General features: G+C 45.9%; 6 protein-coding genes across 10 annotated transcripts; 3 read left to right on the top strand and 3 right to left on the bottom strand.

The window, feature by feature from the left end:
* Nucleotides 1–28,091: 28,091 nt before the first annotated feature.
* On the top strand, nt 28,092–29,848 carry Slimp (Seryl-tRNA synthetase-like insect mitochondrial protein). Its single transcript, XM_084604321.1, has one exon. The coding sequence runs from the start codon at nt 28,280–28,282 to the stop codon at nt 29,705–29,707; it is 1,428 nt and encodes a 475-aa protein (XP_084460447.1). The 5' UTR covers nt 28,092–28,279; the 3' UTR covers nt 29,708–29,848.
* Rcd1 (Reduction in Cnn dots 1) lies at nt 29,789–69,284 on the bottom strand. 3 transcript variants are annotated; one of them, XM_084604319.1, is made up of 13 exons: nt 69,218–69,284; nt 63,745–63,987; nt 62,444–62,602; nt 60,422–60,596; nt 59,681–59,782; nt 59,042–59,173; nt 56,534–56,767; nt 53,131–53,202; nt 52,043–52,114; nt 50,231–50,452; nt 47,190–47,390; nt 33,381–33,504; nt 29,789–30,939 (listed from the first exon to the last, which is right to left on the bottom strand). In XM_084604319.1, exons 2-13 carry the CDS (start codon nt 63,966–63,968, stop codon nt 29,834–29,836), a joined length of 2,823 nt encoding a protein of 940 aa, XP_084460445.1. In that variant the 5' UTR covers nt 63,969–63,987; nt 69,218–69,284; the 3' UTR covers nt 29,789–29,833. The 3 variants fall into 3 exon arrangements, with proteins under 3 accessions (XP_084460445.1, XP_084460444.1, XP_084460446.1); XM_084604318.1 differs by having other exon boundaries at nt 68,944–69,269; XM_084604320.1 differs by lacking the exon at nt 33,381–33,504 and having other exon boundaries at nt 30,607–30,939; nt 68,944–69,269.
* Nucleotides 69,285–72,503: 3,219 nt separating this feature from the next.
* oxt (Xylosyltransferase oxt) lies at nt 72,504–99,355 on the bottom strand. 2 transcript variants are annotated; one of them, XM_084604315.1, is made up of 11 exons: nt 99,161–99,355; nt 96,912–97,236; nt 94,786–95,082; nt 91,470–91,651; nt 90,074–90,273; nt 89,539–89,619; nt 86,919–87,141; nt 84,717–84,893; nt 82,860–83,189; nt 81,576–81,848; nt 72,504–79,316 (listed from the first exon to the last, which is right to left on the bottom strand). In XM_084604315.1, the coding sequence occupies exons 1-11, from the start codon at nt 99,353–99,355 to the stop codon at nt 78,804–78,806; spliced, it is 2,796 nt and encodes a 931-aa protein (XP_084460441.1). In that variant the 3' UTR covers nt 72,504–78,803. The 2 variants fall into 2 exon arrangements, with proteins under 2 accessions (XP_084460441.1, XP_084460442.1); XM_084604316.1 differs by lacking the exon at nt 94,786–95,082.
* Nucleotides 99,356–101,506: 2,151 nt separating this feature from the next.
* LOC146189538 (small ribosomal subunit protein uS8) lies at nt 101,507–110,125 on the top strand. Its single transcript, XM_084604317.1, has 4 exons — nt 101,507–101,641; nt 101,928–102,065; nt 102,648–102,813; nt 110,003–110,125. Exons 2-4 carry the CDS (start codon nt 101,933–101,935, stop codon nt 110,094–110,096), a joined length of 393 nt encoding a protein of 130 aa, XP_084460443.1. The 5' UTR covers nt 101,507–101,641; nt 101,928–101,932; the 3' UTR covers nt 110,097–110,125.
* Nucleotides 110,126–114,837: 4,712 nt separating this feature from the next.
* Nucleotides 114,838–116,612, bottom strand: LOC146189537 (ATP synthase mitochondrial F1 complex assembly factor 1). Its single transcript, XM_084604314.1, has one exon. It carries the CDS (start codon nt 116,448–116,450, stop codon nt 115,500–115,502), a length of 951 nt encoding a protein of 316 aa, XP_084460440.1. The 5' UTR covers nt 116,451–116,612; the 3' UTR covers nt 114,838–115,499.
* A 212-nt stretch (nt 116,613–116,824) lies between these two features.
* Nucleotides 116,825–132,709, top strand: LOC146189536 (uncharacterized). Of its 2 annotated transcripts, XM_084604312.1 has the most exons (4): nt 116,825–117,023; nt 118,836–119,508; nt 123,731–123,872; nt 124,911–125,230. In XM_084604312.1, the coding sequence occupies exons 1-4, from the start codon at nt 116,999–117,001 to the stop codon at nt 125,211–125,213; spliced, it is 1,143 nt and encodes a 380-aa protein (XP_084460438.1). In that variant the 5' UTR covers nt 116,825–116,998; the 3' UTR covers nt 125,214–125,230. The 2 variants fall into 2 exon arrangements, with proteins under 2 accessions (XP_084460438.1, XP_084460439.1); XM_084604313.1 differs by lacking the exons at nt 123,731–123,872; nt 124,911–125,230 and adding an exon at nt 126,449–132,709.
* Nucleotides 132,710–143,490: the final 10,781 nt, after the last annotated feature.

Raw genomic sequence — 143,490 nt, 5'->3', positions numbered from 1 at the left:
CAGAATGCGTGAGCAATAAGCAAAGATATTTAAGAAAATACTCGTCTTACGCTGAGAATCCCTGAGAACTCTGAGAACTCCTACCGCTCCGATCACCAGCTGAACGCGCTGCTAACCCCCTACGCCACGCCGAGCACGTGAGAAACGCATATTAATTCTCCTTGTAGAGCCTTCTTGCCGTTAGAAATTATAATGCAGTTATAAATGATGATAATGATGATAGTAGTGATGATAATAACGCTGCATTTAGTGATGGTAACAATGACGGTATAGCGACGCAATGACGGTGCATTTAGTTGATAATGATGAGAGTAGCGGCAGCGATTATGGTGATGATGGTGCCGATGATGATAATGATGAGAGTATAAGATGAAAATGAAGATGCAGTTAGTGAAAACAGTTCTGTAAAGTGACTTTCGCCATTTCCGCTGTTAAGTAGAATTAAGCGCACTCTCAGAATTTTTTCTCGGTCTTAGAGTATTCAGTCCTTCTTTATGTGTGCCCTCGACGTGCGACGATTTGGGGTCCCTAAATACCGGCATAAGCACGTTAAGCGGTCTCTTAGGCTATGTACACAGTATTCATGTCAGTACGGAACATCCCCATCAACTGAACCCTATTCTGCACCGATGACAGTAGTACCAACGACTAGTCAAGCGGCCCCTGTAGTCGCGCCTACAGATCAGGGTTTTGCGAGCAACAGAGACTGCGCGAAGAACAAGCGACGCGATGCGCCTTTGGGTGGCCAGCTAGAGGACATCGACCGGGCATCCCTCACGGTCGTGCCCTACAAAAAAAAAAAAAAAAAAAAAGAGCTGCTTGTGTTTCCGTAGCCTTCAGGTTCACTGAGATAGGAGGAAATCCATTGAAAACCAACACCAACGTCGTGGGTTTGTAGCGTCGGCTCAAGGGAACGTTCTCAATCATCGCCTTAACCAGAACGGGAGATTGATGGTTACAGTATCAACACTACTTGCTGCACCTGTATTTCACAAACGAATGAGTAATCCACGGCTATCGCGGAATCGAGCAGACGCATATCTCCGGGTCATGACGAAGTGTCCTATGACGCCATCACAAAACTACCCACAACTTCTGACTTCGACTCCTCAATTATTCCAATTCTTCCTGGATGTCTGATTAGGTCCTCGCTGAATGGAATTTGGTGAAAATTGTGCTCATTTTAAAACCTTGTAAACTGCCAACAAGCTATCTATTATTCCGGCCATCACCCTATATTGAGCTGCCTAGGTAAGCTTAAAGAGCGAATGATCTGCAAATGTTACGCCAGAATTGGTCTGCGACTCATAATATTATCGCTCTTGTCTCGTCGCTTGAAATGCACCTACATGCTGGGTGGATTCGGTTATTCTTGACACCAAGGACCCTTTTGACTCTTTTTCATGATGTGATTCTCGCAGCCTTGACTAGTCTTGGTCCTCGGAGGAAGGCTGTACAAGTGGATTAGATAACTTACAAAGCGGCAAATTGTATTGTGCCCTCCAAGAAGGTCAACTCTCACTCAGTGGAGCGGGGCGTACATTCAGAAGCTGTTCTCAGCACTCCCCTATTAAATATGGATCTTATACACATAACAAGAAAGCTTCTCTGAGAAGTATGCATAACAATTTATGCAGAATGATCATATCTGCGTATGGAGCCCGTTACGTTCGTGCTATATTACCCGACAACGTATTCAGAAAGCGTTACTTCACATGTAGTTGTACCTGGCTCCCTGAGGTCTTCGCTTCTCACCGGAAAAGTGTTGTCATTGCTCTCACAAGAAAAACAATGACTCTATATCCGCTACTCCTAAGTGGGCGGTCACTACCTTATGTATGATGTCAACGATTCCTGGGTGTTTTGACAGTGATCTCTCTTGGTCACCTCTGATAAACTCCACGAGAGGATCACTGGAACACTGCAAGTTCTCGGATTCACGTCTGGAACACGGTAGGCAGCAACTGCCGATGAATGGCTCTGATTCCTTGCGCTACTATTACTGGTGCTTCAAAAATTACCTTTAACAAGCAAGAAGATTACTGAGGCCACGCGAACTGCCTGTAGAGTAGCCTTGGACTCCTAAAGGGCTCATCTGCATGAGGAACACTATCAGAAGTAGGCTGTTTTTCGTTAGATGTGATTGCCGCCCAGGAAACTGTGTGCACCCATCTTCGACTTGTCTTCCAAGGGAAGAGGCACTTCCTGCACCGTGTCCACCTCACTCAACGTAACGCTAACTTTGGTGAACCGTGAAGCTCCTGCCCCTCCCTACTATCAACCATTATCTGACATTTTCCCCCGGAACGCTCTCGCCTCTAAAGGAGAGGGAGTTTGATACAGGTGTAAATGCAGAGAGCCGCATGTAACAACCAACCCTTCTGCATGTTACTCTCTACTGCTTAACCGAGTAATATAGCACACCCACAAATTCACCGACGGTTAAACTATTTGGAAACTTCTTCGTGTAGTCTTTGTGTGTCATCAGCGAATCATATCCTCCCTTACCGATTGCAGCGGAAGACATTCTCTGCGACGGCCGAGCTTCACTGCATTAAAGAAGCTGTGTCCTATATCCTGAGCCGAACCTTTAGCCATTGGCTTATCTTTACCGACTACAAAGCATCCCTGCAAACCTCTCCAAACTGCTGAAGAAAACTAATTATTATCCCGTTTCTCTTAATATCGTGTATCTACATCACTTAGCTTTTACCCAGGTCACCGCATAACTTTAGTGGATACCAGATGACTGTGGAATTCTGGTCAATCACATGATTCTATGAAGCGGCCTGTAAAAGCCATCAACTTATATAAGAGATGCATTAGGACTTCGTTCACAAAATCTGATGCGTAACACCTGGTTGAAATATTTTCTTCCGTAGATAGTTATTTACTCTGGAGCTCTCTTATATACCACTACCAATTTCGTTACTCAGTCGTCCTACATCTAAGCGCAAGACCTCCTCCCAGAATTCCTCGCCACCTGGAAACTCTTTAACGCCGACTTCGCCTGAACTCTGTGTTCACAAAGGACTTACGACACCGTTTCGGACGCAGTCTGACAACTGCGACTCGATGGAAACAGTGGGACATCCTGCTTGAGTGCCCTGCATATGCTGACGAGCGTGCGTCCTGTGAACATTGCATGTAGAAGCTCTCCCCAGGGACTTTAAAAATTAATGGACATTATTTAAGCCCCTTAGCCTCCCTTAAGCAACAGAGACATGCAATGAACTTTCTAATTGCTTATTTAAAAGGCATATATCTCGGCAAGCTCTAATTTCACATTGGATGTTATCCTCGGGTATTTTTCACGCCGTGAACTTTGAAAGCATTCGTTGGACTATGCATTTCATCATTTCATGTTATGACATCACTCGACAATTCCCTTCAGTATGCATTTAAAGGCCACATTCTATCTCCCCCTTCTTTATTTATATTATTTCCCACGCCACTCTAATCCCGTGTTTCTCTACCCAACTCCCTCTCCTGCGCAGAGTAGCATGCCAGTGAATTCTAAGCTCCGGCTAAATTCTCTACTTTTCATTAAGGGTTCCTCTCTCTCCTGTATAGCATAGTATGCTCCCTGCACACCGATGCATTTTATCCTTTAATTGGATCTGTAACGTACACAGTTTCGTTTTATCCAAGGTATAATCATGACTAAACTTTCATTGTCGCACGATCAGGCCGATGCCCCAGTGCACCTCGAATTGTGTCATTTGTATTGCTCTGATTGAATTGCTCTTGAATTGGCTCTGATGCATCCATTCGGCGGGTGAACCGCGTCGTCGTTGTTGCCGGTGTAATCGAGACAAAGAATTTCTCAGAATACAAATAAAAGTCATGTGTTCTGCTCTACTAGCTCCTGGCTCTAATCCGCCGTTTTCACAAGGCCGCTCTGCGCATGCGCGCCTCTCCCCTGGTTGAAAACAAAGCACCAACCCAAGCTGTACATACGCAGTTCTTGGCCTCTGCAATCGGTGCAGCCGGAGCCGATCTCGGAGGCCATGTTAAGTTGATATTCGTGACAGGCGTATACGATAGATGGCGGTACCTGTCAAGAACTCACACCGTCATTTCACTGGCGGCTGCATCTCCCAAGGACGTTTTCAGCCAGTAGCAGACGAAATTTCAACCACTCCCAGAGGGCGCCACAGTTTGTGAAAAAAGGCGGATTCCCCTTCTGCGAAGCTCTCTTTGGTTCGTGAGAAAAATATAAGAACGCTTTGTAACTGCACGCATATTTAAGCATCTCTCAATTTTTTTGGCCTGAATATCTCTCAAATCGTCCTAAATTATTTTCTTTGCATTATTCGCCAACGTAATACTTCCGCTTCAGTATGGTAATATCAAGACAATAGTCAGCATCACCAGCAACATCCAGTTATTCAGCTTTATGGGCCCTGAACGCGATGCCAGCGAATTTGCATTTCTCGTAACACGTACACTCAACGAACTTCAATTTTTTTTTCTTCTTACCTCGGTATCTACTCTGTCAAGCTAAAATACAGCCGGGCTGGTCAGTTCTGCGCACAAAATGTTCTCCCCGTAGTTTCCTTTTCTTTCTCGCAACTGAAAGTCGTGCAGTGCGCATTATATTTTTATTTTGCTCTAAATGGGACGCTGGGAACACCTAATGTTGAGTGTCAGTAAAAATTTATTCCTCGGTTCTTTTTGGCTATGGTGGTGCTCGTACAAGATCGCAAGCCACACTTATTGCTGAGGAAATTTGATTGAAATATGTTTCTTCCTTTGTATTCAAACTTATTACGCCAAGACCGAAAATGACTTCGTGGTCGCCGCAAGGGAAGTTAACGGCAGCGTAGCTTAGCCTCAAGGGTCTCTGCCACACATACACACACAAAAGAATAAAGCATTTCGCCGCACCACCGTCGTTTGCCTGCGAAAATGGACGGCTATACCCGCATTTATTACTTCCTCCATTTCTAGCTTGCAAACGCTCCGCTTTCAGTATTAGCGTTTTTGTTAACAGCCCATTTTCAATCATTTATTAAATGCCAGCTTCAATTTCCCCACATGCGCTCCTTTATTCTTATACATATGGCTTTTAGTCGCATATTGTTCATGTTGATGCAATTGTGTGCGCGCGTCTGCCTGAGACGCGCACGTGTGGGAACTTTTTTTAGATCTACCTCAGTCTACCTCAAATCTACCTCATTTATTTCTGCACAAGCGTTTTTATGTTTACCTCAACCACCGGCGGAACATGTTACTTTGTTTTCCTCCTGCCGCATTTAAAGTTCGTTTCGCAGTTTTCTTGACAACTTGACAAAGACCAGTGAAATGATGCACAGCTGCCATCTGATCGAGGCTGCTGGTCTGTTGCGTGACCTGCGCGCTGAGCACGCGAACAACTGCATCAGCATCCAACCTTGGAAGCAGAGGGTGTCCCAGCTAAAAAATACGGTTAGCCCAAGCACAGTGAAACAAACTCAGAGATGTTCAGAGTCGCTTATGCTAACCCCTAGTATTCTTTCGTTCACTATAGCTGGTTAATTAGTAAAGACTAATTAGCTATTTTTTTATTTATTGGCGTGAAAGAAACATTGTCGAGGCAAAAGTTGTAGGAGGAGGAGGAAAAAAACTATTTCAGGAGCGAGTTTGGACCCTTCAAGGGCCCAGGGCCACCGCACGGCCCTCACATTACGCGCATGTGTCCAGGTCACGTAGGGCCATGGCACTGGCACCCCGGTCCACACAGCGAAGTTGTATGTCCAGGTCCTGCGACGTAAGGAGTTCCTCCCATTCTTCCCATGATCCGATGGCGGGCTGTCCCTGCGGGGGAGGATCGGCAGGGCAGCCGAAAAGAATGTGGTCCAAGGTGGCGTGACTCTCCACAGAGAGTGCACTCAGGGGAAACGGGTCGGTAGTAGGATAGGCGTTGAGGGGTGAGAAGCGTTCGGGTTTGAAGACGCCTCCAGATGATTTGTTGGGAGTGAGACAGCTGGGGGTGGGGAGGGGGGTAGAGTCGACGGGCAAGGCGTGCTTGCTGTGTGAGCTCAGAAAATGTATGTGCCCGCTCCCTCGAGAAATCCCGGCATGGGTCGCCATTTGCCCGGCTAATAAGTCCTCGGGCTATGTTATCGGCGGCCTCATTTCCGGGATTGCCAGAGTGAGCCGGCACCCATATAAGCTCAATACGCCTGTCACAATTCAGGGTGCACATTCTCAATATTTGCCACGCGGGAGGATGGACGCGTCCGCGGGCAAAGTTAAGTATGGCTGTTTTGGAGTCGCTAAGTATGTAAGCCGCATCTGTTTGGGCGATTGCTAAGGCTATAGCCACTTCCTCTGCTTCTTCCTAGTTACAGGGAGGGTCTATGAAGTGAGTGAGTGGGGGGGGCTGCTGGATTGTAGGCCACAGCTACCGAACGGTCTGAACCACATGCGGCGTCCACCCAGCGGACATCCTCTGCAGTCCCGTAGTGTTTATGGAGAGCTTTGGCTCCGGCGACGCGGCGGGATTGATGGTGTTGTTAGGAGAATAAAATGAGGCTTGCGCTCATGCACGAGAGGTGGCGGCACCAGCGACGCACACAGTAGCAGACGACTCCTCCATGCAGACGACGAGGATGCCGTAGTAGCTGGCGCTGCTGTACGCAGCCTCCGGTGGTGGGAAATGTCATCGTCTGCTATATTAAGGTGGCGGTCCCACTCCAGCGGTGAAGAGACGACATTTTTGGCGATATTCATACGCCTACTGCGCCTGACTAGTTTAGCTTATAAATGTGACTTTAATATATTTGTAAAGTTTATTTCCTCTCCTTTCTAATGGTGCATTTGGTTTATAAATAGCTGCAACGATGTTTAAGCTGTAAAGGAAAACACAAAGGTAAGAAACGGCTTTTCAGCTCTACTTGTCTCGGGAAAAGCAAAGTTGTGCAAAATCTTTAGCACCTAAGAAAACACCGTTCGAGATGTTTTGAGATTAGATGTTAATGAACAAAGTTAAGCATTGTTATTACTGTGTATCGCATAGTTTATTAGCCACGTGCCTGTGAAAAGTGTATAAAACAGGTAATTATACATACAATAACTTTCAAGATACGCATTCTGCTGCGGAGATTTTTTGCGCAGTTGGAGGTCGTACATAGTTCGCTTTTTCCTGAAAATATCATCTGTCTGCTTCATTTAGTGTAAAAGTTATTTGTGATCAAACTTTGCGTTTTTTGCAAAATGGCTAAAAGTAAATGCTAAACTGTTCAAGTAATAAGCTTTTATCTGTGCTGAAATTTCGCGTGGAAAATCTTTACACCTCGCTGTCAGAGGATAAGCATCGGTTTTGTTCTACGACTCTCGAGGAATGTGCACTGTCAGGATGATTTCAGCTAATTTTTTCGTGGTTCACTTGAAGCGCGCGAGCTCTTCATGAAATATTTTAAGCATGATTGAAATGCTCCATGGCTTGTTTGTTTCTGGCGAATATAACTTAAAGGTTCGGGCTTTCGTTCCTTTATTCAACCGGTAACAATTATCAACTACAAAGTGTACAAAAATCAAATAATAGTGGAATAACAGAGCCACGTGTGATAAACGTAATAGGTAGCGCCATCTATGAAATTTGATGTGCACTAAAATGTCGCAGTTCAGAAAAATTACGAGGATGGCGCCACAAACACCTTGAATCGAGGGGTATTTACGAGAGGGTATTGTGCTTCTACAACGTTTTCCCTCTGCCCTTTCCTTTCCATCGGGCGAGAGAGGTAAACACTGGCGAGTCGGGTCGAGTGGTCGGGTCGAACTGAGGTGCAGGTGCTTCGCGCACTCAGGTGCTTCGCGCATGCGCAGTAGCGCTACTTGAAAATGGTCCCTTGACAAATGTACACTTGCTTGCTTTGAGATTTATTTATCGCCTCGAATTAAGTGTGTCATACTGTTTGTGTGCCGAAATGTTGCCAGCTAAGGCTCTCGCGCTACTTACTCACTCAGCAAGATATAATCGTGGCGGAGACATTGAAATTTTTTTTTTTCTGGTTTTGTTTTGTAGTCTTGTAGCGCCCCCCGCGCCGCGCTTTTATCACAACCAACGGCACGGCGCTGGACAAAGAAGAATTTGGCACTAAGCGTCTCAGTGCAAGCAGCAAAAAAAAAAAAAACAGTTCGAACCCGAACGCTGTCGGAGCTGGTTATTCCTCGTCTTAGCTCCGCCACAAAGCTATCTTCAGATGTTCGCGGTGTTAGCATATATTGTGAGGGTGTGTAATTTAGACTTTTTTTTTTTTTCAGTGGCAAGAAGAAAAAATATCTTCCCCTTTCTACGATAAAATGAATAGTAGGGCACGGAACTATAACACTGCATAAATTAATATAATATGCTTTCAAAGAGCGTCTCCCTAGGAGAAATTGCACGAATACTTGTACCCTCTGCCACTTTACTGGTACAGATAAAATGTTTCGACAGCCTGCCAAGTACAACTTGAAAACCTGAACATGCACAAGCATGCCTCTTCAACCTTCCCACTGAAGTTCCAATATAACGCAAGCAGTGCAGGCTCCAAAGAAAAGGAGAAAAAAAAATTATATAATGGGCAGCCGAAGATAATCACCAGCGTTTCAGTCATGCTTTTTTTTTTTTTTCCGAATGTTGCGTTCCGGTGATGACAGTAAAGGTGCCACAGTAGCTGCCGGGGATGTTTTCGGTGAATGGGCAAGTAGGAAACAGCCATGTGAAGCTTCTCCAATACAAAAATGTGATGTTGAATCTTTTTTTTTTTTTTTTGCCACTGCATTTCCGTCATTCCCCTCACTAAAAATTAAAAAAAAAAATGATGAGGCTCAACGCTGCTGAACCGAATGTCGAGCTTAGCGCAAATGAGAGAAACCACTGTAATCACGAGTTCAACGAAATGCAGTCTGATCAGGTGGTGGCATAAAAAAATATACAGGCTCACTGACCAAGTCAAAGTTTCATGTAAACGTACTATCGTTTCGACAGCGCTACAGCTTCGTTGTTCACAATGAAGAAACCAGACAAAAAGCCTTCGTTTATGTCTTCTTCAAATACTTTGACTTGAACAGTGGCCCTATATATATATATATATATATATATATATATATATATATATATATATATGAAGGGGAAATGAGGGTGCTCGTTATAATACATGAAGGAAAGAAGCCAACCGACTGTTGGCTTCTTTCCTTCATTTATATATATATATATATTGTCCGAAGCATTACAGCGTCTAGGGTAAACCGTTGATGCATTCGGCAGGGAAGCTGGTTCGGCGTTCATTTTGCTATAATGCTATGTGGAGCGTTCGGTCTAGTTTGCCCGGCCCCAGTGAAGACGGCGATGTTGCTATGGTGATGGCACTGTTTACGATTCTCAGAAAAACGCGCCACTCGCGCAAGTGAGCAACAGAGCTAACGCTCTAAAAGCCCGTCGGCAGGCAGAGCGTTTCCAAAAGAATGGGGCCCTTATCTCGAGTAAGGTAGATACCGTGTCACCCAGGCGTCCACTCACCCGCCGTCTCAACGCCCAATTTGTTGACTTTATATTTGAACCTTGTTTTGAAGCAACTCGACTTCCTGTGCTCTGAAAGGTATCCGATCATGTTAGCAAAAGTGACATAGAAGCGTGTGAGAATTTCGAAGCATACAAAGAACGTGCTTCCGTTTGACCAGATGAAGCAAAACCACTGTACTGCATTGGTATGGAAAAATTCACAAATTATAGCCCATGCCAAATCTAACAGAACGCGATCTGATCGATGCGTCTAATCGTTTGACATTTGCAGGAAAACATTTGGTAAGCATGGGCGCTCTTGCATGGAGTAAACATTGGGCTCTGATTATTATGTTGCAAATGTGTGAATGTACAAGTGCCACATCACGAAATTATTTACTACCCACACATGAAGCCGAAAGGCAGGCTCAAGACTAAAGTATACTTGTTGCATACGTGTGTGTGCCCTGTGAAATGAGTACAATGAAGTAGGCTACAAGTTACAGTAGTCCACCCAATATATTGGTTCAGAAAGCGCATGCATCATCACGGGAAGCTGCAGCACGACAGGTCAGCGTCTTCTATAGCATGCTACTTTTCACATCAGATTTTAGTGTCGAGTGAAATTCTGCAGGAGAAAAATGTTTCTAGGAGACAGATTGTTAAAATTTTATTCTAATTGCCTGAAAATACTGTGTTCCTTTAATTGCACACACACACACGCACGCACACACGCACGCACACACGCACGCGCGAATAAATAAAATGAAGACTGTGGAGCATCCAACTGGGAGTGGGGAAGTGGCCGCCATAAGCGCCTACAAAACTGTCCCCGTTAGGTCCTTCCTTCTGGCAACCTTCCTTTACAACCCCTTCTCCCCTTCCCCCATTTCCCACATAGTTTAGTGTGAATGCGCCTCCTTAGTGCCGAAGAGAACATGAATACATGCCGGCCCCCTGCGCGATACATAGCCTCTTGGTGGATTTCACATCTATTTCGGCATATCGATTCATCTCAAAAGGAAACAATTGGCAATCATTCACTTATTTGCACATTGTAACTTACCAGCTCTAGTTTCCAAAATTGGACAAGCACGAGCAAAAAATAAACAAGGGCGACTGTTGACGGAAGTTCAGCTAATTATAGCTACATTATCATATTTGTAATCACGTTTGATAAAGCAAATTTCTGGTGACCGCAAGAGCTATCACCTTCCACTGCAGTCAAGGAGTGTTCCGGTCCCTACTATATCTATGGCATCAACAATAGGGAGGTTTAGAATATGGTACAGGGCAATAGCGCGGGTGACAGTACGATCACAATTCTCTATTATAGTGCGCACGCTCCGCTATTACTCTATCCCACTTACGGATAGGGTCGCCGTATTCTAAAGCTCGCTAATGATCACTCGATTGCACAGCCCAAAAGACGAGGATCAAAAGAACACAAGACAGGCGCCGACTTCAACTAAGGTTCATTGACGAAGTGTGCAGAAATAATGCCATTCGCTTTTCCTTTTCACACGTACTAAGATTGCACTGTGCAATCATGTTGACAACCTGTTTTATTTGTGTTCAGTCAAGCTAGCCTACTGCAGTCCAGTCCAACCCCCTCACGCTCGGCGGGTAGGAGCAATGTTCGTGGCTCTACAGCGGAAACTATATATCGTCTCACAAGATATCTGCAGCACTGCGAAAGGCAGAGGAGCCCTTTCAATTGTGCTCCTAAGTGCCTCTCGCCTGTGCACACTATAATAGAGAATTGTGCTCCTACTGTCCCCCCCGCCACTTTGGGGGGGGGGGGGGGGGGGCGAGAGGCGCTTAGAAGCACAATTGCCTATTGTGTGCGTGATCCTGGTTGGACCGGCTGGGGTGCCTCTGCCTTTCGCTGTGCTGCAAACATCTTTAGAGACGAAGTATAGGCAAGAGAGGGAAGGCTCTTGTCCAATTGTCAGGGCGCGTATTGTTCGAAGTAGTGGTGCGGTGGGGTGTAGAGGGGAGTTCAATGGGGCAGCCCATGCTGCGCAGGACAGGGACAAAATCCCTCCCCTTCTCTGCCTAGTCCACGCAGCAACACAAGAAAAGCGTTCAGGCAGCTCAAGTCGAGAGGGCTGGGTTGCTGGGTGCTCAATTCCTCAGTCATGGATTACTGGCGTAGCCTGGTGACAGAATCTGAACTACTTCCAAGATGGCGACCGTAGAACCGCCACCTTAACTACATCTCCCCCTTCCTCTTATCCCTGGGGACAATGCCTCCAGGGTCGGCGAAGCCCCCTTAAAAAGAGGACCAATCGTCCCGTCCAGGCAGAGCTGAGCAGCTTTCTCTCAGGAAGAAGTCGAGGCACGACCCGCCAGACTATCCGAACGAGAGCCGGCCCCGCCCAGCTAGTCGTAGTCGTACGCGTCGCCGCCGCCACCGCATGCTATGAGCGCGTAGTCGATATCCATGACTTTGACGATTTTGACTTTGTGACTTCTCTGTCGGACGAACCGCGGGAGACTTGTCGAGGCACGACCCGCCAGGCACTGCTCCCCGGTCCGAAAGACCGAGTCAAACACAACACGGACGAACGCGAAATCTAAGTCGTAACAGTGTTCTGGGTGGACGTTCTTAGAAAGAGGTATGAGGATAAGCGCTGAATGCACGGCCTGAGGGAGAGGGTTTAACTCTTCAGCATGTGCGGTTATGCGAATGCCGAGTGTATCCAGTATATGTCGTCCTGTTTGCGTGCCAGCCAACCGAAGGTACTGTGTGTACCGATGTGCCTCTATAAGTTCTTGTATATTGTTGTGCATTCCTAGTTTTAAGAGCCTGTCCGTGCTAGTGGTCTTCGGTAGGTTGAGCGCTGCTTTGGTAGCCGTGCGGATTAAGGCGTTGATTTTATCTTTGTCTGTACAGGAGAGGTTCAGGTAAGGAGAGGTGTAAAGAATGCGACTGAGCACAAAGGCATGTAGTACCTTTAAATTGTCAGCTTCATCTAGGCCGGCTCGTGAGTGTGAAACCCTTCTCAAAAGATAGATGACGGAATAATGTTTTAGTGCCTTCAGGGTAACGTCGTTTTTCCCCGTGTCCTGTAAGTTCAGACCAAGAATGCGGAGGTTGGGGGTTTGTGGTATGGGAGTATCGTGCAGATAAATTATGTGTGCGGTAGGAACACGCCGCGGCCGGAGTAGAAAGAGTGCTGACTGTCGGGGAGCATTCAAGGCCAATTTTTTCCGTGTGGGTAGATATAGCTGTGGCCGCTTCTTGAAGTGTAGATTCTATGTCTCCATCCGAGCCGTATGTGGTCCAAACCGTGATATCATCCGCGTAAATGGTGTGTCCCAAGTGTGGGATACTGCTTAAAGCCTTTGCCAGCGGGATCATGGTAATATTAAAAAGGAATGGCGACAACACTGCGCCTTGCGGGGTGCCAATGTTACTGTGAAAGAGGGGGTCTGTATATCATCTATATGCAGGGAGGCGGTGCGTCCGTTCAGGAAGGCCCTGATATAGGCCTTAGGCCCTAGCTGCAGCTCTTGAATGCCTTGCAGGATAGCACTGTGCGTGACCTTATCAAATGCTTTGGTGAGGTCTACTGCCAGTATTGCTCTGGTGTGGTGTGGCATATTATTGAGGATAGCATTTGAAATCTGTAGTAGGGCGTCCTGCGCCGATAAATGAGCTCGAAAACCTAGCATGCTATGGGGATACAGTCCATGGGATTGCATGTGTTGCGTAAGACGGGTGAGGATGACATGCTCAAAGAGTTTCCCCAGACATGATGTCAGGGAGATGGGACGGAGATTTTGGGCATTTATGGGCTTGTTTGGTTTAGGAATGAATATTATTTTACCGTGCTTCCATTCATCCGGCAGCTGCCCCGCTTCCCAGCACTCGTTAAAGTATTCAGTGAGCAGGGAAATAGAACGGTCATCTAGGTTTCTGAACATGACATTGGTGATTTTGTCCTCTTCAGGGGTTGAGTTGCGTAGCTTATGGAGGGCTGATCTAACTTCGATCTCCGGTTCTCGTAAAGGACACTTTTTCGCGTAAAGCAAGATGGCAAAGCACATAATTCTTCTTGCCCAAGTGCAGCTTCCTGTGGCATTTGTCAATGGTGCACACACTGATCCTTTGCGGGATACTGTGAGATACTCTTATGGACATGTTCATAAGAATAACCTAAACTTAAACCCGGCAGGAAAAAATTGATTTTAAATTTTTTTTTCCTGCACTTTAAAGAGCAGTTAAAACTCTATAAAAAAAAGTATAAAGGCTGCATGTTTGAAAATTTTTAGGCGATTGTTGACGATTGTAAGATACTTTCATGATCACGTTGATATTCGCCTTAAGCTTCCATGCTGTTTGCGCTGAAAACGAGAAATTCAGCCTGCCATAGAAATGAAATGCGGTGTGTTGAAAAACCAGAAACCTGCCGAGAAAAAAATTAACTGTTTATATACTGAACGCTACGGCGCAATTATACAAAACATGAAAAACTACTTTAAAAACCAATTTCCCGAACGTTTTTGACATTTTTCTGTGTTGTGCCGTACTTATGAATGTTGCGGGCATCTAAGTATTTAAGTATGTGTTAAGACGCCCGACTACTGTGCCGGAGTACCCGGGTCGAACCCGACCTCGGCGGCTGCGTTTCGATGGGGGCGAAACGAAGAGGCATCCGTGTGCTGTGCGATGTCAGTGCACGTTAAAGATCCCCAGGCATTCGAAATTACTCCGTAGCCCTCCACTACGGCTCCTCTTTCTCTCTTTCTACTTTCACTCCCACCTTCCTACCTTCCCTTAAGGCACGGTTGAGATGTCCACAGAAAACAAGTGAGACAGTTACCGCGCCTTTCCCTTCCTACAAATCAATCTTGTCTCCGTCGAAATTACTCCGCAGCCCTCCATTGCGGCATCTCCTCCTCTCCACTTTTCGCTCCTCTCTTAGGATGCGGTTCAGGTGTCCACGAAAAAGCGTGACAGATACCGCGCCTTTCACCTTCCTGCAAACCAACACGTCTCAAGTGACTTCGACTTTATGAATGCAATACCTTTCTCCTGTCCGGATGAGGCAGCGGAGGTGCCTGCGGATCTTTAAAATGCGCTGACATCGCACAGCATACGGACGCCTCTTCGTTTCAGCGGAGGTGGCTCAGCCGAAACGAAGAGGCGTCCGTGTGCTGTGCGATGTCAGCGCACGTTAAATATTCCCAGGTGGTCGAAATTACTCCGTAGCCCTCCACTACGGCTCCTCTTTCTTTCCACTTTCATTCCCACCTCCTCCCTTCCCTTACAGCGCAGTTGAGGCGTCCACAAAAAACAAGTGAGACAGTTACCGCGTCTTTCCCTTCCTATAAATCAATCAATCAGGTGGCTCAGCTACAGAGACAGTAGCAGGCCCGTGCATTTTCGTTTCCTTCTTCCTACAGCCACAACAACAACAAATGCCTTCTACTAATACCTAGCAGCTAAACTGCCCGATGTTCGCAAAAGGCAAAGGTAGTCCATTAGTCCGGCACTCAATGCAAAAAAAAAAAAAAAAAAAAAAAGTGCCGGTATGGGAGGTGGCCAGCTGGCGCGTCCGAGGCCATAAAGATCCCGGGGAACACAGGATCAGTCCACGGCTGTATATGGATTTTCGGATGGTCACTGACCTTTAACATTATTCTACGTATCAAAACATATCACAGCTTCAGTTAGCGATACTCCGTTCTACACCTGCCTCAAAGTAGTGCAGTATCCACAAATGATGACCTTCATTCACCGTTTGGTTTATGGTACCTAATTATTTCACACGCATGAAATTGCCCCTTTATTCTCAGATCTGCACAGTGAATGTAATTTGGTGACAATCCACACCTGCATAAAAAATATCCAAGCTTGAACAAAAGTAATACTGCTCCCTCTCACAGCTGTGCACATGGTTTACACGGTTGCCTTGTCCGTGAAGGGAACAGGACATAGGTCGCAGTTTTATGGCTTCTGGCCCATGTGGACGCGAAGGTGCTTTTTGAGATTGTCCTTCCTTTTGAAGCTCTTGTGGCAGTGGTTGCATACAAAGGGGCGCTCGCCAGTGTGTGTTCTCTGGTGGCTTCTAAAGTTGGTCTCAATACATGTGACATAGTCACACTCTCCGCATAGGAAGGTCCGATATCCAGCTCGGGATCTTCGTTGAGGCACTGATGAGCCAGGCTTGTCTTGGCCAATAATTGAGCCTGCACAATAGAATAAAGAATGTTTACTTAATTAAAGGATATACATTAACTCATAGACGAGAGAGTTAGAACACCGCTCAAAAAGACAGCAAATGTATATGTTCGTACTCTGCCCTTTGTACACCACTAGCCCCCGTCGTTCCGAATTCAACACACACAAAATTATAAGACAAATTCGGCTTTAAAATGAGGAAAGGTTAGAATTTTGTTTGACAGCTTGCTTTTAACTCAGAATGTCTTACTACAAGTAACAGACAACTTATACTTGCCTATATAAAACCAATTCTTAAAATCCAAACTAAATGTAGATTGCAGTTTTTTTTTTAATTAGAGGGAGTTCAAATTACATGCTTAATACTGACCAGGCAAGAGGTTCCTTCGAATAAAGCAAATGTTTGATCCAACATGGCATGGATAAAAATCCGGCTAAGTGTCAAAGCAAAAAGTATTTTAATTACTCCCAAGTTTTGGTCAATATTGCCTGTAAAAAGATAGGCGCAGGGTCGGCTACTCTTAGTGCAAACACGCGATCAGGTAGTCGCTCTCTTCAAAACACCGCTGCATCCGACTCCACCCCGCACTGAAGCGAATTGGTGGGCCATGAGAGTCCAGGTCCACCTATGCGTGCGCAACTTTGCTTCAATGTGCGGCCGGATCGGATACAATGGCGTTGTGAAGATGGCGACCACCTGCTCGACTGCACCAAGAGTAGACCACTCTCTATATAGACATAATCCACACTGCCTGTCTCACATTCGCCTTATCGCCAACATCGTTTGAAGGCAAAATAGTGAAAATCACTAAAACCGTTTAAAACAAATATACATACTCGTTAAAGATGCTTTAAACAATTTTGCAGCTCTTCTACATTTTTTAAAGCGCCCACTTTATTGTTCTCATTTTTCATACCGCTAGCGCGCATTAAATCATTGCTCACCGAATGAATGAGGGCTTCAACGGTACCATAAAAGTTTACGGCAATACGCTTGTAACAAGGTAACAGTATTTTTTTCTGCCTCAGATGCAGAAATAAAAAACCAAGTGGGGGTAACGATATTGTGACTATTAAGCACAGAGTATTGCCACTGAGATTTGAGCGTTATAACACACGTAACTATCTAAACAACCCCAGAATGGGGTCCAACAGAACCTGGTGGCGAAGTGCACAGTAAAAACATGAGCTCAGTGGAGGTACACAATGAAATGGTCTGCACAAGACAGAAATAAAAATTTGCGTTATGGACTTCAGTGTGTCACCACATGTTAGAGGTCAGTCATCGCAAACGTTGATGTCATTTTTGCAAACATTGAAAAATTAGTAAAGTGCCATGGCAAATGCTAATCAATGCAGAGAGGGTTTTATCACAACAGTCCATGAATTTGCAGTGCATGCAATGAGGAACGTGGAGGCACTGTTCAAAAGGCTGACGGCAAGTACGAATGGCCTGGACAGCAGTAATCCACAGAGTACACGGGTGACTTGCGTTTGTTCAAAAATCTCCAGTCTGAAAAACGAACAAGAAAAAGATATCTCTTATTAACACTTCACAAATAAACTGTGAAAGAATGTGAAAAGATATCATCCATGCCGAAGAATTAAAGAGCGCGAAAAACAAAAAAAAGATGGCACCCATGGTTTAACTGCAGCGTCTGCACCAGAGTTTAGGCACTAACGATAAATTCAAGTACTAAGACAAATGCGCAATTCTAGTGTTTAATGAAAGGTGCAGATACATGTGCTGTGGAGGCCACAGCAGCTTTTCGGGTCTGCATTTGATCTCTCTCCAAGCAAAATAAATTTTGCTCGCTCACTGCATCGTGCAAGTTGTACACGAAAGACTATTCCCCGACTCTGCAAATCAACGCACGTCACCAAAAAGAAAGGAATGCAGTAACCAGCTGTCCCACGAAGGTGCAAAGCATGTTGGTTGTTACAAAGCATTTGCTTCATTTGTCTCACTCGCCCTCCTTATTTGAAGATACATCATACTAGGCACCGACATTACAACGCAAGAAAGCAACAGTGCCGAAAGAAATGAAGCAAGCGGCTAAGAGCAGCAGCGTATAAGAGCGAGAAGTAAGTGTGTACGCAGAAGTAACCTCCAAGCTGCATTCTTCACAACTTGCACTGAAACAAAAACACAGGTTAACAGGTTATAAGATCAACAGCAATAGATACTCTACAAGGCAGGGTTCATGCCCCCAGAGGTACCGTATCCGCATGTTCGCAGGCCAACCTGTTTTTTAATTTAAAAAAAGAAAACTGAAATAGGAGGAGGCGTTTAGGGTTGGTTAAAATCGAAATCAAAGCATGGAACTTCCAAAAAAGTCGAGGTCACTACAGCGCTGTTACGATTTTACGCTTGCTCTACCGCTTAACCCTTAGCATGCAATCGTTGCACTACAACCGTGTAAATATAGTAGTTTACTTTCCTTCATGCCAGCGTATTAATAAGCATCAAAATTAAAGTCACGAATACAGTTCCAGATAAAAATGTCAGAAATATCACACGCAAAAATATTTTGGCGGGGGTAAAGCAGGGGTAATCATTTGGCAAGGTAGAAAATTCCAAAAATACAGCCATACAATAAAATTCCATAGTAAGAAAGCACCACCAAAAAAAAAAAAAGAATAACAAGGCTCGCAAAATACGATATGCTGCGACTTTCAAGTTTCAGCCCATCGATCTAGATGAGGTTACCCAAATCACGGTCACACAGAAATACTCTCAAATACCAATGTGTCAGTCCACATTCTTTAAGGAACTGCTGGCCGTTACCATAAAAACATATTTCCATATACGAATCACGAGGAAGTCCAACAGCACGGATAATAAAAGCATAAAGAGTTGATGCATATTGCACGACACGAAGCATCCCCACTGCAGTCATTTCCTGCGTGTCTCTTGAACCATCGTCACAGAAACTGCGACGTAAAACATACGGTTTCTGCAAAATTGGCCCGCACAGAAAACTGATGTCTGTGCTCCCTCATGTGTATGAGCACTTCACATTGATAAGATAGGGCTCCATTCTCTCTATTGATAAAGTTTTCACAGTTAATGCGAACGTATTTCTTGGTTCGTGGGTGGCATGAACAGAACTTATGGACACGATGTGGAACCTGTACAGGAGATAACGACAAGAATAAAAACTAATGATAACAATGTAATTAACAGTAGATTATTAATAATAATGAGGAGTCAAAACAATTGCTTACAAATTACTAGATATTCATAATTATAATGAGAGAGATAGACAAGATTGATAAAATATCATTGGAAATTTAGGTCAACGTTAACGATAATCATATGACGGAATCAGATCGATAATTACTGATAAGGTTACTGATAACATAGTGATGATATGATGAAATAAAATCGATAAAACTGACAAAGTAACTCAAAGGAATTTATGTCAAATTTAACAGTAATTGTGCGAAGTCAACAAATTAGACAGTCGTGTTTAATGACAGTCATCACATAATCAACTGGTCATCTGATACGAACGTGCCTAGACAATAAATCACAACTAGTTGATGATATCACAGCTAAATGCGGTAAACATGTCCTGACAAGCACTTGTAGACGTAGGAACAGCATCGGGCGTCATGAAACGCAGAACGAGATCATAACGGAACTCAGTACGCAACTTGCAATGCTTTGTTGTTGTTGTGGCTGTAGGAAGAAGGAAAAGAAAATGTACGGGCCTGCCACTGGCTATGTAGCGGAGCCACCTCCGCTGCTCGTGCGGACAGAAGAGAAAATAGAGAAGAAAGAAAAGAGGGAAAGAAAGACGCGCGCCGCAACAACGGCCGTCGTCCACCACCGAAGTGATGGCGGGTGCAATGACGGCCTACAAAAGATAACAGTTTGGTGGCAGGCTAGCCCCCGCCGCAAGCGGCGGTGATCTACCTGTCCCAGCCCCATCAGGGGAGTTCATCATGCAATGCTTTCGCGTTCCTGCACCTAAGGAGGCTTAAGTGCGCCCTGTAATTCCTTGCTATTCTCGGGGGAAAATAATCCAGAAAGCAGTATAATTAAATAAATATAAAATAATAAATCATTGGTTCACAGGAAGGGAAAGGCTCGGTGTCTTGCTCTGTGGACACCTGAACCGCGCCGTAAAAAGGCAGAAAGGTGGGAGAGAAAGTTGAGAGAAAAGGGAGTCTTAGTGTACGGAGTAATTTCGACCACCTGGGGATCTTTAACGTGCGCTGACATCGCACAGCACACGGACACCACTTCGTTTCGTCTCCATAGAAACGCAGCCGCCGCGGTCAGGATCGAACCCGGGAACTCCGGCACAGTAGTCGGGTGTCTTACCACTGCACCGCCGCGGCGGGGCGCAGTCAAATTAAGTTAATAAAAAACACCGATCACATGCTGGGCTTTCATGCAGCTTCTAAATTTTACACTGAAACTCTGCACGGGATTTAATTTGCCAAAGAATTCTCATTGGAGTAAAATTTGTTCAGCACTCAAAACCTCTTCAAAAACCTTAATTAATTAAAGGTGCACTAAAGGGTTTTATCAATATAATATATATATGGCCCTGAGGGTAAAGACAAATAAATAAATAAATTTAGTTCTCACTTTTATTGTGTTTTGCGGGTTTCCGTGAATAAATAGTCCCAGAAAACGCACACACAGTAGAAATTAAGACCACAACAATAATAAAAATTACAAGGGTTCAACACTGCTGAACTAAATATTGAGCGAAAGCATTAGCTGAGGGTGACCGAGCGTTCAGTCTTTTTTTCTTCTTCCTCAGCCCACATATAAATCCCCGCTTTAACCGTATGAACATGCCTTAGTGGCTTATAGGGGTAACGTGAATGCCAGGGTCCTAGCAGGCTGATTCTAACATAACCATCTCATGTGTAACGAGAGACCCATGGTACACAGCTCCTGCCGACCGCTTGAGTTAGTAGCCCAGCCCAGCTCTCACCCTAGGGTCACGTGGGGTGTGACGTCACAGCGTCACGTGGGTAAGACGTGGCTACTGGCCACGCTACGCTCAAGGCTCGACACCTAGAGTAGTATTGCTTTCGCAATAAAAATACGGCCGTACTGTTGACCACTCTGCGGTGACCAATGAAAATCGTCTATTTTGTGAAGAAACCCAAAGTATACTCTTTATGTGCGTTTTTGGATACGATACAAATATTTCGATAAGGCCGCTAGAGATTTGTGCCTCAGAGAGCATATCATCGAAACAAGTCCGACGCAAGCGCACTATGTCCACAACATTGCGTATTACTCCGCCGACAACAGAGCAGCAAGCCGCTACGCGATTTCCTGAGTACGCTTCCATTGAGCAGCCGTGCCTGAAACGACCTCCGCGCGTTGGGTGAATCCTCCTATTTCCTACTGTGAGTTAAAAAAAAGAGCGAGAGCCGCGACGTTTTATCCTATTTTAACAGCGGTATCCGACGCACAGGGCAATCATTCGAAGTTTATAAGGATGGTCGGAGCCTGTAGATCAAGTTCCCACAATTATACGACACCTTAAAAATTCTCCTCAGTGCACCTCTAAAGACTTGGAGATTTTAATGACAAGTTGCTCACGCATCTGCTATTATTCTTCATAAAATGTTCACTCTGAAAATTTTGTTCACAAAAATTGAACTCTTGTGGGCTGGAAGCACCACCAAGGCGGATATCTACAAGGTATATCTACCTTGGCACCACTGCACGATATGTGCCGTTAAGTATACATATGGGTTAAGAACACATACATGCCCATGGGCCGGCGACGCGTTGGAGTTGGAACACGAAACAGCAACGGACACAGATACAGTCACAGTAGCAAAAAAGGATACAGAAAAAACAGACGGCTGCGAAGCGTCTTTGAAATCTCAGTTCGACGTGCTCTACGTCCCCGTGACGAGTCGCTGGCTTGGCGAAGGCTCGGCGAAGGGTTGGCGAAGGCTCGGCCGAGTTTATCTGGTCTTGCGCACCATCGGGGGACATCGGAGGGATGACGCAGGTCGTCCCTGCGTGTAGACCTGGTAGACCCTAGACCCAGCACAGTAACTTGACACTAACCAATCGGTTGACTCCTCTTGCGGCGGTGCTGGGGTAGTGGCGGCTTCGACTAGAAAGTCCCAGAAGAGCGCCGCATTCCTGCATCTGCAAGTGGGGTAGCTCGGCCCAGCAGAAACCGTGCATCCTCGCAAGTTTCCAGTCCCTGGCTCGCCTTACTGGCAGTCTCTTGCAGCCGAAGCTCGATTCAGCATTCGTTGTGGTTGTTGTAGTTGACCAAATAACGTATGGCACATACCCATAGAGGGGGATCGGCCAAGAATTGGGTAGCAAAGAAAGAAAAAGTATCAACCACGAGCGTTCCTTTTTCTTTTTCCGTGGTAAATAGCGCATACCCATGAGGAGGGATCTAGATGCTTTTTTCTTCCTTCTTTCCAGCTCCCGAGAGGCCGGGACGCTCCCGAGAGGCCGGGACGCTCCCAAGAACAGGTCCATGACGGTGCATGCCGCCACAAAACATCGTGACTCGTCATGACATATACACCTGCGGGTTCCAATCACGTGGGGTTTTTCAAAATACACTCGCATGCATGTTTCATAATGCATATCACACAAAACAAGACCTCGTTCACAGTTCGCCTCCGTCGAGACGCGTTCGAAGCGGCCAGGGTTCCATCCTGCGACTTGGGCTCAGCAGCTTAACGCCACGACTGTCGGGATAGTTTTGAACAGGTGCAGCCCAGCTTCGGAGCCACAGGCAGAGCTTGACACAGGCCGCATCCCTGCATACGCATGTGCATTATCATATTACAGGAGCCCAACGACGAGCGTACAAGAAACGCGCAAGCAACCGAAGCGCGGATACAGGGACCAAGAGAGAGAGGTAGTCTACATACGGAGCTTGTTGATGACGGTATCGGTGAATCCCACGCTTGGATGCACGGCGGGAGAGAACTGCAGTGTCCAAGATGCCCGATGACCGAGCGGCGCAGAGAAGGATCGATGGGAGCGATCCCATGAAGCTCCTAGCGGCAGCCATACCCAGCGTCTTCTGCAAGCTATTGAGAGCTGGCTTATCAAGGCCAGTCAAGAACAAGGATAGCGCCGACACTGAGATCCACTTTTGCATTTAGTAGAGCTATCTGTACATACGTCTGCCTTCGAGTCATGTCCGTTTGCTTCATTTTCTCAAGCTCAAGCCGGACGAGTTCTCTAAGCGGAATTGGAACTCTGCGTGGCATACGGCACCGCGTTTGATTCAAGCCCAATCCAGTACTCTCCTGGTATAGCGCCGAGATTCTTGCAAGCCTAGGGGTCCAATACTTTACAAGTATCGGATCCAAGTGAGTCGACAAACTGCACGTGTGTAATAATGCCTCCAGAGTAGGAAAACAGGAACTTGGTGCAGCAGTGTGACCATTTCATGCTTGGTTCAAAACGCCGAGGCGTGAACCACTCCAACGTCAAAACCTTACCGGCTTTGTGAAGCTCGTTAAGAGAACGGAACAATATTATGGGATTACAATAACTACAGCCCCAGTATCAACTTTTGCAAACACCAGAAAAGAGTAACACAGACGTATCTACCGCGCCTTTGCAGCTGGCGCTCCCGCTTTACACTGAAGAAACTCGCACCTGGCGTTGGTTGCCTGTAGACATCTTGATGCGTGCTTTAGTAAATTGCCCCTTACCGTAGCAGTTAGTACTTAACTGCTTTCGCTGGGCAAAAAGTTCAGAAGATGTTGGGAGCCACCGCAGCAGTTGCAGCGTTCGTTGAGGCCCGACGCGAAGCGATAGTGATTGAAATGTTGATTTCATGCCGGCCGCTCCGATGTGTTCTCGAAGTCCACCGGTGGGCGCTGTTGTCGAAGGAACGGTCTGGGAAGATTTTGACTCCGGCAGGCCACGACAAGGGACGCATCCATGAGCAGCGTAGACCGCGCGCGAGCACGGAGTAAAGACTCGGTTTATTGCAAACCAATATATACGAGTATGATGACGTCACTACTGCCACGTTGCTTGCATACAATGTGTCGAACATGACACACGAAACAGCATTCATCACGCCAAAGGTGAAGGGTGGCAGTTCCTGGCTCTACAGGGCTGGGACGGTAGGTCAACGCCCCTTGCGGCGGGGGCTAGCCATCCATCGAATTTTTATCTGTTGTAGGCCGCCATTGCACTCGCCATCGCTTTGGTGGTGGACGACGGCTATTGTTGCGGCGCGCGTCTTTCTCTCCCTCTTCTTTTTCTTTCTTCTCTATTTGCTCTTCTGTCCACACGAGCTGTGCGATGTCAGCGCACGTTAAAGATCCCCAGGTGGTCGAAATTACTCCGTAGCCCTCCACTACGGCTCCTCTTTCTCTCTTTCCACTTTCTCTCCCACCATCCTCCTTTCCCTTGTTCCCTTCCTACAAATCAATCAATCAATCAGGCACCGGAGGTGGCTCATCTACAGAGCCAGTAGCAGGCCCGTGCATTTTCTTTTCCTTCTTCCTATAGGCACAACAGATTCACCGCAACGAAGGGCGAAACGAGGACGAGAAAGTGCGGTATGCGCAGTAGCGTCCTACGAGGAAGCCGAGCGCACGCCGATGCTCAAACGCGCAAAGCGCGCGGCGACGCGAAGGTTGGCCAGTGTAGTCGGCGCTCGGTGGCGGCTGCTCCGACCACCTGCGCCTCTCCTAGTGACGTCACTCGGCATGTTCGCGCATGCGTAGCTGTGGCTAAAAGTGATCACACGCACGCCAGACCCGGTGTTGACTAGCCTAGTGAAGCTTTTCGCTTCAATAATAATTACGAGGGACTTTAGCGACTAAAGTAGAGAAAGGCGAAAGCCTGAGGTCTCATCTTGTCTAGCGTTCTTGCCATCTGCAATACCACATTTTAACGCGCGCCAAAAAACGCCACGCGACAGGAGCGATGGCGTACCATCCAAACGCACACGTCAGAGAAAATGTGACAGATGCTACGCCTTTCCTCCAGAAGTCTCATCTTGTCTAGCGTTCCTGCCATCTGCAATCCCACAGTTGAACGCGCGCCAAGGAGCGCCACGTGACAGCCGCCGCAAAAGTGGGACACGTTTTGTCCATGACAGTATGAGCCATTAAAGGGTTTCGGCTTAATAATTGGTTCACGGGAAAGAAAAGGTGCAGTATCTGTCAACTTGTTCCGTGGACACCTGACCGCGTCGCAAGGGAAGGAAGGGGGATTGAAAGCAGATAGAGAGAAAGCCGTATCTGTCGCACTTGTTTCTGTGGACATCTGCACCGCGCCGTAAGAAAAGAAAGAAGATGGGAGTGAAAGTGGAAAGATAGAAAGAGGAGCGCCGGAGTGGAGGGCTACGCAGTAATTTCGACCATCTGAGATCTTTAACGCGCACTGACATCGCACAGCACATGAACGCCGCTTCGTTTCACCTCCATCGAAACGCTGCCGCCAAGGTCGGGTTCGAACCTGGGTACTCCGACACATGTAGTCAGGCGTCTTACCACTGCACCACCGCGGCTGGGCATCCAAGGAAGGCCACAAAGGCTTATCGTGTGAATCCTCGGAGCACTGTAGCTCTGGTTTGACGCATTGCGCTCTTTTTGGTTCTAGGGATTTAGGTCATTGTATCGGACATGTATTCATGATTTCCGCACAAATGAATAATAATAATAATAATAATAATAATAATAATAATAATAATAATAATAATAATAATAATAATAATAATAATAATAATAATAATACTTGGTTCACAGGAAGGGAAAGGCGCAGTATCTGTCGCACTTGTTTCCACGGAGTGAGATACCTGAACCGCGCCCGTAAGGGAAGGGAGGAAGGTGGGTGTGCAAGTGGGTAGAGAGATGAGCCGTAGTGGAGGGGAGTAATTTAGACCACAAGGGGATCTTTAACGTCGCTGACATAACACAGCACACGGACGCCTCTTCGCTTCGCCTCCATCGAAACGCAGCCGCCGCGGTCGGGATCGAGCCCGGGTACTTCGGTACAACAGTCGGGCGTCTCACCACTGCACCACCCCCGCGGGGCACAAATGTATCGTTAGTTTTCTTTTCGTGTATGCAGTTTGTTGAAATAAATACAAGCAGAAGACGCATCTGTGCACCATTTAATACAAGATGTAGTACGGCAATACGGGCACAGAACGATGGCCAATGAATGCAAATATTGCCGACAGTTCTGAGAAATCCGAACAATTCAGCAACACACTGCAGGCTAAAAGTAGAACGAGATAACCGGAGCAAATTTAACATTCTAAGATCTATAGACGCAAACTCATGTAAAAGAAAACTTTATAAAATAAAAGGTAGGACCGGTACAGGGTGAACGTATACGGTAAGCGGTTTCGGGAAACGAGTTTTATGCAAGTGGAAACCTCCCACCCATGCATGCATGCATGCAATATATACTATAACGATACAAAAGGTTCTTCAGTTCTGTTTGTCGGAAATAATTCTTTTAAGGCAATAACTTGAGAGCGCTGCCAACGAAAAGCCAGGAGTGAAATAAAAGGCTCTAACCGTTAGTTTCACATAGCCATCTGTACGTGCGCCTTCACACACCGCAGAGAACACTAAGCAAACCAAACTAACATTCATCTTTTGCACAACAGCCCTGCGAATTTTTTTTAGAGCGCAGCTCTTTGGCGCCAGTCCCTGGGTTTCGCGTCGTCGTCGGCGTTGTCCCTCGTAACCAGCTCCACTTTCACTCCCACCTTCCTTCCTTCCCTTACGGCGCGATTCAGGTGTCCACAGAAACAAATGTGACAGATACTACGTCCTTCTATTCCTGTGAACCAGTTATGAAATACACGTTTCAGAGCTCAAGTGGAAGACGTGACCACACATGGCACACACTGCAAGAAGAATAATTCATGAATAACGCGGGTGCCCACATCGAACTGCAGGGAAACATGTGCAGTAACCGAGAATTCGCGCACTCACAGAGAAAAGCATCCCATTTTGATGTAGTTTGGTTTGGTTTTGTTTGGGGGTGGGGTTTAACGTCCCAAAGCGACTCAGGCTATGAGAGACGCCGTAGTGGAGAACTCCGGAAATTTCGACCACCTGGGGTTCTTTACCGTGCACTGACTAGTTCACCGCGGTAAAAAAAAAAAAAAGAAAAAAGTTAGATTTTCAATAAATGTCTCGAATGGCATGGTTCCAGCATTAAGCTCTTTGGCGTCCGTTCCTGGCTTTCGCTTAGTCGTCGCTGTTGTCCCTCGTAACCAGTTCCCCCTTTCAGAAGCGATCAATTTGAAATATGTCTACCCTTTAATTCGCATCACGTACATACATCACGTCACTTTACCCTGCATGTATTGACTAAACATAGAACGTCTGCCGCTTTTTTTTTAACTGCCGCTGTTGAATTATCCGGGTTACCCCGTGCATATGCGAGTATATAGGGCTACAAAGGCACGAAAAGCCCAAGCACGTACACTCGGCGCAGTGTCGTGCAGGACTTGCCAAGCAAACATAATCCAATTAAGCAACGCAAATTTATATAATCGTTATCGCATCGGTACCTCGGCGAACACGTTTGGCACGTTAACAAACAGCAACGCCACCACAAGTTGTTGTTTAGAAAGGAAAGGGCACTTCTAATTATAAGGAAGGACGGTGTTTACTACAGCAGCGTTCTTCCAACCAACACCGCGCTTTCGATATTTTTCATTACTTTAAAAGTTTGCACTGGCCAACTTTCAAATATGAAGCGGATCTAGGATCTCAACTCTAGCTGGTAGTTTCCACGTTTCCAATCAGTGAATTCCATAGACGTTTCGCTTCCAGACGTTACAGCAACCGCATTAGTATTTCACATTAATCAACGCCGGAAAAAAAAAAAACATCCACGGTGTCAATTTTTATTGACTCCCTTCGTATGTATATCAAGGCCCTCATTTCCCTGCATATGTTTGCTGATTAGCCGCTCTGAGATTTATGATGTTATTGTACAGCTGTTGAAATTTGCATCGTCTTCCGAGTATCACTCACTTCTCGAATAAACTGCACCGAATGTTTTGACATTGTTGCCGTTTGCTTACACTTTCTAACCCATTCTGTTCTGTAGCGTAGTTTTGCAGCGTATTTGTATACAAACTTTGCAACCTCCCATCTTCTTTTCATAAAAGAATTATTATACCACGAAGACAGAGGATCGAGATAAACATAAGAGCTCGACAGCATTTCGACTTCGAAACCGAAAGTCATACTTTGCGTGAGCTTGAATGACACAGAAATGCAAAATTATTTTGAAAAACTATATAACAGTTTATTACGTAAAAATATAGAAACTTATTTATGCATCAACTGCGTTGTAGTAGTGGTTTGAATATCCTTTTTTGCAATTTTTGGCTAGGTTTGGACGGTTTGAATCATGGATATAGCTGGTTGTCTACCTTGGGTTGTCCGCACGCATGCGCAGAAAGCTGCAGCAGCCGAATCAGCGTGGTTGCGTCGTTGTGTTGGTTGTGGTTGAAGCGTGTTTGTGACGTGCGTGTAATTACCCGGGTGTTTAATCCTTGAAACGGCGTGTAGGTTGTGCCGTTTTTGTGAAGTGCCTCTTTAGTTTGTGGTGAATCTTAAGATGTCTATGTTTTGAAAGGGAGAACATGCCGACGGTGCTCGTCACGAATTACCGGTGCCGTGTCCGGCAGCTGACGCGGCTGGTTGCTAGGTGTAGCTCCTTACAACAGTACTATTCCTGCCCGCACGTTCAACCTAGCAGGACATTAACAGACATGCGGACATCGGCATTGTACATTCGCGGTAAGGAAGCGAGGAACAGGCGAGCGCTACTGCTACCGTACATAGAACTGGACAAAATCGTTAACGAATTGCCAGCCCTGCAAAAGACTTTGCAGATGAGGGAAATAGATTTGGACATTACGTCGTTGAGCGAGAAGCTCCCTTCGTTAAGAATAGTCAAGAATGAACTCAAGAGGGTCCAAATGGAGATCATGCAGCTGACACAAACGTTGTCCAACTACTGGAAACCGGCGAACGAGAGTCTGGGACTGCAGAGCGAATCTGAACTCAAGAAGGACCTCCAAGCCCACTACGTGACCGAGCGGGAGGTGAAGCAGTCCATGTATGCCAAGGAAGAAGAAGTCATTCCGATAATCCTGGGACTGCCAAATTTCGTTCGACCGCCAAGTGACGCGATCAAGTCGGCGTGCGTCGAGTATGGCAACCGTACAAGGCATTCATTCCCTGCTGCGTCGCACGTAGATGTAGGTGGCGCAAACATTATACTACGGAATGAACCGCGTCTGTGCTACCTAAAAGGTGAACCTGCGTTGCTACACCTGCTACTGTGCAGGTTTTTCAACGAGCGGCTCGAGACCGCAGGCAGCACGCCACTTAACGGGCCCGACTGGGTGGTGGACGCCGTGGTGGAGGGCTGTGGAACCAACCCTAATGACCTAGACAGTACCATGGCCATTGAAAGCAAAGAGCACAGCGGAGGCCACCACATGCACTTAGTGGGTTCCGCTGCGCTGGAGTCGTTCGCGGCCTACTTTACCCGGCGCCAGCCCAAGGACATTCCCGCGAAATTCCACACGGTCGGCTGTCGCTACATTGCGACGTGCGACGCACTCCTTCCAGGTCTTTTTTCACTCGCGCAGTCAACCAAGGCGGCATCATTCATGGCGTGCCGCCGCGAAGAGCTACTTCCCACTTTTGAGAAGCTGTTGATGGCCGTGAAGTGCTGGTACCAAGAACTGGAACTGCCCTTCCGCATGGTTCTGGCTGATCCGCCAGATCTCGGCTTCATAGAGAGTCTGCGCGTGTCCATTGAGGTCTGGTCACCCGCGCAGAATAAGTACATACCGTGCGGTTTCCTCAGCTTACACGATGACTTCGTAAGCAGGCGACTCATCATGGTGTCTGGAGCCAAGGCAACAGATGCAGAGTTTCTGCACACTGGTTATGCATGCGTCGCAAACATTCATGCTTTGGTAGCATGCATTATGGAAAACACCCAACGAGAGCAACAAGGATTTACCTTCCCAGCAGCTGTTACTAAAGCAAATTAATTTGATTCTTCAGGGTGAGCTGCTGGGTAGTCTACGCACAATGTAAAGGAACCAAAATAAAATGTACAGTACCTTTAAACCTCTGTTTAATGTTTTAATATATACACTTTTGGCTTACAGCACCGATCAGATATCGTAAAAGCGTGGGATTCGAACTTTTCTCGTTCTCGTTCCTGCTGCCATTGATGGTAATGAGGTTCTGTGCCAACTCGTTGTACCCCTTCCAGCAGCCTGGGACAAGCCTGAGTGCTCTCCACTTGTGGCCTGTAACACATTGATACCCAGCATCTGACCATCATGGGCACCCGCAGTTTCTTGGTGAGTGGAAGATGCTTCTGCAAGCATCTCCAGTGCAGTGGAGGACTCCCTGTTTGGAGACTCTGGCATTTCTTCGTCGTCACCGAAACCAATGGTGCTCCCAGTGCGAAGACCAGAGTGACCAGCAGGTTGCTCTGTCAGTGCCGGTGCCACAACCATCGAGAGGGCGCTGCTGGCTGGCAACACCATCTGGTAGACTGGGTTACTGGCTGTCTCCGACTCCCCTTCCAACCATGCTGCTTGTGGCTCGCTCGACTGCAATGCTGCTGGTCGGAGGCTCTTTTGCAGTAAGCTCATCCTGATGCCACTTTCTGCCAGGCTGACAAACCGGCCCTCTTCCTGAGGTGGCAGAGGTGCCATGTTGCCTGCCGCCAGTCCAGCACCTAGTGTAGAGTGCTCAGGCTCCCGCAGCACCAGATCTTCATCGTTCTCGCCAATGGTGTCGCCACGCAGCATGGGCGATGACATAGACGAATGATCACCACTCCCACAGGACGTCTTTTGCTGGAACCCGTGCAAGGGTGACGACATGGGCGAAGAGCTGAAGGAGGAGGCCGGGTCTGCTATGAGGGACTGCGACCACAGCGAAGATGTCGGCATCAGGTCGGCACCGTCAGTCCCACTCAGCTGGCTGGCCGGCTCGGTCGCCGACGTGGTGTCTTCATTGAGTACTGGCACACTGGGCAACGGAGACAGAAGCCCTGGCTCGCTCTGCAGAGGTGAGGTCACCGACTGGCCAGGGCTGGTGGCCGGCCACGTGGCGGTGGAGGGAAGTATGGGAGGGCGTTTCCGCTGCTGCCCTGCCAGCGAGCGGGGCACCTTGCGGGTGGCAAAGCTGCCGAAGGCGCGCTTCTCGGCAACTTGCTTCGGTGGTCGCCCGACACGCCGCCCAGAGCCCCGCTTGGTGGTGTGCACTGCAATGACAATAAAAGGGCACAGTTGTACTGCAAGTGCATGACAGCTGCTTGTAGGGCTATCGCTACCCGCACTGAGAAGACTGGAAACTAGAGGACTACAGAGGTCTCTGGAAAATGTTGTTGCGTGCTTAGCTTTGCTTACTGCCGCCACATCTATGACAGCTTAGTTGTGACCACGGGCACAACCCTATTGTACTCTGCTGTACACTGCTCGTTTTAACAAGTTCTTAACAAGTTTAAATGCTAAAACGACCGGAACAGTAAAAGTCTTGTGTGGCACAAGCTAGTCTGTTAAGTACACTGCCACGGTGGCTGGATTTCAATATGGCTAAATAAAGAAAACAATGCTTGTGTATTGAATGCTTAGTTAAAGACAGTAAAGAATAATAAGCGCTTGAGCTATTCTATGCATTCACTGGCAGCAAAAGCCAAAGTCAATGATTAAAGTGGAAGCAAGAACATGCTACCAAATATGGGAAAAGGAAAGCTCTAAATGTAGAACTGGTTGAACAGCATCACGGAAACACAGGCAACGTGTGGCAGGCAAGAGAAGCAATTGTACTGACTGATAAGAAAACAAAAAATGACTGCCCTATTTTACACTAGGCCGCACTTATGCAAGTGCCCCGAGAACATGCAGCCACCTAAGGTCTCTCTCAACTCGGAACAAAAAACGCCTAGCAGGACGCTAGCTCTGAAGAATGTGAATGAACACGCAATCAACACATCCGCTTACTCTCTGCTTCTAGTAAAAGTAAACAGTATGGGGCTTGGCGCAGCACTCCATTTCAAGCTGCAGACAGTGCCCGCAAGCTGTTAGACATGGTTCAGCATGTGCTAGTATGAGGTCTCTTGACTTTGATCACAGCAGTACACTGAATGCACTGTTGGCCATTAATGCAGGAGGCTGCCACAAGATGGCACTGCAAGTACCATCCGTCAGGTGCTCCACGTTCCTACTAATGCCTTCAAGGTCAGTACCTCGGAGAGAGATATGCAAGAACAAGAGTGGCTGCTGTTGAACCCCGGCTCGTCCAGCCAAAGTCTCGTTGCACTGCCCGATGGCCATGTCGAACCTTCCAAAGTAAAAAAGCCATCTTGGCTTGGGGCTCTGAAGAGAGCCTTTGCTTTTCACGCAAAAAGAAAGTCATCTCCAGGCTCATCACCATCAAAATAACTCTGCTGTAATCAACAGCAGGCCTCGGAGCTTCTCTACCTCTCCTCCTGAAGCAATCCTCTCTCCCTATCCTGCTGTCAATGCAAATTCCAGATACAGGCACAAAAAGCGCATCCTTCGTCCTTTACGTTATTCTAGCAAGTAAAAATTCAGTTCTTGTAGAGTCCTTAAAGAATTCTCATCAACCAATATCTAAGAAAGAATGCAAGTCGAGGCCCCTAAAACTGGGCCCAGCGATTTCTGACGTGCACATACAGCAGGAGTAATAGTGGACAGGGACAGTAGACCAGGCTCTCCCAATCTGAAAATGTAGAGCGAATCCAAACGGCTCTGTATCGAGCGTGGGCCCAGACTGTGTCCATGCCGAAGGTCTGTTGCTAAGTCGACAAAACCACGAGCTTTCGACGTTTCAAGCATTAAGTCAGCCAAGCTTCAAGCATGCCGGAAGCTTTTAAAAAAGCTGTTGCTGTCTTTGCCAAAGACCTACCGTTTGCAAGTGTGTGCTTGGGAGGCAGAAATGGGGTGCAAGGTTCATTGGGCGCCTTCACTGAACAAGCAAATGATGGTTTGGTTTGGTTTGTGGGGTTTAACGTCCCAAGCAGCTTAAGCTATGAGAGATGCCGTAGTGGAAGACTCCGGAAATTTCGACCACCAGGGGTTCTTTAATGTGCACTGATATCGCACAGCACACGGGCGCCTTGCTTTTCGCCTCCAGTGAAAAGTGGCCGCTGAAGCCGGGATTCGATCCCGCATCTTTGGGCACAGTAGCTGAGCACACTAACCACTGCGCCACCCCGGCGGGGCAACAAGCAAAAGAGTCTTGCCACATGGGACAGGGCAAGAGAACACAAAATACTGATGTAAACTTCTTAACTGACGCTTAAATCAAGCCATGTGCTTTTTGTACAGCATATAGGTACAGACGACCGGGCTTGCTTCATGGTTATGCGCCGTGGTCACTATGGGCTTCTCAAAGGGAAGAGGAGCTCTTGCTCTTGCTTGCTTTAAATCCCCGTTCCCTCTTTCACCCATCTTATCTGGGTCTTGCCACACTGCATTTATCACAGATTGTTTTGAAAGCCAGTCAACTAAATTTGCAACTTCTTTTTTTCGAGAGGCTGGGCTTGTTCTTTTTTGCATGCACGTCAGACAGAGACATGCAAGGATTGTAGTTTCGAAATCACTGCGATGGATAGTAAGATTTGTGGACCCCATGCTCACACGGACACACACAGAGAGGAGCGTAAGAAGCTGTCATTACCACCGGCGGCCGCCGCCACCGCTGCAAAGTTGGCTGCTGCCACTGGGCTTGAGCCAGGGGTGGTGTCCACGCCGGAGCTCCCACCAGAACCGGCCGGCGGTTGTTGGTAGAAATAAGGCCGACACTGGCAGAGCACACAGAAAGCAGAGACAGTGCAGTGTCAGGGCCCCGGGACAGAACACAGAAAGGATAAGATGTGGGGGGTGCTACAGAAAAGAGCTACAGAAGAAGCTAGCTGAGCCACCCTGCACGAGGGACAACTCCAATTCCAGAAGGAAAGTTTGTCTATAAGTTAGGTGATGCGTGTGACTAGCAGTGCTGCATTTACTTGCATGACAATGCACTTTTACAGTGACAGCTGTTGACTGCATGAAAATCCAGACTCGGGATGATGGTGTAGATGTGTGCACACAGTGAGGAAGTAAGAGGGGCACAACGAGAAAATGCAGCACTACACTGGTGGAGTGTGGAAAGACGGGAGGGACATGTAATATCCATTCTCCCATTGTGTGGCAAAGCATGAAAGTTTGGCTTATTCCGGAGACATGTTAATAAAGGGGTGAAATTTTCTAGTTTTAAAAACTTCTATAACGGGTGCATTTATTTTTTTTTAAACATCCATTATGCAAGCAAATACAGTAGCAGGAATAGTAACAGCAGCTGGCAGTTAGTATGGTGGTCAATAAGGCTATGAATGCATGAGACAGAAAGTGGTAGGAGTTGGCTACGGTTAATATAACGTTAGGGCCCAAGAGTTTGCAAATAGGCTGAAATCAACCACTCCTCAAAATCCAAAGTAAACGAAAGATGCTGATACCTTAAAGAAAGCTAGAAGTTTGTTTTACTATATAACAAGTAGGTCATCAAATGAAAATATTGCGCGAGAACGGTGCTCTTGGGTAAACCTCGCATTGTTTCAGCTCACAAGATGGGCACGAAATTTGGACTGGCAAGACTAAAAGCAGTTTTCCACACGGTCTGGAATCACGTAGACTCATATCAATGAAATAAGGTGCAAGGCAATATGTAACATATTGCTATTCTATTCAATTTTAAAGGGTCACAAACGTTAACTATATTGACTGCCACGTTTTAATCACAACGAGGCTTCTCTGATCACACGTGGAGCTTTCGTAAACTGGAAAAAGATGGAAGGCATCGCCGCCACCACCAATTTCCACCAGCAAACTGTGATGGTGCAAAAGGTGTCTGTGTTGCACGACTTCAGTGCTGTTAAATGTCTGCAAAAGGTCAAAATTCATTCACAGCTTTCCACTATGGCACCTCATTCTCTCTTTCTTCTTTGACTCCCACCTCCCTCCCTTCCACTACTGTGCAATTCACGTGCCCACCAAGAAATGTGACAGATACTGCACCTTTCCTTTCCTAAAAAACTGGGAAAATAAAAAAAAGAACTTCTGTTTTCAGATCTGCAAGGCCAGACTGCATCACCAGCAATCCTGGAGTCCATAATTCTCTTGGTACCAACACCGCAGTGGCAGGAAACTATATTGCATTTTAAGCTTCCACCTCTCGGTAACAAGTTCCATCTTTTGCAGCTGATTGAATGCCAAAAAAGTAGCAACAAACCAAACCATGAATACCAAACTGTAATTAGAGCAATGCGAGAATGAAAGTTTCAGCATGTGAACTGCGTACACTTGTTCTCTTTTAGGTGCCTATATGGGACACACTCTGCATACATCCGCACCACATTCTTAGCTCCACACAAGGATACACTATTCTGCCAAGCCTCACATCACTCAACAACAAACAGGCAAATGCAGTTAGAAGTGCCATTGAGCTTTCTTCACTGGGTAATCTTCACTAGGCCAGCCGTTCGTAGTATCTGAAGACGATAACACTAGCGTCACAGCACGTTCTCTCATAATGTGCTATGCTGTCATCTTCAAAAGCAAGGGTACGAAGGTACAACCTTCTTTTAGCAACTGTGTGTGTGTGTCTGCAGGCGCACAAATGCATTAAGCATCATTGAAAGACTGAAGCAAACACTGAAGCTCAAGCCGCTTCCATCGGATTGTCCTGGCCCAACACGCCACTTAGCCGGCCATTATGCAAAGAGCAATCTCTCTTGCCCAAAGTGCAGTTCAGAAACACTATGGACGACCTGCACATGGTTACAATCAAAGAAGGCTTCGCGACTGGTGATGTCACCCTATTGTCACAACAATGGTTCTGCAGATACACTGGTGAAGAAAGTTCTAGCAACATTCGCTGATTCATCGATAGTGTCCAACTACAGGTGCCCAAGAATAAAGGAAAAACAGAACAAAAAAAAAGAAAAAGGCCTTTATTACTCAGCGGGCTGCATACGGTGTGATCACGTGTTTGAGGGTTTCAACTGCACTTCACGGAAGGCACTGCGAAAATGAAATAAATGCCACTCGGCCCGACGCCAGATGGAATGTGAATAGCCAGTTTCCTTCCAACATCCCCATCCCTCGAAAAAGATGATACATTTGGAGCGGGCATCTCAAAGGTACAAGTTCAATGATTTCATCTCGACCATGGCAACCCCATTTTGATGGAGGTAGAAACGCACAAATGACCACGTGGTTTTGCAGTTTCATTGCACGCTGAAGGGACAGAGCACTGACCGAAACGTCGACATTTTGACGGAAATGAGAAGATCTCACCTCAGTAAAGACCCAGCACTACAATATCCAAGAAACAGCAAGGGCTCATTGTTTTAGTATGGCAGCGAAAATTTCATACAACAAACTGCACTGTCATTATTCGACTATAGTACCCAATGTGACTACACCTCCCTAAAATACCACCAATTCCTTTGTGTGCACAAAGTTCTTTTTTCTTCCACGAGTGATCATCATGATTTATTATATCTTGAGCTTTCTTCAGTGCCCCATTCAGTAAAAAAAAAAAGAAAAGAAAAAAAGGGGGAGCGTGCCATTTGTATAGTCAACTATGTTTTCAGCTTTTGCCAAGAGATGGCGCCACACTGTTTAAACTTTTTTGAACGAAGTAGTAATATTCTGCTAAAACTCTTGGCGACGCCATTTACATCAATGCACTGTAACAGCCTTGAATGTTCAAGCTGAAATGAATGTTACTCTACACTAAATGTGTCTGATAGCTGCCTCGTAGGTGAGGTTTGTACGTTAGTTTTCGGTACAATATTTTTTCCAATGCGTAATCGGCATTGCACTCGATCATATTTTTCAGCATCAGATTACCCACCTCGAACTGGGCACGTGCACTAATTGAATAACTGCCGGTAAAAACTTTCCACACCACTGATAGCAAAACCGATGTGGAACCGTTCACTTCCCACAGCAAGCTTTCCATTGTGCCGACAAAAATAAACACTTATCCCTTCAGATAACTTCACATGGCTACAACTAACGTCAATCCCTACACTACATAGCGCTCCTCGCAGCTGATAATGTTGATCTGACACAAAGACCGCTAACCACAGTCATCATCAATGGTTGCTTGATTAGAACAAGAAGGAAGCTTCACAGAGCAGTTGGTGCAATGATTAAAAGACGTTTCCAACGTATTTCGCCGGCCACCTCACTTTTGGACCTATTTCGTAACAGAATTCGGATTTGCCTACACGAAAGGTGTTTTGTTTCTGAATTTTATTCTTTCCAAGGTTCAGTGGGTAAACCTTTGCATCTAGCATGCGTTGAATTCAAATTTGGGCGGGAATTGGTTTATTCAAAGAAAAGGAAGAAATAAAGATTCTGCAATTTTCTCCCGAGCCATTCTTCTCTAGTAACAATTATGGACTATTCGTGCTAAATTTCTTGCAGGATAAGCACCGGTGTAGTGGGCTGCCGTAAAGGAAGGTATGGTGTCTGCCCATCAGTATGCGCGGCCAGCCATCTTACCAGCAAGAAAGCAGTGAGAATACTCTCCTTTCCAGTGCTCAACACAATGGCTAGAAGAGCAGCCGGTACAAGAGAAATATCGTTGGCAACTCGTTCTGCACAATTACCTGCATAATAAGCGGTTCAGCCGGTATGAGTGCATTGTCTGTCTGTGACATTGGCAGCTGCGAAAAGTGCCCCCCCCCCCCTACCCAAGCATCACAGTCCATGGCACACCCATTTCAGTGGCATGCATTGAGTTGAGGGGGCAGAAGGAGGTCATTATTTTGGCAGCATGAATCTGCATCTTTTAACGCTACCTCTACTGTTATATTTGTGGCACCACTTGAAGACCTGCCGCATGATGCGCACGGAATAGCCGGGACGCGATTACAGCATTGCCGCAATAGAAAAAAGGGCAAGTAGCATCATCCCCTCACTGGAATTGCGGTACCTCGCACCGTAGCCAAAAAATGTGCCACAAAAGTGTACCAGTGCTTGGTGCGTACAGCTAGAGAGTGTCAACATCAACTTATCGCTTTAAAGCAAAACAGTGTGTGCGGCTCTCTTCGGCTCACACCGATTAATGCGCTAAGCCACCGAGTACAGCTGAGAGTGAAACTAGCTTAAATTATTTTGCATTGCGGAAAGGATTGATAGAGTACCGATCGTTAGCACGCATTTCTTAGTAAATGCCGTTTCACAGCCCTTTTAAGATGCTTTATTAGACCTCCTTTGTGCACTGCACAAACATGCAAGTCACAGCTATCATTCTGCAACTGCTTTTTGTAGCTGTGAACAGCAATGCACAAAACTATGCCGACACAACGTCCAGTCAGCGCTATTACCTGGCCTCTCACAAGCATCTGCTGTACTCGTCATATTTTTCATATTTTTGCAGCGAGATATTACTCTACAGCCGATTTATGAATGTGCACTCCAGCAGGCCCTTTACGCAGAATGACAGATCAGGCTAGTATTTAAACGCAGCTGAAAGTAGAAGGGTTAAATGCTTTCTTCTCTCCGCAGCCACTGTTTGCATTTCACTTCAAGCTAAGCGTACACCGACCTGAAGGCACATTTCCCAATTAAAATCGGCTTTAACCCTATTGCAAGAGCACAGCTGCGACTGCAACGATCCAGTTGTGCTGCCGCGGCCTGCGGTGTTGACCAGTAGCATCCCTCGAAGGCCAACATGGCCGTGGCGTACTCGCAAGTGACCATCGGCTCGCAATAAGTGACAGCCACAGCCTAAATGCTTATCGACACCGTAAAGATAAATCGTGCGCTGCAGGATAAGCGTTACACTGAACACGAATACAATGTGTTGAAGGATGACACTTAGAATAAGATTGACGCTGTCCTTGATATTAGCGGTAAGTATGCCCCTTTTGTTTACTATGCCTGCAAATAGCATGTTGAAGCTCACGTTACCACAGTACCCGGGTCAGATGTGCCATGATTTAGTGAAAAATTAAATAGTAATGCATTTTCCCTTCGGCACTTAGCATAGCTGTATGGTTTTGGTCGAGTATGGAGCTCCAGCCGAGCAGTCAGGTTAGGGTTAACAGGAGCTCACAGTCAAAGCGGCGATGGCAGCGATGCATTAGCTCAGAAGTATGGATGAAAGAGCGTCTCGGTGACAGCGAATTTCACTCGCTCGCGCCGCCAAATGCTCAAGTGTGAATGTACTGTTAGAGCCTCTGAAGGATGCCCCCCCTTCCCCCCCCCTACCGCTATGGAGCGCTGCTCTTCAGGACAATTTGCACAAGAGCCTAGCAAAATGAAAAAACCACCCGATAAAACATATGCAACAAAAATGAACAAGTCACCACAACCTGCACTTTAACGTGCACTAAAGCATGTTTCAAAAACTTACATTTTCGCTTCTCTTTTGTTTCTTGAATTTCCGTTTACAAGTAGTCTAAGTCGCAGGCAACAGCAAAAAATTAAGCATATGGAAATACTAAAACAGGTCTGTACCATCTTGCTTTTGCCAGGACAAACCTAAATTCCCTTGTGAACACACGTAAACTAATCTTTATTGGTGTTTTTGGACATGACGTAACTAACATTTTGACAGAACTGCTACATTAGAGGTTCAGAGAATATTATCACCGAAACAATAAACACGATGCAAGCAGACTAGCTATGTTCACAAGATTACTCCACATATTACTCCGCCGATGGCAGAGCGGTAAGCCGCAGAGACACTACTTTCAAAAAATAAAAATAAAAAAGGTGAGTGCCAGGAACTTTTTTTTTATTTCAGTAGCGAAGTCCACCACACAGTACATGTAGACTGAGTTCCCGCAATTAAAAGATTACCTCAAAATTCTCTTTGGGGCACCTTTAAGGCAGCGGCAATGCAGCACCCCTTCCATTTTGGCAAGTATTTTACGCTGCAGCTTGAGCAGAAATGCTCGGCAAATGTCAGCAAAAGCAGGTCTCTCGTCAACAAATATGCTGAATGAATATTTCCTCCATCTTCCCAATACGCAAATGAGCAGTTGCTACACTTTGCAGCAGCTTTCCTTGACAATGAAGGAAAAGCTACAGGGGAAGGACATCCCCTTTCACCTCACTGTGGTTGCAGCTAGCGCCATCTATGGACACTTCTTGTACTATAACTAGACATGCCTAGTAGGTCCACTGTAATCCAGTAAAGTTTTCTGTTTATCTTTCTAATGTCAGCCATCACATTGAAAATATGCCTTAAATATTGAACATTGACAACATACTAACATATTGAAGGAAAACTACCTTCTTAGGAAGAGAGGGTGTGTTTTGGCTCAACGGTGCATCCACACCGCTGCCAGAAAATGTGGCCGCAGAGCGGGCACTGCCAATATGGCATGCATCCAATGCAGGATCGAACACTTACCTCCTAGCAATGCAACATGCACTAATCTCGAGGAACCTGTTTTAAGCTTCGGTGAGACTTCCAAACAAGTACAGTAGAATCTCGATAAACGGAAATCGGTTAAACGGAACTACCGCTTAAACGGAACAAACGCCTCGCGATTGGTTGGTTTTGTATTAAGCCAATGTAAAAAAACTCTCGTTAATCGGAACTCAAATTTTGCGACCACCGCGTTAACGGAACCGAAAAACTCGAAACCTCAACTAGTTGGACAAGCGCAGTGCCATCGCGGTATGCATCAATGCTCCCCTCTTTCTCCTCCCCGCGTCACCACTCCGGTTTCCGCCTCCGGCGGTTTCCAGTTTGCTCGTACACTGCCCTCCGCATCGCTCGCTCACGTTCACGGCGGTTGTGTTCAGTTAGGCCTAAGCCCTAGAGCTTTTGTTCGGTCCGATGGCAGCGCAAAAACGACCGCACAATGCACTTGCGTTGGAAAGGAAGATGGAGATCATCAACGACTTCGAGAGTGGTGGCTTCACGAAAACGGCGCTAGCGACGAAGTACGCCGTCCCCAAAAGCAGCCTAACAAGAATTCTTCAGGACAAGGACAAGCTGCGGGAGGCGTTCGAGACGTCACGCTTTGGTCCAAATGCTGAAGAGTTTCTTCCAACGAGAAGAAGGTTCGGAAGTGTTTCTGCACAGCCTGTCAAGTATGGGTGATGCCATTAACAAAAAACAGCTGCGAGAGCTCAAACAAGCAAATATAAAATCCTTTTTCACTAGCCAATAAGTGGTAATTCCCACTCTTTTGACATTTTTTTTTTAAATTTCAGTACTAGTACTACTGGAACAAAAATTCACTGCTTATTTTTTTCTAATAAAGTTTGTTCTCATAGTGTACCGTTCTCCTTATTACCTAGATTTCGCAAATTGAGATCCGCTGAGACTGCCAACTGCGCGCGCGCGCGCCAGCCACGTAGGGTTCACGCGGAAGCGGATTGCGCAATGCTGAACCTATTCTCTCTTTAAATGAAACTCCTGATAAACGGAACATATTTTCCCGGTCCCTTGAGGTTCCGTTTATCGAGATTCTACTGTACCTCAGTGCTTTCCAATTTATCCAACAATCACACAATGCTACAACAGGCAATATGCAGAAATATGCAGGGGGTTGTTTCTAGGGCACAAGTGGTCTTTAACCAATCCGCTCCACTCGACAACACTAAAGAAGGAAAAAAAACTGTCGACAACTCCACCAGCCCTAATGCGACATGTTTGTACGACCAGTTTTGCAAGGCAATGTATTGTATGCTTTGCGAAACGGTTAGCATTTGACTCAACTAGTTTCGCTAAGTATTCGACTGAGCAACTTCGGTCTCATTTCCCGTAACCACGAGGCGAGAAGCCGCCAGTCAAGCTCCCATCTCGCAACACTGCCACAGCCCTCTTTCTCGCTATTCCTGAGCAAAACTTGCCTCACCTGTTTAGTATTTCCAGTTCTACAGCACTGTCAAAGGAGAAAACAGGTGCAGAGGGGTCCGAACGATGCATCCAGTGTTACAAACATAGCTCACCAAACCTCGAGTTACACAGATGTGGTAACTGGTGCTGCCTTTCCTTGCTACCTCAGAGTGACCTTCAATGAAGCCTGAACAGATGAAGTGTACTCTCATGTCAGTCTAATAAAGGCTAAACACATGGTCTCCCTGGTATCCAGCTATCCCTGGTATGCAAAGTCTTCCTGGATGAAATTCACAAAGTTTACTCAGAATCAGTGGCATCGCCAGGGTGACCTGCACTCAGTGCGGAGGTGCGGCGCTGACCCCCCCCCTCTCCTCGCTTTGAGCTTGTTGCAGCCAATAGCACACACAAATAAAAGATAAATAAAAGATGAGAGGCAGAAGAGGATGGGGAAAGAACATGGAGGAAGAAAAACAGACGGCGCGGCTCGAGGTATCGAATAACTGGTGACGATGCGGCACTCTCTCCAAAAAGACCGACAAGATGCACCGCAGAGTGAAAGCGGGCGGCCGGCGTTGTTTCCCCACGCCTCGTGGCTGGATATCACGTATTCGCGCTAGCACCACGCGTACTTGTTGTCATCCAGAGAGGGTCTCTATCATTTTCTACATAGCTTGTAATACACCATCACCTTTGTGCTCAGTCGCAGATTGAAAAAGAACCCATTTGCTCCTGCTCAGGTGTCGTTTGGGGCCCGCAAGCGATCGTTAGATCAACTCTTGCAAATAAGGATCTTACTGCCAGGTGCCACTGCAACAATCTTTTGATTGGTGCTGCGGTCGTTCCAAGCACGTTCCAAAAATGAAGGCGATCGGAAGTCTTCATCATGCTGCAGCTAACTGTTTTGGGATGTTCGGCTGCTTTGGTTAGTACCAAGAGGGTGGTGGCTGTCAGCGAGGTCGCATAATGGGAGTTCGCACGAAAAACACTTCCAGCTCACTCTGTAACCGAACCCGATCCCCAAAACTTTCAATGCCACGCATTGTAATTAGATCACAAGCAGAGCCTTTCACGTGCTACATGCATAGGTGAAAGCCTTTTACTAAGCACTCTCTACATTTAACTTTTCTCCTCTGCTTTCCTCTGAAAGATACAAGTTGACTTGCGCATCAGACTGCAAAGTTACCAACGCACATTGATGCCGTACCAACAGAAAATATTAAGCCCGAAGCGGCCTTTGGAGCTGGGAGACAGTGGGCATCTCCAAGTTCATTTTTTTTTATTCCACGCTTTCAAGTTTCCTTTCTCACTTTAACGTCACTTTAACGATGTCCTTGTCTTTTTCAGAGAAAAAAGGTAAGAACCCGATGTTCTTGCCTTTTTCAGAGAAAAAAGGTAAGAACAGCATAAGCACCTTAGATATTTACTCGCAATTCCCCTCTTAAAGCACCTGGCCTTGCTAAAGGTGCCCTCCTCCTATTCTTTTTTTCTAGTCAGCGCGTAGTGATCAGACTTACTATTCCACAGAGCAACAGGCATTGCGTGCCTTCAGTATTTTGAAAGTGTGAGGAGGATGTGTGACTGGTCCAAGCCGGCGCGTCGTCTGCTCCGGCTGCCTACTGAGCTGGCGTTTTTTGTGCGCTCGTTGAATCACTTCACGTTTCACCATTTTTGAGATCGCAGTCATCACCGCTTGTTACGGATTATGGTAGCGTATTTTGAACGGTTTTGTGCAACTTGTGAATCGTCACACCGACAGTGCGACGATCCACGGAGACGCTTCCAGCAGTGCTGCCTCTGCTACCAAACTACTAGACCAAATGCGCTACCACTTCCGTGTATCTTTCGCGTCAAAGTAAGGCGACAGCGTTTGAAGCGTGCCTGCTGTAGCGACCATATCAACCTCAGCGATCTCAGCCTCCCGTATCGCGTCTGTCATCGCAAGCGATAACGCGACGTCAGCGTCGTCCACTGTATACATAAAAATGCTTTTTCCGAGCAGATCAAGGAGGTGGAGGCACAACGTGCTGCTGTGAAAAACAAACTTTACACTTGAAAATGTTGCTTTAAACTTCAAGGGCATTTTCTCAGAATGAATTTTTTTTTCCTGGTATGGTTGCTTATTACACCAGTATCTCTGGAACCGCTAATCAGACTCCCACCTGGTTTTTTTTTATTGTGTGCCTGAATAAATTTCTGAGGGCAAGACAAGCTCATTTTTTCAAAATATTGAGTCTGGAATTTATAATAAAGAATCAAAATAGGGCTAATGCAAGTCCAATTAGTGGCACTACCCTCAATGCTGAGATAAAATTTTTCAGCAAGGAAATTCAAAAAAAGGGCTCTCTCGTGTCTTGCCCTGTGGTACCTATTCAGGAACCTTCATAATGAATTTCATATAGCCAACACATTTTGCAAGTTCTCCAGGCATGGTACAAGGAACCCATGTGAACCATTCTGATATACTTCTGTAACTCGAGTACCAATGTGTGCAGCTCCATGAACTTTGCAATTATTCAAATGGCTGTGCCATGAGTCTAACCTGAAAATTTCATTCGATTACAGTCGAACCCAGATATATCGAACTCGAAGGGGATCGCGAAATAGTTCGATATATCGATAATTCAATATACAGAAATCGGCTTGTGACGGCACTTACGATGCAAAAAAATAATACCGTATTTGTCGCGTAATCAACCTACTCCCATAATGAACCTACCCTCCACTTTTGCACCCGAGAATTTTGAAAAAAAAAAAAAAAAGAAGCGTTAAGGCCGGCTCACTCACATGCAAGCAATTCAGCGATTTCAGCGATGAGCAGCAGCGATAGAGCGAAAAATTTCCAACTTGTTGGAACTGCGTCCCTCTCGCCGCTCGAGCCACCACGGCAACTCAAAACAAGGTTTCTGTGTCGCCGCGGCAAGAATCGCGAGCGTTTTCGCTTGCATGTCGATGATGCGCGCCACTCCATTTCGGTCGTTTCATCCACAGCTCGGCAGCGTGCCAAGATGATGCACAGCGATAACGTCATGGCGTCTTTATCTTCTAAAAGCTCTCCTGCGGTGGCGGGGAGCGAACTTGGCAGAGTGCCTGTGATGGCTTGATTGCACAAGCCTGGTTCGATTTATCATGCCGTGCTTGGGGCGGGCGTAGTCCACTGCCACAAAATTTTTGGAAAGCGTGATAGCTGTAAATGCGATCTGAAGCAAAAAATGCTAAAAGCCGATGTCATGATCACAGCTGACCGCGTGCTTTTGTTTATTCATATATGCAAGGAAAAATGACTCCCGCAAAAAAAAAAAAAAAACATTGCCGCTTCTTAATGTCCGTAGCCGTCATATCTTACGGTACGCCGCATGCACAGCACAAGGATAAGAATGGACGACTCTCGCAAAAAAAAAAGAAAAAAAAAGAGATACAGTGAAATCTCGTTACTACGAACACCACATTAACGAACTTTTCAAATTAACAAATTTTTTAAGAATGTTTTCAATGTAAAACTATTTCAGAATTACGAATTTCAAAATAGCGATATTTCAGAATAACGAACGTATTTTATTTCTTGTTCTATAATTTTGGAACATCAGTATTACGAATTTGGCTAAAATTAACAGCACCGCAGCTCGCAACTCTCGCGTGAAACGAAATAGAAACCGCCGTTTGTGTGTATGGTCCGTAGGCTGTAGCTATCATCATCAGGACATCTAGGACCAGCTCCTAGCGCCACCATGACGCTATGGTTTATTACGCAGTAGCCAGCAGGCCTAGCTGCCTGCGTTTTTTTTCTTCCTGTGTTGTGTGCCATACGCGACTCGGTCGTTCGTGCGTTCGCGCGTGCGGGACGGTTTTTTTTTTTTTTTTGCCGCTGATTATCTTATTGCGAAGTTTGTGCGAGATTGACGATGATATTAGCCAGCGAAGTGCCAAGAAGATATGAACGCAGCTGCTTTCACTGCAAGAAATCGACGCAGGGAAAAAAACGATTCGGCCTCTACAGACAGCTAGCATTGCCCCATCGACTGCCGCGATCATTATGAAAGACTGAGACAAGATTTTCAAAGCTCAGGGAGCATTGAAGATGGGGTCATAAAAAACTCCGGGTTTTTTTTTTTTGCACATGGACAAAGCCCGTACATTCATCGCTCGGTGCAATCATGCACGCAATGAGGTGTTCCGGAAAGCGGAAGGTGTATGTGCTGTAGTGGTGTAATGTAGTGCGCGGTCGTGTTTGCTGCACGCGGCAGAAGAAAATAATGGATTTCTTCAAATAAATCCTAGTTAGTGCAACCTTTTCACTTGAGGTTTTGCTAGTCTACACACGTGCCTACTGCCAAGGTACGTCATTTTCATACCTAGGTTTGACCACTGGCTTATAATCGCAGATTTTTCATTACAACGATATTTCAAAATAACGAATGATTTTTCGCGGTCCCGCGGGATTCATTATATTGAAATTTGACTGTATCTGCCGCTTCCGCAGGCGCCATAGCCACGTCAGCCGCCACGCACAGAGGGTTCACAACACATGTGGAGAAAGCGTCCGACGTTCTGTCTGAAAACGGGTTGAGCTGGCTTGGTGCATGCGTAGCACGTGTTACAGCGAACGAAGGCCGGGAGTGAGGAAGAAGAGAGATAGCTCGGCAATAGAATGGGCATACCCTTGCGCTTCGCTCTATCACGTTTTTTCCCTCTCGTTCCCACCGGTTCTGTCTGGTTCATTCACACACATGGCTTGCAAATGTCACGTGCTGGCGGGCGGGAAACGATAACCGCAGTTGCGCGGCTTTAAGGAATGGGTGCGGTGCTGCCCTAGACCAGGTGTCACGGAACTGTCCTCTCTCATTCCTTCCGCACGTGACTTGAAAACGTCACGCGGCAAACGGCCGAGGGTGATGCGATCGTCTTTGGGGAAGGCACACTTTCGAGTGCGTGGTGCGGAGTTCGATATGTCGAACGACTAGTGAAATTGAGTTCGATATATGACGCGGCTTTCCTATACTTTTACATGGGATTTTCAAGGGGATGTTCTGCGAGTTCAATATAACCAAAATTCGATATCTGGGTTCGATATATCTTGGTTCGACTGTATCTCAAGAAACAAATAAGTTGGTATTCAAAGGTAGCCTCCCCCCTTAAGTCACCTTATGTGCAGCAAGGTGAAAGCCTTTAGGCTGCCCCGCTGTAATCCTTGGAACGCCTCTAATTCCTCTGAAGAGAGAGGGGGAACCTCTCTATCTCACTGGAACTCGAGAGCTCTCTTTCAAAAAGAGAGACAGAGAAAGAAAGCGCTCTCCCTTTCATAACTATCATTTTCTATTACTAAGTATGAGTCACTATATGCCAGAACCCCACCTATATCCCGCAGCATCCCATGGAATCTTGTGAACAGACCTCGTCCACACAATTTTCACCAGGAGTCAAGTAAGGCTTCTGCCTAATAATTCAACGTGGCCATGTTTTTTTTTTCAGGGGTCGTGCATCTGTATTTGCACGCTTGTCCGGCAGGAAGTGTCAGACGCCAAAGCATGACATGAGGGACTCCTCAGCACCTCTTTAGAGCCACCTGGGTTTCTGAAGGCTAAAAGCAAATGCCCATACAAAGCCCCGCAGGGAGGAAAGGGCAAGCCCTACCTGTCGGCCTCTCCGGCGACCGAGGCCAACCTGATGCGAGCTTTCGGGTAGCTGTGGCTGCGCACGTCGCCGCGCAGCAGAGGCAGCAGCCGCGGCAGCAGCTGCCGCTGCCGCGGCTCCAGCAGCTTTGGAAGCAGCGCCACCACCCGGTCCCATGTGGGGGGCGCTGAGCACCCATTGCAGAAAAGAGCCCACCTCGTCCTGCAAAGGGGAGAGACAAGGGGCACTTGTCACAACTACAGTACCTAAACACAGGAGCTCAAGCAATGAAAGCTTTTATGTGAGCACTTTCTTGATCACAGCCTCCGATACAGAACTTCGAGGCATGACAGTTTTGCTGGTTCTGAGCAATATGACGTGCAACAAAAGAGGTTCTAAAATCCAGACAGACAGAAAAATGCAACACAAGAAACAAGGCATCTGTCAGTAAACAAACAAACAAAAAAAAAGAAAAAATTAAAGAAATAAATTGAGTTGGCTTTTATGGTGAAGAAGCGGCTAAAGCTGTCATGCACCAAATGTAGTTTTCATTCAGTTGCAAGTCAAAACCTCTCCTTGTAGGAGCCTCTAGGTACATTAAGGACCTTAACCTGTCAGTAAAGAAGAGTGAAATAAAATCTGTTGGGCACAAAACTGCATGAAATATTTTTTTCTTCTTAACATGTCAGAGATTTCATTACGATTTCAAACAGCACACTGATTGCTGCTCAAAGTTCATTCAGAAAACGCTTGGCACCGAAAGTAATTAATAACACCACCAGTGTCATTCAACGGGGCACGCACGGAGCTCCCAATCAGAGTAAGAGCAGGAATCCACTTTTGCTAAAATGTGTACACGGGTCACCTACTAGAGGCCGGGGCAACATCAATGCACAGGTGCCACCAAGATACCTTCAACCCAATCAGTGGGAGGTTCTTTTTGCAAGTGGCACACTACACGTGTGTGTTTTTTTTTTTTTTTTTCATTAGCCAAGTGAACAAATTTCGAGGTTTGTTTATGGTTATGCACATGACAGAAGATAACACAGGTAATGGCAAGTGCACATTTTAGCATTCCCCACGTGTTACCAATAGTCCTCCCTCTGCGGTAGGCCGTGGCAGGTGGCGCTCTGATCTGCTGCTACCTGCCACATTTGGCAGATGGTCATTCTACTACTACGCCAATAACGCAGAATCCAGAAAAAAAAAATGCTTAAAATAAGCGCTCTAAAAAAAACCTCCTACAATGTTACAACAAATGGCGGAACTACACTCACAAATGATTGACTGCAAAACTTTAGGGTTTGTTTAGGGTTGTTTGCACTCTCTACAGCTTTCGAAAGCTGTGTGCACGGAGCTAGCGGCGAGCGAGGACGCACCCTGATATGCCTGCAGCCATCAACTGACAACAAAGTGCAAGATAACACAAGCTTCGAGAAAGACAACAGATGCCAGCTTTTCACCTTAAATGTTCCATTAAATGTTTCAAGCAATTTTCAGACGCTTGTTCACGGCATCGTTTTCTTGTGCGCAGTAGAATCAGTGGGGTGTGTTAGAATCGTGCAAATATGGTAGTTGTGCGATTTCAAGCCTACCTCATGTTTCTATTCCACCTATGCCTCCTTAAACTACAAGAAAGCAGCAGAATACAACTCCACCCAACTTTATTACCAAAAATTTATTTCCCTGGCTCTTTCAAGTCATTTTGGCACTACAGTCTGGCGGAAAAAGGCACATTCATTGCCAAGAAATTTGGATTCAAAGAATAAGTTTTCCCCCAACAGCTCAATTCAAAATGAAGAGGTTGATGAAAGAGGTTGTGATTGGTGCAAGTAAGTAAGAGTTGGTGTGGCATAGCCTCAGAGACCTGCAAATGAACTGCATCAACCTCATCAGCATTTAGCATGCAAAAAAAAAGAAAGGAAACATAGAGACCAGCAGTGGCAATACATATGCTTCTTTTTCTTATAAAAGCATATAAAAGCAGCACTTTAAAAAACAATACCTGTGGTTTAGCTTTTGGTTAAACGTGGAGTTACGCGAGAGCTATCTGCATGGCTACGCTTAGGTTCGGCTTGAAAATGAAGACATGGCTTTTATTTATGCCATAGCTTCATTTATGCCATAGGGGGCACTTTTCATTTCATTTCATTTCATTTCATTTATTAATACTGTCAGCCACCATAAGGGGCTGTAACAGGAGTGGAAAATACAAAACGAAAAATGAGCAATATAGAACATGATGAAAATCAATAGTCAATCAAGAATTGTCTCTGAATACACACACAAACAAAACAAAAATGAATTACACAGAAATCGGAACAGCCATCCTACACAACAGCAATAGAACCTCACCACCCTGTGGTAGTGCCATAGATGAAATTTTCTAAATGGCGTACAAATTCAGATAATGATGATGATCGAACAGCAGAATCTGGAAGAGAGTTCCAGTCCTTACAAGTTCGCGGGAAATAACTAAACTTGAAGCAATTATTTTTTATAGCCGGCAATGGAATGAACCTACTATGACGATGCCTTGATGTCGCATTAGTTTTGATCTCAAAGTAGTCTCAAAGACAACTTAAGTGCGATGAGGCGAAAGCCTCTATCGCGCGGTGGTCTGAAGCCCTCCACTACGGCACCTCTTTCTGTTTTCACTCTCTCCTTTGCGATGACGCGATAGCGTAAGCTACCAGCCAACATATAAAGCCCCGCTTTAACCGAGCCGTATGAACGTGCCTGCGCGGCCTAGGGATAATGTGAATGCAAGGGTCCTGGCAGGCTGATTCTGATATCACCCTACCATATGAAAGGAGAGGCCCAAGTTGGTCCCACGACTTCTTTTTCTTTCTTCGCTCTTCGGACAGGCACCAGATAGGCACAGCGACATGGCGAGACTGTGACCAATGTAGCTCATGCTACAAAAAGTACCCCGCATTATTATATTGCGGTCACCTATCAATAGTGGTCAACTTCAATCTGTCCTCCCCCTCAAAGAGACGCAAGATATTCTGTCCAACCCAGCCAGGAGACAAGGCAGCAACCAGCAATCCCTTCCTCACCAGGACGCAGCGGTCCACCATGGACTGGGTGACACCCTCGAGGCGCTTCTTGAGCGCGCACATGTGGAGCGAGTCGTCTGCCCCGCCCACCACCACCAAGCCCGACTCAGCCTTCATGTGCTCCCGAAAGTTCTCCAGCTCATCCATGCCACAGGACAGAGCATTTTGGCCCACCACGAAAAGGGTGGGCGTGTGGCTGTCCAGCAGCGGGTCATCCACATCCTGATCAAAAGACACGGTGGAATGCAAAATCAAGAACATGCAAAAGCAAGATGAACAGATGGTACAGGAGAGCAGTGACAAACTGAACTTGTGACTTACGGAGATGGATCCGCCACTCAACACTGACCAACAGATCTATCACTAGCATCATCTAGTGTGAACTCTTGGCACCTTGCAGGTGCTGGAAGTTCACACTAGATGGCATTGCAAGTTCAACAGAGCTAAAGCCCCTCAATAAACTAAAAGTAGCGCCATCTCCTCTCTCCTCCTCCGGCGGCGCCGCTCCTCCTCTCGCATTTCGACCGTGGCTCCACCTACGCGGGGCGCGACCAGCGCGCGCGCTCTCCGAAGCATTCGATGAAACCTTCATCGATGAAGCCTCCGGCCTATTCGATGAAGCCAGACCTTCCTCCCAGCAGCATTGCGATTCCCGGATGGTATTCTAAATAACCTCTTGCCATCCCGCTCAGTTGTGCTGCACCCGAATGCGCAGCAAGTCGGCATTTGAAACAAAAGACTTCAAAGGCCAGCGAAAAAGAGGTGCGAACCGCAGCAAAATACAGCAAAACACACGGCGATATGTGCCGCGCGCGCGCCGCCCGCCCCGCTGGAAAGGAGGAAGCCGCACGCCCAGCAAAAAAAAAAAGCGCGCGCGAGCACGTGACGGCGCTTGGCCAATGAGAGGGTCAAACGACGAAGGAGAGCGCCGGAGAGGAGGCGGGCGGCAAACTTCACATGTTGGCGCTACTTTTAGTCTATTGAGGGGCTTTAAACAGAGCAGGATGACAGGGCAGGCCTGACAAGTTGCTGCCCTGGCAACCTGTGAGGCCTGTCTCTGGACGCACTCGTTAAGTCCTTGCTCCTCCAATGTGAGCATTCTTTCTTTCTTTACTCTTGATAATGCAACAGCCAGACTTCCTTTTTAGCGCTCACTAAAATATAGAAGATAGTGAGAGACCGGAAAGCGTGGCGTGACATGGTCCATAGGGTCACGAAGAGTCGGACACGACTGAACGCCTGAACTGAACTGAAAAATATACTTGGTGTGGTGAGGTCGTTATACCTGGCACTGCTTCTTCGATCTCAACCCGCAGTGTGCACCAGGTACGCTTTATCCTGGCATGGGCATTCGCTTCAGCTACCCAGGGGACCAAATGCATACTGCATGTGCTCAGTACCTCGTTTATTATACACAACTGTCGGGCTTAGCCACAGCTTCATTCTTGACAAAAAAATCGCGTAAAAAAACTCCGAAACCTAAGAATGTTGATATAAAATCAGCATTTAGCATCGCTTTTGCACACGGTTTTTTTTTCTCCTTCAAATCCTCCTTTTGAGAACGGGTTTCATGTCACATTCAAACTTCGTTAATTTAAAAAAATATCCCGCCTCCTTTGAGATCAAATTATCGAGATTCCTTTGAACTTCACCCTGGATCTTTTGTCTCTATGAATCTATGACCCCCTTCTTCCAAGAAGGGAATTACAGCAAGTATTTCTCATTACAAAATACTTGGTGAAAAAGAATGAGACAAGCGAACGAAAAAAAAAAAAAAAATGGCTCGATATAGATACTGGTCGAAGTACTCACCCGCGATCCATTCAGTCCGACTAAGGGAAAGCCGAGACAGACGACAGCCGCCACTGACTCCAATAGAGAGACCTAGAAACAGCGAAAAGAAGGCAACCACAATGAAATCTCGTTACTACGAACACCACATTAAAGAATCTTTTTAATTAACGAATTTTTAAGAATCATATTGTCTTTTTGATCCCGCGCTTGCATCATCTTTCGCAGTGGATCAGCGTGGTTACTTCTGTTGTTATTGCCTTTCACACAATGGCAACGCGCTGTGCACAGTACAACACTCGCTTCAAAAAGGCTATTGTAATAGAAGAAGGAATTGAAATTTCTGAGGCAGCTTGACGGCTAGATGTTACTAATCTACCTTACGTGGGTGGCAGATGTAGCGAGAGGTGATTTTTAAATGTGGGCCTGGCAGTTAAGGCTTCCGAATCGTCTGGGAGGACGAGTGAAAAGGAAGACTGGGTTTCCGAGAACTTGGCCTCTGATGACGACGACGAACAAGCGTTTTTGATTAGACTGCAATGGCCATAATGTCTATTAGAGGTACTTTTTCATGCGCTTATCTCGTGTTACATTCGTTTTTATTTTTTCCCACTGGGCAGTATGGAAAGTTGCCCCTCACGTTACATTAGAGTAAATATAGTAATGGGCGGTCATGTGTGCTGCACACACGAGAAGAAAACAACAGATTCCTTCGAATAAATCAGCTTTGAAGTTAGTGCAACATTTTAATTTGAGATTTTGCTTGTCTACGCACATGGCTACTGCCAAGGTACGTCATTTTCATACCTAGGTTTGACCACTGGCTTATAACCAAAGATGTTTCATTGCAACAATATTTCAAAATAAGCTGGTCTACGCACATGGCTACTGCCAAGGTACGTCATTTTCATACCTAGGTTTGACCACTGGCTTATAACCAAAGATGTTTCATTACAACAATATTTCAAAATAACGAACGATTTCTTACTGTCCCGCGTGATTCATTATATCGAGATTTGACTGTAATTGAAAAGAACCGCTCCCACGTGTTATCAGAAAGTAAAGCATAGTATGGTGCTCCCAGTGCTCGACCAAAACTGTGCACATACCTGACAAGCGACGAGCCCGCCAATCATCCAGCCAATCAAGATGATGGGCCTCGAGGAAAAATGACTCTTCAGCTGTCAACACAAGAACAAAAAAAATCAGAAATGGGCCTCCATTCCACCAATACAGCAAAAAACAGTACTGTGTTAAGTAGCTCACGAGAGCTCTGCGCGCTTTCTGTGCCTAAATAGTCATAAAAGCCGGCAGGGTACTGTACTTTGAAACACACTGTTTTAATTTCTCTTCTTTCCTTTGGGTTTTCTATAGTGTCACGGCTTCCCAGTAGTGTAGACTGCAGAGAGTAATGAATGCTTGTAGTACCAGTATCAAATTAGCTAAATATCGACTGCAGTCTGAAAGTTGCCAAAGTAAACGCTTCGCTGCCCACTCGCTAAGCCTAACTGTGGTGCTATGTTCTCACGTGCACTTTTTTAAGACGTGCGACTGATAACAATAGGCCTGTGTGAATAGTGGTTTCGTGACTCAAAACAAATTTGAAGTGAAGAGTAATTTTCTACAAATAATTTCAAATATTTAAAATACTTCTCGTGCACAAAAGCTCCAGTCAGCCTAAAAGGTATCTTCAAAGCCACGTATACTTCCCTAACACACAAGGCCGTTACACACATAAAAAAAAAAGAAAGTATATTGAAGCTTTGTCACACTGACCGAAGTTGTTTTATAGATTTTGAAAACCAAATACAGTTGAATCCCGCCACAACGAATACCGCCACAACGAAATTTCCGCGACAACGAATAATTTTTTATTCCCCGCGAGTATCCTATAAGAATTAATGGCCTAAATTTCTCTGCACAACGAACCATTTTTGCAGAGCGTTTCCGCTTCAACGAAATTTTCGCGTTCAAAATCGAAACCGAAACTAGTTTTATTGGCGAGAAGTCCAAGTCAAATCCAAAGCCACATTAAGCATGAAATCACGTGATTGCAGTTCCGCCATTTTGGCTTTGTGTCGTGGTCGCGTTGTTCACTCGCTGCCTTTCTCTTCGACAACGACGAGTTTTCATCCGCAGGACACGATGGCAACGCAAGTGAAAAAACGCAAAACTCTTTCCCTTGAGCAAAAAGCTCAAATAATCGCCCAAGCAGAAAGCGGAAGGAAGAAAGCGGCAATTGCTGAAGACTTCGGAATTCCTGCAAGTTCGCTGTCAACGATTCTAGGCAATAAGGACAGCGTGAGAATGGCACTTGCTTCAGGCACATCCTCGAAGCACAAAAAGGTGATGCGGCCCCTCCATGAAGAGTTGGACAAAGCAGTGCATGCGTGGTTTGTGGAAGCACGAGCCAGCAACGTCCCCCTGTCCGGAAGCATCGTCCAGCAGAAAGCCTTGAACTATGCATGCCTACTTGGCATTGATGATTTTAAAGCCAGCATTGGCTGGCTAAACCGTTTCAAGGCCCGCCATAACATCGTTGGAAAAGTGTTGTGCGGCGAGTCAATGTCAGCAGACGTGGACGGAGCAGCTGCTTGGAAGGCGAGTAACATGGCCGGAATTTTAAGCAACTTCGCGCCTGCAGACATTTACAACGCCGACGAGACCGGGCTATTCTACGAGATGTTGCCGGCTAGGACGCTCGACTTCAAGGGGCAGCGCTGTCACGGCGGCAAACACAGCAAAAAACGCATCACAGTGCTGCTTTGCACAAACATGGATGGCTCGGACAAGCGTCCGCCGTTAGTCATAGGCAAAAGTGCCAAGCCGCGCTGTTTTAAGGGAACTCGTAGCCTACCTGTGCAGTACAAGGCGAACAACAAGTCATGGATGACCCGCGCTATTTTCACCGAGTGGATGATGGCATTCGACCGCGACATGAAGCGGCAGGGCCGTAAAGTTTGCTTGCTTTTGGACAATTGTTCAGCGCATCACTCCGACGAAGTCAAGCTCACTAACACGGAGCTGAGGTTTTTCCCTCCCGATTGCACGTCTGTCTTACAGCCTCTCGATCAGGGCGTGATTCTTAGCCTGAAGCGCGCTTACCGCGGGAGGTTAATTCAGCGGCTGCTTTTTAACACTGAAACCGGCCGAGACACGAAGGTGGACTTGTACGTGGCACTGCAGATTATGTCTGCTGCCTGGAGCACACTGGGGCGCTCAGTAATTGTGAACTGTTTCAGGCACGCCGGATTTGCCGAAGGTCGACCCGTACACTCTGCTGGCCTAACACCAGGCGTTACAGACGACGACGAAGAGGCGTCACCGGCTCCGGGGATCGCGGCCGCCTGGAAAACGCTGGGAGAAATAGGAACCGTGCCGCCTAATCTCAAGCTCGACGAATAGTCGGCCCTGACGCTTGTGTTGTTGTTCACGAAGATGTGAGTGATGAGCAGATCATAAAAGCTGCCCGGAATGATAAGGACTCTTCCAATGAAGAAGACGACGACGTACAGGAAGCGCCGGCTGCGGCAACCGCCGTACAGGTGATGGACGCTTTTGATGTCATCAGGAATTTCGTTGCTGTCCGAGACGACGATGTTGCAATGGGTTTGCTGACCGAGTGCGAAAATCGCGTGACGGCGTTGCTCGCCGTGAAGCGTAAGCAAACCAAGCTTACAGATTTTTGGCATTAAACGCCTTTGCTGCTGCTTGGGCAATTCTTTCTGCGTTTCACGTCAAATTTTTGCGATAACGAAGTTCCGCGAGAACGAATTTTTTTTCGTGCACAGTGAATTTCGTTATAGCGGGATTCAACTGTATTCGAATCGATATGACTAACTGCTCGACTGAACATTTGAAATTATCGAACATGTGCAGAGGCCTAAGATAATACCTTCCTGATAATAAGCATCACTCAGCTCCGTTCAGTTTCTGGAAGAAATTCGCATCGGGTCGCAAGTTTTTTTGTTTTTTTTTTTTTTTGGCAAACTAGATTCAGGGATTCATAGTTTCTCTCATGTCACTGGACAAAACGGGAACAGCAATATTGTGAGCTCTCAACGATACAAACATCATGGGGTCGTGAAAAACATTCACACAATCCAAACCACACAAAATCCGCGAGAATCATGAGAAATGCGTTCACAGAGCTCAGTTTATGGCTCATGCGATTTATTTATGACTGCGCGCTAATGCTCACTGCTCACGACGCATAGCGTGCAACAGGTATTATCGTGACATTGACGATATGTGGCACTGATTTCGTATTATTCCAAAACCTAATCAACCACAACTGTATTAACCAAGACTCCACTGAAGCTCTACTACACTCTACCAAGCAGTGGCCATTTTGAAGGCCCACAGTTGGGGCACATAACCCAAAGGTCCCCTCCTCTCCCGATCCAACGCGAGTGGCTCGGGAGTGGCTCTTTACGTGCAAGCCCCTTTCAGCGAAATCCTGCAGCACATTGGGCCTGGTCTTTCCCAATGCAGTTTCTACAAAGAACACACCTCAAGTACTTTGGCCCGCGTAGCAGCCACCATGGCTTCCAGCACCTGGTTGAGGCTGGCACTGGGCGGAGTGGGCGGTGCAGGGTTCACAGCCACCAGCTTACCAAGAACAGACAGCTGGGAGGTCCAGAACTTGGCGCGTGGCAGGCTGCCACCTGCACCAGTGCCACCACCTGCCTGTGGACGGGGGCCACCCGGACATACCACCAGCAGAGGGGAGCAGGGCAGCCGCTTCTGCACGGATGCGCAAGAATGAACGTAATAATGTCCGTCAAGAACTCGCCATCACCACTGGCCTAAATACACCCACTGTAGAGTGAAGGCCCTTCACATATATCTTCACTTAGCACCATCCCGTGCCAGCTGTGACCACCTTAACCCTACCAACTTCACCTTATCCCATCTGCACTTACCCGACTATTGGGAGCCCCTCCCTATGCTTGCCGTCCCTTGAAATCCATTACTCTTGCCAACCAGCAATCGTATTAAGTGCCTGTCCAAGTCAATCTCTTCTTTATGACATAACTTCCCTTTGTCCCCTGACCCACCCTGCTTCGCTTCCCGTATATTTGTGTTGCACCCATCATCTTCCTTCTACTTCACATGACCTCGGTCCCATGATCCGCCATCACCAGTCACAAGACTAACAAAATTCCTTACAGATCATTAAAGGAGAGATCCACGAAAGACAGCCTCCCGCTAAACGAGGCTTGATGGCAGCTCATATACACGCACCCTAAGCGTCGTCGTCGTCAGGAAGACAGACACACTTCATTCTCCTTGGGCTTACAACCAGCACATAACGCTAGATAATAATGTTGCCTCAGCACAATGCCAATCTTAGTTGACATGCATGACCGCCTTACATAACACAACCCCTAAACTTCTTTTTCTCTTATCCGCACAGTCAATTTTTGCACACCGATGTCTCAAAGCACTGGCTATGCCAGTCGCCTAAATGACTACAGCCGTAAGACCGGCTGATAAATGAAACCTGATGATTTGGCATGATCTCCACTGATCTCTGTTGATTGAATATTGACCTTCTGTGCAACAAGCTGCGAAATTTCATGCTTGCGGGCTCAACACAGAAAGCAAAGAAAGAGGTCTGAGACAACAATTCACAAAGTGCAACGGCGAAACAAACATTTTAAGCTTCAAAGCACATTTTCCGACAAGAAACTTTCATTATCATCATCATCACCACCACCACCATCATCATCCGGACTATACCCACTGCAGGGCAAAGGCCTTTCCCATACTCCCACAATTAACCCGCTCCTGTGCTAGCTGCATCCACTTTATCCCTGCGAATTTCTTAACCTCATCCGGCCATCTAGCTTTGTGCTGCCCCTTGCTACTCTTTCCTTCCCTTGGAATCCAGGTTTTTACCTTAAGCGACCATCGGTTATCCTCTCTACACACTACATGCCCTGCCCATACCCATTTCTTCCCCTTGATTTCCACTAGAATGTCAGTGAGTTGAGTTATTTCTCTGACTGACTCTGCACGCTTCCTATCTCTTAATGTTACCCCTACCATTTTTCGTTCCATAGCCCTCTGGGATGTCCTCAACTTAAGTAGAACCCTCTTCATTAGCCTCCACGTTTCAACCCCATAAGTGAGTACAGGTAAGATGCAACTGTTGTATACTTTCCTCTTGAGCGATACTGATAAGCTGCTAGTCATAACCTGCGAGTGCTTGCCAAATACACTCCATCCCAATCTTTTTCTCCTAGTTATTTCCCTTTCATAGTCCGAATCTGCGGTTATACACCTGTCCTAAGTAGACATATTCGCCTACTACTTCCAGTGCTCCGCTACCTAACGTAAACTGCTGTTCCATCCTGAGGCTGTTGAACATTACCTTAGTCTTCTGCATATTGATTTTCAATCCTACCTTTCTGCTTTTCCTGCCTATGTCATCAACCATTCTTTGCAGTTCATCCCCTGAGTTACTTAGCAAGGCAATGTTATCAGCAAATCGCAGATTACTGAGGTATTCTGCATCTATCCTTATCCTTAACTGGTCCCATTCCAAATCTCTGAATACTTCCCCTAAGCAAGCTGTGAATAGCTCTGGGGAGATCGTGTCTCCTTGCTTAGCACCTTTCTTTGTGGGAATTTGGTTACTTTCTTTATGCAGAACTATGGTTGCAGTGCAGCCACTATATATATCTTCCATATTCAACTATGTGAGCCTTAGTCACACCTACTGTACCAGCCTGCTTTTTCTTAGAGCAGCCAGAGAAAAAAAAAGTGTGGAAGGTCTCAGTTTCGTGCCAACATTTTGATAAGGCTACAGAAATCAAACAAAGAGGATTATAAATTAACTGCACGCAGCACACTGAGCTATGTAAAGGAAACTGACTGGCCTAATTAATGTATTATTAATTAGTCAAAATCAAGCTTATGACCTTAAGATTCAGACTGATATCTTCAGGCAAAACTTTGCAAACGCTCTATGCCAAGCTCTGCAACACATGAATGCAGTTTGTGGTGGCTCACCGGCTTGTGCTGGCTCAAGAACGGCGCCACGGGGTCCCAAGGCCGCCGCAGAAGCATGCCCAGAGCGTCAGGTCCAGCGGCGCGCCCGGGCACCGTTGACCGCGCCACCAACTTGTCAATCAACTGCGGAATCTGCAGCGGTAAGACCACAACTTGAAACCTCCTTCAACAGCCACCCTTTGCTGCCTCGTTGCTCACCAGTGTATCATCTCACAACTGACTCACTGCGATTGGGTGCACAACACAGTGTGTTACACATATGCTTTGTGAATTCTTTAATTTCACTAAAAATAACTAGATATGCCCCAGTACTTCTTCAGCCCGTGGTGAAAGAGCGATTACAATGGCTATGCAAGTCGGTTCGTTCCCAGTTTTAAATAAGCAAACCGCAAAATTTCAAGCACTCAAAAGTTCATCCGGTTTACTTACAACGTAAAAAATGCATGCTTCCATGCGCGCCCCTAAGTTTACACGAAGATGATGAAGACAAGCTTCCTTTCAGGTGCAAATAGTGCATCAATTTATAAAGACAAGAATGATAGGAAAAATTAAAAAGAATAAGACAAAGAGGCAGAGTTAATGGCTCCTTTGAAAGTGGCACAACCCAGGCTGGACAGTGTCAAGGCGAGACGAGCGTACCTGGGCCCTCAGCGCTTGTAAGGCATCCAGGTAGGCCGCAAAGTAGGACGCAGAAGCTTTCTCCATCAACAGCTGGTGCAGCCACTGAAGCAGCTTCATGTCCTGCAAGGCAATTGCGTTGAAGACCACAATCCCCCCCAAGAAAACCAAACGCATCCTATGACATAGTAACAGATTCAGGAAATTCACAGGTTGCCACAGATATTGTTCTATCAAGCCCCCGCTATACGAGGGAAGGATTACATACAAGGCATTTGTACAACCCCGTCATGTGGAAGACGATAAATGTAGCCTCAATGCATTGGCACATTCATAAAAAAAAAGAAAGACCAATATTATGCTGCTAGATGCGTCGAAGACTGGAAGATTGCTGTACCGCACTTGAATCGTGGTATGCAGCGCATGTGTTTATTCTCTGCCGTCAGTTTTACTGTCGTCAGTGTTTCAGTCAATTAATTCAATTTAGTTGTTCCAATGCTGAGAGGATGTTACATGGCATATCAAAAAAGGATTTTACACGGTGTATTGTGTGTTCTTTTTTTGCTTCTTTCCCCCCCCCCCCCCAGAAGTATAGTATAATAGGCTCCCCTTGTTTCATTAAAGATAAAGGCATAAAGGATGCCTGAATAGAGCTTGCCCAAAGCTTTACTAAATGTGCACATCACGGATGGTGAAACACAAAGACCATGCTGGGTAAAAGAAAGTGTCCCTTGACACCATGAATCGCATTGTTTGCCTCACCCAGCCAAATGACCCCATAATGCGTCTCAGACGACGTGCTGTCCGGTCCACAGCCAGTCGTCGTAGCACCGGCTCATTGGCGTTTGCCTTGTAGGCCAGACGCGCCAGCCGGTCAGCATGCAGCAGCCGCGTGACCTGGTTGAACACCCGGTGCTGGGGAGTGGTCCAGCCCTGCCTGCATGGTGCCAAATTTGATGACTGATCCAAAGCCAATCGATCACAATCCACATAACAAGCCGAAAAGGACAAAATACTGAATTCAGCCATGATTACTTGGCTATCATGTAGTATTGTATAATGGCTAGCCACTTCAGCCATATAGTCCACATTCAAGTCATAGCCAAAACACCAATTCAGAATCCACATAACAAGCCAATACCAAATCCAGTCATGATTAATTGGCTATAAAGCCTTAAAGGGAACAGCTGTTTACATTAGGTAGCGAAGTACTGGAAGTAGTAGGCGAATATGTTTACTTAGGACAGGTAGTAACCGCAGATCCGGACCATGAAAAGGAAATAACAAGAAGAATAAGATTGGGATGGAGCACATTTGGCAAGCACTCGCAGATTATGACTAGCAGCTAAACGGTATTGCTCAAGAGGAAAGTATACAACAGTTGCATCTTGCCTGTACTCACCTATGGGGCTGAAACGTGGAGGCTAACCAAGAGAGTTCTACTTAAGTTGAGGACAACGCAGAGGGCTATGGAACGAAAAATGGTAGGGGTAGCATTAAGAGATAGGAAGCGTGCACAGTGGGTCAGAGAAATAACTCAAGTTACCAACATTCTAGTGGAAATTAAGAAGAAGAAACGGACATGGGCAGGACATGTAGTGCGAAGAGAGGATAACCGATGGTTGCTGAGGGTAACAAACTGGATTCCAAGGGAAGGAAAGCGTAGCAGGGGGCGGCAGAAAGTTAGGTGGGCGGATGAGATTAAGAAGTTCGCAGGGGTCAAGTGGATGCAACTAGCACAGAACCGGGTTAAGTGGAGAAATATGGGAGAGGCCTTCGCCCTGCAGTGGGTATAGTCAGGCTGATGATGATGATGAAAGCCTTAATGACACTGCATGACTAGCCACATTAGTCACAGCCCGAATTCAAGCTATAGCCAAAGATCCAATCAGTTTGGTTCCCGAGCAAAACTGCCAGTAAAGCAAGTCATCCATAATAACGAGTCACTAAAAAAACGAAAGGCTCTTTATTGAAAAAAACCTTTGTAATTAATGTCTGCTTCTGTACATAGCAGTGTGCACTCAACGCAAAATTTGACAGAACAACAACAATTTTGAGCGCATTATAGTTATCACCGTGGTCCTCAAAAATTGCAGTACAGTCTGAAGAGACTCGCGTACCATGAGACGCCTGATGCAATGATCGCACTCTCAATGATGAACCCATCGCTGGTCGACAAACCAGCGTCCAATTCTGTACTTGTCATACGTTCCATAATGACCTCATTACTGAGCTGCTCCTCCACGTCCGCTTCACCATCCACGGCGAGGAGTTGTTCTGCGGCGCTCTCTGGGTCTCTTTTAAGAATTCTTGAAGCCTTGCTAAGAAAATCTCATCTTCCAAACTAGTACTTTCTTTGTCCGACTCCTGGTTCGTTAAGACACCAATGTGACGCCAGCGATCAGTGATGGTTTTTTCACTTACAGCATCCCACGCAACTTTAAGCTGCTTTAAGCACCAGCAGAGACATACTGTTTGGGGCTCCTGCCTCTCGGCACAAAGAAAGTGAGCCGTACAAAAGCACCCCCTTTTGTTCCTCTAATTATGTGATCTTGGGCCCTTTTTGGCTCAAATGCCCCTGAGTTTGTATACAGCAGCGGAAATATTTAAAATTTTGTTAAACAATAAATGCATCTCTCCCCTGCCGGGCAAACACCACCATGCCCAAAAAGAGCCATAAAATCTTTACCGCAAACATAAAACAGACACAGTTAGCTTCAGTGTCTCTTTCAAACCAGTAGAACCATCCCAACAGACTAGGCCGCGAGCAACAGAAGGACGCACCTCTTCACGTCTTCGTCCCATGTAGAAGAGTCGGCCTCTGGGCGTGAGGAGAGGGCAGCGCTGCGCTCACATTCACCCATGAGAGTGCGCGTTTTGCTTCCGTCGTACGGCGGAGTGGCCACGGCCTTCCAAGACTCAACATTCACCGGCACGTTCTCGCTGGGCAGGAAGCGAAATGAAAAGGCGTCATTCACCACACTCAAAACACACTGTCGCACTGTTTAAACAGACTGAAGCAAAATCTACTACAGCGCACTGATGCATGTGCTTTTATTTTCCTTCTTTCTCTAATCCAAAAGTGCAAACAGGAAATATATCGCAATTATGCGCACAATCAGTGGACTTTTATCCAAGAAATTTAGGTGCACATGCTCGAAATAGCATGTGCACCCAGTATACATGTAAATGTGATCCACTGAAATGAGCTTTAATTGGTCATGCTGCATTATTATCCACAAATAATCAGTGAATAATGTGCCAAGTCAGACCAACCCACAAAAATGTGTGCTTACCTAAATCTTGAGCAGCAAAGACACACGAGAACTCAACATTAAAACCACACTAGATTTCGCAGCACACGCCCAACATTCTGAGACATCCTACGAAAGCCAGATGGAGGCATACGCAACACAATATTATAAATGTTTAAGACTAAACATAATATTCAAAATTCGTTTGGAATGAATTTCAGTGAACGTGCCCACTTGTTCAAGCCCCCATTCAAGAACACAACAAAAAGCTGCAAAAACCCATGAAAAGAACCTGTTCAAATTGATTCTGGCATTAATCAGCCCCCCCCCCCCCCATTTTTTTCTGCAGTATTTCTGTCCCTTTCCACTACTTTCTGTGCCAATAGCCCACTTCCCCATATATGGAGAAACCGATCAACGCAACAGCTAATCAGTAACTTTCCTGTCTTCATCTGTTTTCTCCCTGCCTCTCTTTTCCAACCTTTTTTCTCCTGCAGGCTTTCACTCGACCCAAGGTTGCAGTAAAGATGTTCTCAAAGTGGGTTTTTTGTGCCACACTTTGCTGGCTCTCCAACTCGCCAGATCCATGGGCCCCCAATCTCAGCCTTTCATCTGGCCAATTTCTTTTAGGACTGACCGTATTGTAATTACTTATGGCCACTCTTTATATTTACAGCCACTCTTTTATCTGAATTTTTACATTTTTTTCATACACCACGCATTCGCACACTTGATATATCTGCAAGCATGTCCGACAGGAAAGGGATCCCCTAAAGAGAAATAGCTTGAGGAGCCCAGCACCAAAGCAAACAAATGCGGATCAGGTGATACCGGACTGCCGTCTTGCTCTCGGAGAAGAACACATCCTTCATGAAAAGCAGCTTGGCTGGCTTGGCATGGTGCGAGTCCGGGTGGGCGTTCCACGCCTTGGCGTAGCTGTGGTCCATGCTTACGATGTGTGGCTCCCTCTCCTGGCCCGACAGGCGATGCAAGTACATCTCTGCACTGGAAGCGCGACCATCCCCGTAGTGGTAATGATGCGCCGCGGCACACATGACAGTTGGTAGGCAAGCCCTGCGAAAGAGACAGATAGGTCAGAGTTGCTTTTCATTCACAACTACAGTCAACTCTTGGCAGTGCAAACTTTAGCGAGGCACTCCTCTAAGTGAATCTTGAAAATTCTCCAATCATCACTTCTTAATTCCGAGAAGCCGAACGTTTCAGAGCTCGCTCAACTCTTTCTTCGGGGGTGGCACAAGGATTGTCGTAAGCAGCTAAAAGTAAATGAAACAGGTGATGAGGGGCGAATACAGGAGGGGGGAGGAGAGAGGGTGGGTGTTGGAAGGAGTGGTGTGAGAAGGAGGGTGCTTAAAGCCTATGTTGATTGAGTCAGGGTGCCGCCGACAGGTGCAGGTGTAGCAGTGCTAACTGGCTTCTTTCTTCTTTTCCTTTGTGAGGTTGTCAGCGACGAGCGAAGACACTGTAGGTACACACTAGGAAGATTTCCTCTTGTCCAGTTGACGTTTGTTGGGGTCGTCTGACTGAAAAAGGCATCATTTTCAATACTACGGTAATTGGTCTTGGTCTCCAGGACAGGTGTTTCTTGAAAGTTTATTTTGCAGCCAAAGTCTTCGGAATGTAAGGTTATGGTGTTGCATTCTCTTAAGAAGATCCTTGCGTCCTTCTTACATTGCTGAATTCTTTCCTTTAAGTATCTGTTTTGCCAGTGTTGCACTCGGAGCAGGAAAATTTGCAAACAATGTCTTGGGGTCGTTCTCTGGACAGTCGGACTTTGGGAATATGTAGCGAGCTCCTTGAAGTGTTCGAGGGTTTGTTAATCGGGTGCCTTTTGTCTTCAGCACATGGGGTGGTGGTGATGCCCTTATAGCCACTAGAAAGTCTGCTCTGCCGTCCCATAAATATTGCCTCAAACTTAAAACTGATTCTCGTTCAATCTAAAGCATTTAGCTCGCTCATTATTTTTGGCTGCTATTACCGGTACCCGCACGCTACAGCTAGCTTCGTTTGTAGCGGAATTACACAATATGTTTCATTCCATAACCACATCATATCTCTACACACCCTACTTCTATTCAATGATATCTGAATGATAGTTGAAATGATAGTTCAAAAAGCCATTCTGTTCACTTGCAGGCTCTATCATGTTGCTTAGAACTACAAAATACAGAAGTACAGAAGTATGAACAGGAAGATGGTATTTGTGTAGTATGCAGGAGAAGCATAGCATACAGTAAACATGTTCTCATAGACTAAGACTCTATATCAAGGAAGACAGTGGATCTTCCTGAAGCTTTGGGTTTCATCAAGTAAGGCAAAAGGAAATTCAAGACATCACCTGAAGAGATATGCAAGAGAAGGCTACGCTACCAGTGGCATATAAGAACAGATAAACTACACGAAATGTCACAGAAATCAAAGTAATATTGCTTAGACATCGAAATGTATCCTTTAGCGGAAAGGGGGGAGAGGAAGGGAGGGGATGGAGTGCAAAAGAGAAAAAAGTTATGCATTACTGTTTACTGGATTAGGTGGCACTTATCACCACCCCGATACAAAGAGGACACCAATAGTTACCTAATTTAATGACACTAAAACACCAGTTACAAGAATAATGGTGTAAATTAAGCCAATACAAATTAATTGTAATTAGTCTGCTAAATCACATGAAATAGATGGGATACGAGCAACGACCCAGCGGCACAAGCGCTTGCACCATCTGTTGTTTCCACATTCCCTTGCATTGTAGCACGACCGGCTTTATTACTTGGTGACCTGTTCACCACGGCGACTCCGACGGCAGTACGTGTCCGCGAAAATATCACACAATTCCTCAGTAAGGACAATGCGTCGTGCCAGGTGGCGCCACAACTTCCCCTCATTTCAGCGCGAGCCATCGCTACCGCTACAATGTGGATAACAACAGTCCGGCTGTGTCTCGCTTGATAGCCGTTGTTGAGAAAAACCACTTGGCGTTATAGGCATATATTAGCTTTCTGTGGCCATGCAATAAACGCTACGAGCGCGTGCAGCCAGCTTACAGGCCTGTCCTGGGCTTGTTGGTGCCCGAGAACGTGCGTTTGCATGAGCCGGCGTCTCGCGCTCCTAGCTAGCTAGCTGTCCCCAAAGACCATTTAGCAATATTAATTTTTCCAGACCCGCAGTTCTTTCATTCTTAAACAAGCTGAGAAAGCCGCTGTACTGGTATGTGCAGCTGCGGTGCTATTTGCTTAGCCATTTTTGTTTCCTGCACAGCTGCAAAACTGATTTCTGTTTGTGCTATGCAACATCGCAGCTGGGGTGAAAATGCGCCGCTTTCTGCCTATTTAAAAAACAAAAGCACACCTTCAACACCTTTTTCGTAATCAGGAGGGTTTGCTCGACCATTAGTCGTTAGAAACAAAATTTACAAAAACTATAATAAGCGATGGCCAGACTCGATTTTGTGCGCTAGACATCATTTTTTATGGCAGCGGGGAAGTTCCTGCACTTTAAATACCTTGGGTGATTTTGGTTTAGCATTGATGACCTTCCGCTTTACATGCTCTTCTGCAAGGTCGGAAGTAGAATTCCCCAAAAATGGCCTCATGAATTTCTGCATAAGCAGCCTGCAGCGCCGTTCTATGAGGCTCGGTTGTGTCCTTGATGCATTGGCGCCCCACGAAAATTAAATGCTGGTCGCTGTAATAAAATTTCCGGCTCGTATTCTGGCCCCAAGCAAAAATAATTCTGAGAGCACTGCAGAATCTACCGAAGAGAAATTCGAAAGCCTGAGGTTGCTGCTGCAGCCCACATGCAGTACATCGCGCATACCTTGTCAAACACAATCAGCGTTCCGTTGAACGCATCAAAGTTCACCGCCGTTCCATAATTGCTTTACAGGAAGGAAATTACTTTACAGGGAAGTTCTATAATTGCTTTATAATTGCTTGTTCCCGTTCTATCCCTGCGCTATTTTTGTTGACGTGTTACCAGCAAGCCCAAACTGCCACCTAATAGGAAGGGAAGGGCGCAGTATCTGTTGCACGGGGAAAACCGCTGACACATTTTGCGGACAGCACAGGCTTATGCATTTCTCCAATGCAGGTTCTACAGTGTTCTCGGAAAGGATGGAGACAGGATTTTTATTTTTCTTATGATGTCCTCAGGATCATTGACAAGTGGCACATCCGTGCACAACTCTCGCACACTGGATTTCATTCCATGAGGTATAGAAAGACTTTCGCCTTAATAGCCAAAAACACGTTGCGAAGGCACACGTGCTTACACAAGGAATAAGCACTACAGCAACAGCAACACAATAACACGCACCTCGATGAGCGCGCTCTTCGAGGCACCCTAGGTGGGGGTAAGTTGTGGCGCCACAGAGGGCAGGCAGCGGTGGTGAACAGGTCGCCAAGTAATAAAGCCGGTCGTGCATTGTAGTAAAAAGGCCCTGTCAAAGCTGGCAGGAGACAGTTCGGCGTGCTAAATTAGTTGAGGTCAGGAAACTGTGGCATGGAAAGGAGCCAAAATCTAACCAGGTAGTGACCAGTGCAAGTGAAATCAAAAAGTAAGCAACACAGTGTTCTCAAACAAAAACAGCCCTCTCTGATTATACCATTCATGCCCGTTTCAAAAGTCTGTTTTGAAATCTGGTTGCTTCTTATGGACACCTCACTGGTGTTAAGAGACAGTGCTGCCACCTCGGAGCTGCGTGGACAGTTATTGGTGACACGCTGCAACCCGTTTTATTTTCATGCAGCAGGTGGCGGGTCAGCCTGCCAATCTAAACTATGGTCCAATCGAAGTGAAAGATTTTGATACAGAAGTTGCATGGAAGTTTCACAAATGCTACAATGTATAAGTCCTGACAAAAAGTTCACCAACATTTGACTATAGAGGAATTGTGAGACTGGCAGCCCGAGTGCTGTGTGTGCCAGTCCTACGCTCTTGTTCCAACTTCTGCCTACAGATTACCTAAGAAATTTGTGCTGCTTAATTGAGTAGCTGATATGGCTATTCAAACAGTCAAAACATGATAGGAAGTACATGGCTTTCAATAAAGATGTCCTTGTAACTTCCTGTACTCATACCGTAGTACAACTATCAACCCCAGATCACTGGTTATCTATGAATAACACTTTGGAACTCTAGGTATATTTATGCAGACACCAAACTTTTTAGTGGAAAACTAAACATGTACTTTTGCATCATGTGCATTTTTAGCTCCTGCCAGTAGGCTATGATTTTCTAAATGCCCCAAAATACCAAGTGCACTTGTTTTTAATCAATGAAGACTGTATCCTCACTCGTTTCTGCATACCCTAGTGCACCCAATATACGTCATGATGTGACACACTGCAAACATTTTTTTCACATGCTCTCATTGCCATTGTACGCTTCATCATGAATTGGGACCATCAGATGAACAACAGTGTGCATTTACAAGCCCACAATTTTATGCCACAGTAGTCATGTTCTCTAATTTCAATGGCCAGTCTTTGTGTTGCTCCTTTCCACAATTTAAGGTTATGTTTCATTGTGTCACATTATCATGTCTGCTGGTCTCGGTTGCACATCAGGAACTATATACGGAGCTCTGTGCTACAAGGCCCGAGTCTTGTTAAAGGCCCCACTCTGCATTCTTACTCATCCCTTTCCTGTAAAGTGCGGTAGCTCGGCAATCTTCACTAAAACCACATTATGCACTGTTTCCGGCGCGACTAATGTTTCAGAAAGCCGATTACTGCCAATGTCAGCAAGTGAAAGAGTAACAATGATATTCTGATATTCCCCGTTGTGCTTTCAAAATGCGTGCAACGCTTTTTGAAAGAGCACAACCAGAGACCATAAGTAATTTTCTATCTTTCATTTCTGTTAACGTAAGTATCCGACGGACGCGTAAGTTTGCCCGAGTCTTAATTACACGAAGCACCAACTCACTGTATCGCAGATAACTCTGCTGAACGACCAGCTCTGTCCACTAACATAGCCATGCACTGCGGCCAAGATTTCAGTGAACTCACTTACCTCTGTCAAACTCACATCCACACGTAGTATTTGTTGAAATATTTCATGTAACCCTGCGATTTACATTGAAGCGTAGTACTACTTTAAGAAACTTGAGTTGTCGCAAATCTGCGCGTGACACATTAGCGCGTGAACGACCAGTTGAGTGTCTGAACACGAGCACTCGCGGTGGACTGCTAAGAGCCAACAAAGCACATCAATACATTCAATCAAGCAGTAAAAGCTTCATATGCGATCTAACAGCGCAGGCACGAAACATGAAAGTATCGCGTACTACGAAATGAATAGCACCACCAGCACCACTACCGCAACCACGCAACACGCAACTACAGTGAACTAGAATACGCAACAAAAGGACACCAAGGAACGCAAACTGACGCATGCGCATTTCGTTGTAGCGCATGGAATCAAATGATTTGGCTATAGTTGGCTACGTATGCAAAATCCAACTTTTTTTTTTTTTTTTTTTTTTTGTAAACGCCTTTTTTACTCGGAAGAAACAATGATGATACGAAAACCTAAGCTGGGCTAGCTGCAGCCCAGGTTCGAACCCGACCGCCGGAGGCTGCGTTTCGACGGAGGCGAAACAGAGGCGTCCGTGGTTGTTGTTGATGCGGCTGTAGGAAGATGGAAAAGAAAATGCACGGACCTGCTACTGGCTCTGTAGCTGAGCCACCTCCGCTGCCTCGTGCGGACAGAAGAGAAAATAGAGAAAGAAAAAGAAGAGGGAGAGAAAGACGCGCGCCGCCGTCCACCACCCAAGCAGTGGTGGGTGCAATGACGGCCTACAAGATAAAATTCGGTGGCTGGCTAGCCCCCTCCGCAAGCGGCGCGTTGACTGGAAACGGAATGTCGCTGACCTACCGTCCCAGCCCCGTAGGGCCAGTAATTAGCTGCCACCCTTCACCACCACCACTGCCGCGTCTGTGGGCTGTGCGATGTCCCCAGGTGTTCGAAATTACTCCGCAGCCCTCCACTATGGCTTCGCTTTCTCTCTTTCCGCTTTAACTCCCACCTTCCTTCCTTCCCTTAGGGCGCGGTTCAGGTGTCCAATAACAAACGTTACCGATACCGCGCCTTTCTTTTCCTGTGAATTAACTAGTAGCAGTAGTAGTTGGTTTGGTTTGTCGGGTTTAACGTCCCAAAGCGACACAGGCTATGAGACGCCGTAGTGGAGGACTCCGGAAATTTAGACCACCTGGGTTTCTTTAACGTGCACTGACATCGCACAGCACACTGGCGCCTTGCTTTTCGCCTCGATCGAAAGGCGGCCGCCGAGGCCGGGATTCGATCCCGCGCCCTTAGAAACAGTAGTCCAGCGCCGTAACCACTGCGCCATCCCGGCGGGGCCAGTAGTAGTAGTAATAGTATCTGTAGAAGCTTGGTAGAAGTAGCTAAAGCGGTGCTGGTCATGGTTTAGTCTTTTCAATTCAGTTCAAGCGTTTTGGCTTGTAAATATACTAGTTCATTATATAGGTATACATGTCCTTGTCAGTTTGTCATCTATAGTGAATCTCGGCAACGTTACTACTGGCTTTATCACCTGGAAAGCTGTCAAAGTTAATGTGGTAAAGTGGGACAGAGACAGAGAAGTGCGCGCCGCTGAGGAGAGGGCTGTTCTTTATAGGCATGTTTACTGGCATCCATACATTACGATCAGCAATGCACCGTACCATTCTCCTGCAGAACCAGCAGCAACACCATCATGCTCTTTGACATTAGGGGAAGAAATGGCAGGGGTTTAATGTACAGTCAAGGACAAAAGTTTATAGGACACGAGTTCAGGGGAAAATATTTATTTCTGCTCGGTCGCGTAAATATGGAGAATGAAATTACTTGGTCACGAGGGGACATGCGCGCCCCATTCAGAGAAAAAAAAAATGCACATGCAAACTAGCGAGGCAACGAAGAAATAAATGTTTTTCCACAAATACGCGTCCCGAAAACTTTTGTCCCTAACTGTACTTAAACCATGCATGGCATGTGAAAGCTTTCACGCACAGATGGAAGTTGATAAAGACGACGACTGCAACATACTCTCGCGCTGTGCATTGCATGCAAGAGCATATAACCTCCTTGCGTGCAATGACTACTGTGTTGCGGTCAGCACGCATAGCGATCAGCCCCTTGTTCAATTATCAGCTGTGTAGCCATCTTTTCCCCTAGAGTTCTATACAGCACTATAGGCGAACATGCAAACGTTAGACGATTTTCCTAGGCTCTGTCATATGCTGCATGCAATGCAGCATATTGCGCGGTCTTTTATATATTTTATAATGGAGCCAATTTCCGTGTTTCAGCTAATGCAAATATGAGCTTATATTTGCCACTTATATGTTCTGAAAAAACCACAACGGACAATCAGTTGCAATCCCTCAACATAGAATATGTCGAGGAAGCGCAACTGAAATTTTGGCAATTGTAGAGTTTTGTAACAGGGATGATGATAATTATTTCAAGCCATAATGACAAACAGTATGCCTTTTGTTTTCGTCATTAATAGCAAAACTGCGTGGCTCTTGTCCACTCACTTTTGTGTGACATGGTGAATGATCCCAGACAACTGTTCTGGAATGTATTGAGCATGGTCCTAAAGGGGAAGTAAATGAAACACCCCACAAAGATCCTCCTCTGGAGATTAGAACATATCCCAGAATGGAGCTCGCAGGGACATCTTGCGGATTACCGTTAGGATGTGGGAGGTTGGGACTAGAACGGGACATCCTGGGAGTTGGCATGTTATCTGGGTTGCCACATCCAGTCCACCCATCACCCCTACAGAGAATACCTTGCTCCAAGCAGCTAATGTGCTAATAGTGCTCGAACACGTTGGAACTTAAAAATTGTAAGACCTCTTTCCAGCAATTAGGCTTTTACACTCCATATTTGAAAGAATGCAGAGTTCACTTCAGCTCTACATTGCATAACACTTGTGAAAATCAATTCGATCTGATTCAAACCTACCACCAAATTCTTGTGAAAAAAAAACATTGATTTTTAGTGCTATTCAAGCCCTGCGACATTATGCAAACTTCGTAGCATTTCATTAAATGCTTCATATATGGCCTCCTGTTTGTGTTTACATGTTTGTGGCAAGCTTGTAGATTGAAGAGCTCATGCAGTATCTCTAGCTAGTGGTGACACTAGTCGTAATTCACACGAGCGAAAATAATTCTGCTTACTGACTAAGGCTCGCTTCATGACTTAGAAAAATATGCCTTCACCACATTAAGCAGCAAGATATTAAAAGTTGAAAACTGGCAATGAGAGGTTTCTTATTGGAAAACAGCAGTTATAACTTTTGATCGTAAAGAGACGTTTCGGTTAGTAAAAAAAGATGAGTGACCAAAATATCCACCCTATATAGTTAATTAGCTGAACAGGTGACGAATATTCTCTACAGACATGACATTCATGTGTGATATGGCTGACCTAAGTCTTATTCAGAATGTGTAGCAGTAGTAGTAGTATAAACTGTTTAGTAGCATTTGGTTGGCTGCATGAGAGAGGCATTAATCCATAGCTTTCTGAAGATATGTGTTGTTGGCACACAAGAGATACAAATAAGAGACAAGAAATTGAGTTTTATAAAAAAAGTGTATATTTCACTACAGTTCCATGGTAGCTTTGCAGTACACAAAAATAGTTGATCTCTTTGTCTTCACCTTTGTCACTTGTGACCTAGTAGACACATTGTCCCCTTCTTGATAGTTATGTGTAATGACTTGCAAGGTAAAGTAAAACATACACGTGAAAACCAACAAAACACACCCAAAATTTGTTCAACGTAGCCAGTACTCGCAACAAGGTTTGCACATGGATCAATACGTTCCGAGGCAACCAAAGAAAATCAAGGACAAAATGGCACTTTAAATGCTGGCAAGAAGCATGGAACCAGCACCACGTAAAACGACATCCTAAGTTCCAAAGCAGCATTTAGCAGCTTCCTTATGCTAAACTGTGTCACGTGACTTAATGATGAGACGTTTTAGCTACATATAACATCTACTGCTGCGTCCTCCAGCTCAACAGTACTATGACTGTACAAGAGCAGTGCTGCAGGCTGAGCATAAACATCTATACACTTCTATGAGTGTCTAAGATAAAAGATATGCTTGGACAAAGTGTTCAAATGCAGCACGGGGTACCGTGAAGCTTCTGCAGGTCAGGCTACAAGCTTAAAGGGCAACTCTGGGTTGTCTTCATTTTAGGTATCTTGCTAAAGACTTCACCACGGACTCCGGTACATCACTTTTTAATGAGCTGTGATAGTATTGGCATATGTGTTGGTTGCCTTCCAGATTATCTTGGAAAACCGTTTATTGCTGTCTAGGCCATTTCAGCCGTAACACCTTTCAAAAGAGGAAGGCCAAAGATATGTCAGTAATTCTTGAACTCAAATGCTCAAACTTCCTCCAGAGTTGCCCTTTAAAACTCCAGCACGTTGTCATTGCAGTGCTGAACAAGTATCTTGTTTGCATGTCGATATTCAGCAAGATGCACATTAGAAAAAAATATATATACACATTTTGCTGAGTGTATGCATTCAGTGCCCACTGGTGACAAATAGCTCACAGACTACTAAACGACTCTCATTCTAAGCATCGCATTAAATCACAGTTTGGGCAATCATTTTCATGTGCACAAAGCATGGCACCAAAAATAAACAACAAGGAAATAAAAGTGATATCCCACTGTCACAAACGAGGCAACGTAAAGGAAAGAAATCGAAACCGATAGCACAGGGGAAACCATATTAGCATGTGGATTGTTAACTGTACAGCATGTGTGTATGACACGGCACTACTCTGTGGACATCGAAGTAATTCTGTATGTACGCTAGGCTACAAAAATTCGATGCATGTTAAGCCTGCCTTCAGAGCAACTTGATGTGATATGCACTGCTTTAAGCATGGCCATTGATGCTTGGGCCAATATAATATTGCAATTCTATTCCGTCCTTGAAGTTCCTCTCTTTGTCATTGGCTGAAGCGATTCTACACCCTTGCCGTCACTGGGATAGTCAGTAACACAGGTAGGCAAACAGGATAATGGGATACAATCACTCTGAGAATTGCTATACCACACCAGCCTTCAATTCAAATATAGGCCTTTGATTGTTACGTACGTTATGCGCATCAGTTTATCATCACTAGACAAAGAACTCTATAGTGTCAGACAATGAATATGTCACATGTTCAGACACTTTTCTCCTCGCTGTCGCCGACCTGCATGACCTGAAACCACACACTCTGCAACCACTGCAGCCACGGAGCAACTGCACATTCTCAGAAAAAAAAAAAGAAAGGTAATAATAATTTTGATGAGGCGCATAATCTTGGTTTCCTAGGGAAAGATGAGTTGAAGAGTGTCCAAATGTAACAGTCCTCGTCCCAAGATGAAACAACAAAAGCAGGTTTATATACCTAATAAACGCTACGACAATGCAGACTACCGTATAATGCACACAGCAAGCTGCGGTTGCACAAACAGCAGGTTATACCAAGACATAAGTGGCAGACGCTTGAGACAAAAAAAAAAAAAAATAAAATAAATAAACGGTAACATGACCCAATGCTCCACAAAAACACAATACAGAATGACTTGGTTCAGTTCACTAACTCAGTGAAGGAAGCATCTTGCATGGAACATGAGTACCTAGGTTGTAATACTATATACAAAAAAGCATCTGCGCAAAAAAAAAAAAAAAAGGCTTGACACAACTCTGGACTAGAAAGTGACGCTTATAGTTAGCTTGCAACGTGACATGCATGTCTGCTGGCTAGCGTGGCCTCAGCACACAGAACAAAGAACTCTATTCCACCTAACTTCAATCACACTACTTTCCTTTTTTTTTCTTCAAGTTGACAATGGCGCTCTAGTGGACAGAATGCCTGGTTTTTAGCTGGCGAGATTGGTTGGATTCTCTCTGTGCAAGCAAAAATTTATTTAGTTCCACCATGGTATTATGCATTTGAGGCACGCTAGTAGACAGTGGAGAAGTTCATGATGCTCCCAATGGTAGCAGTGCGTGGGATGATATGAAGGCACACGGTGCGAAAATAAAGGATAAAATGCACCAGCAGTCGGACAAAAGGCTTACCATGAGAGCAGTGTGTGTTGGAAGTCGGTGGTTTGATTATGATAACTAGAGGTGCCACAATTTCTTCTCCTCACTGCAGAGTGAAGACACTCGGAATGCACTCGTGAGAATCCTAGCACCGGAAATACTAGGTACGCCACTGGGGATAGTGGCCAACTGCTCTTTACAGCCAACAACAAAAGTTTACGGGACGCGTGCGCTCGAGAATACTGTAGTGCTGCTCCGTGACCCAGCCTTCTGGCACCAGTGGATTGAACACGCATGACCTCCCATACCTGCAGGCATTTTAGGTGATGGGCTAGCCTGTGGGAACCAAAACAAGGTCTTCTAATTGCGCTCACCTGTGTCCTATGTTTTTCAGCTGACTGCACATTTCCCACGCCCTGCCCAGTGTTCTCATCAAGCAAAACATCCCGCTCTTGCCTTCTCCTCCGCCAAAAATGATATTTTTTCACTACATACTATAGTACTATTAAACAACTCCTTATGCCACGCCTATTTCATTTCACACGTCCCCAGAAAATCGAAAGCGGACTGTAGTGGCTGAGGTCTCCCGCCAGCTTCAGCATAAAACAAAAAGAAAAGAAAATGGATATGTAAAGGCAGCTATTGCAACGTTGCTATTCACAGTGTTAGGAAAAATTAAGTCAGTACTAAGCTGACATAATCTCCACTAGAGTTAGCATATGCTAGAAATGCTCGCATCGAGGCTGAATTTGGGGGGGGTGGAGGGGAGGTCAGAACAAAGAAGCTAATGCCATAACTTAAAAAAGCAAAGTAACAGTACGCCACATTAGGATTTCGCTGCCTGGACTACTACTTAACTTCCACCGTTTGCAAGATTTCTGCACAATTTTCAAACCTTATTAGAAGCTCCAGCGAAACTGATATATCAGTGGGTGGAACGAGATAAAAATAAGAAAACTGCCATGCAATGTGAGTAATTGGCGTTCAGCATTAGCATTCGAACAACTGAAGAGCATCAGCAAAAAACCAATGTCCTGCAGTGGCCGTAATCGGGTCAATGATCATGATGGCAATGATGCTCTTGTGAGGCCTTGCAAGGAATGATCAGCAGAACACAAACACAATAAATTCAAACTGCGATGAATGACATCAGTGTTGACAGGCTGAGTTTTTAGTGATCGACGTCTGCACCTATGTTGGCCGCTGTCACATGTCCCTTTCTCTGAGTCCAGACAGGTTTTGAGTACTCGTGACACAAAAATGGCAGCTGTCACTTACTCACCGAACAAAGATAAAACTATACAAATCAAGAGTTCAGACGCTGCAAGACTGACCATTTTTGCATAACCACCACTTGATTGGAGTATATGGAGAAAAAAACGACATGAGTTTTGTTTTGCTTAGTTGCACAGTGAATGCGTTTGCCTAAACAAAAGCAACCCTCTGCTCTGGCTGTCAAAAAAGTACCCTCTTTTCTTTTTTTCCCACATATAAAAAGTGCAACGCTTTCTCTTCACACGCAATCTGCTGATGATGACAACAGATACTAGAGGGTGCCCTTTTCTTGAGTATCGAAACAACCAAAATTACCCTCTGTCAATATCAGGACTATACTACAATTCACGCACACGGGACAAACAGAATGATCGTTGCTCCATGCCGAATTGGAGAAACAATAGCAACTATGACCGGTCACACAGGGCTTCTCTGTTTGCTCACCCATAATGATTGCAGCAACTTTCTACACCAGTGCTTTGCACTCGACGCCATGAAGTGCGCTAGGATAATCTCTAATTGTGCTCTCTTTGGGCGGAATTACATGAGCTATATGAGCACGTTTAAGATAAAAGTTGCTGATCACGCTCTCAAGCATAAAAACTGCACTCAAGAGTGCGTTCTAATTACAAGGCGAGCCGTACTGGACAAAGTATTCTTCAAGTCAGCCTAATTTTGATCACATTTTTAACGCTCCATTTTTGTCTTTTTACCAATACACTCCCCAAATTTTCAGGGATTTTAGCTCGGTCGCTCCTTCAGCAAATGGTTACGTCCACAAACGTTCAGCGATACCTTATACACTTGAAAAGAAAATAGTGCTCTGTCAGAAAGGGCGAAAGCTACAAAAAAGAAATTCATAATTTGATTGTGACATGCATACTTGGTCTGGCAAGGTTTTAACCAGATAGGTGTGTAGTTAATTTTTTGCACGTTTTCTTTTTCCTTGGCCCCATCATAGTGCTTCAGTGACTAGAGAGCTTGACTGCTGATATTGAGAATGAAGGTTCGATCCTGAGCACGACAGCTTCATGTACTGTGCGAAGTCAGCGCAGGCTAAAGAGCCCCACGTGAGCGAAATTATTACAGAGCCCTCCACTACATCATCCCTCATGGCCAACGTTTCTCTGGAAGGTTAAGACTAATAACCAAATCAATCCTTTCTCTTCTTTTTATGTTGACACTCACTGATTGCATCAACAGCAGTTACAAAAAGGCATCACTATTAGAAAGTGTGAAGGGGATTGAGCATTATTAGCAAAAGAATTTTCTTAGCGCACGATTCACATAAGACAAGTTTTTAGGACGGTTAGTTTGCATTTTTAGACTTCACTTCAGCGTACAAAAAAATCTAGTTGATTCTGCGGCAGCAGCTTGCGATATCTTGTCCGTTGTGCCTTGGCCATTATGGCACGAAAACGGGGTTTACTCGTTTTCTCAGTTTCGTCGCCACGTTGTGCTTGCCGCTGTGAGGATGCCATGAATTCAAGGAGTAGCAGTCTGCAAATGTACTACCTTGCTTTGCTGCACATAGAGGGTGCCACTCATCTAGCAAAGAGATTCAAACAACTGCTTACTGCTCCCACAAATGTGTGGCCCCGGTAACGGCGGCGGCTTTCCAAATTTTCCTTCTTGAGAACAGAGTTCGGGCATATTAAAAGGGGGGCACCAAGAAATTATAAAGAATAAAAGAGCACAATATTAGGACTACATTTCACAAGCGCTTAGCCGCACAGCACGACTACCTTCCTTCGCTCATGCTTCCTGAGTCAAGTCATAACTTAGTTCAGCACTAGTCATCATGAAAACTTGCTTTAAAACACTGTGCACTGTATATATCGATTCGTAAGACCTTGTCAGCAGATTTCATGCAACAAGGTTGCAGCAGAAGTCCATGAGAGTTTGTCTCCCTTTTCAATCAACAGGCACTTGAAAATGTATGAGGAAAGATGACAGAATCTTTCAGACTACAAACTCTAAATCTCACCGAGGCATGCGAATTTCACAGACTCTTGCTATAATGGCTGGCTGGATCATAATGTACAAGAAACACACCGCGAATGGAGGTAGGGCAAGGGGCAATAAGGACACCAAATATGCATACTATCGAAAGTGGTCCCATGTACATTTCTTCTTAACTGCACTCGCTAGTAGAAAATTCATCAAAGCACTGGACACGGGAAACAAGCAGAGGAAATTACTAGGGTTCAGAGAATTCTTTTCCTCCCCTGCGTCCCGTGTTCTCCCTGGCGTGCACGAACTGCACCAGGTCTAATCACTTACACATTTCTCTCATGCCCGAGCGATTTTCTCGTGAATGACTTTGCGAGCCACCACCAGAGTGAAACATTACAATGGCCGCAGTGCGGCCCAGAACTCAGGTTAGATGAACACTAGCAGCACTGCCTAGATGCTAGATGGCACTGCTATTCAGACAGAGCTAAGCTTAGGCAGCATTAGGCTTAGGCTGCCTAAGTGCTAGGCCTAGACATTATGCGACCTAGTCAGCACAGCCTCACGTTTCCGCCGCAACCTCTATGGTCGGATCGGGCCAAAACGAGCTCCACCCACTTTCTTCACACAGCATTAGAGCCTCGCACGTTGCATGGCCCGACTCAGAACGTATGGCGCACACTGTACGGAACGTCCAAAACTGTGCCACTAGAGCATCAATCCATCGCTCGAGGTCTCTGCCAACCAGACGCGCATCATCATTCGCTTGCGCCCGGAGCATGTCACGCGTCTCGCGGGAATACCCGAGGTGCTCCTCAACCCTGGAAAGGTCATGACCTATGTACGGACCTTGCGGGCCACTGTTTATGCGCGAGGCTGTTTCGGGGGAGACAAGCTTTTTGCCATCGCGATAAGCAAGCGGGGAGACCAAGAAACGCATCTGGGCGACCAGCGACCAGTGGTGGAAGAGGAGCACGGTCCAAGGTCCCGGACGCAGGGGCTTCCGGAACTCGGGACGGTGAAAGAGCGTCTGTGGGCCTGGTTCAACCTGGACCTCGTATGAGCCGGCAACCACCTGCGTTTAAAAAGAACCATTATAGTTAAGTAAAGACAGAAATGAGACCAGCCAAGACAACTCAGAATACCGGAGCATTTCTGAAAGCGCAGAACTAGGCTATGCTCACTCAACTACGTTCCCATTTCGACAACAATATTTTGGAACTATGCTGTCAAGCACAGTTTTTGCATCCTAGCATTCGGAACAAAGATGTAATACAAGATGCATTCAGTTTTAAGCTACGTGGAGGACGTCCCTTCGCCTGGGGTTTTATTAGAAGTAAGCTCCATAGTTTGGCTGGGCCTTTCATGACTCTACTCTGTTCACGAATCTTTTCGATCGAAACAGGCACTTTCACACACGTGAGAAGCTGGGAGTTAAAATGCTCACTAAGTGGCTGGTAAGCACAAGGCTGTAAGATGGAGTCCTGGCCACGTCGGCTCCACTTCAGTGGCAGCAAAAAGTAAAAAAAAAAAGACACCCGCATACTGTACAATGCTGATGAACAGCAGGTGAAAAAGCCAGGTGATTGAAACTGTTCCCAACTCTTTCCCTATGACAACTCTCTCCTTTTTCCCTTTCTTCATCCATTCTTCATCCCTACCCTCGCAGCCTTGCTTGGGTATCTGCCGAGAGTAAGGCAGTTAACTTGTTCGCTTCCAAAGGCGCTGATTTGCTGTCCTCATTAAAAAGAAAATACCCTAGGGGGCACCCAAGACTCCTTCTTATGTGCGATAATGTGAAAGCATATCTCGTGACCACTCGGTACGACATCCGAGGAGGGACCGGCTGAGGAGCCAGCACACCTCTCATCCCCTCTGCCGAGGCGCAGTGGCACTCCCTACGTTCCCATGGTGACGCTAACCTCTTATCCCCTCCACCAAGGTGTACTAGGGCTGACTTAGAAATTCAAGTTTAATTGCCATTTAGAGATTATTAGTAATTATTTACCAGTTAGTGCTTAATTAGTTAGTATTAAATATGAGATTAGTACTAATTAGCAAATTGTGCTTAATTAGCAATTAGTGATTAAATATTACATGTGGATACCTTCTGGTCATAGAAAATGCACAATAAAATGTGCTTAGTGTTTAAATGGCAATTAGTGTTTAACTATACAAGTGGATACTTTCCGATGATGGAAACTATGTACAGAGACTAACCACTATTACAGGTGAACACTTCCTGATCACAGAAACTGTACATGCCCCTCATGAGCCAAGAAAGGCTTGTCAACATTTGCTTCAGATGAGCATGAACAGCTGGTGCCAGGTGCTCAGCTGAAAAATTTTGGATAGTAGTGTTCACACCAAATGACGCTAGTTGCTCACTAGTTTCAATAGTAGATCATAAGCAAAAAAAAATTCTCTTCTCACCGTTTTTTTTTAAATACGACCATGGTGTTACAAGAACACTGAAGTTTTGAGGGCACTGAAATTCACAAGCTGCTTCAAGGCAGTGATGGGGATGCGAACTGAAAATGCCCTAAGCTTTCAGATGTTACCGAAAGCAGGGAGTGCAATCTGATCCATAAGGACTCGGCACTCTGAGCCTGTAACTTCAGGTGTAGCTTGAGCCCCAGCTTGCCAGGAAATATTCGTCAATGTGATTTATTTGGCTGCTTACATCGAATACATAAGCTAACAAAAAGAAGCAAAAAAAGTATGTGCTACAGCGAGAGGAAAGCCTATCTCAGTGAAAAGGTCGTTCACGTAGCTATGTGGCCTTCATATAATAGAATCGGATACCAGCTATAGGTCAATCCTCAATAATTTGATATATATGAAACATGCCACCACATGAGCTTTCCTGTAACCCAAATGCATAACTACAGACCAATTCTACATTGGCATTATAATTATGCAACAAAAGAGAACCTCCACACACTTCATAACTTTGCCAGTGCTACAAGGTACTACATACCGAGATGTACTATGGTGGAGGGACTCCCAATCTTTTTTTTTTCTAGGAAGCCCAACACGTTTGAAGATACTGAGAAACCACATGCACCTTGACAAGGCATCCATCTAGCAAGACAATCTTTCTGCATTTTCCATGTTTTCTCTGACTACTTCAGTCAAACTCCCCTGACTGTTAGAGAGGTTGAGACAAGCATTCACTGACCTATTCCCACAATAAGGTGGGTAAATGAGATATGGTGGCAGCTGAGGCACGCACTGATGATTCAGGTGCTCAGGGAACCCCCCCAAGAAATGCCCGGACTCAGTGCCCGGACTCAGTGTGAAAACCGGTGCACTAACGATGTACATTGCTCACTTTGGCCGGATCCACCCAGACGATGGTAACTGCGATTGCCTGGCCGGGGCCCCATGAGTGAAGAACGCCTGGCGACGAGTCCGGTCCCAAAATCCGCGCAAAGTCGCGCAGCAACTGCTCCTTGGGGTCGTGCTCCGTCCCCACAGAGATGAGCCGGAGCCGAGCCAGAGCGGGAGCCGCAGCCGTTCCTTGGCTGCCGGGATGCCATCGTTCTAGTGGCGCGAGATGTGCTTCGAAGGAGTCGGACGCACTTTTGTACGACACCAGCAGCCCCTGTTGACAACGCCAAAAGATGAAACTGAGCTGTGTCATCACCATCAGCCGCATTATACCCCCTACAGGGCGAAGGCCTCTCCTATATTCCTCCAATTAGGTAACCCGTTCCTGTGCTAGCTGCATCCACTTGACCCCTGAAAACTTCTTAACCTCACCCGCACACCTGACTTTTCGCCGCCCCCTGCTGTGCTTCCCTTCCCTTGGTATCCAATTTGTTACCTTTAGAGACCATCGGTTGTCATTTCTTAGCACTTCATGCCCTGCTCATGCCCATTTCTTCTTCTTGATTTCCACTAAAATGTCAGTAACTCGAGTTGTTTCTCTGACCCACTCTGTGCCCTTCCTGTCTCTCAGCATAACCCCTACCTTTTCCTGTTCCATAGCTCTCTGCATTGTCTTTACCTTAAATAAAACCCTCTTCGTTTAGCCTCCACATTTCAGCCTCATAGGTGAATACTGGTAAGATGCAACTGTTTGATACTTTTCCAGTGCACATGTGTTTAAAATTTGAACTCTGATCAGGCTTATAAATATGCACCGAGTGCTCTTGCTATAGGCGAGTCTGTGCTGTCAAAGTGCCATTTTTGTTTCTGATGTTTTTCAGAGTTGAGATTCAATTGAATTCTTGGACTGGATGGGGCTGGCCAGTGTTCCTGGGTGAGGTGCATGATAAGGGCACGAAGCTGGGAGAACGGGGGGGAAGGGGGGGGGGGGGTAGGTATGCACTTTTTTGGAATGGCAAGGAAATGTTAAATTAGCAGCGAAGTCAGGGGAGGGCCTTTGCACGAGTGGGGGTGCTTGCTCAGGATTTTATGGTAATCAGGCAATAATGATTGTCATCAGTTTAATTTACCATACAGTTTGTGTTCTTAGTCTCTGCTGGATCAAATTTCTGCCCCACAGAGGTCATTCTGACCAGATAAAGGACTGCTTTATGACACATGAAACCAATAATAGCAAACTCTAAATAAAGTACTTCACGTTGACAATGCCGCAAAACACACTTGCCTGAAACTGGTCTCCAAAGAAGTACAGGTGGACAGCGTTGATAGAGAGGGTGCGATTGCGACCAACAGAGCACATTGAGCTCAGGTGCCGATCAGCAAGTCTTGCCAGGCTCTCGTACACAGTCAACTTGTTGTCGTCTTTCTCAGCCGCACCATCATGTCTGCGATCGTATTCGCTCTGCCAGTAACCAGCTGGCGGAACGGCGGGGCCCATCGACGCGTGGTGGAGTCTCGGAGACTCCGAGATCCACACGTCCACCTGGTCCAGGACCTTGCGGCTCACCGCCGACTCGAACTTCCGGGCAAAGAAGACTGGACGGTCACGGGTCGCCTGGTTCCGGACAAATCAGAGCCAGAAATACTATTCAAGATGTCAGCTTCCCCAAACACAAAAGTCAAAACCAGATATCTTATTCCGGATGCCGGCTTCCCCAAGCTCAATACCTGTAGAGTTCTCTGGTGTACTTTGAGAGTGCGACGTGGAGGTTAAGAATTCGTTTCTGCATTAAAAACATACGGCACAAATTAAGCTCCTGCATAATAAAGATGAAGTTAGCGCTAACACTTGGACGAAGACAGAAGAAAGAAAACACACACGACGATTGACAAGCTGAAATTATTGTGCGTGTTTTCTTTCTTCTGTGTTCGTCCAAGTGTTAGCGCTAAGTTCATCTTTATAATGCAGAAAACTAGCCCAAGAACACGCACTCCTTAAGCTCCTGCCTCCGTAAGCCTGTCTTTTTGTTTGCAAAACCTGATTTCTGTCCAAATGCCTAGTCTACCGGGCGATAAATGGCGGTCATATAAACAGGAACTACCAACGGCAATGCAGCTTGCTTTACAAGGCAATAATACCACTGCCCAGATTGGCATACGGCATTTATCATTTTTATTAATTTACCTGGCAAGGGTAATGAAGAAAGCTCCACACAGAAGCTTGGCATACATCTTTCATAACATCATTGTAGAAGTTGTTGCCTCAAACGAAAGCAAAAGACATACTGAAACGAACACTGGGAAATGTTTTAAAAAGAAAGTAGCACGAAAAATTTAGCGAAAAGAAAAACTAGAAAAAAAGATATACAAAAACTAGCATTCACATTACGCTGTGTAATGTGAGAATTCAACAACGATATGGCCTTACTACTCAATGAGTTCATAATGGCTTGCTGGCATTCACATTCACCTTTCCTATGTTACTGACTACTGTTGCTGGAGAAATCACTGGGAATGAAGGAATCCCAGAAATGTGATTAATTTGATCGTGAAAGATAGAGTCTGGTAACAGAGGGAACTCTGCTGGCGGCTTGGCATGCTTGCCCCCCAGGTTACTTGAGAAAGCTACCACGTCACAAGCAGCGGCTCTATCACAGGAAAAGTTATGCTCACCCTTTTTGTAAAGGAATAATGAGTAATAAGTGGCAAAAAAATAAAATGATGAGCTTGAATCCCTCTCAGCCTCCTTTGAGGGCCTTCTTGATGTACCAGGTCGTCGAGATTCAGGAGAAGCAAAAGTGAGCATTAAGTGGGAGGTGCTAAACTTTTATGTAGCTATGCCTCGTTTACGGGCCCGGACATACCAACAAGTGCTAGATGATGCAATCGGGCATCACTAGAGAGAACGCAGTTGCTGCCTACAGGTGAGATAGAAACAATATCAGTAATGGGAAACAACGTCCCGTATGTAGTGCATCGGCTATCCACGCTACTCTCACAGCCCCCCCTTTTACTGTATGGACGTTTACACCAATGCCACCAAACCAAAAGCTCCTCCAACAGCTATCGCTGCAAAAGTTATGAGCGCCTTGCACACGCCCAACGCTGCAGCCTGGAAATTGGTGACTCAAGCTGGACCAACCTGAATCCTGGGCCAGTCATCCGGCCGGAAGACGTTGGGTGAGCAGCCGCACCAGTCGACGACGTGCCGGTGCTGGCACTGGCAGCCCTGGCGCCGCTTCCAGTTGACCAGGCGCAGGTTCTGGTCGGCCACCGTGTGGCAGAAAACGCTGTTCTGCAGTGCCGTGTGGAAGAAGGACTGTGCCGCAATGGCAAACAGAGAGACAGACAAAAGCCCTTTTAAGCCACCCGTTCCCTCTATACACTCTCTCCCTTCCCATAAACTTTTTGTTGCTATGGGCCTGGTGCACTACAGTTTCAGCTGTATATGACATGCCATTTGGGAGCCCAGCTACGTCAAATGGCAGTGGTTTAACCGTGGCATCCGCGATCTGCTCTGGCGCAATGGCACACTAGATTGTGGAGGCCACGGGTTAATCCCTACTTCTGGTGCCACCTGGCAGCTGCCGCGTCAAATGACGGAGGTTTAACCCTACTCAAACCTGGTTACAACGGACAAAAGCACCCGCCATAGTGGCTGAGTGGTTAGGTTAACTACTGAACCTGGATTCGAATCGGTCCGCTTCAATAACATTTTGTGTGCGTGTGTGTGTGTGTGTGTGTGCGCGTGTGTGTGTGTGCGTGTGTGTGTGCGCGCGCGTGTGTGTGTGTGAAGGCACTACAAGAGGTCATGGTCAGTCACTGCACAGTCAAAGACTCCATCATTCTCTCTGCTGACTCAAATTTGAAAGGCCCGTCGGAAAGAATTTCGCACACTGGAGCTGCTAGTTTGAATTACCCATGCAAGGCCACGCAGTAGCGACCTCACGAAACAGCTTAGCCAATCAGAGCAACAGCACATGCATTAGACGGTTTTGATGAGATCTGACCTTCAGAATTAGTGACTAAGGTGAAAATATACTTAAACAAACAGCACAGAGAAGTGGAATGCAAGAAGAGGCAGCACAGGCTACAAGACAAGAAAAGGAGATTACAAGGAGAGCTGCTGTGATGCCTCTTGCTCTGTCCCGGCTATTTTATAATCACGCTCTGCATCAACAACTAGCCCTGCAACAGACCGCTGTCACACAGCAGTCGCAAGCGTTATTTAGAAGCAGTATTTGTGTTGTCAGGCAGGTAAACGATGGCGATTGTCACCTCCTGTGTGTCATACCTCTTTCCGTTGACAAAATGTATACCAAAGCTGTTTTCCCTACAACCACACTTCATTTATGGCGGGAAATGGTCGCCATTCCAAAAGTCTGCCCCAGGTTGGAGGCAGTGCAATTCCAACTTTAAACAAGGTAAGAACAGCATGAGGACATAAACAAAGAAAGCAAAAGAGATGAATGTGAGCATTACCAGTTTTTTTTCTTTTTTTTTCAAAAAGCCATGATTCTGTACATTGTACACAACACCCTTAAGAGAGGGAGGGGGCACCTTACAACCGAGTTTCTATTTTTTTTTGTATGCATCCTTGTGCCATTTTGCCCCTGTTCGGTTTGGTTTGATTTGTGGGGTTGAACGTGCCAAAGCGACTCAGGCTATGAGAGACACCGTAATGGAAGGCTCCAGAAATTTAACCACCTGGGGTTCTTTAACGTTCACTGACATCGCACAGCACACGGGCACCTTGATTTTCGCCTCCAATTTTCACCCCATTTATGCATGGCCCATCTTAGGCTCTTCACCCGCTGTGTTTACATTTGGTCACATAACCACAACACCCTCAAACCCTCGTATCAAAGGGCAGATGTCCACAAATGCAGACAGAAAAAATACACTGAGGAGCACTACATGGAGCCATCTCAAAATAGGCATGTGCAATGAATCACGAAAAATGTTTTCATCAGAACTAATGTTCTCATGTTTTAGAGTAGCTTCGGTATGGCTATATACTGGGTGTGTACATTTACCTGCTTCTTGTGCAAGCATGATCAATCACTTAGACATACTTAAAATGTGCTAATTTGCATACATGAATGCTTTTTATGATTAAAACGAGTCAAAAGAAACGAACACTCTCAAACCAGTGGTGAGTCACAGTATGAACAAATGAAGACTTGAGAAAAATTTCACAACTAATTAGTTCGAGAGGTTGGGAGCATTTTTTCCTTTTTGTTCTTTGCAAGCTATCGAAGAAAATCTGAAAAGTTTGAATAAAGGGCACCTGAATGGCTCCCTCCCTCTGTGTAGTCATAATTATAATGTGCATCCTCCTCACCTCGGCTGGCAGGAGGGTGTGTCGGAAGAGCGCCTTCAGGCCTCGCAGGAGGGGGTCCTCGTTTTCAGGCAGTGCCACGTAGACGCAGAACTTGCGGTGGAGCGCCACCCAGTCGCTGCCGCCGTCCAGCCGCAGACCCCAGGGCAGCGTGCGCGGCCCCAACCGCCACATGCGGCCCCCGCACTCATGGAACGTGCGCTCCAGCGCCTGCTTCCCAATGAACCTGCAGCAGAGGAGCAGCCGGTCACTCTGTGGCAACTATTGAATGGGCCACTGAGAAAGACAGCCTGCAGCAGGCAGCAAAAAATGGATTCACAGCTGAGAAAATCGGATTAAGAAATGAGACTTCTTTTAAGGTGAAAGCCTTTCTTGTCTCATGAGTTGCGTCCGCAGGAACGTGTCAAACGAAACAGATCCATAGTCAATCCAACAGTAGCCACATAACAAGCCAACATTGGTTAAATTGGCTAAAATATCCAAACATTGAGTAATCAATAGCCAAAAGCCATAAGCAAATTCAGAAAGGTCGTAAACCAATAAACCAATCCAGAAGTCAATCCAGTAGCCACGCAACAAGCCAAGGCAGATTTGTTCACAATATTGCATGAGATAAAAAAATTTTTAAATACGGAAAAGGAGAAAAAAAGAAAAAGAAAAGAAAACAAGAAAAAAGATAAAAGAGGGGGAAAGGCTTTCACCATTGAGCTCTGAAGCGAAGCTAAGTGTAATTCTGTCATCTTTTTGTTCCCCATGCCATTTATTTGAAACTTGGCATGTCAAGTTCGAACTGGACTCTGATTTAGCTAGAAAGTTAAAGGCCCTGTGGACTAGTCTCAGCAATACCTTTATAAAGAGCTGTCTGCATTTACTTGCAAAAACAGCCAACACAAAGGCGGTAGGGAGGTGCAGAGAGAACTGAATTTCATTTTAATGTGATTTGTTAGTACCCGCATGCAAGAAAAAATTGTGTGGCAATATTGTCATTGACACTTTCAAGACTCGCAATTTCAAAAGATCCCTAGCACGCATATGGCAGGCAGTAGGAGACAGGTGACAAGTTTTCAGACCCTTGCAACCCCGTTTGAAGCTTTGCAACCTCAAAAAATCAGAGTATGCCTTTGGAAGATGGTAGTTAGCAGGTGACATGGCCAGTCTATTAAAGTAATTTTCCCAAACAGACTTATCACAGCACAATAAATGATTTAGAAACAAGCGTTACTGTCATTGTCATTTCCTTACAAAGGTGATAACATTACCATGTAGCATGCTGCAAAAATGTGACGGTCAAAAATAGATGCCACATTGACTGCATTGACTGTCTATGAATGCTCTGATTAATTTTTTCCCAACTTATAGAAGCACCAAATTTAATTAAAGTAGCTTAACAGAGTCATCGATCAATACAGGTCAACTTCAATTCATCAGTGGCGTTCCTTTCCCAAATCAGCTTCCTCTCATCAATTTAACCAGATCACCCCAAGCAATTCACTCATCTACATCATTGCCTTCCATTCATCCTTTCCTCACTCACTTTTTCCTTCTCCTTTTCCCAGTGTGGAATAGCAAGACAGAGTCACCTTCTAAACTAGGTAATCCGCATAGCATCATTTCAACACAATGCAGTACAGCAAGTGGATTTTTCCGAAGTAGAGGTACTGAAATTTCAAGTGTTACTGCGGTTAGACCGATCTTAACCCTTCAACTGCTGCTAACCTCGGGTCCTACTTGCAATGGGCGATTGTAACAATATCGCCAATAACAAGACAAACTCCTCAGGCGCTATGCCACGCCACTCCCACTGCCAAAAATGAATTACGATCGGCAATTACGTTGGTTGAAATCTTCAACACTGGAGGGAGGTAGCTATTTATAAAAAAACTCGTCTCACGCCTTTAGCGCCTTTTCAAATCAGCCTTAAATGAAGAAACTGCGATATCTTAAAATTAATTTGGCAATTTCAGTACATTTCGTGGGAGTTAATTCAGCAGTTAGAGGGATCGCTGAAGTCAACTCCGTCGAATATTTATTATCAGCAGAAACGATTATTTGTAACTTCTGCAACTCTAGAATGCTCTTTCTACAGCAAGGGAAGCTTCACTGCTGAAACAAAACTGGAGTCAAAAACAAGATTTTTCTTATTTATAACGCGTTCGAACTTGAGACGTCAATAATGGAGAGACGCTAGTGATTACTGCTGGATACGTAGATACATGAACAGAGCTGCGATGTGTGTTGACCTTTCCTGTTCGATGAAGTTACTGATTTCTGCAAAAAAAACATAGTATTTGTTATTAGAAAGCACATTTGTTACTGGGAAATAATCAATCAATAAAGGCCAGCTTCAGTTTGTTCCCAGTCCCCTTTAGATTGCTTGGGTCTCTGCGATTTCATTTTAGTTAAGTTTTGAGGAAACCTAAGCCTATTTTGCTTCTAAGAGATGTCAATTTACACATAATAATCAATCAATAAAGGCCAGTTTCAGTTTGTTTCCAGTGCCTCTTTAGATTGCCTAGGTCTCGGCAATTTCATTTTAGTTAAGTTTTGAGGAAACTTAAGCCTATTTTGCTTCTAAGAGACGTCAGTTCACACGTGTTGACTAACAGCAATCACGCACACTCACCTTTGAGTATCTTGACCATGAGACTTGACAAAATTGGATCCCATGTTCGCTGCAAGGAATTTTTCCAGTTCCTCACGCGACCTGGATCAGTAGGAAGAAATTACGCTTTACTACACGGAATTCAGACAAGCAATAAACTGCAGGCCTTCTAGCCCTTTGATCATGCTCTCCCAATACCTCTTCAACAATACACAAAATTTTCTCCTAAACTACATTTTTTGCTTCTGTCATTCTGATTCCGAAAATCCCCCCTTGTTTGGATAAATTGTACACTAATTATAAGCCCAACATTTCCCATAAAACTGGTCTGAAAGAGCAGCTTCTCTCTCTCGAGTGTGACTACTCGCTTATCTTTCCTTCACAATGTATGCTTTGCGCATGCCTGTTTCTTCTTCTTGATCGTCAGCTTGTTTTTCTCCCTTTGTTCTGTTCCTGTCTCTGAAAGGTACACTTATCTTTTCCCTCTTATGGCACTTCTGACAGTGTATGGATAAACCACAGCATGCCATAGTATACAGTTTGAGCAGCTACTCACTTGACGGGGTAGTCGGTCTCACTGAGATTGACAAAGTAGTCCCACTCGGCATGCTCCCGCAGCAAATAGGCCATGCCGTGCAAGAGCATCTCGAGCAGGCTAGAGCCGCCCCAGATGGTCGCAAGGCGGTTGCGCTCCAGCCGCACGTTGGCGTACTTGGACTCCAGTGGCAACAGGGACCGATACATGTGTTCTTGCCTCTGCGTTGACAAGTGGCAGAGGAAACGAGAGTGAAGAAGCATTTGAAAAGGCATCAACGGTATCAACTGTGTTCACCGAAGTGTCCGGGAGTTCTGCTGCAAATTTCTCAAATTTAACAAAGACAATCAAATCAATGAGTCAATTGATCACGTGTGCCTTGACGTGCCAAACACACTGAACCAATTAGTAACGCTCCCTAATATCTCTTCAGGCTAGAGCGTAGTGGGCTATGTGGGCCTCTCCACCATTCCTGCATGTACCATTTTTCTTCCTTTAAAAAACCTTTTCGAAAACCTGTTTCTACAAATTTTCCTGACGCGTTTTCTTGTTTTGCCCATGAAATGAAACACCACATTACTTACAACATCTCTGCAATGCCCGCCGTCAAAAGAAACCTGCTCCACGATCTAAAGCACTGAACAAGGCTAGATAAGGTGGGATTTCACTGCAGTCATACTCCATTTCATACCTCAGGCCCGCCGACCATAACCTCGCGCCAGGCATTGAAAAGAGAAAAGAGGGGCGCACTGGGCCCACCTCCAAGTGCCGCTCCGCGGAAGAGAATGCGTGCTACAAATCTGATAGGAATGAATGAGCACTATTCCTATACTTTTTCAAGGGATGTTTTGAGAGTTCGATATATCTAGAATCAATTGCATACGTGCCTCACAGGTGTAAGAAACACATTTAAAATACATGCGCTACGGTGCTTTGAGTTCAAAAAGCAGATTTTGGGCCGCTCACAGAACGCAATATGCATGTAAGGAACTGATAGCTTCAATTCAGTCTCACATGGACAAAACAAGATTCGGAAATAAAGTGTCAAGAATTAAGAAATGCTGCAAAAAAAAAAACTTCTCGTCTGGCAGATCCAAACCTAAGCAGCCGAAGATCCCTGCTGCCTATATTTTCATGCAGAGTATTTAATTCTTCAGCATTGTCTGTAAATAGACACTCGACCCAAACCCAATCCACAGCCAGGAAATAAAAATTATAACAGAGTTAAAGAAGCCCGTCTTCATAGCTTCTTCCTCTATGAAATTAAGATATAAGCTTCATCCTAATAATAAACAAGAATACAAAGTTGTTAGAAAACTTCTCGATTGTCCTTTTCTGTTTTCTTTCTTAGAATATTAAACCTTAACATGAGGCCAGATTTTTTCTCACTTCAAATTTGATGAATAAAAAGACTCACAGCATCAACGTGGATGTAGAAGACGTGTCGCTCATGGTAGAGAAACTGAAGCAGACGAAGCACCTGCCGTACCGCCCGGCCATTCACCGACAGCAGGAAAGCAATGCGCGCCGGTTCCAGCGCCTTGGCACTAGATGGTGCCAGTGGCCACAGTATTTCCCGTTTAGTGACTTCACCGGCCGCTGCAAGGCGAAACGGTTAAAACGATGCTTTCTTCACAAGACCCACTGTGAACACGAAGAAGGACGCTGCAAAATCTGTCTTGAAGAAAATAACACTCAACAATCCTGCATTTACCGAGACAAGTTAACGACTTTGTGAAGCAACATTTTCTTCTGTTAACCTTTTTCACATTACTGCCTCTGAAAATATAAAAGAGCCTGACACAGTTTGTCATTCATTCATTCATTGGTTGATTGATTGATAACATGGAATTGGTATTGTGAAAACTGTGCGAGAACATAAAAAGTCAGCTTTAAACCTGAGTTTATCCCTAGTTCAGCATCCTTTTAGACAGAAAAATATACCACGGCTGCAAACTGAATTTCATCGAACTTAACAAGATTCAATCGGGAAAGCATTTGGGTCTACACCGAATTTACATACGCGCGAGAATGAAAAACATAAAAAACGAAACCGTTAGTTTGTGCTTTACCATGGCCTTACTGCAACGACCCCGAAAAGACCATAGTGGCTTTCACACTATCATTACGCCACAATAAGCGAAGCAAACAATACTGTCTTTGCTTGCATAATGAATGCGCCTGCTATTTTTGCTCATGTATTCACCCTATGGAATGACCACACGTGCCTCACCAAGAAAATTTAGGTGACAGTTACGTTACGGGCTGAAAACGTTACAGCATTAAAGGTCGACATTCACATTCACTTCCACTTGCCACGTACACCGAGCCTGTGCAGCAGCCAATAATACTCCATCTTCAGCACCTGCCAACGGCCAGCGCACCTACCAACTTGTCCATGTCATGCGGTCTCATGACATCCCACACCACATCATTCAATCGGCAAATATTATGAGAAACAATGCTGCCAGATGCCGCATTTGTATTCTAGCAAATGGTTTCCAATGCCATCGCATTAAAGAAAAAGTAAAGCTTTAATTAAGACGGCACCCATTATGCAAGTAAATACAGTATACAGCATACACAAAGAGCCATTTCATCCTTCTAGAGTTGAGGCCAGTTCAAAAGAAGCATACCGCAGAACTACCTACAAAAAAACAGGTCTGACACAAGGGAATGGGATCAGTTGTTATGAAAACAGACAGGCAGCATAGAGCACCCGTGCTAGAACACACTAAAACTTGAAGCAGCAGTGTTAGAAGGCTAGAAGCCCCAGGAAAGATAGATATGAGAAAAAGATGTTTGTGACAGCCCAGGGGGAAAAGCACAGGTGGTTAAATGTTTAAGTTCTTAACCTGCACATAACCAGCGCTTGGTTATTGAAATGTATGCACTATAAGAAAGTTTTAAAATAATTTGCTAGGTAGAAAAACAAACTATGGTGGAAGAAGGAGTACAAACGCTATGGGACAAAGCTGGCACATTTTTTTCATGACATGTGCTTAACACCTTTTTAATACTACAATTTAATAGTGCTTAATACCTGCTCGAGATACTCAGTACTCTATCGTGTGGTAAAGTGTGGTATGTGACATCATTTTTTTCTGTGTCATTGTAATACAAGATGTAACAAAGAGGGCAATTTGGTAGATTATAGACCTCAAATTTAAATATATAAAAAAAAACGAAGTGCAAAATGAATAAGAGAGAAAAATCAGAGTATGCATATGTACAGCTTGGGATAGCAGACATACCCAATTCTAGAAAGGCTAATTATAGGAAATTCCAAAAACACAAATGTAAATGAGTGGAGTCGATCGGATTTCCGCTGGTCCCCATTCAACTTTCATAAATTCAAAATAGTCTTCTTTTGACTAGGTACTCTCAAGTTTATGCCATATGCACCTATATTCTGGGTGAACCAGGATGGTGTGAATAGGAGCAAAATTAATGAACATAGCCAGCAAGTTTCGCCAGCACTTATCGTCCATGTGTTCGTGCTTCATAACGTTGAGCAACTGCAATTTAAAAGTTTTCTTTTCTTTCTTGGTCTCCAGCAGTTGCAAAATTATGGCACAAGGCAACAATTCCTCCAAGACTTGGCAGGCACAATGTTTTGGTAGCTAAGAAGCTTTCGTAGCCACATCTCATAATAGCCACAGGATCACCGAGAGAGAACCACACCACACAAATAAATTTTTCTGAAAGAGTCTGAGCGTGGGAGACATTTAAGAAAACAGGATGCATAGCAATCCTAAAAACCAGTCAAAGAGATATAACACAGAACACGACAAGTAAACAGGGCAGAGGGTTTGATCTAAGAATCTTCTCCTAAGCCTTTCATCACTGAAGAGCGAAGCACCAAGTCCAGGTACCAAGGATCGAACCTGGTACCTCCCGAATACGAGGCGGATGCTCAACCCCAGGGCCACCGCTTCGATAGCTTTTTAGCTTGTTTTCAAGGTGAATCAATACCAACTCCCCAAGTCATCAATATTGCAGAATTTCATTCCAGCCTCTGCCCTGTTCGCCTCTCGCTCCCCGAGTTGTGCCTTTCTAGCTTATTTTTTAGATAAATTAGTACCAACTCGCCCAGTTGACAGCCGCGCCAGACTCCACAAAACAACTGCAGTATACAAAGTATTTAAAACCTAGCATCTTGGCAAGTGACAAAGACCAGCAGTGAGAAGTCTATGCAAAAAGCGATAGAAAGTTAATGATTTCCAGAAGCCAAAGAAGCACCACCTAAGAGCCTCAGTGAGTAAAATTTTTGCAAGAAAAAACAAAGGATAGATGTTGAATTTGGGCAGAGTTCAGCCATATGAGGTGCCACCAAAGAGCCCACAAACAACAGCTCCCAGCCAAATTAGCCAACTACACAAAAGCTTGAAGCATTGTAGACGAAACACGCAAGCCTCCAAAAGAAGCAGACGTTGACGACGAGGAAGGCCCAAGCGAATAATTCCAATGACCACAGTGTGATCACAGAGAAAGGAGGGCTGGCAAGAAGACGAGAAAGAAGAAAGCTTGGAGGGACGTTAGTGCCAAACACAGGCAGATTAGAAGGCAGCGAGTGCTAACTACCTCTTCAAGCAAGGCACAGGAGGAAGCGGCTTCTCAGAGGGCGCCACTAAAGGAAGAGATGAGCGTGAGCCCCGCACGAGGAAGAGTTTCAGAGGCAGAGAGGAGCGGCAGCTCCACACATGCATCTTTTCGTCGTTTCCGGCGCTCACTGGGTAACCCCGTCGAGAAGACGTCCACGGCGAGGTAGCCGCCACAAAGCTCGCTTTCGTTGGCCGGGCAGACCATGTCGCAGTACTGTGGCTGGAGAGTGAGGTTCGCTGCGGGCTGCTCCCGGCCACAGAAGCACTCGGTCCCGTACTGAAGCCCCGCCCAGGCGAAACCGAGCCGTAGGCAGAGGCCGACGCAGTGGCGCCGACAGTTGCCATTTGTCCGCGAAGCCAACCGCTCGAGAATGCGTGACCGTCGGTCGTCACGGAAGCAGCCGAGGTGTTCACCAATGACCCGGCCTGACCAAGGAACGCGCCTTCATGAAGACACAGTAACCTGACAAAACTTAATTTCCGACCTTTAGAGATAGTTACGGTTAGCTAGCCTCCGGTCACCGTGTAAAGTATGTCAGAAATCAGGGTTACAGTTGTTAAATAATAACATCAGCACGGCAGACCGTGCAAAGGATGTCCAGACCAAGACATCGTCCAGTGATCAGGTAAACCTAGTGCTATCTGCCACTGCCCTCTCTCTTTCCTTCAAGCAAACTTGTGCCTCGCCCTTCTACAGTATATGTATTTCAATCAAATATAATAAAATGAATAGTGTTTGTAACCCAAGCCAACTGAGATCTTGTGGTTATGGAGCACTTGCAAGCTTGTGTATGAGACACTACAAGCCTCTTTCACTATGAAATTGCATACCTGTGTTTCAGTGAATATGTATACCTCCATGAATTTGTATGCATAAATAAACAAAATAAACTAGCAAATACCCCTCGCTCAGAGCATTTCTCTAGTGGAAACGGTGAGGCCACGTGTACTACACGCTTTCTGATCAAGCTAGTGTGTTGGCTCGCAAACCGAAAATGCGAAATTTGTCACTAGTCAAATAAGCTGCAGCAACGGCATGGCATGATGCCTCTTCAGCGACATCAAGTGAGGCTACCTTCACAAAACAGAATGACCCATGTTCTGGGTGGACTTCCATCATGAACAATAAGGTAATTGAGTAATAGAGCCCACCCACTCCTATGTTACAGTGTCGTCAAACTAACAAAGAGGTTATAGTTTGACTCAGAATAGAGATTTATAGGAGACAAAATTCCAAGAAATTAAGTAGAGACACCACAGCCATGGGTCGCTTTCAGAAGCAATCTGTGATAACATTAAATGTCTTATTTTTCTATTTCTTTTTAGATGCCTAAGCCTAAACATCACCATACACTTCCGGCTGGCAATCACAGTTCTTAAAGGTTTACTAAAAAAATATTCGCTGTTATTCTAATGCAACAAAATTGTAGGGGTGGTTTTCGTAAGTATTCAAGTCAAATTTAAATACTCTGCGTAGACCTATAATTTACAATTCATTTTTAAAAATTACTCCTCGTGATCCCTCGTACCAGCTTCGTGCAACGCCTCACTCGACGTTCTTAGTCACTCCTGTCCGCTGACATCGACTGGGCTTCCAAGATGCACCATTTCAATGCGCATCTGTACTCTTCATTTTTTTTTTATTGCACCTTAGCATGAGTTGTGTTGAGGGGGTTAATTATGTTCGGTCATAGACATCTTCTAAAATGTGTTTGCATTGCGGAGATGGCTGATGGAATATCGATTGTTTTTGCAAGTGTTCTGGTTTTAATGAATAAGTTTTCATGGTCCTTTCATGGCATCCGCATCACTAGAAGCCCAAAACCAATGGCAGGGAAAAATATTCCAACTTTGACATCTCCATTAAATACACCTTCTGCTGTCAAGTGAACACTGACAGTCACAAAAGGCTCAGCAATTTAAGTTTTCTATAACCAGATGCAACCCAAGACCGAAGTAGTAGATGCTCCTCAAGCAAGGCCCTTCAGTCCTTAGCATCGAGCGATTTTTAACAAGCCACGGTTAATTCGATTAAGCCACGGTGAGTCTCCTTTCATCTACCACGACCAACTATGTCACATTAGCAGGTCCAAGAGAACTGTCCATGAGGTCACAAGAATCAGTCGATGCTACAGGCTGGAGGGGGACTTTTGAGGGGGTGTATGCCACTGCCTCTTTGAATTGTGTCCATAAAAATAACAGCAGTTGATTTAAGTGCACTCAGTTTCTCAGTGAGCTCAGCAGCCCATCCTTACCTGACGAGCTTTCGCAAGACCGCGGCAGTTCGCTGGGGTAGAGCAAACCGCGCCGTACAAGACAGGTGACATTTGCCAAATCCTGTTTGCACTGTGTCGTCGTGGCACGCCGGATTGCGGACAGGGCATCCTTCTCAATGATGTCGCACTCTGGCTGAAACCCCAGGTGAGTCCAGTCAATGGCCTCGGAGCCGTTGACGTCACTCGAGACCACGGGGCTGCCGCCACTTCGACGCGGGTCAATGACACGTTGCTGAGCTCCGTCTTCATCCTCATTGTTGTATTCGTCATCTGACTGGGCGCTTTGCTCTCGACCGTTGCTGGCCTGGATACGAAGGTGACGGTGAGTTGAGCAAGCGTCTTCAGGGAATAATTATGCAGGCTGTATTAAACGGTTCGCTCTGGCAGATATTTTTAGAGCATTCATCTATGAGCATTGCAGTCCGCTGTTGGACCACCTATAAAACTGCTTCGGTGTGAAGTGACCATTTGTGGTCCATTGGCACAACTAATTTCTTTAAGCTGCCAACAAATGGCACTAGTGAACTCACATGTGCGATTTCTATGGCTCTTTGAAATTTACTCTTATTGCACTATCCCACTGCTTCATTATGCGGCTCGGTATCAGTGACCACGCAGCTGGCATAAGCAGCATGACCCACCGATGACCTGTGACAAGTTAACTGTGTTAAAAAGGAATGAACATGTCATGTGGGCAGCTTTTACAAAAAAAACTATGCATATCTTTCATCGAGCTGTAATTAAATCAGTAATTGGGGTCCCCCGATATTGCTCTGCAGTCTGTGAGTCCGTTTTCATGTCTCTGTAATCGGGTTGTCTTCTTCGTGCAGTCTTGAATTTTCTGAAGCCATGTGAACAAACTAGCAAAATTTCATGTCTTACTCAACTAAATTTCTCCTTTCTAGTTACCAAGACCACTGCGCTCAGTGTGTGCATATTCATGTCTCTCTATTCATCCCATCTTCGCACAGTTTTGAATTACCTGACACTATGCAAACAGACAAGCCCAATTTCATGTCTTAAATAGAAATGCTGCGACAACAGTGCAAGCCATACAAAAATAACCTTGAGCAAGTCTCTCTTTTTTCTTCAGCTGGCAAACAAGTTACTAAGATTGCAGCAGTTACTACACGTTAATTTCGCAGCATTCTTTGAAAAACACCACATCAATGCTTCAACGACAATGCCAGAGGCAGAAAGTGCAAAGTATATACAACACAAAGCTGTCTGACGTACAACTTATGCAGGGCCAAATTATGGAATGATCATAATCTCAAAAGTTACGAAGTTGCGCTCCTATTGATCGGCACTGACTACAGCATACATATTGACCAAGGTGCAAAGCTTTTTGACAATTAATTCCGAGACTTTTTTCAGATTTTGACCGCTACAGAACTTGTACTCAGGTCATATATGCATGGCTAAGCACACAACAAAGTTTAAGCAAGCAATAATGCATGCAGAGGCTGAATTATGCAGTGACCACATAGGACTCAAAAACCTGTCAGTTAGCCCCGTTCCTACTGGTCAACGCTGAGTGGCATACATATTGGCCAATAGTGGAGTTAATTGAGCGGTTTGTGACAGTTTTTATGACGTGACCGCTGTGTAATTCGGCCTCAGGCGTAAGAAGCAACAATTCCTGCACATTCAGTTGAAAAATATCACTTTTAGCAGGACACAAATGCTTATTGCCTCAGTTTGACATCTGATTGTACTCGTGGCATGTATGACATATATCCTGTACTCGTGGCATGTATCCTAGGAGGTCTAACTGGTTTGAGGAACAAATTCCCAGTTCATACCAATTGGTTCCCAGTTGGCTCACACTTGATTAAAATTGGAACTCAAATGCCATTAACTTTGAGTTTGTTCCTTAAACTAAGCTAGGATGTTCATCTGGGGCATCACGTGCAAGCCTCATGTGTGTCACTGCCCCACCAGAGCGATTAAAACAAGCAGACGACGTCCCATTACAAAAGCTGGCAGTCAGCTGAAAACCGCCGCAGAAGAGCTTGCTTGCATTTCGTCGACTATTTCTACGCAAACCGCGGCAAACCACCGAGACAAAGCAAGGCTTTTGCACGGTGCACGGATTATAGCGCGAGGAAAATGCTGCCGGTACGCGCACAGTGCTCGAACACCTGCCGTAGCCGGTGAGCGCGTGCATTCATAAGATGTAGCGCGTGCACGCGCGGCTCCGCATTCACTGCAGTCACAGCGCGCACCTGAGAATCGGACAACCTCGCTCCTCCCGTTCGCACGACCGGAAAGTGCCCATCGTAGCTCGAGTCCGACGACGGCGCCAGGTAGAAGAGGTAACCGAGCACTACCTGAACGAACAGGATGGCCAATCCGATGGCGAAGTACGGCACATGTCTGCGGCACCAGCGTTGACTGGTTACCACCCGCGACACTGCCATTCGCGGGCATTCGGGCCGCACACTCCGGCCTGTCCGCTGGCAAACACGTACACAGCTTGCACGGTGAGTCACCCACCCAACGCGCTCCACTAATTATCCCGCACGGGCTTTGTCCTGCAGCAAAGTCCCGATGCCGACGGGACGTGGAATGACTTCCACGAATTATGAACTGGTTATTCAAGTGAATAGAGTGTATGTGAACAGTTCGCAACGTCTCGACAATGTGCTACAAGCACAAGCAGCAGGACGCGTGCGAAGGTTTCCATCACCGCTGAACACGACCGCGGCCGTGGCAACATCGGAGAGAGGGCGGCGACATCATCACATCGAAGGATGGCGGCTGGATCAAACGCCGAACTACGCCAAACAAATCGCTGCCACCGGTTGCCACCACAATAGCCGCCGACGCAGCCGACGGCCCGTCGATTAAAAGGGAATCGAGCGCACCAGTACGCTCTTCTCTGAAGCCCGCAGAGTAACCTTTGATTTCTGGCTGTTTGTTTTCTTTCGAAACTGCTCGCTTCACCCTGCGCCTGCAGTCGACAAGCGGTCTTGCACTTTTGCTGTGGCCTCCAAGCTTTGTAGCTCTGTCATAGCCTCGACAATGGCTCTATGCAGGTGATCTTGGAGGCCATGTATGCGGCACCACCATGGAGGAAGGAAAGGGCAAGAGCAAGTTCCACGGTTCCACCTCATTCCACCTTACACCAGAGTTGGGGAGAAACGGTCCTCATAGGTAGCAAATATTTCCGAAGGTACGCAGTACACAATTTTTTATATCCGAACTTTTCCACAGAATGTTTTGTTCAAGTAAGCACCGTCCGCAAAAAAAAAAAAAAAAAAAAGCTGCAAATCTGCAAACAAAAACCAAAACTGTGTTGCGTTTTTCCACAATACGTGAATGGAGTGCAACGAAGCGAGCTTGTCATAACCAACGTTACTAGGTAAACTGGTTTGGTTTGATTTGTGGTGTTTAACGTCCAAAAAGCGACTCAGGCTATGACAGACGCCATAGTGGAGGACCCCGGAAATTTCGACCACCTGGGGTTCTTTAACGTGCACTGACATCGCACAGCACACGGGCGCCTTGCTTTTCGCCTTCATCGAAAAACGGCCGCCGAGGCCGGGATTCGATCCCGCACCCTTGGGAACAGTAGTCAACCGCCTAAACAACCGCCATAGCCACTGCGCCACCCCATGGTAACGTTGGTCGTAACGCGGTGGTGAGAGCATGAGTGACCGTGGTGATTCAAAATAAGAACACAAAATAGTTTAACATCTACATTATAGTTTGGATTTTCTGTAATAATTAAAAACTGGTGTCACTCAATAGGTTTTGAAATGCCTTTTGGAAATGCTTGCCGAGAAGCGCCGGAACAACGGGGTATTAATTAACTGAAGCTTTTAAGGTCTATTCACACTTAATTGCGACTAGATGAGGTCGCGCCACTAGTCGCGCGACCAGAGGAGAGGAGCCATGTTCACACTTGCGACTGTCGCCTTCTCGAAAAACGAGTTGGGAGTAGGAAAGCTGCAGGGCGATGGCAGCGAACGTCGGTAGCAGCCGCTTGCCAGACACTTTAGCTTTTTCAGGCGAGAACGCCGACTACGAATAGACGGTGTCAATATAAAATGTTGCGCCTGCGTGAAAAACCCATTTCTCAAAAGTCCGAATATCTTTCCAATCTCCTCCCAGGCCATACCCTTCTCCCTGCCTTTGAATTCCGGATGCCGTTTGTCGAAAAGGTAGGGGTATTCTTTAATTGCATTGAGAAGGTGCTCGATCTAGTACTCTGGGACCTCGCTGATTGGAGAAATGGTTTGCGACTAGTAGTCACGCGACTAGAAATTCGAGCAGTGCCCGATCGGCCCGCGGCAGTCGCTTTTCGACCGATGCGACCATTTGCGACTGTCGCTTTTCGACCAAAACGGTCGCGCGACCGCTGCTAGTCGCAAGTGTGAACGGGCCTTTACTGATCGGTTTATGTGAGAACAAGGTGTGAAATACGCAAATGTAACCACATACACAACTTCTGAACATGCACTTTTTCGTATGACCGTGCTGCACCAACCAAGGCTGCAATGATCTCTCTCCCGCCTCATCCTCATTCACCTCATCTCCGCACAATATTGAACCCAAAATTATAGTTGATTTATAATGGTAGGTTGCGCCCTCTATAGCAACGCACATCTGTCTTGTGAGCAAATGCTGCTTTGCTTCTTTTGCTAATCGAAGCGAGGGAACGAGAGTACACTTCTTTTTCCCGGCCGCCGCCGTCCATAGAGGTATTACGTTTTGTTTGAACCTTTTCAATCCGTTTCATCCATGCAATTTATTCCTATTTGGACAACCTAAGTTACTGTCATTGAAATAATTAAATGTTAAAGTTTCATTTTTGGATGATATTCGGGCTCGGAACCGTCTCCTGTCCTCGGGAAGACAGCAGAAGCGTTGATCAAGGGTGAAGTGTGTATGCATGTCGTGACGTGCTGTTTATGTGCCGGCTTGGTTATTCTTGGAAAACAAAAATTGTGTACCTTAAAACTTTTTTTTTGCCATCTTTCCTCGCAGACAAAATGGTGCGCATGAACGTTTTGGCCGACGCTCTCAAGTCCATCAACAATGCAGAAAAGCGGGGCAAGCGGCAGGTTCTCATCCGGCCCTGCTCGAAAGTCATCATCAAATTTCTCACAGTCATGATGAAGCACGGTAACTGCTTGGCAGCAGCGTTGTGACGAAGTCTATGATCTTGTTTGAAATGTGTTGCTTGGCAGTTCATGATGCGCCTTCGCGACAGTCATGTGGAGCCGCATCGAGGTTCATTGCAACAGCAGTGCTGGTTAAACGTGTCCATAATACTGTCGTAAGCCGTTGTTTGATGTTGCTTTCTTTTCCGTTTGAGGAAGTGGCTTGACGCCTGTTTAAGAAAAAAAAGAGTGCCCGAAAGTGTTGGTTTCGTGTGGTAGTCGTGAAAAGGAACCCGTTTACCAGGTTGGCAAACTAGATCTGCTTTAGCCGCAAATTGTTGAAGTTTTTTTTAACTTGTGTTGAGAGCTTTGAACGCGCAAGTTCATACTCGGTCTAGCGCTGCAGGACCGATTACTAGTAGTTTGACACATGGTTTGCATGCTACATCGCTGCAATGTGACAGTGAGGGGATGCCTGTTTTGGCGCGCTCATTTGTCTGTGGACGTAAAAATAATGAATGCTTAGTAGTGATGCTCTCAGGGTATTGTTGGGTATTTGCCTGTGCTTATAGCTAACAATTTGTCTTCTTTTGGCTACCGACAGGCTACATCGGAGAGTTTGAGATCGTGGACGATCACCGTGCGGGCAAGATTGTCGTCTTCCTCAATGGCAGGCTGAACAAATGTGGTGTCATCAGCCCCCGCTTCGATGTCCAGCTCAAGGACACAGAGACGTGGATGCGCAACTTGCTGCCATCTCGACAGTTTGGGTGAGCACCCAGTCTTCTTCACTTACTCCTGCATTGGTCTGGAGCCTCGCGTTTGTATGCCATATTTTTCAACAATGTTTTCCAGACTCTCTAGTGATAAGGGAATTCGAAAAGAACAACTTTTAGACACAGTGTGTGCTTCCAATGTGGCTTCTTTGTTGCCATGTTTTATGTATTGAGCTTTTCCTTCTAAAGGTGTGCACGGACTGAAATCTTGAACTAGAGTCCAGCCCGGGCCCGACGCTCAGATTTAAAACCCAGCCCGTCATTTCTAGAAGGAAATAATTTCAGGGTGATAATTTTGTCCGAAATTATAAAACGTTGAGTTCTCACGTTTGAAATGACAAATTTGCTGAATATATAAAGAGAGCACATACGTAGAATTAACTATTGTGCAAAAACAAGAAGTTATGCATCGAATTCTGGCATTTGCGGCACTTCTGGACTCCTTTGCTCGATCACTGATGCTACCAAAGATACGTTGTTGGCGAGGTGGAATAGCGGGTCACCGCCACAAAGGAACTCTGAAGCTCGCGTGGGGAGGATGCAAAAAAATGCTGTGCATTCTGCTTATCACACAGTGGCCATATTCGCATGCTTTCGCAAAAGTTGCATCTGTTCGTGATCTGAGTGTCTGGCCCGGCCCGCCCGAAACAAATATACCTTGGCCTAGGCCAGGGCCCGAGCCCAAGGAAGAGGACTTCTGAGCGCTGGGCCAGGTACGGGCTTTCGGTCTTGAGCCCATGCATAGCTTTAGTTCCTTCATCCCTGTTTAGCTCGACATATCCAGGATAGACTGTACTCTTTGCCGTTTGCAGGCCTGCCTAAGATTTGTAAAAATGACCTTCACTGGCAGGGTGGAAGTGCTGCTCGATTTTCTCCATTCTGCCCCAAATCACAATATTGCTCCGGAAGTGTTCCAAACGAGGTTTCTTGATGTTTTACTGTCAAATCTGGGAATGATGGCATCGTACCAATGGCAGAGGTGCAGTGCACCTTGCAGTGGGTTTAATACAAATCAAATTTTCTTTACAAGTGAATTTAATATAAGCCACAAGCGATTCTAAGCAGTGAATTATGAAAAAATGCATTGCGCGTGTGGCATAGCCCCTCCTCCCAGCCTTTTGAATCGCTGGCTGAGAGAGAAGCAAGAGCAGCAAGCAAAGCATATAACGCATACAGTGCAGTCCACTTACAACAGTATTGTGAAGACCGATCGTTACAACCGATTATCGTTATATCTGGACCGGCGAAAAAGAAAACAGCAAACAAATGCACACACCAGTGTGTTTTTCCATGCATGTTGGCTTGCCTGCTTAGCAGCAGTGAGTAAATAGGTTGAACAGCATTAATCATCAAAGCACTAAACACTTTATTACAGAGTACGTTAATACCCATAAAATAATTTGAGCATACCTAAAAAGGTTGTAAATTTATTCATACTGTTGTCCCTTACTGAAGGTTATGACACGCTCACTTGAGCAGCAGCTGAAGCTTGGCAATTGCTCTTAGCATCGCTTCCGGTAGGGCGTACGCTGACAGCAGTCCTTTCTGCTTGTACGAAACCGATTATTAGCTGGATGAGCTTGTGGGCGTTTGAGCGGGGACGGTATCCCTCCCCGCCGCCACTCCTCGAATGCAGCATTCTCACTAGCGACCCGCGGAGTGAACAAAGGGGACAAGGACGGGGCCGACACTAAGTTAATACTAGAGTGACATTTATTGCACTTGCAAATAATACAGAGCATGCCGGTTAGCTATACATCAACAAGGTTTTCCTTGGACGAGCACGGCTATGTAAGAAGAACTTTTGACTCACTGGCTGGGGAAGGGGGGGTGTGACTTCAGCGGCGGACTTTTTCACGCGCCTTGAATATGGCGGCCGGGATCTTCCGTGCGCGCCGCATTCTTCGGACAAAGCCATACCACGGCGTTTGCCGCAGGCGGTGGCGAGCGCGTGCGGTATTTACCGGTCGCTTCGCCGTTGGGAACCAGAAGTTAGACGTTCGTGCACGACGGGTCCTCCCATGTGCGCAGCATACTCAGTGCCTGCTATCCCCCTGCGTTTGCCGGGAGAGGCGGCGGGAGACTACCGCTCTCGTTGCCGGCTGGATCGCACCCATCGCTGGTCTCCTTCCCCCAAGAGGAGGTACAGTGAAAGCTCGTTAATTCACAACTCGTTAATTCGAAATTTTGGATAATTCGAAATAGTCATCGTGGTCCGGTCTGCAGTGCATAGAAGTCTATGCGCGTAACAGCTCGTTAATTCACTCAAAAATTGGCGCCGCCACCCATAATTCGAACTGCGCGCCGCCAAGCGGCGCTGTTAAAAACCATCGTTGGAAGCTTTCACGGCAGAACGATAGATGGCACAACCATCGGGGCGCCGCTAGGGTGCTGGAACAAGTACTAAACAGTCTTTCCTGCCGCGACTCCTTCGAGGAACGACGTTTTAGTGTTATCGACCACGGTTTCGTGTTGCATTTCGTGAGCCCTCGTTTTGCACGCCGCTTGTTGTGAGCTTGTGTCCGCGAGATGTGTTCGCGTGGGAAATACTGTGCCAAGACGGTGAAGGAGAAAGTGGCTATTTTACGCGAGGTGGATGAACGGAAGGCCAGCAAAGTGGAAATCGCGAAAAAGCACGGGATTCCACCAAGCACGTTGTCGACGTACGTCCGAAATAGGAAGGCCATCGAGGATGCCTATGAAGCCGAAGATTTCGCCAGCAACAGAAAAAGGCTTCGGTTAGCCAAGTATCCGGAAATTGAGACCGCTGTGATCACGTGGGTGAAAGAAATGAGAAGCGCTGACATTCCACTGAGCGGCCCAATTATCATGGCGAAGGCGGCCGATTTCGCCCTGCGCTTGAATGTGGAAGATTTTGTCGCCTCCGAAGGATGGTTTCACCGCTTTAGAGACAGACATAATCTTGTCTTCCGGGTGTTGTCTGGAGAAGCCAAAGAAGTGGATGCAGAAACTTGTGCCACGTGGCGAAGCGGTGCTCTGCAGCAGTACTTAGAAAGCTACTCGGCACATGATATATTCAATGCTGATGAGACGGCTTTGTTTTATAAGCTCCAGCCCGACAGAACAGTAACATTTAAAGGGGACAGCTGTGCTGGCGGCAAGCGAAGCAAAGAGCGGATTACTGTTCTGGTCGCCGCTAATATGACCGGAACGGAGAAGGTCCCTCTTTTTGTTGTCGGCAAGGCACATAAGCCTAGATGTTTCAAGAACATTAGGACGCTGCCGACGGAATACTCCGCCAACAGCAAGGCGTGGATGACGGGCGAATTGTTTAAAAAATGGCTCTTGAAATTCGATCGGAGGATGGAGCTAGGGAAGCGTCAAGTTCTCCTCATTGTGGATAACTGCTCGGCACACAAAGTCGACGCCGAGCTGAAAGCCACAAGGCTCGTCTTTTTGCCCGCCAACACGACTGCGGCCTTGCAGCCGATGGATCAGGGGGTGATCAGAAACATCAAATGTTTCTATAGGCGCCACATGATCGAGCGCATGACTTTGTGCACTGGAAACCAGAAGACGAGCACCATCACATTGCTCACAGCAATGCACATGTTGGTGCGTGCATGGGAGCAGGTCACGCCGTCCACAATTGCAAACTGCTTCCACCACTGTGGCTTCGCTGCCGGAAGTATGAAAGAAAGTGGCGACGATGGGAGTCCGGAGCCTCTGCCTGCGGCTGTGCGTGCTGTGTTGCAGGACGTCAGTTTTGATGATTACGTTGGAGTAGACAGCGATGCAGCAGTGTGCGGTGCCCTAAGTGATGAGGACATTGTCGCTGAAATTGTTGGGGAGCAGTCTGTCCCAGAAGAGGCAGAAGACGAGGACGACGACGAGGAGCAAGAGCCCGTGCGTCCATCCGCGGCAGAAGTTATGGGAGCGCTGAATGTTGCGCGCCTTTTCTTCAGCTTTGAAGAGGGGGAAGAAGACTCCCTGCGTCGCATTCGCATGCTAGAAGACCGAGTGAGTACGGTAGCCCTCAGAGAGAAGAAGCAGAAGATGATAACAGACTTTTTTGCTTTTTTTGCTAAATATATGTTTTTCGTGCCCTCCGGGCATCAAACGCCTTCATTTTTGCTCACTTTCATTAGTTCGAATTTTGGTTAATTCGAACTGGCCTGGCGGCCCCGTGGAATTTGAATTAATGAGCATTTACTGTATTTACCTCCTTTCCCAGCTGGCGCTGCCACGACGCTTGCGGGATGGTGGTGATCGTTCGCGGCGAAGGGGGAGGCAACTGGTTTTCCACAAACTGTAGGACATCCCCATCTTTGATGATCACTAAATTCATAAAATGGGAATGCCCATATTTTTTGGCGAGGCTTCCAGCCTTGAAACCATGCCAGAAGTCTTTATGAATCTGCTGTTCTCTAGAGCCATCGCACCATCGTTGTGTCGGCACCGTATTCCACAGCGCACAATCGGTGATGGCGGTAATGATGCAGCAGCACCCTTTGCGCAGCGACAAGTAGTGACTGCGATGGTGATAGTGCTTATTTCCTAACCGCACTCAGTGGCCTTCACGAATTTCTCCATGCTGGTCCGTTTTCACTGCATGTGTTGAGTCTTCACATAATTCTCTTCTCAGTCTGTCACTTTTTGACCTAATGTTCTAATTTTCGTGGTAAACATCTACTGGATGGCGATAAAGCTTTCATATCCAATATACCGCCCATAATCGATCATTATATTGGTTTATTTTTACATGGGGCAATGGGAAAACAGATAAATCAAGAATAGTAATAAGCGATAGATTGTCGTATCTGGTATCGTTACAAGTGGACTGCACTGTATCACTACGAAAGCTGTGAAAATACGTAGTTACTTCACCAGTAGGCCACTTCGGGAATGACAGGTGTGTCAGGCTTAATGTCGAAAGCATGCTTGAAGCCTTATGGGGCGGTGCGCTGAAGGTGCCATTCACTAGAAACCTTCATAAGGGTGTTGGTAAGCCACAAGGGGCCCATCGCTCTGGTGTTAAAACCGAAGTTTCCGCATTGCTCAAGCGAATCATGAGGATCTACCTCATACAGGAGGCAGTGAAGTAAAGAAGCCGAAGGATGAAAAAGACTTTTGAGCAGTGCTTCGGAATTTGTCCACAGGCATAGGATCAAGAAGGATATGCACAAGATAGCAGAAATGTCGTATCCATTGATGTGAACTGCAAACTAGTGGTGCTGCTTGAGTGCATCGAAGTGGTAAACGCCATGTTTGTATCTATCAAGTCAAAATAGGCAAAAGCTTTAGGTCAAACTAGTCGAAGCTTTAGGTTTTAAAGTGCGCAAGCAAGTGTTCTGCTTGCTTCAAGTCTGTTCAAAATTGTTTCATAGGTCAGCATATGCTTTAAAAATCTTTACATAATGTATTTTTTGCCGTTTGTCTCATCTTGTCCAAGGTGCGTGCATGTCGGAATAACATGGAGTGTGCCGTAAAACGAAACAAAATTGGTATTTTGTATGTTAGGAATAGAAAACTGCAATTACAAATGGCGTTTGATTCTGGAAACATGCTCTAAAACATAAATGCTCCAAAGCTGCTCCAAAATTTTCAAGCTTGCTTCCACCTCTGCTCTAGTTATTGGATGGGAGTTGAGGCATGTCGCATTGTCAGCGGTTGACTTTGGATTCTGGGTTGTCTTTGAGAGACGCTGACTGGGACTCTGTTTGCTGGTATGTCATTTTGCTGCAGGATTAAGTCTTGGGGGGCAACTGACCATTTTAGGTTGGCCTGTATTGATAAGGTACTGCAATTAATTGCTGACATTTCTCTTACCGAAAAAAGGGCTAAATTTAGCTATTTAAGTACTAAATGTTAAAATTTGGTGCTATCACTGGCCACACGTTATAAAAAACTGCCATTCCATCTAGTATGGTTGCAATCCAACAATTATAGGCCTTAGTAAGTTTGGCCCAATGCAGCTCTACAGTTGTAGTTATGTTAAAAGTATACTCCTGAAGTCAGCTGTCTTTAGTATTGTGCAGAATTTCTGCACTTTTGGCATTTCTTACTAGGTACCACGTCATCCTAGAGCTGCTTACAAGTCATCTGGAAAGTTTGCTCTCTGGCGGCATCAGTCTCTCTTAAATGCAGCTATATTAGTTTCAGTAGACCTTTTTCTTTTTTTGCCTTCATGGACATTGTGTATTATACGTTACCTCTTCATTGGGTGGGGAATTTTGACTGAAAGAGTCGGGGGAAATTGTGGAAAAGTCGGGGAATGCGAGAAGAGTTAGCTGGATTTTACATTCTAGCATGCTTTGCAAGCAGTCGGAGTTGCCTATCTGGAAGTGATGTGGGGGCTATTACGGGGTCCATGACATACTCCTGAAGTACTCTGACCATCATTTAGTTGGTGGCCCTGGAGGAGGCATTTGCTCATGCTTTGCATACAGGTGGCTCGGAAATGATGAAACTGAGCTATTTTGTTTGCCGGATTGCAAATCCTTAACTGCCATTTCTTGGGACTATGTTGGTCACATGACTGACTGCAAGTTTTAAGAAGCGCATTTGTTAAAGCAATAAGTGCAAATAGTTATTGTGCATGCTAAGCTGTCTACGTGTGTTCTTTACAGATATTTGCACTATATATGGGCACTATATGGTCGCACGTTACTGTTAAAGAATTGGCCGGGTGTACATGCATGTGGGTAAGAGGCGTCTGTAGTTTCGTGTCAGACGTTTCCAGGCCAGTGACAAAAGTTTCCATTGAGTGTGCACAGGCACTCCTATGGTGGTGATGATGGTCTATTTCTGACAGTTTCATTTCCTTGCCAAGGTCGATGTACCCCTAGAGCATGGCATGGCACTGCTGATTTCTACCTGAAATAAGACTTCTAGCAGCAGCCTTGTTCGGTGGCCTCATGGTGCATGTGGTTGGAAGTATACTGCTGCGGTGTATACGCTATTGAGTGACACAAAATTTAGTAACTCAGAATGGCAATAACTGTCTGCTCACTCTAAATGGGAGAGTTGAACATAATGGATTCTACCTGTGACGTTTTAGGCTACCGCAATGGTGAGAAGGGCCATCTTCGTTGGGAAATCCACAAGTACTGCTCTCAACTTGAGCTGCTCAGTTCGTTACAAGTGTTTACATTCTTTTGGCTGGCAGCAGATGTGAGGTGGATCAGTAACGTGCTAATTGATTTGCCTTTTGTATTTGCAGCTACATTGTGCTGACCACATCCGGGGGTATCATGGACCATGAGGAGGCGAGGAGGAAACACCTGGGAGGCAAAATCCTGGGTTTCTTCTTCTGAAAATAAAGTAACTAAGTGCTGCTGCCTCATTCTTTGTCTTCCAGTTTTTCTTAATTTTTGGTAGGAGCATTTCTAAAAATGCATCAGTGAGGTCCTCCTCCAGGACAATTTGTGCGCTGAGAACGAAGCGAAGCAATCATGTTTTGCACTTGTAACCAAATGTTGAGTTTTAGAAAGTTGGAGTATGCTCTGCATTGCTATTTTAAATGCAGTGAATGGCAGGTGTTAGCACGTATTGTAGATGTCGTCGGCTCTTCCCGCACTATGATTATGCCAGGCTCGAAGTCTGGCACTTCATCTGAGTAAGACGCTGCTTCTTAAACACAATGACTTTTAGCAGATTGTTTACTCTGTGTGTGTCTCATGCGTGGCAAGTTTTAATGTGCCATAAAATGCAAAGAAAGCAATGAAAAAAGAAAAGGATTTTATTCCTCTAACGAACATTTTTTTAAATTAAATTTCAACCAGAGCAATCTTTCAGTGCCCATACCATTATTTCACTTCGGCTTTTACTCTAACACACTACAACCCTACTTCGTCAGAATCTTCACCAGTTACGATGCTCGGATGCAGATTAACGCGGACAGTATAAGTAACCTCATTGATGTCGGCAGGCTGTGACCACATCAATAGTAAGCTATTAAAAACGCATCATCAACCTCGGCCCAGATATTTGAATTAATATTCACAGTCTTTGCAATCAGAGGAAGTCCCGGATGCTGAAAAGTTGCCCAAATCATTCATATTAAAGCAGGTGACCACAGATCAGCCTCTACCGTCCTATATCCTTAACCAGTGTCCCATCCAAGCTTCTCGAGCACATATCTATGAACCTAATGCCACATCTAGAATCTAACTATACTACTTTTATTCTCACCAGCACTGCTTTATGAAGCACCCGTCATATGAAACACAGGTTGCTGAATTAATAGATGACTTGCTCGAATCCATGGAGAGTAACCTCCAAGTAGGTGCTATATTACTCTAAAGCATTTTATCGTGTCCCCACAACCACTTAATTCAAAAACTTTCGTTACTAGGAATTCCCACCAACCTAATCGGCTGGATTGAAAATTTTCTTTCGGGACACAAGCAGTTCACTTCTGCAAACAGTAGCCACTCCCCATTGTCCATGTAACATCGGGGGTCCCTCAAGGCACTAGACTGTCACAGCTTCTATTCCTCATTGATCTCATATGTAACATAAACTCGAAATGCGGCTTTTTGCAGATAATTGCATCATATACATACAGAGTGACTAAGACGACCAACGATTCATCTTTGCTTCAAACCGATATTGACACATTCGCCTCCTGATGTAATAAATCCCTCTTTCCCTTGAAAATTAAGTGCAAATCTATGGCGTTCACAAGAAAATGCACTATGAATCTGCATCAGTATAGTAGTGGCCTACTTTTCTTCGACCCTGCAGTATCCTACAAATATCTTGGCCTCTACCAAACTCCATCACTATCATGGGTAACCTACATTCAAAACATTTGCGTAGAAGACTCACGCACACACTGTTACCTCTGACTTCACTTGAAGGCGGGCCGCATCCCCGAAATAAATGCATACATAACTTTATTTCGCACAACATTCGAACATGCGTCATCTGTTTGGCACCCATCTCAAGCCTATCTTGCTGCTTGTCTTGAAAGCGTACAGAATTGCGCCATTCGATTTATAACATCTTGCTATTCAAAAAAATGCATCACAGCAATGAAACAGTTGGTCTCAATTCCATCGCTTATGTCACGACACATATCTCTCCTCTGTCTTCTGCATCATTTCTGTTGTCATCCATGCACGAGTGACGCAAAGCTAGAACCCCCCCCACAGGACGTCTAGCTTCCTAAATCATAATCGTAGCATCGCTCGCATCAACTGTTGCACGTTAGAGCTAAATTCTTTTTTTCTGCATCATTTCTGTTGTCATCCATGCACGAGTGACGCAAAGCTAGAACCCCCCCCCACAGGACGTCTAGCTTCCTAAATCATAATCGTAGCATCGCTCGCATCAACTGTTGCACGTTAGAGCTAAATTCTTTTTTTACCACACGCAATAGCACCATGGAATGCCCTGCCCAACACCATTGTATCATGCACTGATGCAAATCATTTTGAAAAAAACTAAATGCCCATTTTTCACGAGGGCAATCTTTTCAATCATATGTCATACCTTATACAGCCAAGTGTCTTTGCTATTGTTGTTTAATGTCACGCCTTTTACTAATTTTTTTTTTTTACTTGCAATTCACCAAGATTCGTATAACGTTTTCGGCGCCACTTACCTACTGTATATTGTTATTCCTTCTTAGTTTTTTTTTGACGAAGTATGTATTCTTTCTCTGTAAGGTAGTGTTCTTGTTGACACAAGATCTTCGAGTTTGCTCCCTCCTTATGTAATGCAAGTGAATCAAAATTTGTTATGCATGGGCTGTGCTTGTTGCAAACCAGATACTGCGTGCCACAGAATGAGCTGGGCTTTTCAGGCCAGAAATGACTGGCTGTGACGAGCCTGGCTCATAAAGTCTGCAAGGGCGGTTAAAAGTGTAGTCATTGACCAAACCAGCACCCGTTGAGCTGCTTTGTGCTATCAGTGCTTGAACTGTGGCATACATTCGAGTGCTTGTCCTCTTGTACAAGTGCAAAGTGGTATTCCAGACTTTTGGCTCTCGGCTAGCAAACAGAGACAAGTGGTTGTTTGGATAGCAGGCTAGAATATGCCAAGGCCCTTATGTAACTTTCATGCTTTTCTGTGCCACCTCTGACTGAAATGCTGTAAGTAGAAGAGTCACCATATCTGCTTGCGGTTTCCAGTCAGTCTGATGTTGAAAGGGACACAGGTTGGAACGAACGCAGGCCCTGAGCCAGGCGGCCTACGTTGGTGAGGGCAGAATGCAAGGCACCTGTATGGTGTCCCAAATCTCAGGTGGTCAAAATTGTCTGCAGTCGTCCACTACAGCAGTCTTCATAGCCTTAGTTGCTTTGGCATGTCAAAGTGTATAAGCAGAATCTATTCTTTCCGAGCTTCTTTGAACATTTGTCTTTCTTTTTAAGTGAGATATGTAGGTGCCAAATCCCCTCGAAGGAGGCTGCAGCCAATGGGGCCGATGTACCATGACATTGTGGATAGTCCCTTTATACCTATACTGGCCAAAATTTTGTGGCACCATAGTGAAGGCCGGGCAGGAAAGGGAAGGTGACGGACGGGCTTTTCTGTTTTTTTTTAAAGAAAAAACAGCGCACTCTTGACACACGCACAAAGAAAGAAACAACACAGAACTGTGTCATTTCTTTCTTTGTCCGTGTGTCAAGAGTGCACTGTTTTGTTTTCCTAACATTAATTGCCAACTAGCCTGTTCTTCCACCCTTGCAAGTTTTCTCCCTGTCTTCTGGAGAATGGGCCTTTGAACTCCAAACTATCCAATTCCCCACAGCGCCCCTCCATATGTAAAGGCTTGTCTTCTTCCCTTTCCTCATGAAAATCTCTTCACACTGTTGCGCATTTTGGACTTTTATTTTCGGGCCACTTGCACTGTTGCTGTACCTGCATTGCACTATTTTGGCCCATTATGTGCGGACATTAATGCCGCTTTCATACAGTGCCACGAATACTTTCCGAAGGCCTAGTTTCTCGCTAGCATTGAGGTGCATAATTTTTACCGCCGACTCAAGCTAGGCCAGTTATTCGGTTAGGCATGCGAGCGGTGTCAAAAGAAAGTTTCCAGGCATAGTTGAACTGCAATTCATGCTCTCTACAACAAATAGAAAATGTCAAAACATGGCTTCAAATGGCACACATGTGGAAAGAGCAAGTTGCTAAAGGGCCACTTGCTGAAAGATCCTAATCAGACCAACTACACGCACTGCAGGAGAAAGCCGTCTCCCATATCTTCTCAATTAACCCTGTCCCTACAAAATTGCATATTCCCATCCCTTCACCTGACACTGCCATCCCTAATACTTGCATTCTCTTGCAATCCTTTTTCTAGTATGGGTCTCTTTATTTACATGTATGGAACAGGTATCGCTGCTAGAAACTTCACAAATTCTTAGCTAAGTAGTCTACTTTCAGACCCGTCTTCAAGTGCTGTTGAAGGCAGCGAAAGTTGTCACTGTACTCGGGGTGGAGGGCAACTTTCCACTCTCTGTGCGACACTATACATACAATAGAGTGAACATATAATACTGGCATACTTATTTTTGTGGCAAGATGTGCGGATGTGTGCGCATCACAGCGCATGTCTTTGTGCTGCAAGTCTTGTTGTTAGATCTATATTATACAAGTAGCATTTTCAGCAAAATATGGCACACCTATTTTTGCCCATTTGGTGCCCAAAAGTACAGCTGTAGTTATTGCAGGCACCTGAACCATGCTCCAAGTTGCCCAGAAATCTGACTTCTCTTCAGATGGAAGTGACCTGCTACCAGAATAAATACTATGCCATAAGCACATTAACTCTTAATCATGAAGGCTGTGCAAAATATGTTTTAGCCCATTTGTTTCAAAGTTGCTTTACACTGCTGTCATTATTATTGCCTAACTGCCATAAAGGTCAACCCAAGTATGCTTCACACATGCAAAATGGTTGGGTCTTTGTGAAAATTGACTTAATGTGAGTAAGGCAACTGCTGTGCAAGTATGTATCTCCCTTGCGCAGAACAAAATGTGAGTGTTCAATCAGGCGGAGACCCTAGAAGACACATAGGCATTTGCTAACGGTAACCTGCAACTGTACTGTAACCTTTTATTTGATATGCAATTCAAGGGAGGGTTCACTGCAGTAATAACCTGGCAATCAAGTTTGTGTGCAACCTAAAGGCAGCTGGCATTGCAAATCCATGTTCATTAAAAAAGTTGTCAGTGGCATACCCACACGCTTCTAATAAGCAGTTACAATAGCTAGTTTTGGTATAGAAGTTGCATGGTGAACTGTCACCGCCATGAAGTGTTGCACTGAATGAATGAAAATGCTGAACAGTTGCACCAGTAAAGAAAAAGGTAGCAGACGCCACCAACTCTGTGACGTGTCTTTTCATTGGTTGCTGAAATGCCTGCCAATATATACAATTTCTTTCACGACCTTGAAGCAAGTTCTCACACTGACAGCATACAAAACTTGGCTCCTCAAATCATTTGAGTTCATGGAGCAGATACTGGCATGTTTCATCATGTGCTACCCACAAGTCCAGTGTTGGTGGCCTTCGGCTTCGACCTCTTAGTGAAAAAATGCGTAGACTGATGTTCCATCTCGTGAACACAGATGTCACAACACCTGCATTCCGGATTAATGCGAGCAGAGGTGCAGAAAGCTTGCTGGCTTGTCCTACCAGTTCCTCAAAGCTTTTGCCAGCTGCACACTCCATAGAGCACTACGGAGACGCATTAGGAAACACTCAGCCTTGCCTCACTGACGACCCTTCGTCTTGCTCACGGGTCGCCGATGCTTCAAACTCCCTGATGAGCATCTCGTGCTTGAACGAGCGCGGTTCGCGGTTAAAGTTCCACAGAAGCAGCTTCTTCTTGAGCTCGTTGCCCCCGTAGTAGAGCTGCAGCTGGTTGACCAGGCACTGTGCTTCGGTCGGTCCGATGACTTTGGCATCGTATTCGCCGCTCATCAAGACGACGCCGCCATCCTCCCTGGACGCCAGCTGCGTCCAGTAGGCCAGGGCCAAGCAGGCCGGGGCTTCGCTGCCGTGGCGCTGGTAGCTAGCCAGCGGCGTCATGTGGCACTGATCGCCGACAAACTGCGACAGAACGAACTCGTAGCCGCTGCCGTCTCTCGGAAGCGGGTATAAGAAAACCGGGTAGTCTCTGGCCCGTTCACGTATGGTCTCGTAAACGGAACTCGGTATGATTGCGCATACGGCGTCTCTTGCCGAGTGCAGTGCCTTCCAGGCGTCCGTTAGCTCCGCCGTCGTTTTGCAGCGCGAGCGCAATTCTCGTATCGCGTCGGCGTCGAACCTCGACGGCCGCACGTAGGTCGGTTCCTGCTGCAACGTGTCGTCGCGACAGTTTTTAGGCTTTTCGACCTCATAACCTTCGGTCTCAGAGCTTGGAGAGGGTGTCGCTTCGACCCTGCTCGAATCTGCCGCTCTCATCTTGACGGCTTCCTGACGTCGTTTAAGAGCCTCAGGGTCCCGTCGCTCGAGGTCCTTGAGTTTTTCGGCGTACTTTTTGTAGAAAGGGTTGCTGTTGTATGCTGGTCGATCGGCTTCGTTACTCTGCGTTCGGGTCGAAACCGTTATCGGCGCTGCCAGCTCACGGAAACCGGTGCTCGGAGATGGTGCGCCGGTAAAACGTTGGAACAAGGTCCGCCAACAGCGCGCCGATAGAAACAGCGCCATTGAAAATGAAGTGATTCCACCTTGATTCCCTGTAGTGTGGAGGAAATGTGTGTAAATGCGGAGCGGCAGAACGAAGCAGATCTTGATGTTCGATGTAAAAATTGTTCAACAACCGCGCGCAGCACGCACGACTGTAAGGCTAGCCGTCAAAATAGCAGTACTGAAGGGGTTACGTTATTTCACCGGGCGATCCAGTGCAGACACGCAACAAGCCACAACAAGCCAACAAGCGGCACAGCAGGTATGAAAACACTTTAGTTGTTGGTCAAACCAATTTTTGTAATAAATTTATTTTTTAACTTTTACGTATTTAAAAATAACTTGTAGTTTATTCAAAGCTTGTGTTTGGCTGTACTCTGGGTTCGAGGGTACCTGCGGCAGCTCCCGATCTGGAGCGAAAACGCGATAATCTCGATCGCGCCAATTGCGCTTTCGAAGGAGGCTTAACGTCTGGCAAGATCGGGATCAATTGCAGTCGGAGTTTACCGTGTTGTGGTTGATTCTACTTGACCAGACCAGGATCAGAGGCCGTCGTGTGGCAGATACGAATGGCACCCTCGCGCCGCGCAGCAGGTGAGTCGTTCTTCTCGTGCGCGATTGAAAGGCGCCAACTCAAGCTCATAGCAACGGCGTACGATCAAAATGCATGGCTTCGAAAATAGGCGTGTTAAGTCCGACGCTTTCAAGCATCCCATCATCAGATGCCCAGACCTTCAGCACGAGAGCCTACATGTTGCAATACATACCATTCATTTCTTTTCGTCGGCGGTTGATGTCTAGACGCGGGTAGGGGCATAGGAACAAATTCTTGATTGCCTGGTACTGCTTTTTTCCCCCAGAAAAAAACCAGTTATGCAGTAGGTACGACCACATAAAAATGCACGAATTGAAGGCATCGTGCGCTTTGTATTCTGGTATATGGACATCGCGCTTCAGGGTTATGAATCACGCACACGGGACTGACAACCAAGCGTGAACACGCAGCTGTTTAGCCTGTTTGTGAACGACCAACTATCTATTCTACACTTCCGCATTGTTGGTTTCTGCCTTACATGCATTTTCTTGCCTTTTGTGCCTCCTTTTTTTAAATGCGCAGGCTGTCGAACGAATATAATGGCCAGAGAGCGGTGACGCTACGCAGACGGCTCATCAAGGCTGACAGAACATCACACGTGTGCTGTTTGTTGTCTTTCACGTGTGTTCTGCTTTACGCCGCATTTCTCTTGAAAAATGCACCATCTCATCCAACAGTTCGCTGTTGTAATGGCTTTCACGTCATTACCATATCGCTACTGCCTGCTGTCCCAGCTGCTTTGTGCCGGAAACCTGATTGGCTCTGGATTCTCGCTGGCTCCTGCCTCTTGGAATTGGAAACGCTGAAACCCTTTTTCTCAGCCGTTCATCGACGACAGGCTAAAATAACTGCAGTTTCAGTCCGCACTGAAGCGCGGTGTTTTTCAACGTCATGAAAAGCGCGCCCGCGGAGCCTAGAGCTCTTAAGGAACATTTTTGCTATGCTGACATTAAATTGGTATTTTGAATGAGAGTCGCGTAATCACTGCTGTAAAAGGAAAAGTAGATACAAAGGCTCCCACCTAAGTTAAAAAAGTGGCTAGTGTGAAATACATTTAATTATCTGAGCGTGTTGGTTTGTTATAGGCTACTTCGTACATCTGTGAATGCTAACAGCTCTAGAACGAGGTACAAGATAGGCACTATAGGTGTCTCTAATATTTTGTGCACATCTATAAGGCAGAGCAGGTAGCAGGCAATGCAGATGATACAAGCTCTGCTGAAGCGGCTGTATGGGCAACAAGAAGGGGTGACGTTTAGGGGCTATTCCACTGATTGTATCAGCTATAAGATAAGCGAGTTTTGGCTGCAGCTTACTTAAGACAGGTAACAAATGAGAGCTTTTTGCCTGGCACCATCATACATTTGGTTGGAATTCCATCAAGTGTTGAACTAATATCCCTCATTGACCCAGTTTGAGAATCCTCCACTGCTGCATTCCTTGTAGCCCGTGTGTTCCTGTGGAATGTTAACTCCACATGCCATAAACCTGAACTAGCTTGAAATGATAGCAGTGATGTTGATCCTAACACGCAACACTCATACCAACGTGAATAGCTAATTAAGCGCATTGTTTGCACTGTGTTCTGTTTGCTTCGCAAGCAATGATCAGCTAGAGTGTCATTATGGCATCCTGGCACTATTTCTTCGGTTAAGACAAGTGTCCGTTCAGTTCCTTGTTTAGAAATCGCTATGCACCTTTTATGTGTTAGCATGTGTTTCGTAACCAAATTTTGTTGCCCCCCCCCCCCCCCCCCCCCTTTTTTTTCTTTCTTGTGAATAAATGTTTTATCTCACTCGTCATTCCAACAGCCGCCTCGAACGCAGCTACCAAAGTCAAGAAGCTTGCTAGCAGCTCCAAGCCATCCACCAAAGCTAAAGCCAAAGTCAGGGGCAAGCGTTCACAGAATCGAAAAGACTTGTCCAGATCCAATGCTCGAGCACAAGCCGCGAAGCATGCAGCTGGGAATGTGGCGGGTGGATCAAGCAGCCAAAATAATGTGAGGAAATCAAATTCCCAGCGGACAGCTGGGGTCGCGGCAAAGAACACACCACGGAGGGCAGCAGCGGCCAAATCCGGCAACCAAGTCCAGTCACAGCGCAACAGCGGGAAGAAGCCGAAGGACGCACCACTAAAACCCACCCGCAGGTTCAACGCTGAAGCGGCTGGAAACAAGAAGGCAACACAAAATTCAAAGAAGACGAAAAGCACGATAAAAGCTGGCAGACAGGCGGCGACAGCCAAGCAGACGCAGGGCTCTCGCAAAGTGCGTGCGCAAAGTAAGGAGAATGGACTTGCAAAGACGTCGTCGAGGGGGAAGGCGAAGAAAGAGGTTGTGTCGGGAAGAAAGAGTGTGGTCAAGGCTACAACTCCACGAGGTGGCAGGAAGCGCAAGGCACCGGAAGAGGACCCCGCCATCATTGGAGACGAGAATGTGGAGATGCTCGCAACTGACACGCGGGTAGAGCCTGTGAGGTTACCGCTGTAAGTGAATGCTCCTTTTTTATGGTTTGTAGCCTTCTAACAGGGTGCTACGGTAAAGAGGGTACGAATGCCCTGAGGCTCACAGGGCATTGATACAGGGTTAATCAGACATCGAAGGCCAAGTCCTCTGCCCTGCAGTGGACGTAGCTGCTACCGCTAACGATAAGAGCGGCAGCACTGTTGTAGTAGTATTTACAGACTGCACATTGTATGCGAGCTTGACTGTAGAGGGCCGGAAAGGAATGCAGCCGAAACTTTTTCACATAGTGCACGAAAAATGGTGCAAAGCAATGAAATGGGGCTAGCCGACGTTTCAAGTTGTCTGTTACATCCAGAATGAGTTAGTGGGCAGCGTTTAGGTGGCCATTTTAGGGGACTGAGGCAGGAGGCATACTTAAAGGAAAAAAAAAGTTAACCCTTATCTTTAGAAAGCATCAGCAGATTGAGTCGAAAAAATTTTTTACCGAGAAAGGGCCAATTCTTTTCCCCTGTATTTAGTCCTAGTTGCGTGGTTGGTTGAAAGTGACTATAAAATGCATGCATTACTTAGAGTAAAGGCTACTGAGCATTTTTGTCGCTTACAAGCCCTCGAGAGTAAGCTGATAGTAATTTTAAATTCCCACTTTCACGGCAACGTCCACTGATTGTAAAGCACATATACGTCAGAAGAAGCTATCATTGGCTGTCCAGAAGCTACAGGCAGCTTTTAGACCTCCATTTTAGGGGAGTGGGGCAAGAGATATACTTAAGAAAAAAAAATTTAACCTTTATTTTTGAAAAGGATCAGCAGATTGAGTCAAAAAAAATTTTACCGAGAAAGGGCCAATCCCTGGCCTCTGTATTCATCCCTAGTTGCATGGTTTCATGGTTGAAAGTGGCTATAAAATGCATGCATTGCTTAGAGTAAAGGCTGTTCATGTCCCTTACAAGCCCTCGAGAGTAAGCCGATAGTAATTTTAAATTCCACTTTCATGGTGACGTCCACTGATATATGACACATATGACACCAGAAGTAAGAGGCTATCATTGGATGTCCAGAAGCTATAGCGATGTTAATAGCAAATCTGTCTTCTACTTTCCATTGTCTTACGATTAGCTAGGTATGGTTAGCTAGAAGCAAAAATATTATAGTCAAGGGTTCGATGAAAGTTCGTGTGGTCAGGCATGGTAGTATGGTAAAAAGAATTAGTCATTGACCAAGTCAACATGTTGGGCCAGGTGCACCCCTGACTGGTCTTTAGTGTTTTTTTTATTCCTTGCTCGGTCCATTGCTTGAGTTTAGAGAGGGAACGCAGAGCCTTTCTAATATTGATCACCAGTATCCCTGATGCGATGTATGCTAGATAAAAATTTTCTTTGTAGAGGATGCTGGGCAGTTCAATATCTATCGGTATTTCTGGTTTCTTTATCCTCAGTTGACACAGATTTCGAGGGCCCCTTTGTCTCATTTCCAGCAAATGACATTTCTTTGCTTCTACATGACATGGCATTTGAATGGCACTCAAATCAACTGACATTAGGGACCTAATAAGTTTTTTAGTCTTTCTTTGACAGCAGAACTTGGCGAGAATAAATCCGCTCAAAACAATTTTAAACATGTCAGAAGCATTATAGTCGTATTGTTCATGTATTGTTGCATAGCAATATATTTATTTTTATTCAAAATGAAGTAAAAGAGGAATACTAATCTTACTGCTACCTTACCACGGGCTTTGACGACGGAACTTTCGACTCCCTTGTAGAGCGCTTGTCGCTAAAGCAGCAGTGTCTGCACTACCGTGGTACTTTTTGCAGTGGCTGTCTGTTCTGTAACTTTATTTAAATGTTACTTTCATTTCGATTAGTTTTTGTGCACTCGATGGCTGAAGCCACTTAAAGGGGATGTTCTGAATTGCACTCGTTTGAGGCCAAGTTTAATTACGTTTGTGCTTGTACGTGCGTGGCAAGACCTCTGCCTGTGCGACTTGCTTCGGAACAAGTGGAATGGTAAAGTTTGTGGCAGTCGAGGAAGCGCTCCGTGTAGAGAGCGTTGAAACACTGCCGAAAGTCTTTGGAATCGAAATAGGGAACCATTGGCAACAAGTACAGGTAAGCATTCTCTCTTTTGAGCCAGGGGTTGCCTGGGGAGGGGGGCAAACCTTGATCCTTTTTTTTTTTCGCTGCATGCCTGATCGTTGTGGCTCTCATTCTGAATGATGTGTGCCTTTGCTGCGGTGTTTTTTTTTTTTAATTTTATTGTTATTAATAAACGAGGAGGTTTCCTTTGTTGCACCAGTCAGCTTTTTACCTTGTATCCTCGTCATACGGCAGTCTGCAAAGGTCCCTCGAACAAAGGCACCTCTCTTCACTAAAGGAGCTCTGACACTTGCTATGCCATGCAGCTCAAAGGTGGAAGAGTTGCTGTACTTTAGCGCCCCTAACAAGCATTGCACAAAGATGCAGAAGTGAGAGGCTTAATACTAACACATATTGTTTTATTTGTTCAGCTTAGAAATCAATAGCTTCTCTTGTCACCACCTGCAGGTGTTTATTGCCGGGGCCACCATGGGCACTTGGATGTTGCTGCTACATTTTTACTGTTTTAAGATCCTAGCATAATGTAAAGACAAGTCCAGAAAATGAAATCCAAGCAGACCTTTTTTTATACGTGTGTGACATTTTCATGGATATTTCGCTGCTGGCTGTTTAGATGTTCACTTTGCTTTGTTTTCTGTGCCGGATGGCATTGCGATCAGAACTTCCGCCTCTTTCTTCAAGCCCTTTAAAGGGACAGAACACTGGCCAAAAATTTGCATGAGATTAGGGTGAAGATGAAAAGACCTTGCCTCATATAGTACAGATCGAGCACTACAATATCTAAGAAAAGAGGCATTGCAATTTTAGTTTGCCATTGAAAATTGCATGAAAACAACTGAGGCGCTATCTAGCAGAGAAACCTTATTACTTTATCTTTAGTACCTCACATGACACGTGAGCAAAATATCACCGATTTTTGTAAATGCATACTGTTCTTTTTTCTTCTAGGAGTGCTTGTCACAATTTATTATATTTTGCGCTCTTTCTAGTGCGTCGTTAGTAAAAACCATCCCTCCTTTCACACTACAAGAGGCATGCTTTCGAGTTTTACTACCAGATGGTGTCACAGTGCTTGAAATTTCGTGAATGAAGCAATGATAGTGCCCAGTAAAACTTTCGTCGACGAGGCGTGCGTTATTGTGCCATAGCAGCCTTGAGTGTAAAACTGAAAAGGACTTGCTCTAAGCAAAAAAATGTCTAATTTCTCTCTGGCACATGAAATTTATATGTGTTTTAAGTACATCTTTTTTTGTCAACCACCAGTCGTCATCGTGGGCACTGCTCATGGTTTCCAGCATCGGACTACATAAAAACGGGCGCATGCACTGATTGAAAAATTCTTGGTACAAATTTTCTACAGCATTTCTACCCAAACCACTATGGAATCAAACATTTTAATTATAAATCTTTCCGCTGCGACAAAAAAAATTTCAGACCTAAATTTTAGTGTTCTGTCCCTTTAAGCAAGAAAAGAGCAACCTTCGTGATGCCCACTGGAAAGCAGTTTTGAGACATAGCTGAATAAAAAAGCAAGGTGTCCATGTGCTTTGCGGTTTGGTATATGTTGAAGAACATCGGGTGGTCAAAATTTCTGGGCCCCTCTACCGTGATGTCTCTCGTAGACCGAGCTGCTTTGAGACGTTTAACGTGCACATGTTGCAGTCACATTACCCCTTTCACACGTTCACTGCGATGACCTCATGCCAAATCTTTCACTTCGCTTTATCACTGCTACTAGTGGTCCATGTTGAACAATGCTCTAGTGATTTCAGTTTACTTTTTACGATGTAGGTAGTGACAAAAATTTGACCACAGTGCGTTTTTTTTTTCTGGTACCAGTAACGTCTGTAACTTGATGCATTTGGGGCAAAATTGAAAATAAATGCTCGTAGGTAAACTTGCAGTTGTTGCAGTCTCGTTAGATCTTTCGCACATGCACTTTAGTGACCGTGGGCAGAATTTCTTGCTTCGCTAAATTTATCGCTGCAGCTGAGGCCATTGAACGATACTAATAGTAAACTATTTATAGAACTGCATGCAGGACATGGTAACCTCATAGGCAGTGCCAAGAACTCTACGCTTGCAGCCTTGCACGAGCAAACATCCTGAGTGTGCCCTGTAGTTGAAAAACTTTATCCTTTTCCAGGGAGCTGAAAAAGGACAAAGTGGGGCAAGGCGAAGTTCCATCGAAGGCATGGCTCCTTCGGAAGTTCCTTGCCAATCAACCTGCCCGGGAGGCAAGCCTGACTCAAGAGACGGATTGTCGCCAGGAGGCCACTGCTGAGGGAGTGAGCAGGATGCCATTGCATTTGAAAAGAACCTAGGAATTTCCACCTTGCATTTCATGCTGTTGAAATTGTATGGTTGGACCACCTGACAGTATTTTAATACTTTTGTTGGCAAAGAAGGCAAGTGCAGTGTAAGGGAGGTACAATGAGGGACAAAAGTTTGCGGGACGCAAGTTTGTGGAAAAATATTTCCGTGCGGTTGGGCAGATAGGGAGAATGAAATGTGCTGAATTGTGAGGGGGCATGCACGTCCCGTTCAGACAAAAAAATATCGGAAGACAAGCTAGCAAGGCAAAGAAGAAATAAATGTTTTCCCACAAATCTGCTTCCCACAAACTTTTGCCCCTGACTGTACATATTGATGAAACTACCACTTTCTTGGCTGATCTGTCTTTTGAAGTTGCTGCAAGCGTAACTAAAATCACTCATTGCAGGAAAGTGGCATTCATAGCAGCCCGTACTACGTGAGTATAAGGATAGCAGTCTGCTTCTGTTGTAATTGCATAATCCACCACTGTGGTGCAGTGACTAGTGCGCTCGACTGCTGTGCCTGAGTATGCGCGATCGAATCCCAGCCACAGCGACTGCCTTTCGAAGGAGGCGAAAAAGCAAGGCACCTGTGTGCAGTGTGATGTCAGGGCATGTTAAAGAACCCCAGGCGGTGGAAATTTTCTGAGCCGCCCACATGATGTATCTCATAGCCTGAGTTGCTTTAGGACGTTAAACCTCGTGAACGAAACCAAACCATTTGTTGTAATTATGTCGTACGAGTCCGTCATTGCCCACAGCTTCAGGTGGCGTTCATTATGTGGTACTGCACAGCTTACTATATGCAAGAGTTATGTAGCTATAAAGATGCTCTTTATATACTGTTAGTTTATATGAGTGCAGTTTCACATGAACTGGACAAATGTGGCGCTTAGCATACAGCTTCGTCACGCATTCACTGTGTGCAAAGCTTTTTTTTTTTTTTTTTTCATAATGGTTGTGGGTCTGTCCCTTGCATACTGACATTTGCCGCATCTCTAATTGTTTCAGCTCACCTCCAGTGGGATGCAGGGCCCGGAGGTAGGCCTAGGAGATGACTCCAGCAGCGAGTCCAGCGATGATCCTTCCAGCTCCGGAGGCCTAGAAGACACTTCAGCGTCTAGTAGTTCTGCTGGGTTACTTGCAGAGAAAAAGGCAGTCGTCAGGCAGTTCCTCGAAGCTTATCAGAAGCAGCATATAGCTTTGCAGGAATTCTATGAAAAAGAATTCGAGTTTAGAGAGCAGAATTTAAAGCTGCAGGAGGAAGCCGCTAAAATGATGTTCTCTTTTGTAAAGAAACTCGCTAAGCAATAAACTGTTCATCAGTGGTGGCTCTGTTTCGCGTGTTTTTATGTTGCTTGATGGTGTCATTCATATCGTGTAATCGTGTGTCGTGGACTGTCCCAAAATATATAATGGAATTATGGTGGAAATGAAAAGATCTCGCCTCAAATAATGCAGATGAAGCACTACAGTATCAAAGAAACGAGGCCTTACATTTTTACTTTGCCATTGAAAATCGCATAAAAACTACTGTGGAGACATCTTCCAGGGAAACATTGTTACTGTCATTGTAGTACCCCACTTGACCACATCTTATGAAAATGTTCGATTTTCACGAGTGCACACTGTTCTTTTTTTTCTTCTAGAATGCTTGTTATATTTTATATTTCTTGCTCTCTCCAATGCGCCCTTAAATAAAAACCGCCCCTCATTTCGCATTGCGAATGGCGTGTTGTTAGCTTTTGTCACTGGATGGCGCCACAGTTTTTTGAATTCTCTTAGATGAAGCTGTGATGAGGCCCACTGAAACTTTCATTGACGGGGTGTACGTCACTGTGCCGTAACAGCCTCGAGTGTGGAAACTGAAGTGGATGGTACTATACACTAAAAATGTCGAGTTATTGTCTGGCTGGTGAAATTTATATTTGTTTTCAGCACGTCCTTTTTGTCCACCACCAGTCGTCATTGCGGTTGCCACTCATGATTACCAGCATCAGGCTACGTAAGAATGGTTGTGCAAATACGAGTGTGTCCTTTAAAAGAAAACAAAAGTGCCTGCATACAATTCACCTTTTTTCACAAAATGTGCTGCCCTCTGAGAGTGGTTCAAAATTCGTCTGCTACTGGTTGAAAACGTCCTTGGGAGATGTAGCGGCCAGCGAAATGGCGATCTGTGTTCATGACAGCTACCGCCATCTGTCTCTTACGTCTGTCACGAATATTAACTGCACATGGCTTCCGGGATCAGTTCCGGCTGCACCGATCGCGGAGGCCAGAACTGCTCATGTGCAGCTGGGGTTGGTGGTTTGTTTTAAACCAGGGGAGAGGCGTGCATGTGCAGAGCGGCCTTGTGGAAAAGGCGGATTAATAACAGTTGGTAAAGAAAAGGTGGGGTTTGAGGTAAGTGTAAACGAAAGTCCTGGAGGAACCCCAAGAGCAGCACTCTGAGTGTTTTTGTAGAGCTCTGTTTCACAACCTCTGCCGCGAATTCTTGCTGCCAAACATAGACAATGTCGTCGCTGACGTCTGGTTCCCTTGCGTTTCAGGGTGAAAACAGAAGGGAGCATGTACAAGTGCTGCGTGCCCGGATGCCCATCCACCGAAGACGAGTTCTTCACAGGCCTGTGGCTGTTCGCTCTGCCCACCGACGAAACGGTACGCAACACCTGGCTGGAGAAGATCCATGTTGACCCCGAAATCAACCGGCCCCTGAGTCCGCGAGTATGCTTCCAGCACTTCAAGAAGGAGGATTTTGTAGCACGCAACAGGTGCTTCATTGGACTGAGCGGGAGTGCCTTGCCCAGGGACATCCCAAGGCACATGTACAGATATTAGCGCGGCTTGCACGTAACCTCGAGCGCAAAAAAAAAATAATTGCGCTTTCCTAAAAGATGAGGCGGAGGACTTGGCCGTTGATCTTGGCATTGCCCCCTTTTCTTGCACGGCATGTTCCGAAACGGACAGCAAAGACAGGCACTGTGTCTAACATTGGTTTTGCAGTGAAAACAAGTGCCTTCTTTTTGTTGCGTTCCGTTGAACCGGGTGCAGATTTGGGGACCGCAGAATTTTTTTTTTTCATCTCTCCTCCATTGAATGATAAATGTTGTAAACCCATGTCTAACAGTCATGCTGGTCTTTTGACCTCGAAGTAGCGCTTAATTGTGCATGTGTGATTGAGGTTTGATGTAGAATGCATGTCATCATCTCTATGCTTTGAAATGAACTCTGTTTTGGATTCTCCAGTTTCATTCATGGGCAATTCCAAGATTGTCTGTGGATACCTAAAGGGAAAAGGAGTGCCCACAGCTATATTTAGCACCACATTAGTCATTAAAAGAGTGCTGGTTTGGACTCTGCTGCGTTTGGGTTGTACCATTGCTTTGCCGAAATGGTAGATGTTGCTGCACATTCATAGCTAGGTCTGCTTTCCGATTGGTTGTGTATCTCAGTCCAGTTATTGTGCTCAATTATACTCATTGCCTTGTCCATTGTTCGCATGTTTCGATGTAAATTTAAGCACTTCGGCGTTCGTAAATTAGGCGTTGAAAGTAGAATATTCATGCCTGCCACAACTCCCATACTTGTGACATGGCGTATCGGAAATCTGTGATCATTGGCTTTCAGTAGATGTTTGTGTGTACCAGTCTAAGTGATTCGGACAGTAAAATAGTGGTTGACGTAATCATAACTCCGCTTTGAAAACAGCATATTTCCATAGCCAGACTGCGGTGGCCAGGCTTAGTTTCAGAAGTGTGTGAGCAGAATTCAGATGATGCGGTCACAGTTGACAAATATTGGGGTGGTACGAATTAGCCTACTTATATTCCTTCCTTGGTGTGTGATGTCTAAGGCTCTTAGTTTCCTGCGATTTTACATTTGCTGACTTGGACATTTTTCGCAGATTTATGTGCTAGCAGCCACGCTCTCTGTTCTGATGCTGTTGTTATGAACTACAGCAGAAATGGGAGTATGATAGAAAGATGACTGTTTTATGATACTTTCACTAATGTAGTGCGAGAGGGAACTTGAGGACTCGGAAAAAAAAAATTAATAAATACTATTATGATTGTAATGCAATGTCAAACTGCTGAGGTTACAATCACAGTAGAGGGCCTGGCAAGAAAATGTAAACAGCATACTAAAACTTGGAGGGAACTGATAAGCCACTTTTATCTATAGGCAAGGCCTTAAATGCATGCATCATGCATTGCAATTTATATCTGCTGCCTCCTTCCTTGCACTTCGCCCTAAGTTTATTAAAATGCTGGCTTCTAGCAGCATCTTAGTCTGGTGGTAAATGTCTTTAGCTATCCTGAAGAGCTGGATCAAAAAAAGAAAATGCCTACTAATAGTTTTCAATGTAACCTGGGGTGCATTTTGAAGCGTAATTTGACGTCTCCCGTGGAACATTGTGAATTCTTTGTTTCCCATCCATGGAAATCAAGATTAAGGCATCTCCTGAAATCGAGACACCTACAAGGACAGACTCGAAAATTATTTAGTGGCCGTTGATAAATACCACAAGGCGATCCTTGTATATACCAATATGGGGGACACAACTGTGTACATTGCCTGGAGAGAGGTGGAGCTTTGTTTTCAGCTTCAGTCCAAGCCATGATGTAATGCCTGGTTGCGTCCGCTTAAGGCACTTGCAAACTTGATGGCTCACCTTGCTGTTGTGCAGCTGAATTGAAGTTGATATGGATGATTAGTAGTATCCACTACGGGCATGGAAGAAGTAGTTGAAGGGAATGTAGTAGAATGTAGATGACACAGTCACAGTTTATATGAGTTTTGGGATATCAGTTTGCCAAATGCCCTAGCCAGTGTGCAGTGTCTGAGTGCAAAATTTCGGGCATTCCGATCCCCCCTGGTGCCACTATGGACGGTAGGACACGTGAGCAGAGACCGCTTTCTCGAGCGGCGTTACAGCTTACGTTGGCATGCTGTGGAGTCCAGGTACAGTCTTTATCAAAAGTTTATAGCCCAGGGGATCTGCTTTTAAGTCTCCTTTGATAATCATAAATATTTGTCAATGGAGAAGGTGGGGCAAGAGATCTGACCTCCAGATGATTTACAACACTTTGAATGCATTATAAGCCATATGGTATGGTTCAGAAGCAAACCTACTGGTCTTTTGACAAAGATTTTTCTACAACCCCACTGTGGGTCACTTTTCCCCTAAAAGTTTACCGGTCTTGTAATTGTAGAGAGTTGTGTGCAGGAATGTGTGCTTTGTGGTAAAACCTGATGCGGAGCTAGCTTGCTCGTGTATGGAAAAGACTGTAAACGCTATTGGAGAGAACACTGGAGGAAGTAGCGCGTTGCTCCAGTCTGCTTCCTGCTATGTCATCTTCTGTTGCAGTGTATTCTTTAGTTGCTCTATGACTCTGGATTGGCCTTGTCTGTCTGACTCTCGGTGATCTTCCGTGCGTTGACGCAGTTGGACAGCTTGTACACTCGTTTGAGTTTTTGTCGCTCCCTTGAGAACTGCCGTCGTGCGAACCATTGTTTCTGTGACAAATAGGCCCAAGGCCACAGTTGGACTGACGTCTTCCCACGTAGTGGACGTCAGTATAATAATATTTGGCGTGATCTAGATTTCTGGCGGGGATCGCTTTTGCTTCTCTTTCTTTGACGGAGGAAAGTATCTCGGTAATGGGTTAATGCGCTGCTGCGATTTTAGGTGATCGGCCGGTTTGTTTGTCTGTGTTGTGAAGTGAGTAGCGTTTCTACAAGGTCATAAGGCAGAGGACAAAGTCCCACAAGACATGCCGGAAGTGACGTCGGCACCATGTCTACCAATGACCACACCATTTCAGTGCCACACATTGGAGCTTATAAGTTGGTAGTGACTCCACAAGTATGGATTCAGGCCATCGGCTAGTAATGAAGCTATTTGCTTCCGTTGCCATCCGTAGATCTTGGTGTCTCTTGTCGCCATTAGCACAATTTCCCTGGGCTGCCGTGTTGAACCTTAAACCATTGCTTGGGTGCTGTTATGTTGAATGTTACCTTTTATTTTCCGAGAGAATTCAAACCCAGCATGCCAAGCAGAGAGTTAGGTTAGAAATTGGTGTGGCGAGTATATTGGCTTCAACATTTATAGAACAGGGTCAAGGGGATTTTTTGTCTCCTATATGATTTAATCTGGCTGATAATTTCCCTTTTCGCACAAATAATAACACCTTTTAAGTAATCACTTTTTCCGAAAACTGTATAGCACTGTCTGGAATTCTCCCCAACAATCAATTCGTTCAGCCATCCTCTAAATTATTTGAATTGAATGCAATCTGTAGGTCTTGCGTAAGTTTTTATCATGACTTCTTTTATCATGCATGGTGCTTTTATATTATTTTTTACACTATTGAAACATCATGCTGTTGTTTACACTTGTTGTTCCCCCTACCTTGAATTGTATCCTTTCTTATATATTCCCACCCTGCTAAAATCACTTCAAGAATTGCAGTATGCATAAATAATCCCGCGAGTTTTTTCGGTTCAGATGTGAATGGTATTAATAGAACGCTCGTTTTCCCTGTGAGAATAGAATGGCACAGGGGTGAAGCAAGTGTTCACGAAGACGTAGATGAATTACTGAAGCGTTATATATTTACATCTTGTTGTTGTGCTGTTTTGTTTCTTTGCATCATGCCTTTCGGCACGTAGTCGCATCTTGTTGCTGCGTTCCAAGTCCTTGTTAAAGTGGCACCAAGGACTTCGTTTAGTGAACCGGGTGTTGCCACTACAGAACCGGAAGAGGTGTCAACATCATGTTTCGGCGTTTCCACCAGTCAGCTTACTCAAGGTCGGGGAGATAGTGACATTGTTGATAATGACGCAAACTCGAAATACGAGCCCAGGACGCTTTTGTTCAGAGACAAAATGTATTTTTTTCCCCACCACCAGGTTCGAAACTGCGACGTCTATATTAAAAAGGACTTTGGTCACTGTGACCATGCTCGGAATCGAACTATGGTGTGGCATAGCTTCAGACATAAGCTGCGACAAAAGCAAAAAGGGCTGATGTGATCGCAGTTCACTTGCCAAAGTGACTAGTGGCGCCGATAACTCGTTTTCTGGCCTTACAGGCTGCCGAAGTGGGGGGGTGTTATATGCTCGAAATTATCTGAAGCCCTCTCCTATGGCGTCCTCATAGTCTTATTTGTTTTGGTACGCTAAACCCCATAAATCTAATCAATATAGGGCAGTGTTTTTTTCTTGGTGTCCCATCTAGGGTGATGTCGCATTTCAAAATTAGAGTAGTGCTTCCCTTTTACTGTTATAGCAAACTTTGGTTAGTCCTGTTATCTCTGTAAAGGCCCATTCACACTTGCGAGTCGTGAAGGCTGCGTGACTGGCTGTCGCATTCGACCAGGAAACAGCTTGGCTTGAGAAATGTTCGCACCTGCAAAGGCGACCTGCGGGTTGCTTTTCCGAATTGGTCTCGTTCAAAACAAGGCGTGTTGATCGTGACTGTTCAACAGAGTAAAAAGAAGCTGAACCGAAAACTAACCTCCATTCACTTCAGTTGTGCCGCTGATTGGTTACCGGTTTGCGACCAGCAGTCACAAGGCCTGAAAATTGAGCAGTGTTCAATCGGCCTGCGACAGTCGCTCTTCAACTAGAACGGTCACATAATCTCTGCAAGTCGCAAACGTTAACGGACCTTAACGCACCCCCAAGGTAATGTCAGGGCAGTTTTGTTAAGCTATTTATGTGCTGAATAGTGTCAGTGAGCTGGATCATCTGACAATGTTCATTTTCTTGCTTTTTATTTTGTGTTGAACCTGCAGCTGGCATTAGGCCGTATTGCTTGTGTCCCGAGCATGATAGAATTGTTTCCTTTAATTTTTTTTTCCTTCTATACAAGCAGTGTTCTTGGTGTACGGCCACTGTGTGTCCGGTGTGCTTTAAATATTGCCATCAAATGGTAGTAAGTGGAACGTGCAGATCTTGTGGCCATTTTGCATGCTACTGATTTTAGAACTGTTGGTTCGAATAGTGATCAGCTGTTTTCCTACCATGTAGCTGCTCGTATCAGTTCGGCTCAGGTCACTTGCATTTTTGCAAGTTTAGTGGATGTATGAATTTTTTTTGCGTCTAGGCACTAAATAACAACCTGTTTGTGTTTTGCAGAACTGTGGTTCTGGGAATTTTCAAGTCTGCTTTGCACGAACCGTAAGTTTGTAAACTAAACCATAAGCTTGTGCTTTGTATTGCATTTTTTTTTTAGAGTGCGATGTCAGTGCTCTTTAAAGAACCCCAGGTGGTGAAAATTTAACCAGAGCCCTCCGCTATCTTTATTTCTTCACTCCTTTCCCTCACAATGTCGAGTTGTTCACTAATATCCGAGACATTTACTGCATCTCTCCTGTCCTCAAAATCAGTTAGTTTTTGCTCTATAGTTCCAGTTCCATATCATGCTTTGTGTTGTGAATTTTTGCTTCATGGAGTCGTTGCAGAAATAAGTTCAGTGATGAGAGGACAGTTTCCTAGGACGGTGGCCTGCGGCTGGTGTAGGAAAGGGGTAATTTGGAGACATTGTGAGGGGCCCGGGTGAACACCACTGGGCTGATGGTGATGTATATAAATTACACATAGTCAACCTGCAGATCGGTGGCCCTTCCGAGAAGAAAGTGGTTCTTGTATTTTGATTTGGGCATGTGTGCTTGTGATGGAGTGAAAGGTTATAGTAGGGTCGCTATAATGCGACCAAGTCCTATAAAGCACGAGTTTTACCTTAAGTAACCAGTGTGTACATGTATGGCAAGGTTTGCGACCAATAAACGAAAGAAAAAAAGGTTCTTGTGCTTGTCACTTCCTTCACTTGACCTGTTAGTTCCTCCAGTCAAGGCTGTGCATATCTGCTGTGGGTGGTGAATTGTTAGATTTTGGTGTGAAGTGTTATAAAATTGGGTTAGCCAATTTTTAGCCGGCTTAGCGGCATCTTGTACACGTAGAGCATTTTCAGGTATGCCATGTGAGGCGACACGACATAAGGGGCCTATGGGCACATTGACACATTGTAAATGCTGCTTGATGCCACAGTTATTGATGTAATTTGCAGTAGTCTTATCCTGTTAACTTCAGCGAGACCACTGTGTCTATTGGTGATGGCTTGTGCAGCCCCTTCGGTTGCTACAATCTGCCTTTTTCACATGTACGCCTCTCCTCCTCCGGCTCCACTGGTTGAAGAGAGACCAGTTTTCACTGCGCTTTTGCAGCTCATATTAGCGACATGTGGAACGCCAGGTGGCCGGCTGAGTGAACGGGCATATCTCACCTCAGCTTCATGATCTTTGAACAAGGAAGGTGGATATTCGACCCAGGGTGGCCCGATTCAGCTCAAAACCCCAAGCAGTGCAAAATGTTGCCTAAATAGATTCAAGTTTCACTCCTTGACATTGCTTAGATATGTTGTAATGTCACTTTTTTTTAATTATCAAGCAAACACTAACATGCATACACACACAACGTTTGATTAATGTTGACATACTGACTGCATGAACAAGAAGTAAACAAAATAACAATGCTGCTTAGTTTGTGTCAGCAGTCGGACAAAACATGCACGTCCTATGGGGAAAAAATTTAAATTCTGCTCAGGTGAATGAAAGTCTTGGGTAACAGCTTTTATGGAGCAGACTTTTCACAGTGTGCATAACACAAACATTCGTATGGCGATCATGTCTGATATATCAGTTGTACAAGAAACTTCCAAGGAAGCACTACAAAACAAAATGCCAGCATGCACTCATAACTCTGCAAAGTCTGCTTTGCTGCCTTTTTGTGAAAATTATGCAAATACATTAAAAACACAGTCATTCTCAAGAAGGCACTTTTGCGAGGCGTATTCATATTTTGCTTTAGTATCCTCCAGTTCCACTGCTTTCGCTGGGTTCACGAAAAGCAGCAGAATTCAATAGACCACGTACAGGCACAGACATAAGCAAACAGCACTTTTCCATTCCACTTGCAATAGTGCCTTCTGTATCACTCATAAGAAAACATCCCAATGAAAATGTACTGACATCTGCTACCAGCCTGCATGGCTGGTACCATGGCAGCTAGTTGCATTAGGCAACACTTGAAAAATGAAAGTAGTGCACAGCCCAGCTAGACAGCATGCATTAGCACAGATTCTTTCTGCGCTTAATGCTTTTGAAGGCTAGAAAGCAGGCCTTTACCTTATTGCATGAGCTAGCTTGCTAAAAAAACTAAGCCATACACCACAAAAGAAAAAACATTCTTGAGGAGCTTAAGACTCCTTAACGCAATAAGGCTGATTTTCTGTAGTATTTATTTGCCAGAACCCTGCCGATCACAGTGCTTCCGTGCCGGATTCGAGGTGAGCAGCTCCACTCGGTGGCGATGGCGCGCGCTCGTTGCGGCGCTTAGTCTCCATAGCTGGCAGCAAATAAAATGCGCTCTTCTAGCCCTCCTGGATACTGGGTTAAAGATGTCATCGTTGCGCCCCTACGTTGCCATGCCTACGTTGCAGGAACGCTAGACAAGGATCGCCAAGATATACTTCTCACGTGCTCGGCGTGGCCTAGTTGTTGAAGGTGGTTGTCTAGTGATCAGAGGGGTAGGAGTTCGATTGCCGGTGGAGGATTTTTTTAGTGCGTAGCACTACTAGCCGCAATCACGGATTTCGCCGATGTCTGTCCGAAGCCACTCACTTTCGCTCTCTCCGTGAACTTGAAGTGGACAAAGAGAAGGTGGCGACGCGCGCGTCGCTCGGCTCAGCATTGAGGAGGCGGAGCGGCCGCATAGCTGCAGCAGAAGCCACTCTCTCTCTCTCTATCTGTCCATCCGTCTCCTCGTGAACTTCAAGAGGAGGAAGGGAAAGTGGCGACATCCGCATCACGCGACTTAACACTGAGGGCGCGGAGCGGCCGCATAGATGCACCCAGTGAGAGAAGAGGGGCGTGTCAGTTGCAGACGTGGCGGCCGTCACTGGGCAGCGTTTCACAAGCGTGTGTTACTCCGGAGTGAGCAGTCCTGCGTTGCTCGCGCGTCCTCAACTTCGGCATCTCTCCCCTCTCATCAGTCACTCCTCAGCCTTCACAGGCAGCAGACGTGCACGCGCGATGCTCCCTGGACCTCGGCTCCTTACCGCCAGGCTCTCCACCAGCTCCCATCTTTGCCTATGCAGATGACCTAACCATTGTCGTCCCGGACGAGGCCTCTGTCTCCTCCGTTCTGGATGTCATGGAGGTGTACTGTAAGGCGAGTGGGGCTAAGTTTAATAGGTCGAAGAGTGCCACCCTCTATTTTGATTGTGCACCATCCAGTCCTCAGCCTGCTCATGGTCTTCCCGTGAAGACTGAAGTCCGCCTCCTTGGTTTTCACTTTGATTCGGAAGGTCTTTCAGACAGGAATTGGTCCTCTGCTCAAGAGAAAATTGAATCGAGGGCAAGAGAGTATGAGAAGCTCTTGTGTCCGCTCACGGCTCGGGCCACTATCGCGCGGTTCCTCCTGATCTCGGTGCTGACCTATGTCGCCGGCGTAACGCCTCTGTCGGCGCGGATGAAGCTCCGCCTGGAGCGGATCCTTTTTCGTTTCTTGTGGAGTGGAGCTCCGGACAAGGCCAAAAGACTTGTGGTGAAGCTGCCTAGGGACAGGGGAGGCCTTGGCATCTCCGACCTGGGCATCGTAGCCTCAGCCTTGCACGCCAGGTGGACCCAAGTGGCATTGAACTCGGACATGCCTCTAACTCGAAGCCTGACTTCGTTTTTTCTGAGTACTCGACTCCGCTTTTTCGCCCAGAGCATATTCTCATTGCGTTCCACGGTCGGGCTCTCCATCTTTTTATGCTCACCTGCCCTGAGCGTCTCCGTAAGGCGGAGGCGGACATTGATGTGGTTTCGATTCCTCTAAAGGAATTAGTTATGCTTCTGACTCTCATGTCTCCCTCCTCACCTCCGCCAGTACGACCTTGTCAATGTTAGGCCCAACTGGCGGTATATTACAGCGGATTTTTTTGGAAGCAGGCAGAGCGTCCTTTATGTACCGCTTCGCCAGGGGAGTCCTCCCCATCAAGGCTCCAGCGTTTACATGGACCAGCTTGCGACCAACTTGTCCGACTTGTGGTTGTAGAGAGGACACTGTGCACATATTCTCGCAGTGTCTTCTTCCTGAAGCTTTTCTCCGTCGTGTAGCTAATCTCTTCCAGCTTCCGGGAATACCGTACCAGACAATACCTGAATCCGTTGCAGGCGTAGCCGTTAACCAGTTCGTCCTACTGCTCGTGGAGTGTGCGTACCAAGTACGGCTGGCACGCTGAGCGGCCGCATACAACAACATAGTTCCGGGCCTCCATGAAGTAACTGCAAAGGTATGGAAGGAGGTCTGGCTCTGCCTGCAGCGGGAACATCGCATTCTTGGCGAGCGGAGGACAACAGCGTCCCGAAAAAGGATCTGCGGATATAATTGTCACGGCAGAACCTTGCAGCACACATGAAGATCGCGTTCATAAATAAATCCCTACGCACAAAATGGGAAAGTTCAGTTTCTGTTTGGCTACGATTGCAGCAGTAATATCGGAAAACCCGTATGAAACTTTCACGCGCTTATGATATCTGGCGCTGCGACTTGCGTCGCTTCATTCGGCGGCGTATCAAGAGATGGCGCCGTCCTGCTGCCTCCAAGTAACTTTAGCCACTACGTATATACCGTGTATACACTAGTTTCTCAGGAAATAATCACAGCATCGCCGCGGTAGCCGGGGGCCAAGGAAAAAAGAAAGTGCACGTGTACGCCGAAAGATGGCGGCTCAGTCGTAAATATTTTCGCTAAACGTCCCCACACGGCCGGTTTCGAGACCGGCCTTGACGTCCTAGAGGTATGAGGCCGGGCGCCCCACCCCGGCATTTTGTGTAACGTGTACCGCGCGCCTTTTGAGGAAACGCAAATGATAAAATAAGGGTATAAGGCCATGGCCTACCGGATCCTGTCTGACACCACTGAGTGACCAAACCTTCAAAAGAAATTAGGCTTTTATTATTCACTCCATAAAACAAGCCAGAGTAACAAAAATTTTGAGATTATAATTCAGCGACGTGATTTCTGTTTCACTGCAGGAAATAAAACATTTTTAACGACCGGCTACTTAGGGAATAAATTGTGCGTGGCAGTCATGAATGTTGACGAAGCTTCATGACATCCTTGTTTTACGTCTAACTTAGTTTTACAAGCCATTTGGAACAGTACTAAAGGCAGTGGACGACTTGGGCCATTCAGAAAGGCCACTATGTTCCTACGGGCCAGACGACTACGGTGTACACATGTAGAAACGCAACCATACCGTGCGCGTCGTGCTGGTTGGCCCAGGTCGTTCTTGCCTTTAATAGTGCTTCTAACGGCTTGTGAAACACATATAGCTACTATACTAAGCGTTTCATATAAGGCCGCCAATAATATTAAAAAAAAAGCTTTTTGATCTAAAAATACAACTTTATATAACGGCATAATAATACCAGTGTTGACGGACATCGGAAAGTTTATGAATAATGTAGTTACCATGATACGGCCTGGTAGCTAAATTCTAATTGTGAACTTTTTAACTATTACGTATGCGCCTATTGCAACTGGCACTTTGTAGCAATTCATCCTTCGCTGTGTAGCTCGAGCAATTTTGACGAACAAATCTCGCGAATTTCGGGCCTAGGGAGCCACTCAACAACTTCCATCGAAACAGATCACACTGCTTCGCACGTGTCACATCTCGGCTGGAGCTGCGAGCCACTGCCGGCCGAAAATGTTTATCATTTATTTATTTATTTACAAATACTGCAGGCAGCAGCGCTGGCCAAGCAGGAGAGGGGTTACATATATGTTCTGCAATAAGAGCTTAGCAAACATATTTTCATTGGTGCATTCAGCAATAAATTGAGGCAAACGGTTCCACTGATGTGTTGTGAGGGGTAAGTATGAATTGTGGTAAGGTTTGGTTCTGGTGAAATATGGGCTTACTACTTTGGAGTGGTTCAGTCTGCTAGATATATGGGGTGCAGCAAAAATACAGGTAACACGTGACAAATCAGACTTGTTCTTATACAGCATGTGAAAGAATTTCAGCCTAGAGACATGACGGCGTACTTTAAGGGGTTCTAGCTTAAGCTGACTCAGCGTGCTAGAGACCGAAGATGTTGAACGGTAATCAGAAAAAAGAAATCTGGCTGAAAGACGCTGGATGAGCTCTAGTTTGATAATATCCTTATTATAGCATGGGTCCCAAACTACCGAGGCATACTCGAGAACTGGTCTGACTAGAGAGCGGTATGCTTCAAGTTTGACGCCAAGAGTAGCACCTTTTAATTTTCGGTTTTTAATAGCAAAAAAGCGTTCCGGCGGCTGCGGTTCGATGGAGGCGAAACGGATATGCGTCCGTGTGCTGTACGATGTCAGTGCACGTTGAAGATCCCCAGGTGGTCGAAATTACTCCGCAGCCCTCCGGCACCACTTTCTCTCCGCTTTCACTCCCACCTTCCTCCCTTCCCTCACGGCGCGGTTCAGGTGCCCACATAACAAATGTGACAGATACTTCGCATTTTTATTCATTTGAAACAATTAATATTGTCATCATTATTATTTAAATATCGCGTATCTGCAATGGTTGGAAAGCTCACTGTTAGACTTGACTATAGCTACCTATCTAACGTTATCTATCTGTTTCCTGAGTGTGTTTTTGCGGGCTAGTTTGGCTTAACATTGCCTAAAAGGAAACAGCGCAAACACAGGACAGAACGCCTGAGTTGTTCGTTCCTCTCTTTGTCCTGTGTTTGCGCCGTTCTCTGTTAAGCATCTATTTTCTGATCGACGGAAAACACAAAACCAACCCCAGTATGCAGATCCATCTTCACAGTGGAGGCAACACCATAACCTCTTCAAATGGGCAAATCTGCATTCTTGGCCTGCCCATCTCAAACTGCAACAGTCAGCAGAAATGGGTTTATCAGCTACACCGCCTTTGGCCAGCACTACTACACACTGTTCGTCGCCTGTCCAACCGGCACGGCGGTGAGCGGCAACATGCCTGCCGTGCGCTGGCCCGAGCAGCTGCGGTCGAAAAAATCCTCTATGACACACCCGTCCTCCAACTGTCGAAGATTGACTTCGTTGAGGTCGAACGCCTTCATCGCGCACTATTTACCGGTTTACTGCTATTACGGTGCTATGCACTATTATCGGTCTACCTAAGCACACTTTAGCTGAACTTGAGCGTTTGGCCTCTCTTTCACCATTCGCTACCATCGTTTCCGAGTCACAAACGCGTCATCGAATACGTCTAGAGAACACAGTCCAAGGGCGTCGCCTGCTGGCCTGGGATGAACAGCGCAACGACAAAACACCAGCCCTATATGCATATCTTCCCCATTGGGAGATGCCAGAGGTCACAAGCCTCCATCACCGGCCTATAAACCGCGCTTTTGTCATTCCCCAGGAGCTCCCCGCTGCCCATCATCGATAAGCGCGAATCCCTATTACGACTAACATATACACTGACGCTTCAATTACTAACGAATTTGCATCTATGGGCTGGGCATGCGATGACAACCCTTCCCTTTCAGGCGCTTATGCTTGCCATCTACCTCAAGGTACCGCTCTTCATGCTGAACTCCTCGCGATTTGGGGAGCCTTGTCAGGAGTGCCTTGCACCGGAATTGATTCAATACGTGTTCTACTGATTCCCATGAAACCTAGAAGGGAATCGTTATTCCTGGTTCGCAAGATGCAACTGCTACGGCCATACAGCGCCACCAACTCGCGACCAGAACTGTCGTTATTCAGTGGACCCCAGGTCACTCGGACGAGTCAGGGGGCAATGCGGCGGCACACGCCGTGGCTGCCTTGGCAGGTGGGATGTCCACATTTACTTCCCTGCACCCCTTGCTTCATACTTACTCGATCTTGGGCGGGAAACACACCCCTTCTTATGCACTTCTTATACACGGACCAGTCTTCGTAGCCTCAGTCAGCATCGCATGCAGGTGGCCGCCACGCCAGACCCACCTTTTACGCGAAAAACCCATCTCGACCCGAAGTCAAGAAGTCTTCTTGAATAAGCTCATCTCCCATGATACTTACACGCCACGTATTATGGCCCGCTGGCGTCAGTATACAGAGGAAATGATTACGTGCCCCCACTGTACAACTCTAACGCGCGGCGGCATATGTCATCTCTCTAGGATTGCCCTGCCTTTTCTACTGGACGCTCCGAGATCGAACCCTACCGCCTGAACTACCGTTCCCTTCTAAGAACTGACGCTAACACACAAACGATATTTGCCAAGTATGGCTCCCTTAGTGGCCTGGTCAAAGCAATATGATTTGAGTGACGACCTGTGCAAACAATGAAGATTCTGCCTACTCCCTTTTACCCCCATCCATGGCCAGGAGCCGTCCTATTAAAAAAGTACGTTCAAATCAAATTAAATCCCTCAACAGCGCTACTACACTATGCATCAAAATTAATTTTATTACACCAAAAAGCTATTTTTAAATATAAGGGGCGGGATTCTCTGAAACACCTGCTCGCACGTGCGCGGGCTGTTATATATGAAATGTTGCTGCAGATAATTTCAGTGGTCACTTGGACGCAGTAATTTTACCACTATGCGCAGGTACTAGAACAGATACGGCTCAAATCTACTTTTGTATTATTTTATGAATAGTGCGCAAGCTCTGAATATATCTTTTCTCCCTGTACTATCCTCCTCTGTGCTTCAAATCGCGCTATACCATCCAAGGCCCTTTTAGCACGATATCATTAAGCGTTGTGGAGGTTCTCTATGGGGCTCGGGCTCTGCTCTCAGAACCCAAATCCACGCCGCTAGCTCGAGCCACATCAGTGGCCGTGAAGAACGACACACCGAGGAATACCTAGCCAGCGGGCCAAGCCTATTCACACAACGGATCGTCGGTCCAGGGACCGCGTATTACGTGTTCACACGTCACTTCTATGTGAGGCATGCTGTGGGCCCGGTCCTGCCTCCATTCAGGATAATGCGCACTATAATTGTGCTCTTGCGTGTCGGTCGCCTCGGCGCACTACAATAGATAATTGTGCTCGTATACTGTCGCCCCCACCAGTTTGGGGCGCGAAAGGCGCATATGAGCCCAATTACCTATTATAGTGCGCATCATCCTGACTGTGCGGAGGAGTCCCTGCCTTTCGCAGTGTTGCAAACAGCTTGTGAGGCGAAGCACGCGATTGCTCGGGATAGGGGTGCGGAGGGAGAAGTTGAACAGAGGGGGTCAGCAAAGCCATCAAGTAGACTCGGCGAAGGAAAGGAGCTTTTGTTAGCTCGCACCTAAGGCTTACATTGAGGTGGAGTTTGAGTATCCCCTTAATTTTTAATTTCCGTCGGCCTCAACTGCGGTGCCGAGCTATGTAGACAACTGCTACGCCTAAGATCTTTTCCTTCCTTTTTTCCGCATTTACAAATGAACCACTGCACTCATACAGCTAAATCATCTCTCACTATGATCTTTCAGGTTATAACTTTCGTCAGAAGATGGCCTCATCAATGATCGCGTAAAAATCGTTGCCGAACATACGTACGTGATCTGCTCATGCCACCGACACGCCCCAGCTGAACAAGTACGGAGGCGGAAAGAGTCAATTTGTTTCGCTAATGGAAGTACTTTCCTCGTCGTATATGTGCAGCATTGTCGGCTAGCTTTTTATGACCGCTTCGTCCAGCTACTTGGTTCGCATGTCTAAAACTGCAGTTATATACGGAGTCATTAAGACGGACCGCTGAACGAAAGCTCGCATGCGCTTTATGAAGGCGCTGCAGCGGAAGGTCGACTTTTCAATCACTTCCATCTAGCTTCTTTCACGTAACGCCTTCAACGAGAGACGAGCTTGATGCACGGGCGTTTGGCGAACCCGCTATATTTAGTGCTGAGCAGACGTCATGGCTGCTGGGTATCCACGGCATGATTTCTTTCCAAACAGCCATTTCGTGCGAGCATTTACTGCGAAACTTTCCTGCGTATACCTCCCCAGCCCAGGAGCCCGGAAAAGCTTTCGCCTTAAAATATGTACCCACCGAAAATCGAAACACTATCCTTCCGATCCCCAACCGAGCGCGCAAACCACTATGCCACGCCGGGCTCGGGAGAAAGCGATCGCAATTCTAGTGAGGATAATAGTAGCAATGACAATGGCGATGCTGTTTGTGACATTGATAACGATGATAGTAGCGATGACAGTGACGATGCATTTAGTTGATACCTAGAATAGCAGCTTGGGCATGTTGGTTATGCATCTGGAGGTAGCAGCGCGGAACGTGGACGGGAGCACAAGATTAGAAGACGACACAAAAGAGCGCTGTCTTTCAACCAGCGCGCTGTAGACAGCGCTCTTTGTGTCGTCTGCTAATCTTGTGCTCCCGTCCACGTTCCGCGCTGTTACCTCATGATTTAGTTGATAGTTACTATAGTGATGAGGTGATAGTAGGGATGACAATGAGGATGCAGTTAGTCAAGACAGTCCAGGATAGTGACTTTCGCCCTTCCTGCTCTTAAGCAGACCTAAGCGCAGTCCTGTAACTTTTTTCTTATTTTTTGTTCGCCAACTGCAGAGAGCGAAAAAAAAAGGGGGGGGGGGAATTTAGGCTCCTCGTTTGGGGGATGACGTGATAGCTTTAATGGCGCCAGGCTGATGGTGGTCCACGGCTGATGCGGATCCTTGTTCGGGTTGAAGCACTTTGCCACTCGCCTAATCCTTTGCCATTTAATTTGTGCCTCTGTTACTTCGCGCGTAAGCACTTGCATACAGTCGTAAGCTACCAAGTTATGTAGAAGGCCAACCACTACATAGATACACACAAAGCCCTGCTTTAGCCAAGCCGCACGGTCGTGCCTGCGTGGCGAGTAGCGAGTTTCACTCCTCGCTTAAGAGCATTTGGGAAATTCAATTCTCTCTTAGTCCTCAAAGGAGAAGCCCAACATGGCCGCGCCTGCCATGCCACGTGGTTTCGTGACGTCACACAAGCCGTCGACCAATGAGTGGCTGGCCATGTCACCTGCCAAGTACCGCGTGCCAGATCCACCAGAGCCATGCCATTGATTTCTCGCCCACAATGCCGACCACGCCAGATTTTCTGCGGAATGGAGCCTTAGCGATAGCGTTAACGATAGAGTTAACGTTATCGTGTTGAAACCAAGCCATAAAACCTAGATTTCTCAGATTAATGAGCTGAAGAGCAACGTATATAATAAGTGGCTTGAGATCATGTGATCCCCTGTCGCCATCTACTATATCTTGCAGCGCTCGGAAAAAGGGCAGATCTTGGTCTGATCTCGGGCGAGCGCTTCAGATTTTATCAACGAACTACTTTTCATTGTTCAGTTTGATAGTGTCACACTGTCGATCGGGATGGAATATGAGCACCTTCGTAGGTGCACAGACCGTACGTTTTCGAACACTATCGTCAAACTGTTCATTATTACTGACGCAGCAAACAAAGTTTGGTTTCACATCACGTCACAGGATCCTGCAGATGTTGCAAACGCATCTCATCTTCCTGCATGAGCTGCCTGAACTGAAACAATGCGCCAGGCTCTTACGACC

This window comes from Amblyomma maculatum, chromosome 5 (assembly GCF_055883805.1).
Source record: "Amblyomma maculatum isolate TAMU_Amacu chromosome 5, ASM5588380v1, whole genome shotgun sequence".
Taxonomy (NCBI): Eukaryota; Metazoa; Arthropoda; class Arachnida; order Ixodida; family Ixodidae; genus Amblyomma; species Amblyomma maculatum.
This window is presented reverse-complemented; position numbering and strand designations above follow the sequence as displayed.

Bases quoted from the DNA above. Each gene is read 5' to 3' on its own strand.
- LOC146189536 (XM_084604312.1), top strand. From the start codon at position 116,999: ATGGCACCCTCGCGCCGCGCAGCAG. The intron at 119,509-123,730 runs GTAAGTGAATGC...ATCCTTTTCCAG, and splicing joins GAGCCTGTGAGGTTACCGCT to GGAGCTGAAAAAGGACAAAG. The intron at 123,873-124,910 runs GTGAGCAGGATG...TAATTGTTTCAG, and splicing joins AGGAGGCCACTGCTGAGGGA to CTCACCTCCAGTGGGATGCA.
- Slimp (XM_084604321.1), top strand. From the start codon at position 28,280: ATGCCGACGGTGCTCGTCACGAATTACCGGTGCCGTGTCCGGCAGCTG.
- oxt (XM_084604315.1), bottom strand. From the start codon at position 99,355: ATGGCAGTGTCGCGGGTGGTAACCAGTCAACGCTGGTGCCGCAGACAT. The intron at 83,190-84,716 runs GTTGGTCCAGCT...GTCCGGAACCAG, and splicing joins ATGACTGGCCCAGGATTCAG to GCGACCCGTGACCGTCCAGT. The intron at 79,317-81,575 runs GTGAGCAATGTA...TTTTAAACGCAG, and splicing joins TCTGGGTGGATCCGGCCAAA to GTGGTTGCCGGCTCATACGA.
- Rcd1 (XM_084604319.1), bottom strand. From the start codon at position 63,968: ATGTGTGCCGCGGCGCATCATTACCACTACGGGGATGGTCGCGCTTCC. The intron at 62,603-63,744 runs GTATCACCTGAT...CTTCCTGCCCAG, and splicing joins GAGAGCAAGACGGCAGTCCG to CGAGAACGTGCCGGTGAATG. The intron at 50,453-52,042 runs GTGAGTACTTCG...TCTTTTGATCAG, and splicing joins TCGGACTGAATGGATCGCGG to GATGTGGATGACCCGCTGCT.
- LOC146189538 (XM_084604317.1), top strand. From the start codon at position 101,933: ATGGTGCGCATGAACGTTTTGGCCGACGCTCTCAAGTCCATCAACAAT. The intron at 102,066-102,647 runs GTAACTGCTTGG...GGCTACCGACAG, and splicing joins CACAGTCATGATGAAGCACG to GCTACATCGGAGAGTTTGAG. The intron at 102,814-110,002 runs GTGAGCACCCAG...TTGTATTTGCAG, and splicing joins CTGCCATCTCGACAGTTTGG to CTACATTGTGCTGACCACAT.
- LOC146189537 (XM_084604314.1), bottom strand. From the start codon at position 116,450: ATGGCGCTGTTTCTATCGGCGCGCTGTTGGCGGACCTTGTTCCAACGT.